Genomic DNA, 144,179 nt, shown 5'->3' with positions numbered 1-144,179 from the left:
GGTGACGACGACCAGTGATCTTTGTTTCAGTGCAGTTGCACACTATTCCCAATGACTTACTCGAGTCAAGGGCTGTGAGTAAGGGGTAGGTGTCGGTACGTCAGTACGAATAGGTAGAGAATTTGAGTCGGAAGAGAAGCGTGCTCGGATGACCAAGGTGGTCAAGACGACCGCTCGCATAAGGGGGGAAATCCGGGTTCAAATCCCAGTCCGTGACAAATCTTCACCTGTTACCTCTGATACATTTCAATGCCCAAATGCTGCCACCATCATTAAAACTTTTGAACGATTAGTTATACGGCCGCTGAATCAATCAGGGTTTCTGAAACATTGATGTCACAATAAAGGGTGTCCAAACAGTTGCTTCAATTTACAAAGCACCCCGCCTCTGGTGGCAACGCAGACGTATATTCTTGGATACAAATCATCATAATGGTGCGAAATTGCATCTTACAATGTTGGTTCTATACTCCTGGCACCTGGTTTAGGTGTGTTCTGATGAAACCCTTTTGTCTATGACAAGATCTGGGGGTTGGGGCCATGTATGAGGTAAAGTAATAAAACATCACACCTCCTTTGTATGTTATTGACCCCAAGTGACATATGCATCTGTGTATTAGTGAAACCCTATTGTCCATACCCTGAATTTACTGCCTTTTTTTTTTTTTTTTTTTACTTACGACCAGTGGGCTAGGTTCACTATCTTGGATTGTGACGTCACAGCGATGAGGGAGAAGTGGGAGAACTGCCTTGTCTGTACCAAGAACTGGCCTGGTGTGGCCTTAAGACGTACCTATGGGCTATTTCGGCCATTTTGGATCTGTCATCTTGGATAGCCCAGTCACCCCTTGACATTGAAGAGGAGGGGGAAATCTGGTAATGCTGTAGAGGGAGGTGGAGAGTCGTAGTACGTCATTCTTTTGATTTGGATCACAGGGGTAATAAATCTGATGTCTGCAAGGGAAGGGAGTGGGTGAAGGGGATAACCTTGAACTTTGGGGAGATCTGGCATCAATGCAAAAAAATGGTGCAAATGGTTCTGAGCACTATGGGACTTAACATCTATGGTCATCAGTCCCTTAGAACTTAGAACTACTTAAACCTAAATAACCTAAGGACAGCACACAACAGCCAGTCATCACGAGGCAGAGAAATTCCCTGACCCCGCCGGGAATCGAACCCGGGAACCCGGGCGTGGGAAGCGAGAACGCTACCGCACGACCACGAGCTGCGGACTGACATCAATACAGCCTATCTCTGTTTGCCATTGATGGTCTTGTGCTGAACAGTGCAATTTCATGGTTGTAGGCACGCATTTTTAATACTTAACATTTCTTCAGGACAGTAAAATTTATTTATTAAACAGGTACAGGTCTAGTGAAGTAGTATTGTATAATATTGTACAACACTATTGCAAAAAAATTATTCCTATCTATGCAATGAGGCCAAATGTTTCCAGTCAAACAGCTAAACTCACTGCACAACATGTTCTGCAATAACAAACTTATTCATGGCAAAGATCATGTGACCTTCTCCATGTGCATTAAAACAAGGCAAATAATTTACATCTCTTTCAAAACTTGTTGGAAATCAGATTTAATTTCCGTTTACAGGATCGAGTCTGTAATCCTAGTAACTGCATTAAATGTTGTCGTTGTGCCAATAGCATAATCATAGGTTTCTTTATGTTAAATTATATTTTACATTCATTTAATAAAGTTATAAGGAAAAGCCTAAAGATAATAGACACTGCAGTATTCAGTAATGGAATCCTCTGACACGGAATAATACCATACATTCTAGGCTGTACAACGACATAAATTGATTTTTCTTTATTTTTAAGATAGTCAATGTATTTTTTCCTATAAAATTGGTGAAATGTGGAGTACAGCATTATTCACCCTCAAGTTTCAATTAATGCTTTTATACTGAATGTTTTTGTCTTATAAATATTGTGAAAGAAAACATCACAAATAGAATAGTCATATGCCCTTGTTTTAATACAATACCTTTTTTGTATACAAGTCCACTACAGAGGAAAAAAAGAAATATTATTTCTTTAAAAATCCAGGAAACGTATGGCGAAATTGATTTTGTTTGCAAGTACACATTCCAGTATTCAGATTCAATAAAAAAATCGTCAGCTGAAAAACTGGGGATCTCGTAGGGGTAGAGATGCACTCTATGTAACTAATATCAGTTGCAAAGTGGCCTATGCCACAAAGTCAGCTATAAATAACATGATTAAAATAAGGAAATACACACTCCAAAAAAAGTTTTACATCACCTAGGTTCCGAGAGTTCCGGAACCTGTACAGAAAATTGGAATAGAGATCAACATAAACATCATTTCCTCCCTTTTTATTGCTCATGGAAACTATACATTGCATGTTGTACCACCATACAGCAAGACCCTCACAAATGGCTCTGAGCACTATGGGACTTAACATCTATGGTCATCAGTCACCTAGAACTTAGAACTATTTAAACCTAACTAACCTAAGGACAGCACACAACACCCAGCCATCACGAGGCAGAGAAAATCCCTGACCCCGCCGGGAATCGAACCCGGGAACCCGGGCGTGGGAAGCGAGAACGCTACCGCACGACCACGAGATGCGGGCAAGACCCTCACAGGTGGTAGTCCAGATTGCTGTACACACCGGTACCTCTAATACCCGGTAGCACGTCCTCTTGCATTGATGCATGCCTGTATTCGTTATCCACATGTTCATCAAGGCATTGTTGGTCCAGATTGTCCCACTCCTCAACGTCGATTCGACGTAGATCCACGGAGTGGTTGGTGGGTCACGTCGTCCATAAAGAGGCTTTTCAATCTATCCCAGGCATGTTCGATAGGGTTCATCTCAGGATAACATGCTGGCCACTCAAGGCGAGCGATGTCATTATTCTGAAGGAAGTCATTCACAAGATGTGCACAATGGTGGCGCGAAATGTCGTCCATGAAGACGAATGCCTCGCCAATATGCTGCCGAGATGGTTGCACTATCGGTCGGAGGATGGCATTCATGTGTGGTACAGCAGTTACGGCGCCTTCCAGGACCACCAGCGGCGTATGTCGACCCCACATAGTGCCATTCCAAACCAGCAGGGAGCCTCCACCTTGCTCCACTCGCTGGACAGTGTGTCTAAGGCGTTCAGAATGACCGGGTTGTCTCCAAACACGTCTCCGACGATTGCGTGGTTGAAGGCATATGCGACACTCATCGGTGAAGAGAACGTGATGCCAATCCTGATCGGTCCATTCGTCACGCTGTTGGGACCATCAGTACCGTGCTGCATGGTGTCGTGGTTGCAAAGTTGGATCTCGCCAAGGTTGTCGGGAGTGAAATTGCGCATCATGCAGCCTACTGAGCACAGCTTGAATCGTAAAACGACGTTCTGTGGCTGCACGAAAAGGATTATTCAACATGGTGGCGTTGCTGTCAGAGTTCCTCCGAGCCAAAATCCGTAGGTAGCGGTAATCCACTGCAGTAGTAGTCCTTGGGCGGCCTGGGCGAGGCATGTCATCGACAGTTCCTGTCTCTCCGTATCTCCTCCATGCCCGAACAACATCGCTTTCGTTTACTCTGATATGCCTGGACACTTGCCTTGCTGAGAGCAATTCCTGGTACAAAGTAACAACGCGGACGCGATCGAACCTCGGTATTGACCGTCTAGGCATGGTTGAACTAAGACAACACGAGCCATGTACCTCCTTCCTGGTGGAATGACTGCACCCACTCTGTCTAATAGGCGCTGCTCATGCATGGTTGTGGACCGATGACCGTCGCAGTCTGGTCCCTTTAATCTCACAAACCAACCATGCATGGTTGTTTACATCTTTGGGTGGGTTTAGTGACATCTCTGAACAGTTAAAGGGACTGTGTCTGTGATACAATAACCACAGTCAACATTTGTCTTCAGGAGTTCTGGGTGATGAAAACCTTTTTTTGATGTGTGTATTTTGTTGATGTTATGTAACTATTGTTAATTTTTCAAAAACAGATTCTCGGATTCTAAAGTCACAAAATTATTCGTCGACTAATGATGGCTTAAGAATTCGAAAACTGATCATAAATTTAGTCATCACCTAATGATGGGCTAAGAAACCGAAAACTGGTTTGCAAGTAATTAAATAAATAATAGGCACATAACATCTAAAAGTGTTTTATTTTCTATTGTTATTGTCATATACTGCCAAGCACCCACGGAGAATTCATTAAAAATGGTTCAAATGGCTCTAAGCACTATGGGACTTAACATCTGAGGTCATCTGTTCCCTAGACTTAGAACTACTTAAACCTATCTGACCTAAGGACATCACAAATGTCCATGCCTGAGGCAGGATTCGAACCTGCGACCGTAACAGCAGCGCGGTTCCGGACTGAAGCGCCTAGAACCGCTTGGCCACAGCGGCCGGCAGAATACATTAATGTATCACCGTAGTGACCTAATGCGCATATTTTTACCTATTCCACGTTTAAAATTGAAATGCAGTTGACAAAAACCAATTTCAAGCCATAGGATACTGCCTTAGAAAAATTTAGGAATTTTCGAACAGCATCAGGAAGTAAAAATATTTCGCAATGACATTTTACATGCTCATCTATTTCAGTACCGATCCATTGAGTTCGGCTGCTTTCTGCTTTTGTTGATTCATTTAATACACTATAGCACGTTGACGTATACTTCTATATCTGTGTATCTGACATTTTTGTACTAGTTTTAGGTGTTTGAGGTATTTGTTGAAGTTATTTTCAGCCTTGGTATTATAAAGTTATTTTTTCGTGAAAGGATGTTATTGGTAACTACAAATGATGTGAGCACATCCTCCCCTTCCCCCCCCCCCCCCTCTCTCTCTCTCTCTCTCTCTCAGTGTGTGTGTGTGTGTGTGTGTGTTTGTGTGCGTGTCAGTCTGTGTGACATGAAACAGTTGCTACAACACCCATATTTTGAGAGGACTTTGTAGTAAGTTCAAGGACTAACAGCAGAAACAATTCTTACTACTTCTTCTAAATTCTGTATAGTTATCTCCGTTGGCCGAGGTTTACCATAAGATAACTGTGGAACTGTATATAATTTTTGGTTATAAATGTGCATAATAAACTAATTTTGCCACGTGGAAAACCGCTGGTCTACCCTCTTTGTACCGTCTAACCAATGCAGCGCCGACATTACTTACTGTATTCGCTTCCTCTCTTCTGGCAGATCATCCTGTACATCGGTTATTTCAGCGTGTTCCAACGACAGTGCTCTACCTACAAATTCTGACATCTTGGCTCGAATCAGTTATCCCATAATATTTACCATTATTCCTTTTTTAATAATTCCTCTGTTATATAGCTGCCGGCCGGTGTGGCCGTGCGGTTAAAGGCGCTTCAGTCTGGAACCGCGTGACCGCTACGGTCGCAGGTTCGAATCCTGCCTCGGGCATGGATGTATGTGATGTCCTTAGGTTACTTAGGTTTAATTAGTTCTAAGTTCTAGGCGACTGATGACCTCAGAAGTTAAGTCGCATAGTGCTCAGAGCCATTTGAACCATTTGTTACATAGCTCACATGACTCAAATTGCTCTATAGGTTGTCTGCAACTAAAACTACGAATTCTACCTAGTCCATCCCATGTGGCAACAATTCCAGTGACTCACTATCCCAGCTTACGTCTCTCATACCATTAAAAAATAAAGTTGTGTGTGTGTGGGTGTGTGTGTGAGAGAGAGAGAGAGAGAGAGAGAGAGATGTATTTATTACCTCATAAATTCACGTTATATCGTTGACTTTTGCTATCTCGGAACTACCAACGTCATATTGTTTTCCTATGAGTCACGGGAGCAATTTGCGGTTTCCTCGTATCTTGTCTTCGGGATCTGTCTTTATTCTAAGTACGTCACTTGCCATCCATAGCCACACAAAAAAATGCGTGGGAGTGAAATTTGCGAACGGTAGTGACGAATTAACATGATTAAAAGTAAGACGATTTTTAGAATTAGCATGAATTTTCGCTGTTAGAATGATAGAACCCACGTGAGCCTTGTGAACAAAGAAATCTCTTCCCCAAAAATAAATGAAACCCATTTTCAGGAAATCTATTAAGATAAAAGGCCAAACTAAATCGCAGTCTATTATATAAAATTGGGAAGTTAAATCTGAGTATTATCACTGTAAGTCTACTGTTAGCGATGTTATTGTATAGTAGAAACATCAGTGAACCACTAGAACCAAAGACTGCTTTGGCAAACGTAACTGCCAACTGGTAGGTAGCACTGGAGTGTAATACATCCTATAAGAACCAATGCAACGACATCTGTACCAGTTATTTTACCGATCTTCAGTGGTAACTGAAGTACAGACGTTAGTGAGAAAACTACTGGCAATAAGACTTAGTTTTCGTTATTGTGCTACTGCCCGGAAGCTATCTGTGTCTAGAAAGATTACACATTATTGCTTTGAAAAGTGCAACTAACACCACTCATGGTCTGCAAAATAGTGGAAGAAAGTTTTATACAGTGATGAGTCACGTCCTGTAGTATCACGAAACCATAACAAAAGCTTTTGGGCTGTTCAGTCAGCGAATCCCTGGTAGTTCTCCACAGCTCGTAAACTGATTCCCCGGAGTATGTGCTACACAAAACATTCTCAATCGGTATGAAGTTTTTACCTTGTTCAGATAATGCGTTTCCGTCGTGTGCCACATGGAATGCAGCTAATAGTCAACAGTTGATGCAGGAAGTTCGATAGAAGCTAGCAAAGGGAAGCCATCTATTCTCATACAAGAACTGATTTAATTGCATACGTAAGTAATCAACTTTTGGCTATATTTTAGGATAGTGACTCGGTGACTGCAGATCCTGATACATGCGAGCTGAACAAGTTTTGGGTTTTGGCCAGGCAACAGAGCTGTACGAGGCACGAATTTTGTTGTAGGAAATCAAATTCACGCGTTTTGACGCTTGCGAGACGCAGAATCACATCAGCAAAGACTTTTGCAATAAGGAATACATAAGGAAAAAATAGTGATCTAAATGAAGCAACAGGCGGAAGAAAATCGCGCCAGGCCCGTATCAGAACAAATGGAGAACCATGGTCTGGTTGACAATAACAGAAGTCAGTCTGGAAGATAAAAGAAAAAATTGAGAATCAAGAGGAAGTGCACGTAATCGTCAAATATCAAAGAAACATACATCAAGTGCTGTAACATCTTAAACTTCACGGAAATTGGAGAAAATGGGGAGGGGGTTCAGAAGGAGTAGGAGGAACACACTTGGGTTGATTAGGATACGTAAAGAGCTCAAAAACCGATATTTAATCCACTTATTAAATAACTGCAGCAAATTTATCCTTATCTGTGAGATAGCAATAGACTGTGCTAATGTGCACAGGGGACTTTTCTCTTGTATCAACAAACAACAGTATAACCTATTATCAAATGTTTTCCTGGCCACTAAGGACGTGTTTTAAACACACACTTTCAATTATATGTAAATGGGTGCACATAAGATTCTACTATTTTGCGTTAAGGAAATACCTAAAAATAATTTTTACAGCGAATGAGAAGAGTTTTATTAAATAGAACATTGTCTGCTACAGTAACATCATTTCTTTTTCATTCCAAATTAATAATATAAGTGTAGATCAGATGTGGCTTAAATTCAAAGAAATAATATCGGCAGCAATTGAAAGATTTATACCAAATAAATTAACAAACGACGGAGCTGATCCTCCTTGGCACACAAAACGGATTAGGACACTGTTGCAGAAACAACGAAACAAACATGCCAAATTTAAACAGACGCAAAATCCCAAAGATTTGCGACCTTTTACAGAAGCTCGAGATTTAGCGCGGACTTCAATGCGAGACACCTATAACAATTTCCACAACGAAACTTTGTCTCGAAACCTGGCAGAAAATCCGAAAAGATTCTTGTCGTATGTTAAGTATGTTAGCGGCAAGAAACAATCAATTTCTTCTCTGCGCGATAGCAATGGAGGTACTATCGAAGACAATACTGCCAAAGCACAGTTACTAAACACAGCCTTCCGAAATCGCCTTCACAAAAGAAGACGAAGTAAATATTCCAGAATTCGAATCGAGAACAGCTGCCAACATGAGTAACGTAGAAGTAAATATCCTCGGAGTAGTGAAGCAACTTAAATCACTTAATAAAAGCAAGTCTTCTGGTCCAGAATGTATACCAATTAGGTTGCTTTCGGAGTATGCTGATGAATTAGCTCCATACTTAACAATCATACACAACCGCTCGCTCGACGAAAGATCCGTACCCAGAGATTGGAAACTTGCACAGGTCACACCAATATTTAAGAAAGGTAGTAGAAGTAATCCACTAAATTACAGGCCCATATTGTTAACGTCGATATACAGCAGGTTGGTTCAAATGGCTCTGAGCACATCTGTGGCCATCAGTCCCCTAGAACTTAGAACTACTTAAACCTAACTAACCTAAGGACATCACACACATCCATGACCGAGGCAGGATTCGAACCAGCGACCGTAGCGGTCACGCGGTTCCAGACTGAAGCGCCTAAAACCGCACGGCCACAAAGGCCGGCTATGCCGTAGGATTTTACAACATGTATTGTTTTCGATCATTATGAAGTACCTCGAGGAAAACGGTCTATTGACACACAGTCAACATGGGTTTAGAAAACATCGTTCCTGTGAAACACAACTAGCTGTGTTCAAATGTGTGTGAAATCTTATGGGACTTAACTGCTAAGGTCATCAGTCCGTAAGCACTACTTAACTTAAATTATCCTAAGGACAAGCACACACACCCATGCCCGAGGGAGGACTCGAACCTCCGCCGGGACCAGCCGCACAGCCCATGACTGCAGCGCCTGAGACCGCTCGGCTAATCCCGCGTGGCCACAACTAGCTCTTTATTCACATGAAGTGTTGAGTCCTATTGACAAGGGATTTCAGATCGATTCCGTATTTCTGGATTTACAGAAGGCATTTGACGCTGTACCACACAAGCGGCTAGTAGTGAAATTGTGTGCTTATGGAATATCGTCTCAATTATGTGACTGGATTTATGATTTCCTGTCAGAGAGGTCACAGTTTGTAGTAACTGACGGAAGGACATCGAGTAAAACAGAAGTGATTTCTGGTGTTCCCCAAGGTAGTGCTATAGGCCCTTTGCTGTTCCTTATCGATATAAACGATTTTGGAGACAATCTGAGCAGCCGCCTTCGGTTGTTTGCAGATGACGCTGTCGTTTATCGACTAATAAAGTCATCAGAAGATCAAAACAAACAGCAAAACAATTTAGAAAAAATATCTGAATGGTGCTAAAAGTGGCAGTTGACCATAAATAACAAAAAGTGTGAGGTCATCCACATGAGTGCTAAAAGGAACTCGTTAAACTTCGGTTACACGATAAATCAGTCTAATCTAAAAGCCGTAAATTCAACTAAATACCTATGTATTACAATTACGAACAACTTAAATTGGAAGGAACACATATAAAACGTTGTGGGGAAGGCTAACCAAAGGCTGCGTTTTATTGGCAGGACACTTAGAAAATGTAAAAGACCTACTAAAGAGACTGCCTACACTACGCTTGTCCGTCCTCTTTTAGAATACCGCTGCTCGTTGTGGGATCCTTACCAGATAGGACTGACGGAGTACATCGAAAAAGTTCAAAGAAACACAGCACTTTTTTGTATTATCGCGAAATATGGGAGAGAGTGTCACAGAAATTATATAGGATTTGGGCTGGAAATCATTAAAAGAAAGGCGTTTTTCGTTGCGTCGGAATCTTCTCACGAAATTCCAATCACCAACTTTCTCCTCCGAATGCGAAAATATTTTGTTGACACAGACCTACCTAGGGAGAAATAATCACCACGATAAAATAAGGGAAATTAGAGCTCGTACGGAAAGATATAGATGTTCATTCTTTCTGCGCGCTATACGAGATTGGAATAATAGAGAATTGTGAAGGTGGTTCGATGAACCCTCTGCCAGGCACTTAAATGTGATTTTCAGAGTATCCATGTACATGTACATGTAGATGTAGACGTAGAAACAAACAATAGCCACAGAAGACAGGACAAGTAGATCTCTGCCGAATTTGTAGGGCTGCAGTCACAAAAGTACACGTGCTGCAAAGTGTCATGTGCGACACTGCGACAGACTGTTTGGCTGCAGTGTACCACCACAAGATCGTTTACGCTAACAGACCACTTATTTTGTGTGTGTGTGTGTGTGTGTGTGTGTGTGTGTGTGTGTGTGTTATGTGTGTCGGTGCGGTGAGTCGCGAGCTTACTGCGTTCTCTTAGCTGTAATTATAACATCCCGCGTTGCAGACTAACATGGAATAACAACTCAGACTAACAGGAAAGATTGATTGAAGTTTGCATTTGAAACGAATTTTTCTAGACCAAATTCATTTGACGTAGCCTCATGGTTAGACGAAATTGCCAAGATCTCTTTCGATGACATTGTGGGAATTAATTTCTCTACAGTGAGTAGTGCTGTTTACATTAAATTTACGAGCTTTGAGATGTGTGACAAAGTAAGAGAATCTAGTGGAGTAATTTTGAAATTTAAATACAGAGATGGAAAACATCAGTGCACAGTGCAGACTTTCGAACTTCTCTTCGAAATTACAGCAGAACAAATAAATTCTGTATTAACTTCTTACAGCAGGGTAATCAATAATTTTGTGGAAATTTGTACGAAAGAACTCTAATTCTCAGTACTGAGCGGGGTGAGGTAGGTCAAGACTGATCTGCAGAAACACGTACTTTCGGATATTGACGTCGGTGGACATCGTCACATAGTGATATACGACGGGTAGCCAAGAACGTACTCTCGCTGTGGCGCGCCAGGCCACGTTCGCGCACAGTGCATGCAACGACGCGTGGTGCAGATACCTGCCGCTGAAGATGCGAGCCCCTCCCTTTAAAAACAGCACTGCCCCTGACGTACACCTTGTTGACTACGGGACTCAAACTCGTAACTCACACCGTCATAGCGCCATTAAATGAAGATATTAATGTAGACACTCTCGTGGCAACGACTGATGACACAGGGCCAATGGTGACCCACCAGTAGCAGACGGATATTCTCCGTGAATTTCAAGCCGCCAGGACCAAGGACGGGACGGACACAGGAGCGAACCTCGACAAACTAGTTGAAACCGGTTGCTGATGTGAAGCAAAATCACAAACGGAGCTCTTCCAAAAACGAACAAGCTGATTTTCTCCTTTAAATACACGCTAGCAGGACCCAGGATGGGACAGGCAATGCCCCTACAGAAGATTGAATCCCGACAAACCAGTCGACACCGGATGCTTACAAAAAGCAAAATTCCAAAGGGAACTCCTCCCAAAAGAAACAGAGACTGGCACGTCAGAGTGCTAATGAAATTGCCCTACTACTTCGCGAAAATGAGAAAAGAGTTGATAGCTAGATGAGTCAGCAGATTCCTGAAACACCTGACTCCAGCCACACTGCCTCAGGTCAAAGGGACGTTGATACGCCAGCCGCCTACGTGATGGGTTCACACCAGGAGGCTCTTGGTGACATGATCTGCAGATCGTCTCAACATCCAAAGCCCGATCGTCATGAACTAGGAAAAAAAGGAGACACTTTGTACCAGACAACATAAAAAGGCAATTGGGAAAAGGAAGTGGAAGAAATGGATATGAATACCACAAATTGAGGGAGAACCGTTGTCATCCTAAACGGAGCAGCACACAACTATAAGAGGAATTTCCAAGGACGCATCAACTTTGGAATCTGGGCCTTCTATGGATTTCCACCCAAGTAAGGATCATTAACCTCCCAACATGTACCCTACAAAATGGTCCAGCCTCAAGCTATAAAAGCGCCATTTTAAAAATAAATAAGATCCAATCTTATCTGCACCTTCACAATCTACAACACCTCATATATGCTGCAGATATAGACATTTTGGTACTACAAGAAGTCTCTGCCACTGATCTGGAGCGAATAACTGGATACAATGCTACCACTAATCCTGACACTGGAGAGGATTTAGGGACATACTTTTTAGCAAAGGAAGGGATTATCATGACAGACTCCGAAAAACTACCAAACAGCAGAGGAATCTCTCTCACAGTCACCCGCACCAGTACCAGAGGAGCGTCGGTGCTGACAGGAAGATCATTCACAACTTATGTGAATACAGAGATGCCATTACCGCTACAGATGCTTCCGCGATCAAGTGCACTTTAGTATCACTTGATTTTGCAAAGGCATTCGACAGGATTAACCACAAATATCTTATAATAATCATGCATGCAATGGGATTTCCACTACAGTTTACTACCTTCACACGTGTTGCAAGAATAATGATTAACGGCCAACTCACTAAAGCATTTAAAATAAATAGCTCGGTGAGACAGGGTTGTCCGATGTCGATGGCACCGTTTGATACCGCCATTGAACCTTTACTTGCCACTTTTACCCATCGTTTACGAGGCTTAACCATAAATGGAAACAAGAAGACTGTTTGCAATGCCTATGCATGTGAAATAGGTTTTCTAGTCACGGATGATCACGAAGTAGAGGAAGTTCTTCAGATCAGTAGTAAATACTGACTTGCGTCAGGAGCGAAGCTGAACGAAAGGAAGTCTAGCATTATAAATACAGGATGTGGCATACCTCTGGAACCTCACGGTCAGCTGACACCACTCTCTAAAATGAAATGCGTAGGCACTGAATATAGGAGCAATGTAAGGCACACGATCGCTGTGAACTATAGGAATCATGCTGCGAGTATGAGTGCCTGTGAACAGATCCACTCTATCAGGAAGCTTGATGAAATACAGAAAGTAAACATATCCAACGTCTACATAATGTCAAAATTTACGATGTTGCACAAGTGCTGGCGATGCCACAAGAGACAATGAAACGAATCATGTCAACTTTAGGCTACTTTGTCACACTAGAGTATATATTTAGTCAAGTACGATACGCTAATCCTGGCCACAGGACACAACGTTTAAACCTAACAGAGGTTAAAAACAAGTCACGGGCGTTATATGCGTACGCCACGTACAAACAGTGGAGGAACTAATAAAACAGTTGAATAGCACACTTGCTAAATAAAACAGCGCCGCCGAGTCTGCAACCTTCACCACAAAACGTTTTTAACTGAGCATCAGTTACATCAAGTCAAACATCCCAGACAAGGAGCTCGGGACAGTGAAGTCAGTTTATAGGAAGCTGATTGAAAACAAGAACAGGAATATTATGGAACAAAAATACCCAAACCATAGATGGCCAGTAATCTGGAGGAATATACACTATCGTGATCTGCCAATGACAGCGAAAGCGTGTTGATACCGAGCAGTCAACAGAGAAATACACACCAACTCCAAGCTTCGTGCCATACACTTGACGGACTCACCACAACGTGCACCTTAATACATAATGAAGGGCATCGTTTTATGTGCACCAGTGTTAAAGATGCCTGGACAGTTATTCGACACGAGACGACAATCATCAAAAGGACTTCCCCGAATTTCATTAATCTTGATGACTTTTTGTACCCGGACTCAATTCCGTTACCTAACACAAAACGGAATTCAGTTAACTGGGCGAAGGGACATTTAGTCTTCTATTTAATGTCAGAAGCTGCCAAAAGTAGGGACGAGTTCTGTATGTAAGTTGCATCCCAACTCCACCTACTTTCACATACAAGAAATTATACGAAAAACATGTCAAATTTCTAGAAGTAACTCTAAGATAAAAAGATTATATTCAGATCAAGAATTAAGAAGATTTTACAACAAGAAATGAAATCAGAATCAAATTGGGTCCCTTTTCACTTTCCTAGAGAACAAGTTTTTCTTATTATTTTTTCCTTACTATGTGTTTTAACTTCACTTTCTGTGTTTTAAGGGTGAGAAGACGCGTTGGTTTATTTTAATCATATACGCCCCCTCAGAGACTTCCGAGACAAGAATGTGAAGTGTCTATTTAATTCTTTTGTACACGCCTTTTGTGAGAAGAACCTTATTTAGTTCGCAGAAATGTCGAGAACGATGGATACATCATTACACAACAGACACAGAAACACTAAATAAATAAAAAAAACAAGGTTCTTCCCTGTTCTGGCAGCTGGTGCCTTCAGAGTTATGGGAATCCGCACTTATGAAACTCAAACAGATAAACGAAAGAACAATATAATCAGGAAAAGACTGTGGACAAACTGCGAAAGGAAAACTCCGAGAAGACGACTTCTGAAACAGTCTACATCTACATCTACATGACTACTCTGCAATTCACATTTAAGTGCTTGGCAGAGGGTTCATCGAACCACAATCATACTATCTCTCTACCATTCTACTCCCGAAGAGCGCGCGGGAAAAACGAACACCTAAACCTTTCTGTTCGAGCTCTGATTTCTCCTATTTTATTTTGATGATCATTCCTACCTATGTAGGTTGGGCTCAACAAAATATTTTCGCATTCGGAAGAGAAAGTTGGTGACTGAAATTTCGTAAATAGATCTCGCCGCGACGAAAAACGTCTTTGCTTTAATGACTTCCATCCCAGCTCGCGTATCATATCTGCCACACTCTCTCCCCTATTACGTGATAATACAAAACGAGCTGCCCTTGTTTGCACCCTTTCGATGTCCTCCGTCAATCCCACCTGGTAAGGATCCCACACCGCGCAGCAATATTCTAACAGAGGACGAACGAGTGTAGTGTAAGCTGTCTCTTTAGTGGACTTGCTGCATTTTCTAAGTGTCCTGCCAATGAAACGCAACCTTTGGCTCGCCTTCCCCACAATATTATCTATGTGGTCTTTCCAACTGAAGTTGTTCGTAATTTTAACACCCAGGTACTTAGTTGAATTGACAGCCTTGAGAATTGTACTATTTATCGAGTAATCGAATTTCAGCGGATTTCTTATGGAACTCATGTGGATCACCTCACACGTTTCGTTATTTAGCGTCAACTGCCACCTGCCACACCATACAGCAATCTTTTCTAAATCGCTTTGCAACTGATACTGGTCTTCGGATGACCTTACTAGACGGTAAATTACAGCATCATCTGCGAACAACCTAAGAGAACTGCTCAGTTGGTAAGCTAAAATACAAAAAAAATTACAAAACTTCTCCACTGTAAGCAATGATATCCATAACAACGACAGGAACTGAAGCAAAGAAGCTAGCCGACAAAGGCACGCGAGGTGAGAGCATAGCTGGGCTATAAGGGGAGATGAAAGCCTCCTCCCTCTCAAAAAAAAAAACTAAAAAAATGTGGGTAAGGTGACGGCTCTCGCAAAGAGGGAAATCCGGCTTCGAGTTCCGGTATCGCACAGATTTTCGTGTGTTGCCACGGAATTATTACAATGCCCTCATGCAGTTGACGCCGGTATTTCTCTTTCATCATACTTGTTTTCTGTTTGTAGTGCCTTTATTGTACCTATATCCGTAATTTAGCATAGTTGCAGCTAGTGTGAGAAATTTCCTATGTCTCAAAATCTTTCGATGAAGAGACTGTCTCAAGTATTCCGGAACGATATCGACATGGTCCATTCATGATAGAACCAGTTGGTTTTCATCGAAGAAAATGTACGTAACAAATGTATTGGCACATCGCGAAATCGTCTCAGCTGTAGTAAAAGCGTGAATAGCAGGCATCTCGTTTCCAGTTTTTCATGTAGACCATTACAACGGATTATTCAGGGTGCAAGTGATATCCCCAGCGGAAAGAGGTAGTGGACGTATGAGAAGTTCCAGTTTAGATTTTGAATTATAAGGAATATATCCCGCATTACTGTTCGAACACTGTTCAAAACAGAGCATGCAGAATTTTACATACATTTATGTTTAATGGTTAAGGAACGGTTGGTTATAAATGACAACTCGTTTTTCAGTCTGGTTTTTACTAAGTGAGTGCTGCATTCACCCAGTGTCTGTGTGTGTGTGTGTGTGTGTGTGTGTTTCTGCGCGCGCTCGCGTCTGGCTGACGCATACATGCGATAGGCATCACTTTTCAGCGTGCCCTCCTATTTAAACAGTACATTTACTAGGTATTTTTGCGGATAGTTTCGATGTTTGAACATTTTTAAATTCACATGAGTCACGAGAATTGCATGGGCACTGAAAACCTCTTCATCGAAAGTTCTATAGCCTACCAACGTCATAAGTCACTCGGTAGTGAACAGCCTGCTCTGCCTATAGCAAGGCTCTTCGTGCATACGCGTACAGTACAATGGAAGGCTGGGCAGGAATGCGTCAGCGACCTTGGCCCCGGGACGCGCCTCCTGAGGAAACCCACGGCTGGAAAACCTGCCGCGCCGCGCGTCATTCCGTATACCGGTCACACTCGCATGACTCGCATACATTCTTCCTTATCTACGACTCTAGCGCAACCGCTGCTATTTCCCGTGAGCTGTCAGGAAATATCCATCACATTCGACGTCTTAGCTTAATCAAACAACCTCTCGCGTTAAAAGAAAGTTACTCGAGATGTATCGAAACAACTCCGATAACGCTTAACATCTTGTACAGGATGACAAAACTGCTCATTTTTCAACAGAAATCGTTTGTTAGAAAATTCATGTGTTGGGCTCTCTGGAGCTTTGAAATTAGAGGAGAGTGGCGTTTCACGTTTCTTTCGTTTGCGCTTGCAATCTGAATTCGTTATTAGCCATCAGCATAAGTATACGCCTGCTCCAAATATATTTACATGTATGAGCTATAGTTTCTCGTAATACACAGTTCTCACCGTTGATAGGTAGCTTTTGTTGTGTAACAGTACTCAGTAAGCAACAACGTTGTTTTAAACAGTACTAACAATACCGTTACATGTTGTTGTTGTTGTGCTCTTCAGACCGAAGATTTGTTTGATGTAGCTCTGCGTGCTAGTCTATCCTGTGTAAGGCTCATCATCTCTGAATAACTGCCACAACCTACATCCATTTGAACCTGCTTGTTTCTCTGCCTCGTGATGACTGGGTGTTGTGTGATGTCCTTAGGTTAGTTAGGTTTAAGTAGTTCTAAGTTCTAGGGGACTGATGACCATAGATGTTAAGTCCCATAGTGCGCAGAGCCAGTTGAACCAGTTGAACCTGCTTGCTGTATTCAAGCATTAATCTCTGTCTACATTTTTACGATCCACACTTCATTCCATTATCAAACTGATAGTTCCTTGATACCTCGGAATGTGTCTTATCAATCGAGCCTTTCTTTTAGCCAAGTTGTGTCATAGATTTCTTTTTTCCCTAATTCCATTACCCACCTCCTCACTTGTTATTCGATCTACCCGTCTAATTTCAGCATTCTTCTGCAGCACCATATTACAAAAGCTTCCGTTTTCTTATTGTCAGAAATGCCTGTCTTCCACGTTTCACTTCCACACAGGGCTACACTCCAAACAAATATCTGGAGTAAAGCTTGCCTGATACTTATATTTATATTACATATTAACAAATACCATTTTTTCAGAAATTTTATTCTTGCTATTGCCAGACTGCGTTTTATATCGTCACTACTTCCGCCATTATCAGTTACTTTTCTGCCCAAGTAACAAAAGTCGTCTACTGCTTTTAGGGTCTCAGTTCCTAAACTAATTGCCTAAGCACCCCCTGATTTACTTCGACTACATTCCATTGCCATTGTTCTACTTTTACTCGTGTTCATCCTATAATCTCTTTTCAAGACACTATCCATTCCATTCAACTGCTGTTCCAGGTCCTTAGCCGTCTCTTGATAGGATTTCAAAGTCATCGGCAAACAGGAAAGTTTTCATTTCTTCTAACTGAACTTTAAATCTTTTTCCTGTATATTTATATGGAAATGTCCAATATGGTGTTTCCTTGCGTCAAAGTGAACGGAAACGGTAGCCAGAACACGATCGTGTGCTGAAGGGAAAAACATTAGGGTTTAACGTCCCGTCGACGACGAGGTCATTAGAGACAGTACACAAGATCGGAGTGAGAAAGGATGGGGAAGGAAATCAGTCGTGCCTTTTTAAAGAAACCATCCTGGCTAAACCTAAATCTGGACTGCCCGATGGGGTGGACTGCATCTTCCCAAATTCGAGTCCAGTGTCTTACCACTGAGCCACGTCGCTTGGTCGGAGGCAAAAAGCTTTCTCTCGCAACTGAGATAACTGTAATTCGCAACACACGGCGTTCACAGTCACTGAAGAAAACTTTTCCATAATTTTATTGTTGCGAGCGAGAGTTTTTGAGGTTCGTGAAGTACTATATGGCACAACCACGTTAGTGCACGGGTAAACAACAGAAAGTGCATAGCTGCGATAGAAAACATGGATTATGAGAAAATGCAGTACATGTACCAGTTAGTTATTAGATAAAGTATATGCATACATCTGACGCTCATATCTGATGTGTTGAAAGATCAATCAGTGCAAGAACCACTCTCTCTAAACATCAACGTCCAATAGCGTCGCAACAGGTCATTACCTAACAGAGACTTGCCCTTACGAAATATATTTCTTTGTTTCCGAAAAAGAGACTGTGTGTTGCTTGTTGTTGTTTCGATTACAGTGTAGATTATCTGTCCCTTTATCTCATAGTGCTCGCCGGCATCAGATTGTTAGAGAAACTCCATGTAACTCGGAGAAGAAGAGAATTTGCCTGCATGCTTACAAAATTTCAATATACACCGCTACGAGTACAAGATGGACGTAACATCGAAACTAATCTATCGCTCATCATTACAAATGCGGGACTTCCTACAAACTACGTTAACACTGGCTGGAGCCTATGTACACAGTCCTGCCTCTGGTATGTATTACCATTCACATAATCGCAACTTTTCCATCAAGTAAAAAAATTTTTGCAGCAAGCACTAACAAGTGACCCTGAACGCACAGAAGCACACGAAAATTTGCGTAGTGGTTATGAGCCATATTTACGCAAAACTACACGTCTTACCATGTGAGACATCTGAATGGTCATCTATTTAAGGGCTAATAATAGAACTTTGGTAACACGAAGAAACAAAACATCGATATAATGGAACGAAAAACACACATATTTCAATCTCGTGAGTTATTGCCATATTTCCCTCTGCTTAAAATAATTACGCTAACTGAACAACATATTTTTTTCCACTGACCTAATGGTGATGTACAGCTACTCAGTCTTCAAAGTGGCAGTGTGGGACTTCATTGAAGTGGTCGAAGCAAAGTGGAACAGAACAACATGCACATCTGACTAAAGCCCTTTTTTCGCATTTGACATCACTTCTTCGTTCAAGCAGGTTATGGCACAGACATACTAACAGCATCATTTGAAAATGTAATTAGTGTGAGGCTTGACAATGGACTGCTTGAATTCAGAAGCGATGCTGAATGTCAAAAAGTGGCTTTAGTTAGATATTCATATTGTTCTGTGCCACTCAGCTTTTGTGGTGCTATCGATACTATTCAATCTGATGTACGCTATGTTTTTTCGATGACGATGTGTTGCTTTGGAACCAAAAAAATGTTCAAATGTGTGTGAAATCTTATGGGACTTAACTGCTAAGATCATTAGTCCCTAAGCTTACACACTACTTAACCTAAATTATCCTAAGGACAAACACACACACCCATGCCCGAGGGAGGACTCTAACCTTCGCCGGGACCAGCCGCACAGTCCATGACTGCAGCGTCATAAACTGCTCGGCTCATCCCGGGCGGCTTTGGAACCAAGTTTACGTTTTATAATTGTGTACTTTTGAGATCAGGCTACTTTGAACATTTCACGTGTATAGTAGAAGTAGCAGTATGGAATTACAATATAAGTGTTTCGGTCACCTGAGCGGAATCTTTATTGTATGAGTAGGCAAATTTGATTTGTATGTAAAGCCACTTGAATGACAGTGGACGTGAGACTTCAACAAAATATGTTTTTGGACAGAAGATAGCTAAGTGATCCAACATTTTGTGTTGTTTATCATCCATTACAGAGGTAAGATTCATATATGACAAATGATATATCAAGGTAGACCAAGATTTGTTCCAATGTCTGACCACACATAACGCATTTTACAGGCTGCCGAAAAAGATCTAGATACCAGCACAAGACATGTACGACGTGATACTACTCGTACATATATTTGAATCATTTTGAATATATGCAGGTTCATTCGCCTGCGAATAATCGTCAGAAATTTTCCAAATGGTTTCTTTTACGTACTGCTATTCCGTTGTTTGCATATTCTGTCTTTACATTGTTGGCAACATTTGTAATGGAATAGCAAATTTCCACAAACTATTTTTGTGGGTCAATGAAAATCTTCACGTTACACTTCAGGCTACACACCAGCAGTTTACGATTGACACATGGGTTAGAATTATACAGGGTGTTACAAAAAGGTACGGCCAAACTTTCAGGAAACATTCCTCACACACAAATAAAGAAAAGATGTTATCTGGACATGTGCCCGGGAACGCTTAATTTACATCTTAGAGCTCATTTTAGTTTCGTTAGTATGTACTGTACTTCCTCGATTCACCGCCAGTTGGCCCAATTGAAGGATGGTAATGTTGACTTCGGTGCTTGTGTTGACATGCAACTCATTGCTCTACAGTACTAGCATCAAACACATCAGTACGTTGCATCAACAGGTTAGTGTTCATCACGAACGTGGTTTTGCAGTCAGTGCAATGTTTACAAATGCGGAGTTGGCAGATGCCCATTTCATGAATGGATGAGCACGGGCCAATAGCCGTGGCGGGGTACGTTTATATCGAGACAGATTTCCAGAACGAAGGTGTCCCGACAGGAAGACGTTCGAAGCAATTGATCAGCGTCTTATGGAGCACGGAACATTCCAGCCTCTGACTCGCGACTGGGGAAGACCTAGAACGACGAGGAGACCTGCAATGGACGAGGCAATTCCTCGTGCAGTTGACGATAACCCTAATGCCAGCGTCAGAGAAGTTGCTGCTGTACAAGGTAACGTTGACCACGTCACTGTATGGAGAGTGCCACGGGAGAACCAGTTGTTTCCGTACCACGTACAGCGTGTGCAGGCACTATCAGCAGCTGATTGGCCTCCACGGGTACACTTCTGCGAATGGTTCATCCAACAATGTGTCAATCCTCATTTCAGTGCAAATGTTCTCTTTACGGATGAGGCTTCATTCCAACGTGATCAAATTGTAAATTTTCACAATCAACATATGTGGGCTGACGAGAACCCGCACGCAATTGTGCAATCACGTCATCAACACAGATTTTCTGTGAACGTTTCGGCAGGCATTGTTGGTGATGTCTTGATTGGGCCCCATGTTCTTCCACCTACGCTCGATGGAGCATGATTTCATACGGGATACTCTACCTGTGGTGCTAGAACATGTGCCTTTACAAGTACGACACAACATGTGGTTCATGCACGATGGAGCGCCTGCACATTTCAGTCGAAGTGTTCGTACGCTTCTCAACAACAGATTCGGTGACCGATGGATTGGTAGAGGCGGACCAATTCCACGACCTCCACGCTCTCCTGACCTCAACCCTCTTGACTTTCATTTATGGGGGCATTTGAAAGCTCTTGTCTACGCAACCCCGGTAACAAATGTAGAGACTCTTCGTGCTCGTATTGTGGGCGGCTGTGATACAATACGCCATTCTCCAGGGCTGCATCAGCGCATCAGGGATTCCATGCGACGGAGGGTGTATGCATGTATCCTCGCTAACGGAGGACATTTCGAACATTTCCTGTAACAAAGTGTTTGAAGTCACGATGGTACGTTCTGTTGCTGTGTGTTTCCATTCCATGATTAATGTGATTTGAAGAGAAGTAATAAAATGAGCTCTAACATGGAAAGTAAGCGTTTCCGGACACATGTCCACATAACATATTTTCTTTCTTTGTGTGTGAGGAATGTTTCCTGAAAGTTTGGCCGTACCTTTTTGTTACACCCTGTATATAACTCTCCGGTAGAGGCCTATATTCTCCCTGTACATATTACAGGCGCTGTCTATAAGTATTTTATTCAAGGCACCCTTCCATACCTGCTAAACGATGAATTCCTGAAAATAAAAGGAAACAAGCGTTTATGCATGATGCTTCTCCATCATCTTTTAGTCACAGTGTTCTAAATGTAGCGTTGATATCTACAATGGTGGATGGATGCGCAGGGAGGACCAGTTCCATGGTCTGCATGTTTCCCCGACCTCAGTCCTTTGGATTACTGTCTCTGTTGCTATATAAGATAATTGATGTATGCAGCAGGCATTCTTAATATAGAGACACTGAGTCAAAGTGTCGTGGATATTGCATTAGACATTCTTAATGCAGAGGCACTAAGTAAAAGTGTCGGCGAAACTTCCAAAATATGTCACACAAGACAGGGCTGTTTGAACGTTTGCGATCGTCAATGGTTCAGCGAGTTCATGCCTGTGAATAATCAAATAAAGAATATTTTTTATATTTTCTGTCCTGAATACTTTGAAGAATGCTCTTTAATTTATACCAAACGAAAGATTTATGTTCGTATGTCGTCACAGCCTTTTTCTTCTTTGTGTGTGGGGAATCCCCCCTAAAAGAGTGTAAAATACTTCTATAATACCATGTATAACACTTTTTTTTTACCAAAATCTGTGTTGAAAGCTCCATATCCCGGGTATTTGGTATAAAGTAGAGCCCAGGCTCAACATTCGTCAGTCTGCTCACAAAACCACTACAGGATTGGCCGTTTGAACCGATTCTTAACAGCATAAACAGATATTTGTTATGTAACAACGTTTAGTCCATGTATATTGGTTTGACAAGTGATGCAGACAGTCGAAGTTACTTTTAAGGCAATGTAAAAATTAGGATTTGATTGAAATTGTGTGGTGTTACAACAAACTGGGCACGTTCAATGAATTTGCTATCAAACAAATAAATGCTTCTGTACAAGGGTAAACGCTATGCGTCTCACCTTTTCTGAATGAGAAGCTCGGTTACCCCGTTGGTATGTGCCAAGAAAAATCGTGCGCATCTAGTAAGGCACAATTATGTATTATTATAAAATTCAAGATGTGAACATGTGTGACAAAACACAACAACGTACCGGACTGGGAATCCAACTACGGGCTCTACGTTCTGCACGGTGTGCGCTCTTCCATCTGTTTTTGCCTCACGAATAGTTCAAATGGCTCTGAGCACTATGGGACTTAACATCTGAGGTCAGCAGTCCCCTAGAACTCAGAACTACTTAAAGCTAACTAACCTATGGACATCACACATATCCACGCCCGAAGCCGGATTCGAACCTGCGACCGTAGTAGCAGCGCGGTTCCGGATTGAAGCGCCTAGAACCGCTCGGCTACACCGGCCAGCCTCACGAATAGTGTCAGAGCTTCAGCTAACCACTAGTTACTCTCGACACCTTATAAGCCACGTTAAAAATAAAAATTGTTTCATCAAAACAATCAAACCTCTGGCTGTGACCAAAATAAGCTTTTCTACGTATCTTTTCACCTAGAAGCGTAGTGAGAAAGTCTGTGTATAGTAAAAACCCGTGTTGCACGGCTTTACGTGATAGTGATTGGAAGATCGTATTTTACGTAATGTTGCTGGCGTGTAAAGATGCCAAACGAAACAGGGAGCTTATTGACCACTTTCAGCCCCGTTATACTGGTAACAAGTGGTCTAAAGGACCTATTACTCAATTGAGCGTTGTGAGACATGGATTTGAAGGAAGGTATTTGATTACAAGATGGCCAGCCAGTCACTGGAAATAATTATAGCTATTAAATATTTATAGGTATGACACCTATTCATTTAAAACTGAGCGACCAGATAAAACAAGCTGCATGAAAAGGCAGATGCCATACTGAAATTCATAGGAAGAATGCGAAGGAAATTTAATTCGCATACGAATGAGGTAGCTTCAAAAAACCCTCGAGTCACTGATTCTTGAGTACTACCCGCCAGTCTGGAGCCCTTACCAGATAAGATTAATCACAGAGATAGCGAAGATCCAAAGAAGAGCAGCACGATTTGCCACGAGTTTCTTTTGAAAGCATGAGAGCATCTCGAAGATGCTCCTACAACACCAGTGTCAGACGCTGCAATAGAGCTTTTATACCTCATACAAAGATTTGCTGTTAGTATTACAAGATCGCATGTTTCAGGGAGAATCAAAATAAGGAAATACTTCCTTCCACATACACCTCTCAAAATAGTCATGGCGGTAACCTTAGATAAGTTGGAGAGTATCTACGGAGGCCTACTAACAATCTATATTCCCGCGTACCGTTCCTGAGCATAGCAGGGAAAGGGGGTGGGGAGTGGGGAGGGGCGGGGTTATGATGGTAGTCCATCAAATACCATAAGATGGCTTCCTGAGCACATATACAGACGTATGGAACGAAACTAGAGTCAGGTCGAAGCTCTGAGTAGTTCCGAAATACACGAACAGATGTCTCAATTTGTATACACACTGAATGTCTATAAAAGATCAGTACCCAAGTTCGTATCACGACAAAATATTTCGCAATTGTAAGTCACCGGTGGGTTCCTTGTACTTTTATGCTTACAGATGCAGCTCTCATGCGTATTCGCACAATGCTCAGTCTATCACTTCTATCAGCTTATCCCTTTTCATATCAACTCCTCATTCCTCCTTGCATATCTGAAGTCAAAAGTCAGTGATATGTTCAAATGCCAGAAATTTTGCTTTTCAGTGTTAAATTAGTGACGACATCGTCAGTATAACGTGTAAGTCAGGATACTCGTGTTCCGAGGAAATCCTTCGCCGGGCGATAAGTGGAAGATGGACCTCCATTCGAGGCTGTGGTTTCGGTTTCGAAATACGCTACTGTACAAAACAGGACACGTGCGGTCAAAACTGCTTTCGCAAACCCGTCACGCTTCCTACACAACGGCACGACCGTCTACTGTGAAATGTGACACTCCACTTCCGAGCAGTCGTTCCATTGATGGACACTCCTTTAGATGCGTCATTGTTTGCGGCCGCAGATATTTGCTTGGAAACTTACCTGTTTTTCTCTGGATATATGACACTGTTGTTACGGAAGAATTGCAGTGAGACTGCAGTATTTTATATTTCCAGAATGTAATTAGCAACAGTTTCTGATTATATGTTTTGCACATTATTAAAATTTCTTACAGCCTCTTTTCGCTCGTTGACGAAGTACGATGCGCTTTACGTGGTTAACCAGAAAATTTAATGAAGTGCATAAATTGATTTGGTGAGGACTAAATGGAATGTGCGCCAAATCCGCCGAGTATGTAAACTAATAGATATTTTTAGTTTTTATTATTTTTTAATTTAGTTCGTAACTAAGAATTAATAAAAAATTAATAATTAATTTCTGCAAAAATACTAGTTTGTTTTCGTTCATTTCGAAGCATGTTTCACCACAGTTGTAGCATTGTCAGTAGGTTTTTTTTTTTCTTTTTATGTATTTATTTATTCTCCTTAAGGCACAGCCGCAACTGCACAAGTACATTTTGAAACTTTTATTGTGTACACACGACAGATTCCTTGACCGAAACCGGTCGTTTGTACAAAATAAACATCGTAGGTTAAGCAGCTGTCCTGTGATTTCTTCAATATTTGTTACACTATTTGTGACCTGTGGCTGCCAACAGCAAATGGTTCAAATGGCTCTGAGCACTATGGGACTTAACATCTGTGGTCATCAGTCCCCTAGAACTTAGAACTAATTAAACCTAACTAACCTAAGGACATCACACACATCCATGCCCGACGCAGGAATCGGACCTGCGACCGTAGCATGCCAACAGCAGTTAACGCACTTAACCAAAGTCTAAATTAATATACCATATCATAATTTCTGTATCAGGCTTGTCCTGAGCTGTATTTGGTTTTTATTTGCCTTTAAACGTTTTCTATTGTTTTTTTTTATCTTTAAAATGACGTCTCATGTTCATTATCGAATTCTTGTTATGACATCACTGTGGTTTAGACCCACATTTCACTGCACAGATTGCATTTCAGATGGCGGACCCTCTTTAATTCATTATTATTTGCTGTAAGCAAGTGAACAGAGGTTAAAATTTCATTATGAATAGTTCATTAGTAAGTCAACTACAATGTGAGGCCTATTGTAATTTGAAACTAGCATCCTTATCACTAAAACAATTTTAGTAGGCAAAGTGGAAACTTCCAGGTATTTATTTAGTAATTAGTTGTCATTGTCCTACATGGGCAGGGCTCGCCGAGTAACCGAAGGGCCAACATGGCGAGTTTACCGTCCTGTAGCACTTTTCTGGAGGACGCAAGCCAAGCCTGAGGGGGATACATCTGGAGAGTACCAAATATTGTAGTTTCTCTTCTAGGGCACCTCATGAAAGGGAAAAGGCCATCCTGAGTAACGAAACAGTGGCACCCATTTGTCATAATTACGGTATGATCGTTATGGAAAAAAATATACTTCTTGTGCTGGCTACGGCCTCCTCCACTAGCAGCAGATTTTTGACATAGTATGAAATGTTCTAAAACAGAAAACAATGTGAGCGTTACAAAGGATCAGGGGGACTGTACACTCCCCAGCCTCGAAAGACCAGGGGAGAGCGAACTTGAGGTTTGGCGGAAGAAGTTGCAGTGTCACGCCTCCGCAATAGCCGTACATGGACCTCCACATACAGATGGAGAAAACAACTGGAGCCGGTCGTAGCTACGTACTTCTCTTCTAAAAGCTGAGAACGCACTTCTGCGCCTGTTTCGCATAACAATCGTGCTTTCCTTAATTTCTTAATAACTGAGAATTTCGTGTGTAAGTGGGTGCATTTCAGTCAACGTCGCACTTCCTACATTTTCTGCTGAAATTAACTAAATCTGCTTAGCAGCTACAAAATAATAACAATTCTCTCTTTCTAACCATGCTGGTATGAGATCTCATTTCGGTAACCGCTGTACCAGTACTTAACAGCCCACAATCACTGTGATGCTCTTCGTTAGAGAAACAGACATAAAGACCCAAAAGGCACTCTAACTCTAGATTAAGGAAGATTTATTTGAAGAGATCAAATAAATTAATGTTCACACTGTACGCCAACTTGTACAAGATTTCCCCCTCTTTGAAGTATCTCCTTCAGGTAGATTCAAGTACTGGGAGACGCGACCGCGCTACTATCACATGTCGATGCCTATGAGTCCAGGAGAGTAAGCTAACAACAGCATCAGTGCAGTACAGAAAACACTGCATTCCTTCCAGAAAATGACTGATGCAGCAGCAGTCTTGGAGGTACCCAAGACCTTCCAAATATCAGTAAGCAGGCGAGTACGTCATAAAATAAAGATAAAATTGTTTCAACTATATAAAACAATAAGGAAATTGTACTGGATGTGACAGTGTCAAAACATTTTAGAATTCCAAGCACTCACAAACTAGTAAGATTCTGAGTAAAAGGAGACATATTGTTAAAAATGTACAAACTCATTAGGCAGAAAATATAAAATATTGGTTACAATAGTTTATTTGAGATTAGGGTGGTGTACTACGTTAAATTAAGAAACAAGTTTAGTATCTTATAAAATGATGGTTCTACAGATGATATTCAGGGTGTCACAGAAATATGGCGACAACTTTCGAGAGATTTTAGATGGTGTCTTGCAGAACACATCGAGGGTAGGAACCCATGTCCAGAAACGTCATTCAACGACGGTACAGAGCGTCGAAGTTATAGATGCCAGCGCCTGCAACTAGGACATCACTATGGCAGTAAATATAGCTTTGTACGCCGACGGTCCGTACGCAGAATGTCTCGCAATGTTTATCGTTACTCAGTGACCGCGACTGATTGCCACGCTCGCTACGGAAAAGATGAAGCTAGCTGTCGTGTAGCCAGGCCTTGTCTCCTTTCAATGCAATGCTCTGTTGCCTTGGTGGATGACAATAGTTTTGGACACAGATTTCCATCTGCAGTTTCTTTTTCTCCTGCATACCGAAAAACATTGGAGATTTTAGAGGATTCCAGGTGGAAAATAAACTGCAGGTTTGTCTAAAACTGTCATCCACCGATGCAACAAAACATCGCATTTATAGAGACAAGGCGTTTCTACCTAACAGCTAGCTTAATGTTCACCACCACGAAAAATTAAAAATAGAAGTGACCGAAACGAGGAAGATTAGGATTTAACGTCCCATTGATGACGAGGTGATAAGAGACAGAGTACAAACTTCGATCGAGGAAGTAAATCGGTCATAACCTTTCCAAAGGATCCACCCTAGCAATTGCTGTAACATACATCTGGATTAGCAGAGCACGATTTGAATTGAACTGCTGATCACGTCGTTTTACGAATGCAGCATCTCGTCGACGTCCCCGGTGCTCAAAAAATGGCTCTGAGCACTATGGGACTTAACAGCTGAGGTCATCAATCCCCTAGAACTTAGAACTACTTATACCTAACTAACACAAGGACATCACACACATCCATGCCCGAGGCAGGATTCGAACCTGCGACCGTAGCGGCCTCGTGGTTCCAGACTGACGCGCCTAGAACCGCACGGCCACAGCGGCCGGCCCTGGTGCTCATATCGAATAAACTGCGTAAGCGGCGGTTAACAATAAAATCAACATTATGCCTTTCTCACTTGTTTGATCTTCTCCGCCCACGTCCTGTTCCTAATCCATTACCATATGGAAACATTTCTATGCGCCTTTCTTGCATTTACAGCGTCAGATTTCCATTTGGTGCACAAAACTGGAACTAATTTTTTTCTCCAGCGTAAATAGATTCCGCATTATTTTATTAGCATATCTACCAACTTTCCCTGCCATACGGTAATTATAGCCCACACTGGATTTCCACGAGTAGCGGCACTTTAATTATAACCACCTGAAACGTTTGTATAGTCCAACATGTGAATTTGAAAAACAAGTATGTAATATTGATACTGATGTCAGATGTAATGTCAGATAGGCTATACAGACGCATCTGTGGTATAAAGAAAGGAAAGGCGTCTGGAGATGATTGCGTTTCAGCTGAAATGGTTGAAGTTAGTGGCAAAACGAATTCGCAATTGATTATGAAGTACACAGTTAATTTTTAAATATAGCAAGCATTCTTAAAGTTTCAATCTTTAGTTTTTTTGATTCCTGAAACAAAATTTCGCTTTTACTAAATAAGATCTACTACTTTACTATTCTCACTTCCCCGCGTTCCTCTCAAGTTTTTTTACATTCTTCTGATAAAGCAAGCTCTGCCTCCCAGAAATGCAACCTGCCATACACTTTCGGTGTCCTTACAGTGTCCTTTCGCAGCACAGTACAACTTCCTGCATACAACCAATGAGTGTAGCACCGATAGTGAATCTGTGACTCTTTCAAGAACTTCATTCATCCCACAAATTCGTTCCAATAAACAAAAATACGAAACACTCCTATCACATCTTACAAGAACAAAATGAGAGCAGATGCTGAACGAAAATGTACAAAAGTGGATAAAACTTCGGAATTAAGAGAAAAATTATTTAGGAAATTCGACGTTCAGATTAGACATTATTTTTTCAGTTGAAACGAGAAATGCCATTGCAACAAAACTCAATATTGAACATGCAACAGAAATTAATCGCCTGATAACTTCGCAGTAGCCATAATAGTTATTCTTGGTAAAACCGAGACAAATAGCGAAATGAATAATAAAAATCATCAAATATCTTTCAGTAGCGTTTGTACTGTAACAATGTCCATTTCTAAAGCACAGCCTCACCATCTGGGCTTCAGTTGTTATGTAAGGACCTTCCCTGTAATGCCAGCACGTCAGACCCCCATATTTACCAATTTTGTTATCTCTTTGGTATACGGCATCACAATAAAGTATTTCGAACATTTTATCATAATAAACATAGTTTTTAAAGATGACAGTGTCAATACTTCATTTCCTAAAACTGTATATGTTGGTATAGCAGTGTAAACATCATGTGGGAGGTGTTACATTATGACGTCATAGATAAAAGAAATCAACAAAATTCACAGATACTCGTAACTGGCAAGTTAGCATCGTAATAAAGGTCGTTACGTAAATCTTTAAACCTTAATGAAGAAGCTGTGACTTCTAAATGAACACTGGCAGAGTAAAAACGAAATTGAAAATACATTCGACGGTTTTCATTATTAAGGTCTTCACAATACTAATATTTCGTAATTAGACAAAATCAACTTTTTAGTTGATTCTATAGTTTCAAGGAGGTAACAGCACTTCTGCCTCCTTTTTTTCTGTATCTGAACAGGAAAATCACAACAATAACGGTACGCTTCACGTTTAAATGTAATTACATGACTGTTGAACAACTGTGTTACACACACACGAAGTCATTATAACTCCACATACCCATATTAGACAAGCCCTCATTCATTCAGCAGTCTGTTTGTACGACGAAAGGTTATCAACATTCCTCAGATCAGCAGCGTTCCTGAGTGACGACAGACCATTGTGTAAGAGCTGATATCTGGTATTCCCTTTTCGGATGGTCCATGATATAATTTCAAAAAATCTCAATTTCCTCCTCTTGATCTGATGTCATCTCTTCCATTTTCAGCAACATTAACTCATTCGTAATAAATTTCGTTTGTTTCATTTTTCTTAGCGCAAACTACGCACTGTCTTACCTTCCTCTCACTCTCATGCTATTGTGTCGATGCATTACCGTGGGTGTATCGGTACCGTGGGTGTATCGGTTTCGTGAAAGCCGCTAACGCCAGAGCCAACAACCATGGGAACTGTGTATTGACATTAGAAATCCTCGTTGACTACCGCTAGTCGTAAGAGCAGTTCGACGGCTCACACTGCACCCATTCCTTGCCAGTTCAGTGCCAAACAACAACAACCTGAGCTGCCATATAATCTAGTACTACCACCTCACCGTCGTCCTCAGAACCACCACCCCACATGTGTTCCACTTATAATGGCACATCGCCGGGCACAGAGTTAGCTGCCCATGGATGCACGAAGCAAGGAAACAGCTCATCTGTGGTAAGCGCTGGTACACGTTAGTGACAAATAAATACATCGAAAACACACGAGGTGATGCATATAGTTTGCCAACACGACAACGCTCATGTAAGGGATGGAGGTATCTTCGTGTGAAAAATGTATACATGCTATTAAATGGAGCCAACACAACATTCAAGTAGGGATGGAAATATTGTCTTGTGGGGCATATATACATGGAATTAAACGGTGCTTGTCGTACTGATACTACCGTCTTTCAACATCCGACGACAAAGCAACTTATTGTCCGAGTATGGGCGTCCACATGTTCACCGATTACACGCAGCAGATGACCTGTGCCTTCAATAAAACAATGTACCACCTCATCACTCCAAGATTTTGTCACAATGATTGAAGAAACTCTACACAGTTTTGAAGCTACTTGTATGTCCCCCTATCAATGTAACCTGACCTCAACCCCATTTATCAAAAATACTACGCCAATCTAATAATACATGCGTGGCTTGGATACAGCTCCGAACAGTCTCCGTCATTTATAGGCTTAGTTTGAGAGGTCATGAATCACTATGGCACCCAGCACTTTCACCTGCCCGTGTAGTCCGTGACAGGATTCATTTTTAGGGCGCAATGGGATGCTATATAATACTTGTTGTATATATCTGAAGCCGTAATATCGAAATTTTGCGATTCTTCATGGGGAAGCATTACCCAATAAAGTTCTTAAAGTCCTGTCTAACAACCAGTTAGGCCATGACAAAAATCAGCAAACACAAATGACTACTGCTTAATGTAGAGAAACGTAAATTTGTGCGTTCAGTGAAACTTAAGTATACAATAGCCTTCGAATACTTAATGGCTCACAAATTTTATCAGACATGTTACGAAAATATCTATGCGTAACATTGTGTGGTTTACGAACTGAAACAATCACACAGGCTTGGTTGCAAGTAAGAGAATGACAGGCTTTGATTTAATGGCAGATAACTGGGAGAATGAAATTACTTTCTAACGAGACAGTTGGTGAATTAAAAAAAAATGGTTCAAATGGCTCTGAGCACTATGGGACTTAACAGCTGCGGTCATCAGTCCCCTAGAACTTAGAACTACTTAAACCTAACTAACCTAAGGACATCACACACATCCATGCAGTTGGTGAATTAAATATGCATCTTATGTCGGGACATTGCTAGTGTGTGTGGATTTATGTGAGGTTCAACTGAAAGGTAATGAATGAATGAATACAACATGGGTGCAAAACTTCTCGATATGATGTCAATGACAGACAGCAGCAAGCTGCCTCATTTACCAATCCAGTCACCAACACCAAATAGGTGTACAAAAAAGTTGAGCTCACTTAACCACTGCAAATAAGTACTCACTTATGCACTGAAAATATCAGCACCATATAAACGCGAGCTTTGTGAAGTTATTTTGACTACTGATACAAGAGAACTGGACAGGAAATTCTGGGGAGGTACAGTCTGTTCGTAAACTGAAAGGTGAGCAGCACCCATGTTGGAGGAAGTCGCCTTTCCTGGAAGAACGGTACAGCTGCCTTATAGGACGAAGAATTAATTACACCTCTAATAGAGATTTACATAGATTCTCTCTGTATGTGTTTCTCGTTTTGGTATTCTAGCGACTTAGATCTGCATTGCAAGTAGTGTTAACGCACTTTGTGGTAAATAAACAAAAACCGGGCGTGTCTGTGCTCTGCGTTGCCAGTGATTTACACTGAGATGACAAAAGTCACAGTATATCTCCTAATATTGTGTCGCAGTTCCTTTTTCCCGGCGTAGTGGAGCAACTCGACCCGACATGGACCCAACATGTCGCTGGAAGTCTCCTGAACAACTATTGAGCCATACTGCCTCTGATGGGCCGAGCGGTTTTGGGCGCTACAGTCTGGAACCGCGCGATCGATGCGGTCGCAGGTTCGAATCCTGCCTCGGGCACGGATGTGTGTGATGTCCTTAGGTTAGTTAGGTTTAAGTAGTTCTAAGTTCTAGGGAACTGATGACCATTGCAGTTAAGTCCCATAGTGCTCAGAGCCATTTGAACCATTTTGAACCAAACTACCTCTATAGCCGTCCATAATTCCGAAAGTGTTGCCGGTGCAGCATCTGGTGCACAAACTGAACTCTCGATTATGTTCCCTAAAAGCTAGACAGGATTCATGCCGGATGATTTGAGAGGCCAAATCATTCGCTAGAATTGTCCAGAATGTCCTTCAAACCAACAGCGAACCACTGTGGCCCGCTGACATGGACTATTTTCATCCATAAAAATTCCATCATTGTCTGGGAACATGAAGTCCATGAATGGCTGCAAATGGTCTCCAAGTTGCCGAACATAACCATGCCCAGTCAGCGATCAGTTCAGTTGGGCCAGAGGATCCAGTCCTCCAGCCAATGATCAGTTCAGTTCGACCAGACAGTCCTTTCCAAGTAAACGCAGCCCACATTAATATGGAGCCACCCTTCAGCTTGCACAGTGCCTTGTTGACAACTTTGGTCCAGGGCTTCGTGGCGTCTGCGCCACACTCGAACCCTACAATCAGCACTTACCAACTGAACTCGTGGCTCATCTGAAGAAGCCACGGTTTTTCAGTCATCTGGAGTGCAACCAGTGAGGTCACGAGCCAGGAGAGGCACTGCAGGTGATATCCTGCTGTTGGCAAAAGCCCTCATGTTGGTCGTCTGCTGCCATACGCCATTAACGCCAAATTTCGCTGCACTGTCCTGATGAATACGTTCGTCGTACGTATCACACTGATTTCTGCAGTTATTTCATGCACTGTTGCTTGTCTGCAAACGCTGCTGCTCTCAGTCGCAAAGTCAAGATCGTCGGCTACTGCATTGTCTGTGGTAAGCGGTAATGCCTGAAATTTGGTATTCTCAGAACACTCTTAAAATTGTGGATTTCGGAATATTGAACTCCCTATCGATATCCCATTCCGCACTGAAAGTCTGTTAATTCCCATCGTGTGGCCATAATCACGTCGGAAACCTTTTCACATGAATCTCCTGAGTACAAATGACAGAACCACCTATGCACTGCCCTTTTATACTTTGCGTTCATGATAACTTACTGCCATCTGTATATGTGAATATCGCTATCCCATGACTTTTGTCAGCTCAGTGTACAAAGCAAGCTGCAAACGAGTCAGTATAAATTTGTGAGTGTTAAAGTGTAAAGTCAAGTGCCAGCACACCAGTCGGGAACAATAGAGAATAGATGGCTGTGAGAAGGCGTCAGCCAATCGCATGCTGACTGACCCTTCTCCAGGATGACAACGCGACTGCAGCAGCCCCTAAGTAAAGAGGACATAAGTGCCATGACCGACTGGCGACCCCCATCCTATCCTCTGTTATGCCAGCATTGCCTGGATCTCCGCACCCACGGCCTTTTACAAGGCCCTCCAAATCCTTGAACGTCATGCACTCCGCCTTGCCGTCCGTATCCACCTTCCTTCCCCCACACGGCTCCTGTACGACCTCGTCCCCTTCCCCCCACCTCCTCCTTTTCCTTCAACATCTCCACATCCTTTACACTATCCGCAGGCTTGATTTCCCCCCCCCCCCCTGGTTTCCTGCTTCCTCTCTGCCCCATGCCCGTTGCCGCGCCTCTATCGCTGTATCCCTCCCTCTCTCCACCACCACACCCTCCATCTCCTTCATCAGGGCAGTTTCCAGCACCTCCCCCTCCTGGATGTTGAACTTCGCCGTGACATATACCCTTCCTTCCAACTGTAACCTGGTCTTGTTCCCCTCCTCCCCAGGGCCCCCCTTTTCCTCTCCCCTCCTTCTCCAAGAGCGAATTTTCCTCCTCCCCCCCCCCCTGAGTCATGCCACCCTGTCCATGCCTCTTTCCCTCCCACGTCCTTCCCTCCCCGGCCCTCTTTGGCGTGCCCCCCGCCTGTCTCCCCCCCTCTCTTCCCCACCCTCCCTTATTTCCTTCTCCCTCGTCTCCTTTCACCTGGCCGATCCTCTGTTTTGCTCATCGTCATCAGCGTGCTATGTCAGTACTGTGTTTGGTGCTGTTCTCCTGTGCATCAAGAGGTGTGACTTTAATTGTGTGGTCCCAGCGGAGGTCCGAGTGCTCCCTCGGGCATGGGTGTGTGTGTTTGTCCTTAGGATAATTTAGGTTAAGTAGTGTGTGAGCTTAGGGACTGATGACCTTAGCATTTAAGTCCCATAAGATTTCACACACATTTGAACTTTTTTTTAAATTGTGTGCTGGACTTGTACATAGTTTCCTGTCAGTGATTGTTATGTGCTACGCCGTCTGTCGATACTTTTGTGCTCCAGTCATACTTCGCATTGTGTTCTTTTAATTGTCCCAGTGTGTGGTGTTTTGTTTGCACTACTTTTTTACGGTTTTTATCTCCATTTTTTTGTCTATTGTCTTCCATAATGTTCCCCCCTCCCACTTTTTTTATATCTATGTACACCATGTTTTTTCCTTCATGTTATTTTTAAATGTCTTCTATTGTATGTTTTATGTCTTTTGGCCGAAGAGCAGTGCATATGTTGCTGCCAGCCCACCCCAATGAGAAATTGAAATACAATAAAGAAAAAAAAACTGGCGACCCCCAGTTCAAGAGCAGCTTCAAGACTAGCGACTTGGATAGAAGCGTCAATGCTTGTTACTTCACTTATACTCTCTATTTAACACAGACTTGGAATTGTTTGTACTGAAGAAGATAGATTACGTTGTATCGCTGCTTGTGACACATCTGTGTAGTTGTAAAAGTTAGGTATTGTAATTGCTCAGTTTGTAATAAAACTCATTAATACGATTTGTTTGAATGTTTGTCTAGCTAACCGGGAATGTATGCATCTTAGACAACACATGTTTGGCGACAAGATCAACGAATACCAACGCGACAACCTGTTCATGTTTCGCACACAGAACCTGGCTGCCACTGTTTTGATTTGTCTTGGGCTTTTGTATTTTGCTGACGCCTTAATTCTACGCTGTCTTTTCTTTGCATGGGTGTGTTTACATGTTTTTTCAGTGTTTTTCTATTCAGTGCTTTCAGGTGGGTGTTGCAGAAATTTTCTTTGCTTTTGTGCTTATTTTTTCTTGCTTGCATTGTCTGCTTATTGCATTTGCCTACTCCACAATGAGGAACCCACCTCTCCCATCCCCTGCTCAGGTGCCTCAGCTGCAAGTGATAGATGCAACACAGCTAACACAAATGTTTCAATTTGAGACGCAGCAGACAGCCACACTGCTAAATATGGTACAGCAGCTACTAACCAATCAAGCAACCAATGCAGCATAAAATACAACAACTGTATCTCCAAGTGCCATACCGCCTTTTCACCAGTTTATGAAAAAGAAGAGGAATGGCTCGAGTGGTTGCAACAGTATGAAGCCCACATAATTGCTCACAATGTATCAGTTACTGTGAAACGACATTACTTTTTGTCAACGGTAGGAAGTGCAGTTTTTCGTCTCATTCAGAAATTGCTCCCTAACACCACTCCGAGAGAACATTCCTATGATAAGGTTGTAGAGTCGCTAACTAACTATTATAACCAACAAGTGAATGTGGTGGCAGCTAGGTAACAATTCTCCCATTGCAAGAACAGGTCAGAGCCAAATTATCGTGAGTGGGTAACATATTTGCAGGGTTGTTGTTGTTGTTGTGGTCTTCAGTCCTGAGACTGGTTTGATGCAGCTCTCCATGCTACTCTATCCTGTGCAAGCTTTTTCATCTCCCAGTACCTACTGCAACCTACATCCTTCTGAATCTGCTTAGTGTATTCATCTCTTGGTCTCCCTCTACGATTTTTACCCTCCACGCTGCCCTCCAATACTAAACTGGTGATCCCTTGATGCCTCAGAACATGTCCTACCAACCGATCCCTTCTTCTGGTCAAGTTGTGCCACAAACTTCTCTTCTCCCCAATCCTATTCAATACTTCCTCATTAGTTATGTGATCTACCCATCTAATCTTCAGCATTCTTCTGTAGCACCACATTTCGAAAGCTTCTATTCTCTTCTTGTCCAAACTATTTATCGTCCATGTTTCACTTCCATACATGGCTACACTCCATACGAATACTTTCAGAAATGACTTCCTGACACTTAAATCAATACTGGATGTTAACAAATTTCTCTTCTTCAGAAACGCTTTCCTTGCCATTGCCAGCCTACATTTTATATCCTCTCTACTTCGACCATCATCAGTTATTTTGCTACCCAAATAGCAAAACTCCTTTACTACTTTAAGTGCCACATTTCCTAATCTAATTCCCTCAGCATCACCCGACTTAATTAGACTACATTCCATTATCCTCGTTTTGCTTTTGTTGATGTTCATCTTATATCCTCCTTTCAAGACACTGTCCATTCCATTCAAATGCTCTTCCAAGTCCTTTGCTGTCTCTGACAGAATTACAATGTCATCGGCGAACCTCAAAGTTTTTATTTCTTCTCCATGAATTTTAATACCTACTCCGAATTTTTCTTTTGTTTCCTTTACTGCTTGCTCAATATACAGATTGAACAACATCGGGGAGAGGCTACAACCCTGTCTTACTCCCTTCCCAACCACTGCTTCCCTTTCATGTCCCTCGACTCTTATAACTGCCATCTGGTTTCTGTACAAATTGTAAATAGCCTTTCGCTCCCTGTAATTTACCCCTGCCACCTTTAGAATTTGAAAGAGAGTATTCCAGTCAACATTGTCAAAAGCTTTCTCTAAGTCTACAAATGCTAGAAACGTAGGTTTGCCTTTCCTTAATCTTTCTTCTAAGATAAGTCGTAAGGTCAGTATTGCCTCACGTGTTCCAGTGTTTCTACGGAATCCAAACTGATCTTCCCCGAGGTTGGCTTCTACTAGTTTTTCCATTCGTCTGTAAAGAATTCGTGTTAGTATTTTGCAGCTGTGACTTATTAAGCTGATAGTTCGGTAATTTTCACATCTGTCAACACCTGCTTTCTTTGGGATTGGAATTATTATATTCTTCTTGAAGTCTGAGGGTATTTCGCCTGTTTCATACATCTTGCTCACCAGATGGTAGAGTTTTGTCAGGACTGGCTCTCCCACGGCCGTCAGTAGTTCCAATGGAATATTGTCTACTCCGGTGGCCTTCTTTCGACTCAGGTCTTTCAGTGCTCTGTCAAACTCTTCGCGCAGTATCATATCTCCCATTTCATCTTCATCTACATCCTCTTCCATTTCCATAATATTGTCCTCAAGTACATCGCCCTTGTATAGACCCTCTATATACTCCTTCCACCTTTCTGCTTTCCCTTCTTTGCTTAGAACTGGGTTTCCATCTGAGCTCTTGATATTCATACAAGTCGTTCTCTTATCTCCAAAGGTCTCTTTAATTTTCCTGTAGGCGGTATCTATCTTACCCCTAGTGAGATAGGCCTCTACATCCTTACATTTGTCCTCTAGCCATCCCTGCTTAGCCATTTTGCACTTCCTGTCGATCTCATTTTTGAGACGTTTGTATTCCTTTTTGCCTGTTTCACTTACTGCATTTTTATATTTTCTCCTTTCATCAATTAAATTCAATATTTCTTCTGTTACCCAAGGATTTCTACTAGCCCTCGTCTTTTTACCTACTTGATCCTCTGCTGCCTTCACTACTTCATCCCTCAAAGCTACCCATTCTTCTTCTACTGTATTTATTTCCCCCATTCCTGTCAATTGCTCCCTTATGCTCTCCCTGAATCTCTGAATTTGCAGGGTATGACAAGGAAATGCAAATTCAAATGTGCTTGTGTTGCGCTGCTTTATATTCCAATGTTAGGTTGCATGATGTGATCGTGTACAATGTAACTGATGTCAAACTTCGAGAACAGATTTTGAAACAGTCGGATCTGTCATTTCATCACGTAGTGCAAATTCTAGATCAGTATGATTCTGGTGCTGTAGCGACCGATAAATTTGAGCAGCCACCAATTGGTTGGGCCGAGTTGTTCCTTGGTTGCGACTGGCCCAGCAGGCAGTAACAGCATGTGTGTGCCGAGCAGCGTAAATAGATCTCTAAACAGGCGAACAAAATTAAGTCATGCCCTCGATGCTATTCACAGTACAAATGCCAAAACTGCCCATCCAGACAAGCACAGGGTTAGGCTCGTGGCAAGAAAGGTCACGTACAATCCGTATGTTTGCAACAGAACAAACATAAGAATTCTGTCTGCCCACATGAATCTAGTCACAAGGCCCATGTAATCAATGAAGTGTATTCAAAGCCTGCTGCGGACATTAGCAAAACTAGCAAGCAAAACAGTTTCTTCAGTGTTACGCCAGTCCAACAAACTTTTTGTTCTTTTGCATCTTAGTGGAAAACATGTGAAATTACGGTTACATGAACTGTAGGCGCCCAATGCCTGACTAAAACTAGCACTCACCTGTCGCCTTACAATGGACAAGATATTCCCATTCTCAGAAAATGTACTTTACCTGCCATGCATCGCTAGCTCATGTGAACCGTGACTTTCACTGTGCTACAATCACGCACTAGTGAAAACATATTTGGTTTTGATTCGTTTGATTTGTTTGGCTTTAAAATTCAGGACAGTGTGTTGCCAGTGACTGCATTCAATGCCAACGACAGTGTAGATCGCTTGTTGAAAGAATTCCCTGAACTGTTTTCTGAAGGTTTAGGCGAGACTAGCAATGTTGTTGCGCATATTACTATGAAAAACAATGCTCAGCTGAAATTTTGCTGGGCCATAACTGTTCCCATTAGATTACGGGACAAAGTCGCTCTGAACTTAAAGAACTGCAAGATAGCGGAGCTATTGCGCCCATACAAGCTAGTCATTGGATAAGTCCACTGGTTTTGCTTCCCAAACCTTCAGGTTGCATTCGCCTCTGTGTTGACTTTAAGTCTACGGTCAACTTACAAACTGTGATTGATACTCACGCCTTGCCACGCCCAGAGGATCTCATGGATACATTAGGCGCTGGTCGCTACTATTCAAAAATTGATTTTCACAATGCGTATCTTAAAATGCCACTAGATGCAGAATCTCATACCGTGTGTGTTGTGAACACTCATTTGGGCTTGTTTAAATATTTACGTTTGCCTTTTGGCAGTGCTTCCGCGTCTGCCATTTTCCAACAGTATTTGGGGCAGCTGACTACGCGAGTACCAAAATGTTCAAACTACACTCATCAAGAAAAGTTTTGCATCACCCCAGTTCCCAGAATTCCTGAAGATAGATGTTTAATGTATCACAGACACAGTCCCTTTGACTGATAGGTATGCATATGGGTTATGTTTTGGCTGTTTATTCCAGAGTTGGGTCCATACACTATCATCTCGTGTGCAAATGTGTATGGCATGTAACTTGCTATATATAGCTACTACGAGAATGACTCCACGTTCACTTTTGCGCTTGAAAATGACTTAGCTCGACGCTGGTCTCAATACAGTGCTTATTTAGCTAAACAGCCTGGTGAAAATGATGTTTTCAAGACAGTCTTATCATCCAACATTAACAGATTTTCATTTTATTTGGCTTTTCTCGATGCCTCACCTGGAGTAGTAACTGTACAACTAACTTCCACGCACGAAGACCATTTTGAGCATGAGCTTCAGCGCACTTAGCCGTTATCACTACGAAAACTTCTAAGGAAGGAAGGAAGAGCAGAGTTCAACGTCCCATCGATGAAAAGGGCATTATACAGAGTTGTCCATTGATCGTGACCGGGCCAAATATCTCACGAAATAAGCGTCAAACGAAAAAACTACAAAGAACGAAACTTGTCTAGTTTGAAGGAGGAAATCAGATGGTGCTGTGGTTGGCCCGCTAGATGGCGCTGCCATAGGTCAAACGGATATCAACAGCGTTTATTTTTAAATAGGAACCCCATTTTTATTACATATTCGTGTAGTACGTAAAGAAATATGAATGTTTTAGTTGGACCACTTTTTTCGCTTTGTGATAGATGGTGCAGTAATAGTCACAAACGTATGAGTAAGTGGTATCACGTAACATTCCGCCAGTGCGGACGGTATTTGCTTCGTGATACATTACCCGTGTTAAAATGGACCGTTTACCAATTGCGGAAAAGGTCGATATCGTGTTGATGAATGTTACACATGTGTCATGCACTCGTGTTTTGTACTCAATGGTGGATTTAGTGATGCTTTAAATACAATTAAATATTTTATTATTAAAACATTCCTAACTTCAGTCGTGATTCTTTATCACTAACTTAAAATTTTAATACTTTACGACAACGCTACACTTTTTAGCTGGCACTGAGTATTTCAGTGTAATCTTCATTCTGTCTTGAGCAGAGACCGAATACTGAAGTACCGTGGCAGGCTGCTTTCCATTGGCTATTCATATTCCATTCAGACAATATTGCACTTGGCACTTGTTCTCTCATCAACATACAAGTAACACTATTTACGTGTAATGAAACTTCAGATTCCCATTAGCAGATGGCGCCAATATTTAATTCCCTCGGTGGGGTTAATCAGATGTAGATTAGGTTACTCAGTCGACAGTTCTAAAATCTAATAAACCGTGTCCACCTAACAATACAGTTTCAGACAGAATACAAAGTTCTATACAGTCCAGTCCACCTAAGGAAACAAACTACAACTGAAGCAAATCACACAACTGCTCAATGGTGTGGGACCCATACCAAAAAGTAATAACAGGGATATTAAACATACTGAAAAAAGGGTGGTACGAGTAGTCTCTAGTTAGTCTGACTCCTGGAGAGCGTCATGGAAATGCAGAAAAAACAGCTTTGGCAGAGTCCTAAAGATATACGCAAATTATCCCACGAAAGCCTACTCACAAAGCTTCACGAACGACTGTTACGTGAAGAATCTAGACTATGCTTCAGTCCCTAGCTATCACTCGCATACTGACTGTGAAGATCAGGTTAGACTACTTACAGCTCGCAAAGAGGCGTTTAAGCAGTTATCCTTTCCGCGCTCCATTAGCGATAGAAACGAGAATAAAACTTAACATATGGCATAATGTTAAGTAACCTCTGCAAAGCACTTTACAATGATTTTCAGAGTATATATGTAGATTTAGAAACATGTACTAATTATTCAGAGTAGTAAACAAAGGGAAAAGATATTAGTGTTGTTCCTACCCAGTATGCATTGCAATCTTTAACTGCAATTCCATTTATCAGAGTAAATGCAGTACTTTGAGCTGCCCTCAAACCTCGAATCAGAAGGTACTACTTTTTCGGTATTCACGAGTCATTTAACGTTTCAAGAATATACATTTGTGATATATTACCATCCTACAGTTTGCAATAAAAAAATACATAGCCTTGTGGCAGCAGGAATGATATCTGTTACAGAACAAATCAGACAAACAGACACATAGTAGGCTCTCCAAAGCTGGAATAATGTCTACAGACGTACAGTAAATTATAGCATTTTATGTAGATAACCTCATTGAATATAAAACTGATCTGTTAAAGGTCCAGTTGTAAGACGTCGTGGTCTCCTGACCTTCATTACTTACATATTCCGCCCTCACAATCATATTCCGCACATCAAGACGCTTCATTCGAACCCAAACTCGATAAGATAAAGTCAATGTTGTATGAATTCATGTAAACGATATGCAAATAACAAGTAAATCGCAAGTGCGCACCGAGGTTGAAACACTCGAGGCTGGCATACACACACACATTCAAGACACAACGGTCACAAAAGCTTTTAGTTCGGGAGAGGCAAACCGCACGTCAGGAGGCCAGTCCCTTCAGAGGACGAGTCAACCTATCTACATCGGCCAGCGATCGCCTGTAGAGCAGACACTGTTTGCAAGAGTGAAAGGAAGAACGACCCCGTGTTCGGCTTAAAAGCAAATTCCGCTACATTGTGTGGGAGCACCCAGCCTACACATTCTTTACAAACATTAGCACACAGTTTCAGAGGTTTTCACAGGGAGACAGCAAACGCCAAACGCCGATGCTACAGATTTCCGGATTGGTCGCCTTAAACAAAACGTCATTCTCCCGTTTTAGAAGAGCAATGCTGATTGGCAGACGATATTTCTGACGCCTTGAGCTGAAGGAGTAATGGAAGAGACCAAATGATATACCCCTTCACGTCTGGCGTGGAGAGGGGCCATTCCGTTGTCACTCTTGGCGTGAGAACACGTAACGAGAGCGTGTGCACTCGTACGTGTACTCATAGAGCGACGAACAAGTCTCTCCTCAATACTTCACTCGGATAGCACCTCTGTCGAGAGTGAATCGGAGTGCGACTCCATATTGAGTCCTTGTGATTAAGCGTTGTTCACTGTTGGCCGCCACACTTATTGTGCGGTGTGAACTGACAGAGTTATAGTTAAATGCCTGCGAGCGAATTTTTGAGTGGCATCACGGTGGACTGGTTATGTGACCGGTGTACAACGCCAATAGTTAGACTAAGGGCGAATAGGAGTCCTTGACTTCATCAAGGCATAGGGAGAGTTTGATTGGCGAAGGTCAATCCAGATAGAACGAGGGTTATCTTATTTGTCAGCAGCGAGCGGCGCAGTCAGCAGTCATCGCAGCTTACGGCATTGTGCGCTATAGCTCTTGCGAGCCCCATATTTCCTCCACAACAGTACACTTCACTGCATTTCACACACGATAGCCTCGACCATACCTAGCAACATTCTAATGGATAATTATTCAAGTTGAGTAGGTGCGCCTCTCAGCCATTCTGCCAAGTCAATAACAATCTTAAACTTTGTATAGAAATTTCATTAGTGAATCCTATCCTTAAGAGGTAACTTCACATTCCGAAAAGAACCCGTAAATAACTTGTTCAGTTCATAACTAAAAGTGCCATTGTGATTTCTCAGAATTTTTGCAAAAAAAAATAATAATTTTCGTTAGTTTCATGTTTTTCTTACACTAATTAGCACTACTCCAGTACCCAAGTATCCCACTAGTTACGTAAGAAATTTTGTGAATTTTTGTGTCATTTCCTTACAGCGGACGACTCCAGAAGATACTTATTGCTGAAAGTTTTTCAGACATTTCTCTTTAGAACGTTAGAAGCGTCTGTCTGACTTCTGTAGTAGTGTGCGGGTGGAAATTGCATCTTGCAGGAGCCACAGGGTAAAGGGTACATCTCAGATTGATCCGTTGCGAAGAATGACAGAATAGCACCCTCGTCGCTCACAGAAAATGGCGACCCTGCCAGTATAGGTAAAATATGTAAGCTACCAGGATAGGAAAGTGTCAGGATAGTTAGGTATAGCAGGTCGCAGCAGTAGCGCTTTGAAGGACTTTCTTTCATGTATTAAATAGCTGTTTGCAAAGATTGGGATCAGAATAGATATAGGTAGTGAAGAAAGCAGAATTGCAGGGAAAAGGGCGTGTGTTATTGTGTTGGAAAATTTTGCGTTTTTTACGCTTTTTGTGTAGCTGTTAGGGCATAGGATTTTCAGGTGATAGACACTAACGCAGAGTGACGCAGAGACGCAGTGTGACGCAGCATCATATAAGTTAGAATTAAAAAATAACATTTTTCTCCCTTTGCAAGCGCACAGGTTTAGATTGGAGACTGTAGCAGAGCAGGCAGAACATTAGCCGAGAAGTCACGACGGTATTGTCGTTGTTGGTTCAACCAACTGGTAAGTGGTCGTACAGTTTTGTAGATGGGGTTGTGGTGTGTTGAAAGAATTTCCATGTTAACGAGAGCACAAGCCAAAAGGTTACGTGAGAGACAGCAAGTAGACAAGATGGGGGAGAATCAACCAGATAGACAGCAAGTAAACGAGCTTATTGAGAATAGGACAAAAGGTGAACCTGAGAATAGGACAGACGGTGAATCAGAGAATAGGACAGTCGGGGAGCTGCAGAATCAGCAGGCTCAGTTAGACTGGGATAAAATTGAGACAGATCAGACAGATGGGAATCGAAGGGACGAGAACATCGAATTTCCAGAATATGAAATTCCGGGTAGGGCACATTCTGAGCCAGAAGTAGACAGCCCACGTAGGAAATGGCAAAGATTAGAAGCGCAACGAGCACAGGAAACGCGTTTGTTTGCCGCATATTCAGGGGCAGAATACGCGTCAATACAGTCAATGAACCGGCAGTTTGCTAACGTTCAAAGAGAAGTGGACAGTGAGGAAGAGGGGGAACATTTAGAATACGTCGAACCTATCGTACACATTCTAAATATGCCCCAACAACAGACACAGAATTATACGGAGTTACGAGCGCCACGAAAAGGTTCCGTAACAGACGCAACTGTACCTGCAAACACTAGACACACACAACAGAGAGGGCAGAATGCGGAGTTGTTTGCGCCACGTAATGGTTCAATGACAAACGCAACTAGTTCTCAACACAGATAGCACGGGTTATTGCAGTTATGAAACTTAGAAACGCCACAGCATAGCCCAGTAAACGACGTAACTGACCGAGTAGAAAACAATAGATCGAGAATACATAGTTCAGCAGAAAGTGTTACAGGACAGGACATGTTCATGGAGATGTTACAAAAAAATGAACGCTAGTATGACGAAACAGAATCAGGATATTAATACACAGATAAAGAAACAGAATATACAGGTGACAACACAGTATCGGGAATTGAAACAGGATAATCAGGCTATTGAGACACAGATCCAACAGGTTAAAATCCAGATGGAAGAAGGGATCGCCAGAATTGATAGTCAGATCACTCAGATAAACAAAGACGCGAAAGAATCTAGAGAAAGAATTCAGGTACTAACACAAGGTCAGCAGGAATTACGCACTGACGTGGACAAGGTCCAATTGGACATCGTAAACGTTGACAAAAAGGTGGAACGTTTTACGAAAAAAGCCACTCGAACAGCAATACAAATTTCGGAAGAACAAGCAATTCAAAGCAAGGTCGCAAAGGTTGCACTGAAAAAATATGATTAGCGGATCAATAAAATAGAGCTTAAAAACAAAGATCAGTTTGAAAAGCTTCGAACACAGAGTTGATACAAACTATCGAAGAAAAGATCGAGACCAATTACACCTGTAGCGAAACAACTGACACGTCAAGCATTAATTCAGTACACGAACACGCGCCGTCTAAGAATGTTCAAGTAGAACTAAGGCTAGACGTAACACTCGTGCAGAAGTCGAAACAGAAAACCCCGATTAAAGTAATACATGACATGCCACAGGGCCAGGCACAGTATCTATAAAAACGGAACACATACGTTCAGCCGATACCAATCGAAAGACAGGCAACTGAACCAGTAAATCCAATGACACAACATAATAGCAGCACAGGTACTATACCGCGAACGACGAGAGTAGAAACACACGAACAACACTTTTGTTCACCAATGATACAATATGACGCGGATATGAGTCAGTAAATTGAGAACAGGCAGACAGGCAGTAGATTACCATAGAATAAACACGACGACACAAGCAGTGGACATTTTGGACCCAAGAAGTGCTATCTAAAAATGAAACAAACAGTACACTTCCCAAATACGGAGCGACGTATTCGACACGTTCTTAAAAGTTGTAAAAAATGCATACAGTCAAAACAGGTGACATATCAGACCAGACCCCCAATGTTTCTAATTATCCCTGATAAATTAAGACAGTTTGCTGCAACCGATATTTATGGTCCAATTCCACGAACAAGGAAAGGCTTCACCTACATATTTGTTGTAATTGAACTAGCATCAAAAACACACTACACTTACACCCTTAAAGAAAGCCACTGGATTTACAATTAGTAAAGCACTTCAAAAGGACTTTATATAAAAAGTTGGGAGAGTGAAAAGAATCATCTCAGATAATGGGCCCCAATACAGATCAGTGCATTGGAAAAACACATTAGACGAATTAAAAATCAAACACAACTTTATTTCCAAATATAAACCAAGTGTAAATCCGTCCGACGTACCATGAAAGATTTGGGAACACTTTGTAGACTATTTTGTAGAAAGAACCATTGTACTTGGGACCTATATCTACGAGACTTCCAAGAAGTAATTAATGAGACACCACATAGTACCACGACTTATCCACCAATTGCAGTATTAAAGAATATAGATCCACCAGAAAAAATAAAAGAAATCATAAAATTTCCAGTTATTCCCCGAAAGCAACATAGACAAATCGTCGCTTCTGCTCTACAAGACATTCGCTCAGCAGCAGTGACACGTAAGATCACTCAAGACAAATCTGGCACAAAGAAAGGCTTCACACTGGGCCATAAGGTATTCGTAAAAACTCATTACCTTTCACATAAGAGTCAAAATAAATGCAGAAAGTTTTTTGTAATCTACAAAGGGCCAATAATAATTTCCAGGATCGCTCACTAAAATGCCATAGAGCTAACGAACCCAAAAACAGGTAAAAGTATTGGCATCTACCACTTGAGCCACCTAAAAGAATGTGAATGAAAGAAATGGTAAAAGAGAAGGAAGGGAAAGAGGCAGAAGGGCAATCGCAAATCGTGTACTAATCACTAAATCAAAAAATAAATTAAGAATCAACAAAATAACACATTAATTAAAAGAAAAAGAGACACTCGCTATTGTTTGGAACCGCGTGAGCGCTACGGTCGCAGGTTCGAATCCTGCCTCGGGCATGGATGTGTGTGATGTCCTTAGGTTAGTTAGGTTTAAGTAGTTCTAAGTTCTAGGGGACTGATGACCTCAGTAGTTAAGTCCCATAGTGCTCAGAGCCATTTGAACCATTTGCAGCACTCGCTATTATGAAATTTATGATGGAAAAAAAGGGCAGGAACGAAAATTAGAGCATCCAGAATGGACTGCGGACTTCACATCGTAAGTGGACTTGGTTGCACTCAGCCCACAGTTAGACATTATAAGGTAACAGGTAACTTCTTTTTGATTTGGTGAGGATGCATTTAAAAAGAAAATCACGTTGTAGAAGGGACACAGTCTAACAAAAACCATCCTTCGAATGTAGACTCTCTTTTGTGTATTGTTGCATTCTGCATGTCTGGATGTTATTTACCCGAAGCGAAGATGGGAAATTGCCAGAATTCGCCTAAGCAACGGAGGAAACTGCGTTAAAAGCACAGGTTGTCAGGTGTACCAGATCGACGCTAGTTAACGCAGTGAGTGCATTGAGTCTGGGCCTGGTTCCACCGTGTTTCACAATCTATACAATTGGTTGATTTATTGCATGTATGAGTGTATAAAGGACAATTGACAACACATTTAACAGACATTTTCCTTCTGCTTCATTCATGCATATTTTATCGAAAGAAACATTTTTATGCTCTCTTAAATAGTAAAATGACGCCATTTCGTCTTTTAGACTTTCGAATCAACCAAAAGTTGAAGATTTTGAAATTTCTCGTCAAACATACTTCTCAGAATGTTCCAAGAGACTTGATATTCATTTTATTCTAGTGTTGCAGACCAAGCACTGGAATGAGTAACCCAACAATTATAATGTTATTGTGCAATAGCCGAGCAAACGACTGGCCTGGCTGTCGACGGAACGCATAATGCAAATATGAAATACCTCAGTCAGAGATTTCCAACTCACTCCTTCCGAATACGCGTCTAGCATCTTGGCCTTCGTGTCACTTTTCTCAGTAATAAAAACTTAGAGACTTTCTATGGGAAATTTTGTCTGTTAAAAGCACTTGGGCGCAAAATGAAGAGCATTAAACATTTTTATTTACATAAGCTAACAAATAAAAGTCTTTAATATTCGTATTGTGATGGTGCAAGTGAAATGGAAATGTTTCTGTTGGCATTCATCCATTGTACAGGACTATCGTCTGAAACTGTGAGTTGACGTGAAAGCAAGCACTGTGTGATGCGATTGCAGTCATTGAGTGTAGGGAAGTGGAGTAAGTTGGAAGGGCGAGTGGCTTGGCGTAAGTCCAAGTCATCATCGTCCAGTTCTGGCCGTCGTGGGCTTGGGGTAGACCCATGGTCCTGGCTGGTAAGGTGGTCGACTGGGTTTAGGTCCAATGTCGATGGACGGGCCCACCACAGCAGCCCACGAGATAGACAGCGCGGCAGCCACCACCGCCAAAATAAGCAACGTCGTCGCGCGTACCATCTGCAACAAACAGTAAAAACCGGTATGACGTACTGAAAATTTATTGTGTTTTCGTTTCTATTTAAAATACATGTGCAAATATTGTTTATAGTCAAATTAAGGATGGTGTTGTTATCTCTCTCTCTCTCTCTCTCTCTCTCTCTCTCTCTCTCTCTCACACACACACACACACACACACACACACACACACACAGACACACGCACACACACTCACGCACGCGCGCGCGTGCGTGCTCTCCTGACTCGATGGGGTAGTTTGTGCACCTCAGTGGCAAAGGCAGACGAACCGTAGGTGCAGCAGTGTTGGGAAGGTATCTATGGATAGGCCAGATAGTTGTATAGGTTGATAGAACACATCCTGAGGCACCAAGGAACAGTTAAATTGGCAATGGAGTGAAGTGTGAGAGACAAAAATTTTTAACTGTTGACCAAGGCTCCAATACAATAAACAGGTTCAAACTGACGTAGTGTGGGGCACATTAATTACGCAGATACGAGAGACTTGCACAGGATACACTATCGTGGAGAGCTGCGTTAAACTAGTCTTCCAAATAACGACTACAAACTGTGTGTGTGTGTGTGTGTGTGTGTGTGTGTGTGTGTGTGTGTGTGTACGTGTGCGTGGGTAAAATTATGGAAGTTTGTGGTAAGATCTTATGGGACCAAACTACTGAGGTCATCGGCCCCGAAACTTACACACTACTTAATCTAGCTTAAACTAACTTACGCTAAGGACGATACACACACCCATGCCCGAGAGAGGACTCGAACCTCCGACGGAAGGAGCCGCGCGGACAGTGACAAGGCGCCCCAGACCGCGCGGCTACCCCGGGCGGCGCGTGTAAAAAATATGTTTTGAACTGCCACGTGAACAAGACTGTATAATGATTCATTGTTTGAAGGTAGCTCAGTTAATGGATACAATGTGATAATTGATAATTGTATTTGTACTTCGAAGGTACACAAAAATTTATGGCAGCTGACAGAGCGAGACGGACACCCTGTAGCGTGCATTCCACTGACCACACCACCGCTATCTGCGACTTCAGTGGTGTCAAGTGAGAGCTCATTGGAGACCTGTTGTGTTTTCTCGTGAAAGCTGGTTCTGCCTTGTTACCAGTGATCGCTGTGTGTCAATTAAAAGGGCCTACAACCAACTTGTTTGCGTGCTAGAATCACTGGGCCTACACCTGGAGTTATGGTCTGGGGTGCGATTTCGTATGACAGCAGGAGGACTGTCGTGACTATCCCACGCACCCCGGCAGCAAATTTGTACAACAGTCTGGGCATTCGACCTAATGTGCTGCTATTTATGAGCAGCATTCCAAAAAGTGTTTTCTAACAGGATAACACTTGCACACATACAACTGCTTTAACCCAACATGCTCCACAGAGCTTCGGCATGTTGCCTTAGCCTGCTCGATCACCAGATCTGTCTCCAATCGAGCACATACAGGCCATCATCGGACGGCAGCTCCAGCGTCATCCACAAACAGCATTAACCTTCCCTATACTGACCGATCAAGTGCAATAGATACTGAACTCCATCCCACAAACTAACATCCGGCACCAGTTCGACACAAGTCATGACATTTGCATGCTTACATTCAACATTCTGGCGAGTAAACCCGTTATTAAGGTAATAGATTTTCAGGTTTGCAGTGGCATATCTCGTGCTTACATTAACCTTAAATATGTTACCTACACAGTATACGGAAATGTAGTTTCCGTCTTTTATGTAAGATCGGTGGCTAAAAGAGTGTCAAATTACAAATGGTTCAAATGGCTCTGAGCACTATGCGACTTAACGTCTGAGGTCATCAGTCGCCTATAACTTAGAACTAATTAAACCGAACTAACCTAAGGACATAACACACATCCATGCCCGAGGCAGGATTCGAACCTGCGACCGTAGCGGTCGCTCGGTTCCAGACTGCAGCGCCTAGAACCGCACGGCCACTCCGGCCGGCTGTCAAATTACACACATCAATTTGTGGGATTTAACAATCAGAGTATCCTAGGATTTCTCTCTCCCCTCCCCCCCCCTCCCCCCCATTTGTCATTTCTTTCACCTCTGACACTGATTCGTGTGCGTGGCAAATGGAACTTACACAGTAGTTCAGAGTCGACTTCACACTGTAGTTCCCTCTACTGATCGTTGGAAAAGTCGGTTCAAATATCAGAGAAACAGAAGAGCATACCACTTACAATAGGTTTACTCAAAGTAACTTCCAAATCGAAAAAAGCCTTACCTGACCTAAATTTCATACTCGAAGTTATAAAAACAAGTGAAAATAAATAGATGTATGGCTAGCATAATTAATAATGGTGAAGGTAATGGTACAATACAATCACTTGGACGTTTATGGGTATACGTGGCTTCTTTACAATTGTAGTATCTTATGGATAGCCGCACAAATCACCAAAAAGTTGTGTTGTCTGATATCAGGTCTGTAGCAATTTTTGAATAATTATAAAGATGGAAATTGTTCAATAAGCATTAGTGGTGGGCCTAGTTACCTTGGGTTGGCACAGACGGCCCGAGATCGTAACATACAAACTCAGCAATTGCTATCGGAAAGACTGATAAGAAATGTATTGTGCTTAATGAAACGACTATATTTGAAATCACTAAACCTATATGCACAAAGGAGTCCAAAATGGTGTTATTCTCCGCCTCCCCCAAAATACATAACGTCCAAGTATCGCAACGACAAAATTCAAGCAATTCGGATATATATAAAAGCGCAAAAATTGTTGGTTTATTCATCAGCTTACGTGAATTGGACAGGAAGGAATCAAATAAAGCTAACAACAAGCCCACTCTACCATACATCGTACGGTGGCTTGTGGAATATATGTGTTACTGTAGATCTAAATTTAAATGAATACATATAAATTATGTGAGTAGTAAAACCCAGTGCAATATGGACAAGAGGAAAGAACAGCTGCCCGCCGGGGTGGCCGAGCGGTTCTAGGCGCTACAGTCTGGAACCGCGCGACCGCTACGGTCGCAGGTTCGAATTCTGCCTCGGGCATAGATGTGTGTGATGTCCTTAGGTTAGTTAGGTTTAAGTAGTTCTAAGGTCTAGGGGACTGATGACCTCAGAAGTTAAGTCCTATAGTGCTCAGAGCCATTTGAACCATTTTTTTGAAAGAATAGCTGAAATAGCTAGGCGAAATTCCTCAGGAGGAAGGACAGAATCATTATTTTCACCAGCCAGATAATTGTGCGTTAATTTCACCAACAGAAGCAGTTTATCTGAAGTATAATATTGCGCTGAAAAATTATTTCCAAGTATCAGATACGCAACTGATGTAGAGAATACATGAGTACGAGTGTCTTACAAATCTTCATTTGCCAGGACTACTACATAATTAATCCTGACACCAGTGGAAAATCTTTCTGATTACAGTGTACTCTGTCAGTATATGTAAAGGAGGGTTTCAGTTCTTATGTCGTCGCATCGTAATATCTGACGCAATAAACGAGACATGACCTTGCAGTTACTGTTACGTAATGTGTAACAGAGCCGCAACCGTTACTGTTCCCGTTTAGTTTCGTTGTCCGCTGAATTGGATAAGGTTGACTGCTGCTAATATTTTTGGTCTAGATAATAGCCTACGGTCTGATTAGCCAATTCGTTAAGTTTATTTACTTTCTGGTTTATGTATACTGACCTAGTTCAACGACCCCCTCCCCCCCCCCCCTCCCCCACCACCTCTCCCCGCCGTCAGTGGAGTACTATAGCTTTTGCATACTGTAAAGAAGAGTAATATTCATGAGTTCACTAGATAGTCTCAGGTCGAGAATTTTGCTACTTGTCAGATCGAGGTTTTGTTACTGTCATATAATAAATTACATCCTGTTGCTACAAGACATTGACAAATGTTAATACTATGATATATATTTGTGACCCAGGACTATTCCATAGTTTTTGCTCTTGCAGCCATGATTCACTGCTTTCAACTGCTGCTTAATAATAGTTTTCGACTTCCAACACTGCCTTTAAGAAGATGAGAAAATGAGTGAGCGTATAACTACGTACTTCAAAAGGTTAACTTGCTATTAATAAATCACTGGGTCTCTATGGCAAATAAAACTATCGTTAGAGGTGTAATCTGAAAGGACAGTAATTAGACTTGAGGGCTTCATCAGTTTTTAAGCGAACGACTTAAAATGTTAGTCCTTTGCTAAAAATAAAAACTTTTTGATGTTACTTAGTAACACACGCCACTAAAACCGCAAGGACTTAACATTGAAAGGCACCTTTGTTTTTGTATAATCGTTAACACCTATCTTTTTCGGATTTTCACTTTGTATCACAGATTTTATAAGCAGGATTCACCGTCATCCATATTCCAAAACTAACGGTGAAGTGGGTGGTAGAGATTTTTTATCATTCCATTCACATTAATTATTACATACATTGGTGTAGAGTGATAATAATGGCTGTTAAAATGTCTCATTACTATAAACTAACTGCAGTTAAATAGATCTTACCTTCCCTTTGTTACAGAGATGGTAATTACACTGCAGACTATACTTACGTGGCCATTTAAAATTCGGTTGTTGAACATCCTTAAGCAGATTACCGTGAGACATTTGAAGTCATTCTTCAAAATGTTGCATTTTAAATTTTCTGCAGTTTGATTGTGAGAGATTGAATAAACCTCTTATCAGTTCAGTCTGATTCAGATCTCTCATTCTTAAGTGTCAGGACACGGTATATTACACGATAGCCTTGTAAATGAACTACTGTTTATAAGTATCCCACTAAAGAAAAGATATGTTGTTTTTTATCCAGCCATGGTTGTACCGATCAGTTGCTCTATATGATATTACTCTATCGCTTCCAGTTAGTTGTAAAATGTGAAAGAATGACATGTGACATACTTACTCTGTAGTCAATGACTAACACAATACAACCTTCAGTAATATTACCAACCACATATTTTTCGACATTTAGAGCCAGTTTCTACTAGCTTCGCCATGTAGAAGGTCGGACTGGATACATATGCAGCTGTTATTTTGTCACAAGCAGTCTAATATTGCCTACCCATAATTATGCAGCAAAAATATGATATATCTTAAGGGACAGCCGCAATCACATCTTTGCCGACAACATTCCGTTGACAACATAGCTGAATGTTTTGTGCTGCACGTCAAAGTTATAGCATAAACGGAAAACATTTTCATCTAAAGCTAGTGTCCGTATAAACTAAAATACATTTCCTGAAATTTTAAACAAGTACACCATTTTATTAAGAACACAATTCTTGCCTCATTTATGTTTACTAGCAAAATTTATTTTATCACGCAGCGTCTCAACAGCATGTTACCATCATCAGGTCCACATAATTAATTGAACACAATTTTGTATGATTATATGCGCTACAGGTACCATGGTTTATTGTTGTGTGTGAGGTCAAATGGTTCTAAGCACTATGGGACTTTACATCTGAGGTCATCAGTCCCCTAGACTTAGAACTACTTAAACCTAACTAGTGTTAAGTCTAGGGGACTGATGACCTCAGATGTTAAGTCCAATAGTGCTCAGAGCCATTTGAACCATTTTTGGATCAGTAAATAGTGTTTTCATTAAATTTATAAGACATTCTGATCCATTTAACAGGGATACACTTCAGTTTAACTATACCATTGTATCTCACAAAACGACATTGTGAAATAGCTTCCTGCGTAAGCGCCAAAAATCTGAAATAAACAGAAAGCAGACACTTACGTTGTGAGGTGGGAGTTGTGCGTAGCTGCAGTGGCGGAGAGCGAATGTGAGCGTACGCGCTGCACCGCACTTTTGTAGCCAGCCGCTGCCGCTTTATGGGTCAGAGAAAGTAAACGCGCCGTCACCTATGTTTCTCGGAAGGCGCGTTTTGTCCCATTGGTGACTGACGACTCGTCGCATCGCTGGCCTTTGCGTGTTTCTTTTACAATTCTCTTGCACCTGCTGTTGAACAGAAGGACACGTATACATCAGAACAATGGGCTAAACTACCGTATTCGCTGTTCTTTGTTCCATTGTTCATACCGCTTCCTTTACTCGTAATAGAGACTTATCTGTAGCTTGATGCGGCATGCAAGACTCATAACACGCAACAAGAGTGTGCGTTATGAATGGCGTTGTTATGAATTTGAAAGGAACTAAATTATACTTCAGGCTTTTCTATTCAAACTGCAGATTTAACTTAGTAGAAATGTTATTATAAATACTTGCACTTGCATTTTCCTCTTCTAAAGAGGGGTCATGATATTGTTGAAGGAATTATGTAGACACATGCTTAAGATTTATGTAAAACAGCAAACGATAACTAGCAGTGGAACTGACCATGTTCCATCCAAATATAAGTTCCCTATCTTAATTAATTAGACATGTCGCTTTATTACGACATTTTATACTCGTATTACAGATTTCACGATACGAACAAATACGTTGTCATTATCATTATTTCACATTGACCCTAAATTATAAAATAAATAGTAAAAAAGTGAAAAAATATGACAATATTCGTGTCAGCTACACGTATACTGTTTGTAATAGTATTCTCAAGAATAATGTTTTACCTTGCAGTGTTCCACATTGACCTTAACATTTAATACTTAAAATAAATATGAAATGTACAGTTTATTGCAGGAATCGAAATTAAATATACCGTACGAAAGGAGCACTCCATCTTTGTGATTGCGCAAGTGCTTGCCTTTTCGCAAGCCGTCGCGCCAGTAAAATAATATATGTACCTCAATTTGTGTAAAACCGCCTCCACCAGGGTCAAACACTCTGCGCTAAAACATGATGACATGTGTCGCCGTCGGCTTTCGTGAATATGATCAGTAGATGAATGCGCCACATATCAGTAAATCACTCGTCAGTTCAACAACAATCAGTGAGCAACCAAACTATCTACAATAACTTCCTCCCTGCAGGACATAGTCTACCACCATAAGTGAACGCATGTTATTGAACACAAAAAATAACAGAAGTGTAGGAACACCGTTATTGGGCGTACGAAGCATGTCAAAAGGTCGGCTGAATGGATCGGTAGTGGTAAATCTTGGTACAAGCCAACAGCAGAGTACGAAGCATCCCGCTTACCAATTTGTCACCGTTCAGGCAAGTGGTGGGGATATCATCGCTCGTGGGAAACGTGTAGGGGGCTATACACGGTGCGAAATGGTGACTCAATTGCGACTGCCATCCTCTCTCTGCTAACGATACAGCAAACTACAGTTGGTTCATGACTTTCTTCATTTGTTTGTTCGCCTAACGCAGAGCTCATGCGACCTGTACCTTGAGAAAATGATTCGTTTTCTGCCATTTCCTCCCAGCCATAGTCATCAAGGATTCCTGAAGTGGGATCAGGACAGTTTTTTCTCATCGTCTAGTTTATCTTTGCTCACACGTCTCAATGGGACTTAGGTATAGTGCAGAAGGAGGCCCCTCGAGATTAGAAATCCCTTTCTGTTCTGCTAACCACTTCTGTGTCATCGCTGGCGTAGGCATTGAAGATTGATCTTGCTGTAAAGATATTGACCTGTCAGAAAATAAATGTCACATGCTAATATCGCAAAAATACTCATAAGATGAGTAGGTTGGGAAGAATCAAATCAAGAGTTCATCCTGTAAAGCAATCCAAGTTCACAACTACATATCCAGGCCCCCCCCCCTTTCCTCCCCCACAGGTCCGCGGAACACAGCCACTTATAATTGACTCTCAGGAGCACACATAAGGGGAAGAAGAAACGAAATAAAGCTTCAAAAGTTGATAAGTTTTGTGATGTTATTTCAGTGATTACAAAATCGAGTAAAATGTGTAAAGAACGTGGCAGTATGAGCCCACTTACCAGTATGACTTGCATCCTCTTTGGCCATGGTGCATACACTTATTCGGCTGGGAAGGGTGTCACAAAGCCGCTGTATCCTCTCCTGAGACAAGCTGGCCCAAAACTATTGTAACTTGTCCTTGATTTACTGCATACCGGCATTGGGATGTAGTTGACGTATGAGCTCCCCCTCAGATGTTCTATGGGACAGATCTGAGGATCTTGCTGACCACGGGAGAACCTCACCGTCACGCAGACAGCTCATAGAGACACGTGTCATATGTGGGCGAGCATTGTTCTGTTGATAAATGACACTGCGGTACTGTAGCGTGAAAGGGAACACATGATCTCGTAATATGTCCGTGGCATACCACTATACCGTCAAGAGTTCCCTCAGTCACTACGAGCCGTGACCAGGAGTCATACTATATGACTCCATACGCCATGACGCAAGGTGTAACACCGCCGTCCCTCTCCAAAACGATAGAAGAATGGGCCTCTCTCCAGGTCGCCACCAGGATCTCCGGCAATGAGATGGTGCAGAACCACGATTCATCGCTGCACACAGTGCGAAGACATTCATCGTCAGTTCATAATTCCCGGTCACGGCACCACTCCCAACTCAGCCATTTGCGTTGTGGTCATAATGGCAGCCGATGCATGGGACGATAATTCCATAGTTCGCCTGTGGCGAGTCTCCAACGAGTGATACGGGATAACATACTTTGTTGCAAGGAGTCCATTACTTGTCCTCGGTCCACAGCTCGTGGTCGTGCGGTAGCGTTCTCGCTTCCCGCGCCCGGGTTCCCGTGTTCGATTCCCGGCAGGGTCAGTGATTTTCTCTGCCTCGTGATGACTGGGCGTTGTGTGATGTCCTTAGGTTAGTTAGGTTTAAGTAGTTCTAAGTTCTGGGGGACTGATGACCATAGCTGTTAAGTCCCATAGTGCTCAGAGCCATTTGAACCATTTGAACTTGTCCTCGAACAGCACGCGCGTGAGGGGACTACGATATGCTTGGTGCACAATACGGCGATCCTCCCTCGTTATGGTCAGACTTTGGCAACCGGATCCTTGACGACGAGTAGGCTTCCCTCAGGTTCCTATTGTGTCCAACATCAGGCCACTGTCACATACGAAAGCCCCACAAATCTGGATATTGTAGCCGGCCGAAGTGGCCGTGCGGTTCTAGGCGCTGCAGTCTGGAACCGCGAGACCGCTACGGTCGCAGGTTCGAATCCTGCCTCGGGCATGGATGTGTGTGATGTCCTTAGGTTAGTTAGGTTTAACTAGTTCTAAGTTCTAGGGGACTAATGACCTCAGAAGTTGAGTCCCATAGTGCTCAGAGCCATTTGAACTATTTTTTTCTGGATATTGTACAATTCAACCAAGTAGCCAAATGTAGACCCTCAATGTGGCCCCTATCAAACGTTGTCAGGTGTTAATAATGCTGTCTCACATGAATACGCGGCATCTCCCTATCGTCCATAGTCATCACTCAACATCTGACGGTATTTACGCCCCATATATATACCCTACCAAGCTTGATAACAGTGAAACGTCCCCTTTGAACAATTATACATGACTGTGCTTAAACTGACACACAATATTTTTAGCGCAACGCAATCTGACTTTCAAAAATCCCTACAAAACAATGGCCCTGACTAACATTAACCTATACGTTTCACAAATCACTTACCTCACAAAAATCTTCGTTACTCGAACTACTGCAATACAGCGAGCGCCACTACTGCCAGCAAAATAAAAGATTCAAACTACTGAAGGCACTAACTACTGATAGGCATAGTTAGCAAATGAAAGATTTTGATAGAGAACAAACAATGTATTTACCTTAATAGTGTTCCAAAGTCATAATATATATATATCAGCCCATGAATCCAATATTATAAATTTTCTCTTTCTGATGGACACACGTCCAGATCGTCTGCTTTCAAAATTCCGCCATCTCTCTCCCCACATCCACCACTGCTGGCGGCTCACCTCCAACTGCGCAACGCCACGCGCTGTTCACATCCAGCTGCACAACACTACAATGGCAGACAACAATGCAAACTAGCCACAGACTGCACACAGCACAGACAGTGATTTTCATATAGAGCGCTACATGGCGTTACCAACATAAAAAACCTACACAGCCTACTTACAACAGGACTGAACACCTACAACACGAATGCACTCTGAAACTTCCTGTCAGATTAAAACTGTGTGCCGGATCGTAACACGAACTTGACAACTTACTGGTCAAAGTTCCACGGTTCGTGTCCCGGCTCGGCACACAGTTTTAATCTGCCTTGCCTGGAGCTTTCAAATCAGCGCCCTCTCCACTGTAGAGCGAAATTTCATTCTGGAGGCAAATGCACTCGGATGGCTGTTCTGTCACGGAGAATTCCAACTCCATTCACTTACATGCTCACCGATGGTGTGTACGTGACCGAAGTTACATTACCATCCGACCATGTCGTCTGGGTGCTTCACATTTTTGGCAGGCAGCTCTCCTCAAAACGAACACATTGCAGTAAATATACTTGTCCTGGACCATCATTTGCTGAGAAAATGCAAATGCGTCAGCAGATATAACTTTCAACCTGTCACGATTCATGTCTCCCCGCCAAACGCTAGTCGATAAAGTGAATGTTAATCACGGCTGCACGTTTACTTTAAAGTCTGGCCTCCCAAACCGGCACCGGACGTACCGTCAGATCCTCTAACGGCATATTTCAACTGAGATACGATTAAGAAAGAATTTTGTCGTGTTATGTTGACAAGTTAATTGTCCTTGACCGGTGCTGCTACACGCCACGGTCCAGTTCCTACTCGCCTGCTATACTCTGCAGTATCTGAATATTGTCTCAGACACCGTGGCACAAAGCGCACAAGGGAGCCATAACATGCCCTGGCCTCTTACGTCATCAAACTTCCTCACTCCACAAGAGCAATGACGCGGTGACACACAGCGTATTGACGATGAGAAATGGTTCATGAGTAAAGTGGATAGATCCAAAGTGATATGGTACAGGTATCTGACCTTAAGTCGTGTACTGCAATTGGCTGTCATAAAACGAATGGGTACCTTATAGGCTCGACTGTCTGACGATCCAGCAGAATACAGTTATCACACACACGGTAAGGGTTGACGTGACAGGCTACTGTATATGAAAAATATTCCTGAAGATCTTTCTACTTTGGGGAAAGTGTCCCTACAAGGAAGCAAAGCAGTTTAGTCTCTTAAAATCCGTCTGTATGGACTTAAAAATGAAACAGGACAACGAACAATTTCCTCGTTCTGGTAGCGAATAGTTACTCCAGTTGCAATAGTTTCCTACCCTCTTTCATTGCAAATACATAACAGAGGTCTAAAAGTTTATACTTAGCAGTTTTTGCAACGACAACGGCAATTCTGTGCTGTCACTGTCAACCATGCAGGCTTGGGCATGCGCACCATACGATTCTTCGAACTACCAATCGAGCTCCTGGTGGAAGACGTTATCGCGGTTTCCGCCCTCTATGGCCTACTGAACGGCTGAAAGCAAGGGGAAACTACAGCCGTAATTTTTCCCGAGGACATGCAGGTTTACTGTATGATTAAATGATGATGGCGTCCTCTTGGGTAAAATATTCCGGAGGTAAAATAGTCCCCCATTCGGATCTCCGGGCGGGGACTACTCAGGAGGACGGCGTTATCAGGAGAAAGAAAACTGGCGTTCTACGGATCGGAGCGTGGAATGTCAGATCCCTTAATCGGGCAGGTAGGTAAGAAAATTTAAAAAGGGAAATGGATAGGTTAAAGTTAGATATAGTGGGAATTACTGAAGTTCGGTGGCAGGAGGAACAAGACTTTTGGTCAGGTGATTACAGGGTTATAAATACAAAATCAAATAGGGGTAATGCAGGAGTAGGTTTAATAATGAATAAAAAAATAGGAGTGCGGGTTAGCTACTACGAACAGCATAGTGAACGCATTATTGTGGCCAAGATAGACACAAAGCCCATGCCTACTACAGTAGTACAAGTTTATATGCCAACTAGCTCTGCAGATGATGAAGAAATAGATGAAATGTATGACGAGATAAAAGAAATTATTCAGCTAGTGAAGGGAGACGAAAATTTAATAGTCATGGGTGACTGGAATTCGTCAGTAGGAAAAGGGAGAGAAGGAAACATAGTAGGTGAATATGGATTGGGGGGAAGGAATGAAAGAGGAAGCCGCCTTGTAGAATTTTGCACAGAGCATAACTTAATCATAGCTAACACTTGGTTCAAGAATCATAAAAGAATGTTGTATACCTGGAAGAATCCTGGAGATACTAAAAGGTATCAGATAGATTATATAATGGTAAGACAGAGATTTAGGAACCAGGTTTTAAATTGTAAAACATTTCCTGGGGCAGATGTGGATTCTGACCACAATCTATTGGTTATGAACTGCAGATTGAAACTCAAGAAACTGCAAAAAGGTGGGAATTTAAGGATATGGGACCTGGATAAACTGAAAGAACCAGAGGTTGTAGAGAGTTTCAGGGAGAGCATAAGGGAACAATTGGCAGGAATGGGGGAAAGAAATACAGTAGAAGAAGAATGGGTAGCTCTGAGGGATGAAGTAGTGAAGGCAGCAGAGGATCAAGTACGTAAAAAGACGAGGGCTAGTAGAAATCCTTGGGTAACAGAAGAAATATTGAATTTAATTGATGAAAGGAGAAAATATAAAAATGCAGTAAATGAAGCAGGCAAAAAGGAATACAAACGTCTCAAAAATGTTATCGACAGGAAGTGCAAAATGGCTAAGCAGGGATGGCTAGAGGACAAATGTAAGGATGTAGAGGCTTGTCTCACTAGGGGTAAGATAGATACCGCCTACAGGAAAATTAAAGAGACCTTTGCAGAGAAGAGAATCACTTGTATGAATATCAAGAGCTCAGATGGCAAACCAGTTCTAAGCAAAGAAGGGAAGTCAGAAAGGTGGAAGGAGTATATAGAGGGTCTATACAAGGGCAATGTACTTGAGGACAATATTATGGAAATGGAAGAGGATGTAGATGAAGACGAAATGGGAGATAAGATACTGCGTGAAGAGTTTGACAGAGCACTGAAATACCTGAGTCGGAACAAGGCCCCGGGAGTAGACAACATTCCATTAGAACTACTGATGGCCTCGGGAGAGCCAGTCATGACAAAACTCTACCATCTGGTGAGCACGATGTATGAGACAGGCGAAATACCCTCAGACTTCAAGAAGAATATAATAATTCCAATCCCAAAGAAAGCAGGTGTTGACAGATGTGAAAATTACCGAACTATCAGTTTAATAAGTCACAGCTGCAAAATACTAACGCGAATTCTTTACAGACGAATGGAAAAACTGGTAGAAGCCGACCTCGGGGAAGATCAGTTTGGATTCCGTAGAAATGTTGGAACACGTGAGGCAATACTGACCTTACGACTTATCTTAGAAGAAAGATTAGGAAAAGGCAAACCTACGTTTCTAGCATTTGTTGACTTAGAGAAAGCTTTTGACAATGTTAACTGGAATACTCTGTTTCAAATTCTGAAGGTGGCAGGGGTATAATACAGGGAGCGAAAGGCTATTTACAATTTGTACAGAAACCAGATGGCAGTTATAAGAGTCGAGGGGCATGAAAGGGAAGCAGTGGTTGGGAAAGGAGTGAGACAGGGTTGTAGCCTCTCCCCGATGTTATTCACTCTGTATATTGAGCAAGTAGTAAAGGAAACAAAAGAAAAATTCGGAGTAGGTATTAAAATTCATGGAGAAGAAGTAAAAACTTTGAGGTTCGCCGATGACATTGTAATTCTGTCAGGGACAGCAAAAGACTTGGAAGAGCAGTTAAACGGAATGGACAGTGTCTTGAAAGGAGAATATAAGATGAACATCAACAAAAGCAAAACGAGGATAATGGAATGTAGTCAAATTAAGTCGGGTGATGCTGAGGGAATTAGATTAGGAAATGAGACACTTAAAGTAGTAAAGGAGTTTTGCTATTTAGGGAGTAAAATAACTGATGATGGTCGAAGTAGAGAGGATATAAAATGTAGACTGGCAATGGCAAGGAAAGCGTTTCTCAAGAAGAGAAATTTGTTAACATCGAGTATAGATTTAAGTGTCAGGAAGTCGTTTCTGAAAGTATTTGTATGGAGTGTAGCCATGAATGGAAGTGAAACATGGACGATAACTAGTTTGGACAAGAAGAGAATAGAAGCTTTCGAAATGTGGTACTACAGAAGAATGCTGAAGATAAGGTGGATAGATCACGTAACTAATGAGGAGGTATTGAATAGGATTGGGGAGAAGAGAAGTTTGCGGCACAACTTGACTAGAAGAAGGGATCGGTTGGTAGGACATGTTGTGAGGCATCAAGGGATCACAAATTTAGCATTGGAGTGCACCGTGGAGGGTAAAAATCGTAGAGGGAGACCAAGAGATGAATACACTAAGCAGATTCAGAAAGATGTAGGTTGCAGTAGGTACTGGGAGATGAAGAAGCTTGCACAGGATAGATTAGCATGGAGAGCTGCATCCAACCAGTCTCAGGACTGAAGACCACAACAACAACAACATGGCCTACTGCCAGAGGCCGGGCGCCATTCCAAATGTAACCCGTTATTAACGGTGTACAACAGATCACTATCGATCTCCGTTGCCACGTGCCGTCATACGTATACACATCAGTGGGTGCCACGGTGTCGTTTTATACGACGACCAGCCCAAGACCTTTTCCAGGTGCGGAAAAGAAGGCCACCTCAGGTCTGAGTGTCATCAGCGGCGCATCACCCAACGGCCGACCGCTACCGTGGCGCCTCCGTCTCCGACGACGGTTTCACCGATCACCTACGCATCGGCGCTTCCTCCTCCACCCGACCGTCGTCAGCTGGACCACGTACACTGTCCCTTCGAGCTGCCACAGGTAACGTGTCACGCTTACAACCCGACGCGACTCTGGAACCAGCGCCAACAGCGACGACTGTCGATCCTCTCCTCGTCGATGATATGGACGTCGGATCGCTCGGATTGTACCAGCAACGGCCTTCATCCCAGACCGCCGCAACTGCGAAAGCCTGGAGTAACGACGCCCACGATGAACCGTACCACACGCTGGGAACGGTGTTACCCCAGACTGAGACCTAGTTATTGCCGGCAGCTTTAGCTGAGCGGTTCTAGACGCTTCAGTCCGGAACCGCGCTGCTGCTACGGTCGAAGGTTCGAATCCTGCCTCGGACATGGATGTGTGTGATGTCCTTAGGTTACTTAGGTTTAAGTAGTTCTAAGTCTAGGGGACTGATGACCTCAGATATTAAGTCCCATAGTGCTTAGAGCCATTTGAACCATTTTTGAGACCTAGTTACGCCGACAACAACGACGTCAGGTGGTATACGGTACGGATCACTGCTGCCTCGGCCCTCCTCACCCATCGCTAATGGAGTTTCTCTTCAGGTCGACTGCAAACGTACCGAATGGCAACTATTAACGTTAGCTCCCGACTGAAAATTCAACTGCTGCTAGAGATGATACGGGCATTAACGTCGACATCGCACTTCTATAGGAAGTACATTTGGCCACACTTCCGGACGCCGCAGGCTATACCACTTATACCTCCCCTGGTGACAAACTCAGACGTGGCGTAGCCATCTGCACCGGTAGCTGATGCCACATACCTTATGTCTGCCAGCTGCATGGCAATCATAGTCATGGGGATGCATGTCGTCAACATTTATGCCCTGTCAGGCTCCACCCAGAGCGACCACACAGCACCCTTCTACTCATAAGAAACCAGCACTTTATTTCTTGGGCGCAGTCACTGTTATCGGTTTGGGGATCAAATGCCTAACTACAACACCTGTGAAGAGCTATGCCTTGTCGTCCTTGATCTGTTGCTCCACAACACTTAAAAAGTTAGGTAAAGCGCCGCACTCGGACACTCTTAACAGATGGGTCACTCCACAAGACGCCTCGTCAGGATTCAGGTCTCTTGGGAACACACATCAGCACTCCAAGGTGCAGAACTTTGGTCTTTGGCCTTTTAGGGCATTTGCAATATTGTCCTCTCACAATAAGTGGTCTGGCGCTTTCGTGCTGTGTTTAAGTGAAACACCTCCCACCTTCACAGTCCCAAATCTCATCAACGTGTTACCGAGACTTGGGCCACCTGTGAACGTCGCTTGCCTAAGTACCGCACAGCCTGGACTTGATAACTGGAATGTGCCAAACCTGCCATTCGACGTACCTTGATTCAGTATGACAAGGAGTTAGCTGCGTGACGCCGGCACACTAACGAATGATTTCTACCCCGTTCTCCGCGACCTAGACGCCCAATCGCCCACCACTGAAACTGTCACGCCGTAGACAGCAGGGGGCGGTGGAGAGAACCAGACGTCAAGATTCGGCGGAACAGGCAAACCCCACCATGCATAAAATGACCTCCAATGGGAAACGACTACGACTTATCACCAACATCTACATCCGTCTTACCCAACGCGTCACTTGTCAGGCCGAAATCGCCAATGCCTTTTTATACCACTAACAAACAATGTACCAGGAGGAGCCTACCAACATTCGTGCTGAGGAGACTTTGCTACCACACGCCCCCTCGCCGGCGACAAGGTGGACGAGCTGACGAAGGTGGCTGCAGGCGACGAGGTCCACGCTGCAATCAACAAAAGTGCTTTGAATAAGTCGCCTGGCGTCGACGAATTTCCGATAGAATTTTATAGCGTCTTCCATGCGCTAATAACGTCGAGAGGGACGACAATGTTTCATGAACTATTGACGACGGACAAACTTGAATCACCAGCCTTTGTCATGGGAATTATTATTCTATCCACAAACCGACGCTGTGAGCGCTGACCGCACACTACCGCCCCCTAACTCTGCTTAACGTAGACTACAAAATTTTTGCGCGACTCGTGGCGGCGAGGAGTATATCGCGATTTAACAACACTGGCAGCAAGGTTGCCCACTTTCGACATTACTCTACGCCATAACCCCGGAACCACTCATCGGGAGCTTGACGACCCGCATTTCTGGCGTCACGTTGCAACAGCACACTTCTCGTTGTCGTGCGTGTGCAAACGATCTCCTCCACAGACCAAAACACACATGGTACAAAATTTGTTATCAACTACGAAACTGCAGCGGGCAGCACCATGTATCTGCTATATCCTCGGCGATGCGCATTGGACGCTGCCTCTCACACAACGATTTAGCGCCCCTCCCACGTGTACAGAACCTTCGATATCTTGGTATCATTTCGCCTCCACCGTGCGCCGCTCCTCTGCCAACAGTTTTCGGTATGCCCTCCACTCGCACGGCAGTGCGACAAAATCTGCTCTAGCGACTCAATTCTTTACAATGTGTCGAGTAGCTAAACCAACAAGTAGCAGTCAAGATGATCAACATTGCACAAGTGCTCCAATAGCCATCAGCTACTGGACGCAACCTCCAGGCCACGTTCGTATATCTTTTTATGGTCACTACACTCTTTAAGGTCCGTTGCGAAACGCTCACCCTCCCCCCGCGAACGGGGCCCTCGACCTCGCCAATGTTCGATTCGGAGCGCCGTCTTTGTACATGGTCACTATGCACAAACAGTGGAACAGCGGCGCCTCCCATACGCGTTCCTTTCTGGACGTTGTTATACCCACGTCCATAGCCCCAACGGTGAGAGTATGTCACATCACTCTTCATCTGGTGCACATTTCCGAATTAATCGTCGACTTAAGTTACGCTCACACTCACTTACAGAGCACGCATCTTCCTCGAACCAAAGATTTTCTACACTCCACTACCGCGTTGCATATCCAGTGGTCCGACGTTTGGCGTCATGTCCACCAGCCTTTCCTTCCCTCCAAAGTCTGGGCAACGTGGTACTGTGTAGCATGTGGAAAACTCACCGCACGTCAACTCCTTCATGCAATCGGATTGTCTGACACTCCACTGTGTACAATTTGCCACCTCGCGGACGACGGTGGCTATCACGTGACTTGTGCTGCCACCAGTGACGTCTGGAAGCTGGTTGGACATTTCGTCGGTTGCTACCTTCGCGTTCGGTCGAACTAGATTGACGCAAGGACTTTTATCCATCCTGAGGACACTCATTTCCCCACCACCAAAAATCACGCTATTGTATGAATCAAGAGACGGACGATCATTTAGCTGTCTACTAATGGCGATAAATCACGCCTTGACTTCTGGCAGTACTTACAAAACGACCACAATGTAATCGAGCACCGACCTCGCTACCGCACCTTCTTCGCCAATTATCTTCAGCTGGATGGTGCCACATTCACTCGGCACTCCTGCCCCCCCCCCCCCCCCCCTATCACCGTTCTGACTCTCCCCCTGCTACATTTCTATATCGTACCCCACGGATGGTTAAGTGCAAGGAAATGTGCCGTTTTCTCTTATGCACCATAGCACGCCAAGCCAAGCATTCCGCCAATTCTACTGCCCCCCTTCTTGGCTTCCACCCTCCGTTATGCGCTTCTGCCCAGTGGTGGTGGCGGGGACACAGTGGCCAAGTCTCGCATGTTAACCCCTGCCCACCCTGCACCCATGCCCCATCTGCTTAGAAGAAGGATGCCTGCAAGTCTCGCCATGCCCCTTCCCTTCTTTCTTCTTTGTCTATAGCGTCACAGCTCTTATCTTACTTCCAGTTTTTTTGTTTATGGATGCACATATTTTCATTTCCCCCACGTCTTGCTAATAAAGAATTTTGAACGGCTTGTCCCCCCTCCCCCTCCTCCTAAAAAAAAGCGGTAGAAGGATCCGCGGACGTCTTGTTTCTAGTAGACTTAGGTGTAAAAGTGTCTAATGTTGGTTCAGCAAAAAAGACAGCCTTTACGTTGTATATATGCTTGCACGAATAAATAAAGAGTTTTTTTTTCAATCTGTTTCCTCCATAAAAAAAAGAAAGAAAGAAAACGGAGGGGGTGGGCCAGGGACGGGAAGCGGGAGTCATCGTGGCCAGGCCTTGGGTTCGACCCCTGCCCACCCTGTCTCCACCGGCCTGAAGGTGACCACTCTACTTCTTGATCACACTAAAAAAAAAAAAATACGCGAAAATTTTCAACTTTCGTCAATACATTACCACAACGCCCTGCACAGTTGCAAGTCACGAATTTCCACCCATACCTTCCCTTTCTTTCTCCATTCTCTGTTTCATATAAAAGCCTCCAGAAAAACTGACAATGCTGGGTTGTGCAACTAGTGAGTGGGACACCAACAATAAGGGACGAAGGGTGTATGCATATTTATGGTTTAAGATTAATAATAAAAATGAATCACGCTAGTCCCAGAGGTGAATGACTCACTTCTTGACGGGACACGGCCCTCGTCCAACTCACCTACAACGAATAAAAAGGCGACAGATAGGAATATATGAATGTGAACAACAGGGCGCACATCAGTCACTGTACACAATACGAATCACTCAGAACGTATGAATACACACTACTCGATACACAACTGCATCAGAAAATTCGCGGTTCTGGATTGTTCAGTATATTAGACAATTTGGAGCAGAAATTATCTATGCGCCGAGTGCGAAATTGCAGCGGCTGTGTTGGGAAGAGGTATGATGCAATATCCAAGGATCAGGCACTGCTGCCATTACAGTTTCACGCATGTTCGAAGGAACATTGCATCGTACTTCTTCACAACACAGGCAGTGCAATTTCGTATTTACGGCCGATACCAGTAATGTGACTTACGAATAAATTGTCTCCCCTGTATGGGAATAACATTAATGGGATGCATAAGTATAGGTATGACACATGGACGACGACGTATAGAAGTTGGGTCTGGATAGCCGAAGCGGTTCAGGGGACCGCTTGTGTAAAGAGGGAAATCTGGGTTCGAGTCCCAGTCCAGCACAAATTTTCACGTCGTCATTCCATTATATAGCCGGAGGTGGTTCATATTCGCAACTTTTCGTGTGCTAATTGCGTTCATATGTGCAGTGATTTCTCCCTTTCCTTCTTTGTGCGCCACAGTGACGCGGCAAGTGTAAGTGAGAGTGATTCAGGAAGTATAACTGACAGTAATAGTGAAAGTACTAATTTCTGTAGTTGCGTTCCCTCCAATCACCGTGGACGTCACACAAACACAGACGAACGGCGAATATGGGCATGCAACGATAGCGACACTACTTCTGCGTCAGAGAAGAACGCAACACGGAGACGCTGCGTAACTTTGAGCCCCTACATCTGGTAAGGACATGATTAATATTTTTATAAGTCTTTATGATTAAAATTATTGTAAAACGTTTTAGACAGAATTTTTAAAGCGAAGATACATACGTGTGGTAGCAGCAATGTAGAGTAGTTTAGGAACAGATGAGAACTGACAGGTCAGGGAAAGACCCGAGGGTCATTCCCAGGCCACGCTAAACTGGCTGTTCAGTTTGGAGAAACATTTGCTCTTGTAAGTGAAACTTTCTTCTGCTGTATTTCTCGTTCTTTTTCTATTACTTTCTACAGTTTACTTTCTAGTTTTTCATTGTGTTCTTAGATAGGAGTTTTCTTTCTATTTTGCCGTAAAGTGTTTTTAATAAAATCTGAATTTCTGTTTTTGTTGATTCTAATACAAAACTTCGTGATTACGACTCACTATGGTGTATCAAGAGAGAGAGTAAAAAGTTTATAAATAAGTAAAATAAAATGAAATATAACGAAATTCCCCGCTTTAATACGCACATGTAATTCCCTCTGGTTGCAGACTGTTCTCGAAAGACAGAAGATCCAGATACGGACTCTGCTCCTTAACACGTACAACTACGAAATTCAGTGGAAACTATCTGCACAACATGGACGCGAGTTTCAAAAGGGGCAGACACACCATATGACGCACAAGAAGTCGTCGGCTTTCAAATCCTTCAATAAGTGCAACAAGCATTAGATGTCTCCCAATAACAGTACCAACACGTAGCCAAGGTCACCCAGCAAGATGACGTCCTCTGTCGGGTGCCTACCATGTACAAAACCGGTTGCCCGCGCGTTTTCCGCCTACGAAAAAGGACCCCTTCCGAATCTTCTTTTTGCTATGCCGCAGTCTCTAAGCATAATCATTGCTCAAACTACAAAATGGAACCATCTAGAATGACACTTGTAAGACGCGCCTCTTCCACTACGTGCGTACTGAGCAATCAGAGACAAAAATAGAGCATCTGATACGTATGTGTTTGCGGGCAGTTTAAGTAGTGTGCCTCTCATCGTCATCAAAAATACAGGCACGATACTAAAACCCTACTAAAACACCATACGCACTCACCTTGTACACTTACTGCACAGAACACATTTTTTCTGAGGGAAAGTGCCAACAACGGCCACAGTTAGGCGGATAAACCTAATTCTCGATGCCTTCCAGCCGTCAGTGCCATAGGACTTGGCTGTAAGGGTTACCTCTCACCTTCACCCCGCCCCGCCATGCCACCCGACGCATCTACCCCATGGCCCACCCCACACAGACTTGAGGTCGCACACGCTTTAATTTCACTATTAAATATTTAGACTGTAGTTTTTTCACATAAACCATATGTGTATGATCTTGACAGAGTAGCAAAGTGACCAGAAGAACAGATGAAACTTAGAAAAATACTGCGACATATAACGCAGCAACAAGTGCTAAAGTTGTAATAAAATAGTCTCGGGTTTCTTGCCACATCAACCGGCAGTGTGGAAGGCATGTCCTCTTCTTCCATCTTCTGGCGAAGTGCCGGTGTCTCTCATTCTGTCTTCTTATGTGGCGGTAGGAGGCGGTGGACATTTAAAATCCCGCAGCGGCCACTCCATAATCAATTCTCAGCCGCCGCGACCCTGTGTTTGCGTGACAGTAATATTGTCACAGAAACCACTTACTGGGCTGATCACAGATAATTCTTGTTAATTTGTGTTCAGCAGTGCTGATTTTACTTCCCGTCCGAGTTTTGCGTTGCGCATATGTTCAATCTAACGTACGGAGACGCAGCACTGTGTCTGTCTTACTTTCGGTGCTTGCAAGGAATTCGATATAATTCAGATGTTCGGAAGCCTGGTCATCTTTCTTATTTTTGCAGGTGGTCGGACGAAATACTTGATTTATTCCTTATTTATAGCTGGGTCGATTCTTACTGAGGCTACGCTTGCGTATGGTGGGAAGGCGACTATGTGATTTCTTTCTTTAGTTTTATTTCTGCGTCTCGGTGCCCTCAGCACCTTCTTAAAGTCTTCTCTCTTGTAGCCACTGGAAACAAATGTCTTTATAGATGATCCAGCTCCATCGATAGGTTGTCCTCGTCATATACATCCGCTCTGTGCATCAGTGACGTCAGACAAGAAAATCATTACGTTGTGTGTGGCAGCTCGTCGCTGGCAGATATTGGTCTGGGTTTTGAATGTATCCCACGTTTCACAGTACCATCAAGTTTCTTTTCAACGTGGACGTTCAGAAACGTGAGTGAGTTGTTCCATCTCAACCATAATAGTGAATTCGATGTTTCTATGGTTGTTGTTTAAGTGACTGAAGAATTCGTCGAGAGCGTTCCTACCTTGTTTCCACAGCACGAACATATCATCAAAAATTTCAGTTGTAGTACTTCGGTGGACGTGGGGCTATCTAAAGTGCGACTTCTTTAAATATCTCCATGTAGAAATTCGTCACGACCGTTGACAGAGGCGATCCTATTGGATACCTGTCACCTTGTTTATAGGGGGTGCCATCATGGAGAAAGTATATCGTTGTTAATGCTATATTACTAAACCCTTGTAAAATTTACGACTGCAGTTGGTACCAATTCGTGATTCTCGCCAATCTGGTATTTTCAGTACAAGGTGTAAAGCAGGACATTTTGTACGTATTTTGTATGAGACATACCACTGGTGACCTTATAATTGTAATTCACTGGCGCATAAAGTATAAATTATCACTTTCTTTGAATAAAATATGGAGTAGTAAAATTAACGATGGTTTAGTAGCACTGTAACACTTTCCCCCTTTAGCGTTCTAGGATTAAGCAGTAACCGAATAAGCTTAATCTATAATGTTCAAAACGTTGTTGCAGTAGCGACAAGGTCTCTTGGAGAGGATCTCTAGTGAACAGTGAAACTACATCTTTATTGTTCTTAAGATATTCTCAAACTGTGCTGAATTTCTGATGTGGCAATTGCACTGCACCACGTGAGCACCTGTCACGATGGCGAGATGTTTTGGCAGTACGTTTCGGTGCCCCAATGGCACTAAGAGGCTTAATAATAACCCTTCCATGTGTACTGGTACTGAGAATGTTACGCACCAGTTGTCAAATACATGATCACAATTTTGACACTTAGTTCATAAATTCCTGCTTTCCCTACCCCTGTGTGAAATGAAGTACATAGGGCAAACGCGAAGAAAGTTTAAAGCAGGGTCTAAAGAACATAATGGCTCTTCACCGATGGTGAAGCACCCAAGAATGAGAAGCATTCATTGGGTAACATCACTGACAGCATGAGAGTATTGCACTTTGAGGATAAAGGGTGCTTTAGTCATATTTGGAGGAAATGTAGATTTTTTTACGCTTTAAGAAAGGAGTCCCTCAGCTTGTTAAATGAGACAACCGAAGTGACCGAGAGCCACTTCTGGGACCATTTTAGCGATGCCCTCTTTGGAAAGCAGCTACGAACTTATTCGAATTAGCGGCGTTAGGTTTAATGTTTTCTGTTCGTCATTCTTTATGGATGTACACATTGCAACATAGGTGTAGTATTAGTTTTAGAATTTACTAGGATTTGACACATAATGTTCGTAGATTTGATTATAGACAGTATCATCATTAGGGGCTGTGATATATGCGTTGCAGAAAAATACTATCTTTGGCAGGTGAAAGCGGCCGCCTTTAGTTTACGATTGGACCTTGAGAGTATAGCATACCAACGTGACATACATTAGGAAAAGTTTTATGTTTGACATTGTTTGTTTCCTGCTGGGTTTTTGTGTTGACAGTGCCTACTGGTATAGAAGTTTAAACATACGTTATACTGCAGGACGATATACTATGTCCAGTCACATCAATGTGAGAACCTGTCAAAAGCCTGAATAATTACCTACTGCAGCGCGGACTGCAGTCGTTCAGGAAGAGAGACAATAAGGATCTGGAAGGTACCGACAGGGATGTGGAGCCATGCCGACTCCAGATTTATCGACTGAGGATTCATGGCGCCAACAGCCCGATCAAGGTGTCCCATAGTTCGGTGGTCACGGGAGTACGGTAAATTCATCCTGGTGTTCTTCGAACCACGTAAATACACAGCGAGCTGTGTGACACTTTGCATTGTCTTGCTGGTAGATGCCATATTGCCGAGGAAAAGCAAACTGCATGTATGGGTGGGCGCGGTATCCTAGGATAGATGCGAAATTTTATTGACCTGTTGTGACTTTCAGAATGACGAGATCACCGAGCGAATGTCACGAAAGCATTCCCCAGATCATAAAGCTCCCTCCTTCGGCCTGGACCCTTCCAACGATTGTTGCGAGGTTTTTGCTTTCAGATGTTGCACTCTGTACACGCCGACAGTCATCTGTCCAATGGAGCGTAAAACGTCTGAAAAGGTTACCTGTCGCCACTCAGTGGACATCGAGTTACGGAACTGGCTGCAGATTCCAGCCTTGGTCGCTGACAAACAGCAGTCAGCATGAGTACACGAACCAGGCGCCGGTTGCGGAGGTCCACAGGCAGTAATGTTCGCTGAACTGACGTTGAAGAGATACTGTTGGTAGACCCTTGGTTCAGCTGGGCGATCAGTTGCTTAACAGTTGCAACAGTTCGCCCGTACACATCTCTGCAGCTGTGGGTCACACCTGGTATCTATGGCCCGCTGTTCACCACAGTTGCCTCGGCGCCATTTTGCCATGCACGGTCATACTTTAACAACAACGACATGCTAACAGTTTACAAACTTGGCCGTTTTGGAAAAGATATAAACTTTGCGCACTTATTTCACTCTTGAAAATCTATCTCAAATACTGCTACGACTACCGTCTTTCACGCTCAGGATATGTTTTTTAGAATGCGTTACTCAAACGAGCATGAAGTAAGTATTGTTCTTTGGGGCCTGCAGTGCAGAATATGTCCCGAATATGTCCCCTAATGAACGATTATTATGAATATCAGCCAGCTACACTGCTCTTTAAATGGTTTTTATTTTATAAATCAAACATAACACCAAGAAAATATATAAATAACAAAATTATTTCGAAAAAATAAAAATGTAATATGAAAATCTCAAATAAAAGAAAAACAAATTCCAGGCAAAAACATAATGAGAACCAAACCTACAAAAACAATAAAAAAAGCTTCTCAATTTCGACACATCATTTACTTATAATGGTAACCATATAAACATAGAATATCGCTGGTCTACTGTCACCCATGCTGTCAAGAGAAAAATAGCGTACATAAAAACCGACTGAAGTCAGATATACGTCTCCAATGTACATCTAAGGTGAAACTAATAATTCTAAAAACAGACAGGAGATGGCAGAAATGGTATTACATGTAAGGTAAAAACTCCAAACAAATGTATTACAACATTTCTGATTAGAGTTATACACCATTATATTAAGACAATCACCGAAATGGGCTCGTCGTGAGTGATTTATAAAGTAAAAACTATTTAAAGAGCGGCGTAGCTGGCTGATATTCGTAATAATCATGTCACTAGATCATGAAGAAAATTGAGTGTAATCTTAAGCCGTCGGCACATGAACCGTGCTCTCCAGCGTCAACGTTGAGAGTGCCGAGTTCCATATGCTGCTGAATGCTCAGAAGCGATGCAGCTTGTGCATACATATGGGTGTCTCATGGCGCTATACGGGATCACAGGGCGTTGCAGCGGCAGTTGTCAGCTTTATCTGATTCGCAAATCACATGCTTGTTTTCGAAATGCAAGGGCGTGAATCCCTACGTCAGCTCTATTAAAACGGATATCTCCTTCCTTTCCATAAGCTAGTAATGTTGTTCTGTCTGTAGTATACACAAATAAAAACTTCAGTATCAATGAACATGTTGTAAGGCAAAAAGAAAAGTTCCATATACAGTCAGTAACGACATCAGCTTAAAATAATTCCACTACAAACAGTTGATACGCACTTACAACAGCCATGCACATAAGATATAAATTATTTCACCATTCTCACTTTCTAGTAAAACCCTAAGGTCATTCTAATTTGAACGCTGTTTCTATTCAGCAACAGAATCTTTAAAACATGCACAAGACTAAACAAGAAAGTTAAAAATATCTTACTGCAAGTAGTGCAAGCTCTGTTGTACACTGATAATGTAAAACATTATGACCACTGCCCACCGCAACGTTGGATGCCACCTGGTAGCTTTGCGAGCCCGTGACGCGGTAAAAAAAAAAATGTGTAAGCGGTGCAGACACGGACGGGGGATCATCCTAGCGAAGATATCGGCTGCAAATGGGGAAATCCATTGAAATAAGTGACTTTGACTAAGGGCAAGTTATTGCTACGCAGATCCTGTGAACGAGCATCTCGAAAGCGGCGAAGCTGGTCGAATGTTCACGTGCTACTGTCGTGAGCAACTGCGGAAAGAGGTAGGACAGTGAAACTACCACTAGGCGGTAAGTGGTTGTCCACGAATCTTCACGGAACTTGGGGTCAGAGGCTTGTCTGCTCTGTAAAGTAGGATCGATAGTGATCAAAAAAGCAGATAAATTTAACTTGGCGCCTTCATGAGAGACAATCTCCACTCCTTCCAAATTAACACTGTCAGTGTGGGCCAGATGTGACTTGAATCAAAGAAACAGTATCGACAGCTTTTGAAAGATATATACCAAATGAATTAATAAACGACGGAGTTGATCCACATTGGTACACAAAACGGGTCAGAACACTGTTACAGAAACAACAAAAAAAGCATACCAAATTTGAACAAAGCAAAAAGTTCCTAGATTGGTGATCTTTTACAGAAATATAGCGTAGACTTCATTCAATGCGAGATGCTTATAATAGTTTCCTCAACGAAAGTTTGTCTCTAAACCTGACAGAAAATCCAAAGAGATTCTGGTCGTCTGTAAAGTATGCTAGCGGTAAGACACAATCGATGCTTTCTCTGTGAGATGGCAATGCAAATACTATCGACAACAGTGCTGCTAAAGCAGAGTTACTAAACTCACCCTTCAGAAATTCTTTCACCAAAGAAGACAAAGTAAATATTCGAGAATTAAAATCAAGAATGGATATCACCATGAGTAACTTAGAACTAGATATCTTCGGAGTAGTGAAGCGACTTAAATTACTTACTAAAAGCAAGTCTTCCGGTCCAAACTGTATACCAGTTAGGTTCCTGTCGCAGAATGCTGATGCAATAGCTCCATACTTAACTATCATATACAACCGCTCGCTAGACGAAAGATCTGTATCCAAAGACTGGAAAGTTATATGGGTCACACCAATATTCAAGAAAGGTAGTAGGAATAATCCATTAAATTACAGGCCCATATCATTAATGTCGATATGCAGCAGGATTTTGTAACATATATTGTGTTCGAACATTATGAATTACCTCGAAGACGACGCTCTATTGACACATAGTCAACACGGATGTATAGAAACACAATTAGCCCTTTACTCACACGAAGTGTTGAGTGCTATTGACAAGGGATTTCAAATTGATTCCGAATTTTTTTTTTTTTTTTAATTGGCATTAAGTTCCTATGAGACCAAACTGCTGAGGTCATCGGTCCCTATGCTTACACATTACTTAATCTAACTTAAGCTAAATTACGCTAAGGACAACACACACATCCATGTCATGTCTGAGGGAGGATTGGAGCCTCTGACGAGGGAGGGGGGGGGGGGCAGCTTCGCGAACCATGGCAACGCGACCTGGACCTCGCGGTTATCCCGCGCGGCATTGATTCCGAATTTTTAGATTTCCAGACGGCTTTTGACACTGTAACACTTGTAGTGAAACTGTGCTTATGGAATATCGTCTCAGTTATGCGACGGAATCGTGATTCCCTGTCAGAGAGGTCACAGTTCGTAGTAATTGACGGAAAGTTATCGAGTAAAACAGAAGTGATTTCTGGCGTTCCCCAAGGTAGTGTTACACGCCCTCTGCTAATCCTTATGTAAATAAACGATTTAGGAGAAAATCTGAGCAGCCGTCTTAGGTTGTTTGCAGATGATGCTGTCGTTTATCGTCTAGTAAAGTCATCAGAGGATCAAAATAAATTGTAAAACGATTTAGAAAAGATATCTGTATGGTGCGAAAATTGGCAGTTGACCCAAAATAACGAAAAGTGTGAGGTCATCCACATGAGTGCTAAAAGTAATCCGTTAAACTTCGGTTACACGATAAATCAGTCAAATCTAAAGGCTGTAAATTAAACTAAATACCTAGGAATTTAAATTACTAACAACTTAAATTGGTAAGAACACGTAGAAGATGTTGTGGGGGAAGGCAAACCAAAGATTGCGTTTTATTCGCAGAATACTTAGAAAATGTAACAAATTTTGAAAATTTGTGGTAAGGACTATGGGACCAAACTACTGAGGTCATCGGTCCCTGGGCTTACACAGTAATTAATGTAAGTTAACCTAAGTTACGCTGAGAACAGCACACACACACCCATGCCCGAGGGATGACTCGAACCTACGACGGAGGGATCCACGCGAACCGTGACGAGACAGCGCGGCAACCCCGCGCGGCGAAAATGTAACAGATTTACTTAAGAGACTGCCAACGCCTCTCTTGACTGTCCTCTTTTGGAGTACTGCTGCGCGGTCTGTGATCCTTACCATATATTATTAACGGAATTCAGCGGGGAAGTTCAAAGAAAAGCAGCACTTTTTGTATTAACCCGGAATAGGGGAGAGAGTGTCACGGACATGATACAGGATTTGGGGTGGACGTCATTAAAATAATGGCGTTCTTCGTTGCGGAGGAAACTTCTCACAAATTTTCAATCACCAACTTTCTCCTCCGAATGCAAAAATATTTTGTTGACGCCGACCTTCATACGGAGAAGCGATCATCATAATGGAATAAGGGAAATCAGAGCTCGCACGGAATGATACAAGTGTTCGTTTGTTCCGCGCGCTGCTCGAGATTGGAATAATACAGAATTATTGTGGAAGTGATTTGATGAACCCTCTGTCAGGCACTTAAGTGTGATTTACAGAGTATCGATGTAGATGCAGAAGTAGATGTAGATGCAGATGTAGATGTGTGGCATCTCTGTCGAAAGAGCACAATGCTGGTGCACGCACAAGTGTTTCAGAGCACATTGTTCATCGTACATTGTTTAACATGGAGATCTGTAGCAGACCACCCCAACGTGTGCACATTTCGATCCAACGACATCGTCAATTACGACTGCAGTGGGCACAGGACCATCGGGATTCTACCGTCGATCAATGGCTCTTCGAGTGAATCACATTTCTACTACATTATGTCGAGGGTCATCTCCACAACCGCCGTCATCGAGGTGAACAGCGGCTCGAAACGTGCAGTGCGCCACGGACGCAAGCTCGTGGGAGCAGTATTATGTTATGGGAGACATTCCCCTCCTCTTGCATGGGGCCTGTGGTAGTAATCGAAGACACTCTGACAGCTGCAAATTACTTGCATTCCTTTTTTATGCTTGATGTCTTTTCCGACAGCGATGTCACCTTTCAGCACGGACGCATGTTGGTGGGAGCAGTATTATGTTATGGGAGACATTCTCCTGCTCTTGCATGGGGCCTGTGGTAGTAATCGAAGACACGCTGACAGCTGCAAATTACTTGCATCCCTTTATGCTTGATGTCTTCCCCGACATCTATGTCACCTTTCAGCAGGATAACTGTCCATGTCTCGGAGTCATAACCGTGCTGCAGTGTTTTGAAGATCATTATAGAGAACTCACGTTGATGTCTCGGCGACCAAATTCGCCTTATGTAGATACTATGAAACCCATCTGGGACGCTATCGAGCGCCATCTCCGCCTACGCAAATCAGCTGCCCGCTATTTACGCGAATTACATGATCTATAAGTAGACATCTAATGCCACACAGCTCAACAAACCTACTAACAAACTGTCGGATCCCTGATACGCAGAATCAGTGACGTATTTCGTTCCGAAGACGGAAAGACAAGTTATTAAGCAAGTGGTCTCAATGTTTTGGCCCTTCAGTGTAGATACAATCAATCGAAATGCACACTCCTGAGAGAGTGCGCACTTATATCTAAATAACATCGAATATTATAGAACGTATATGCAATAATTTAATAACAGAGTCTCACAATCTTTTAGAAAACTTGGAGATGAGTATAAAAAAATTTTAAAAACCTAAAGTCAGTGAACCACGTGTTACACCATAACGTTGCGTCTCTATTCATCATAGCTAGCTGAACTTGCGTAACACATCACTTTGTTTTTTATGTTGCTATCTCCTAACGGTTTTAATTGCAGATATGTAATTTATGACATTTATATGACATTTAATTATAACGTACCAAGAAAAAAATTTGTTTTTGATGGATCTTCAATGTGCCTTCGCCTTGAACCGGTCACTTTCTTAACGTGCAAGTTACAACTCAAAAATTATTCAATCACCAATATGACGTTTCACGTCATTTTGTCACATCAAATCATATCAGTAAATGTCGGGTTATCAAGATAGCAGTTTTCTGGTGCTTTGAAGCGGCATATATCCACAGAACGTAACACATAACGTAATCAGAGCACAATCGTCCTTATTACTACACTTTTATAGACGTATTTTGCCTTACCACGTCCACTCTGTTCTTTTACCATGCACTGCAGCCTTCCATGCTTTCCAGTCGATTGTTGGCATTGCTTCACACTTCTTCAGTTGTATATCTTCTCCCAAAGTGAAAAACTTAATAACTAACTGTACCCACCTCCTATCCGGTCTATCTCTGCATTTCTTATCCTCCACTATTATGTTCGTACCTACCCTAGGTAGACCCACTTCAACGATGCAGAACTCTTAGCCACATTTTCTAAGTGTGTTGTTTCGCACTACTTTGTCTGCTATGTTACTGATTCTGATGTCATTCTCATGTAACGACTAATAACGCGTTTCACTGTTCCTTTTCATAAGCACATTTACTTGTATGCCAGTGGAATATTATTATGTAAACTGAAGGTGGAGGGAGGAGAAAGGAAAGAAAAGAAAGGAAAGGAAAGGCACTAACAATATCAGCCGCATCGGGACTTTGTGGGGAAGCACCGGGGACGAGTGAAAATGTGTTTCGGACTAGGACTACAACCCACGACCACCTGCTTACTAGACCGTAGCGTTAACCACTGCGCCACCTGGACACAACGTTCACCGTAAACTGCGTAGATATTTCGCTTCGCTCCCCGACCGACTCACATCCCTATCTAGCGCCACCTATTCGCAGTCCTCGTCTATGTACGACACGTCCAGTTATAGGTTACCGCCGGAGGTCGACCGTTGATGTGCTTCCGCAACTAAGGTTGTCGATTCATTTCCTATCGCAGTCATAGCATTATTATTAGTTACACAATTAGAAACTTGGTAAAATCTCGTCTACTAATGCTAGGGAAACATCGTGATTAGTACCTTGAAATTTTTTTTAGTAGTAGTGTTTTGTTGAATGATGCAGAAATAATAATAAGAAGAAGATGAAAAATGTACTTAGATCCTGACTCGAACTATCCAAGGCGAGTGTTCTAAAGCCAAACTCCAGCCGTTGTATTGACTGTGTCCTGAATAAAGATATATGTGATTAATACACTACTGGCCATTAAAATTGCTACACCACGAAGATGACGTGCTACAGACGCGAAATTTAACCGACAGGTAGCTTTTCAAACCATTCACACAAGGTTGGCGCCGGTGGCGACACCTACAACGTGCTGACATGAGGAAAGTTTCCAACCGATTTCTCATACACAAACAGCAGTTGACCGACGTTGCCTGGTGAAACGTTGTGATGCCTCGTGTACGGAGGAGCAATGCGTACCATCACGTTTCCAACTTTGATAAATGTCGGATTGTAGCCTGTCGCGATTGCGGTTTATCGTATCGCGACATTGGTGGTCGCGGTGGTCGAGATCCAATGACTGTTAGCAGAATATGGAATCGGTGGGTTCATGAGGGTAATACGGAACACCATGCTGGATCCCAACTGCCTCGTATAACTAGCAGTCGAGATGACAGGCATCTTATCCGCATGGCTGTAACGGATCGTGCAGCCACGTCTCGATCCCTGAGTCAACACACGGGGACGTTTGCAAGACAACAACCATCTGCACGAACAGTTCGACGACGTTTGCAGCAGCATGGACTATCAGCTCGGATACCATGGCTGCGGTTACCCTTGACGCTGCATCACAGACAGGAGAGCCTGCGATGGTGTACTCAACGACGAACCTGGGTGCACGAAAGGCAAAACTTCATTTTTTTCGGATGAATCCAGGTTCTGTTTACAGCATCATGATGGTCGCATCCGTGATTGGCGACATCGCGGTGAACGCACATTGGAAGCGTGTATTCGTCATCGCCATACCGGCGTATCACCCGGCGTGATGGTATGGTGTGCCATTGGTTACACGTCTCGCTCACCTCTTGTTCGCATTGACAGCACTTTGAACAGTGGACGTTACATTTCAGATGTGTTACGACCCGTGGCTCTACCCTTCATTCGATCCCTGCGAAACCCTACGTTTCAGCAGGATAATGCACGACCGCATGTTGCAGGTCCTGTACGGGCCTTTCTGGATACAGAAAATGTTCGACTGCTGCCCTGGCCAGCACATTCTCCAGATGTCTCACCAATTGAAAAAGTCTGGTCAATGGTGGCCGAGCAACTGGCTCGTCACAAAACGCCAGTCACTACTCTTGAAGAACTGTGGTATCGTGTTGAAGCTGCATGGGCAGCTGTACCTTTACACGCCACCCAAGCTCTGTTTGACTCAATGCCCAGGCGTATCAAGGCCGTTATTATGGCCAGAGGTGGTTGTTCTGGGTACTGACTTCTCAGGATCTATGCACCCAAATTGCGTGAAAATGTAATCTCATGTCAGTTCTAGTATAATATATTTGTCCAATGAATACCCGTTTATCATCTGCATTTCTTTTTGGTGTAGCAATTTTAATGGCCAGTAGTGTATGTTGCCCAATTGGCATTGTCTTACGTCTATTTTCACAGTAAATACGCACGAGATGGAATTTTGTTAGATATTATTGAGTTGCTAGTAGGCAACGAAGCGCTCCGTGGAGTCCGAGTGTGCGAATGTTTGTTCATTCTATAAAACTGCTCTCCATGCAGGAGAGCCTAACCCAATACAAGCCGAAACAGGTCGGAAACATATTCACCGTAGGAATAAGGCGTTATGGTCGTATCTGTTTCAAAACTGCGTCTTTCGCTTATTACTATACTCAACAAAAATGTGATGAATCATATAGCCTTTTAAGATCCAGTTGACCTAATTCTCCTTCATGTTTACATTTTAACATTGTAGACATTTTATAGCTACATTTTCAACCATTTTCCGATTTTATCCTACATGCAACTACTTTTGGTATAGATAATATTTTCGTCACATACCATTTTAGTTAAGATTTAAGTGTTAGTAATGTCTATCTTTTTCTGAAATGAAAGGCCTCTGTCAGAATTTTGTATCAGTTTTCTCTAACAACACCTTTATCTTTCGCCAATCAGCTGCGCGAGATAGCCGCGCGGTCTAGGACACCTTATTAGGGTTCGCGCAGTTCCCCCTGTCGGAGGTTCGAGTCATCCCTAGGGTATGTGTTGTGTGTGTGTTGTCCTTAGCGTAAGCTAGTTTAAGTTAGATTAAGTAGTGTGTGAGCCTAGGGACCGATGACCGCAGCAGTTTGGTTCCATAGGAACTTACCACCAAATCCAAATCCTTTCTCCAATTACTTACAGCCATATTTTGAGTTTGAGATTCGACGTCTGTCCCGCAGATGGCAATACTGCCACTTTGCATGTGCAGAGTATAAGGCCGCCTCGGTACACGGACCGCGCAAACGCCAAAGTCGAGTATGTCAAGTTTCTGACGTCATAATTGGGAGAAAGCACGTTGGTGAGTCTTTCCCAACGTATAGAGGGCTATCTAGAGTGACAAACGTTCCGAATGTGCATTTGAACGTAGACCACTGAGAAGGAAGGACGCCACTTACATCACATGCACGCCGTCTCTATTCAGTACAGAGTCTGGAGATACCGTATTTGCGAAAAAACACACTTAGAAGATGTGACTAAGAGATCTGCATCGTTGAAGTGGGGATATCTAGGGTAGATATGAATATAATAGTGGAAGATAAGAAAGGCAGAGATAGACTGGAAAAGAGGTGAGTGCAGTTAGTTATTAAGTTTTTAACTTTGGGGGGAGGTATATAACTGAAGAAGTGTGAAGCAATGCCAACAATCGACTGAAAAGCATGGAAAGCTGCAGTGCATGGTAAAAGAACAGAGTGGACGTGGTAAGGCAAAATACGTTTATAAAAGTGTAGCAATAAAGATGATTGTGTTCTCATTTTCGTTTCAGTATGAAGTAATTGCTCTGTTTCGTATAACACCTTCTATAACTGCCGTATAACAATTAAGAAGCCAGATAGCATACCATGTACTCAAGAACCACACTTAGACCCGAATCTGAAATCTCCACCTCAAGAACTCTGTCCTCAACACTAATAGCACTACACCATTACACTGCATTTAATTAAAATACTGGTCGTTACGTGACTGCAATGTTTCCAAATTGCCAATATTTGATGTCCATTTTCTACCGAATAAATCCAGAGGGCAAAAATTTATTAGCGACATTTTTGTGTTGCTAGTGGGTAAGGAATCACGCTATGAATTTCGAGTGTGCTAATTTTGTTCACCTTGAATAATGAACAGACAAATGCAAAACCTACGGATTTATACAAAGAGACATCCTGCCAATACGAAATGAGCAGAATGGGAAGGAAATACAAATAAACATGAACTGCCCAAATACACTAGGATAGTTAATCAGGCGGGGATTAATGGCCTGACATGGCCGCTGTGTAAGATACAGTGGCCTGATCTCCTGTTTGTCTACAGAAATATTGATAAAACTTTCGACAATTTTATTTATCTCCTTTCAGATGTAGTTAAAATATGTTGTTGCAAAGCTGTAACTGTGTCATGAGATTGTAACTACATTTCCAGGGTGTCTGTCCGATTTATAAGTTTCGAAGCGTAATGTATGTACGTCAGTGGTAAAAATCTTCTTGGAAGTTTCGTGCGTCACAGTTCAATTGTGTCACTTCTCTGGCGCAAGACCTGAAACGAAAGCAGATCACGGACAAGCATAACGAGTTCACACAAGCACTTTTGCAAACTCGGTCACATCGAAAGGATCATAACGAGTTCTCAAATGCAAAGTTATAACGTGTCTTAGAAAATAAAGAGGTGACTGTGAGCAAATGGTCTGGGTACCGTCTGCCTGCGATTCTGCGCATATAGATGCGCTTATCGACCACATTGTATTATACTGTAAAGCGACAATATTTTACTTTTGAGGCACTATCCCTGCGACGATAACAGAAGAGGACTGACGAAAACTAAGGAAACAAAAAAAAATCATAAAATGTTTACGAAGTGTGAGGAAGTAAATCAGGCGTAGTTATGGTAAAAAAGACTATAATTTCTTGACTGTTTGAAAGACTAATCCCATAAAACAAAACAGATGTTACTGCACTCAAGAAAACAATAAAAACTAACGCAAGGAATAAAAGTAATCGCCCCTGGCCTACAATCAGTTGAAGGAAGTTCTTTTAGCGCTTAGGACAATAGAATTTCAAAATTATGTAAGAAGCCCCCGGAAGAGGTTTCTTAAATCTGGCGCGGCAGCTTAATGAATTACGTTTCAAGTGTCAAGTATCAAGTGTTCGGCGTTCGAGCTCCAGATCACCGTAGGATAATTTTCAGCACTTAACAAGACTCTCTCCTACAGCAAAAAAACAACTAATTAAAAACGCTGGGGCGTGGCTGCCAATCCACGTTAAGCAATACTAACTGCCCTTTCTGCCCCCCCCTTTCACAACTAACAGCCGTGTATATTGTCACTCAGGACAGGAGTAGGCGAACAGCGAATTGAATTATGACTCATGAAATACTGTGGAGCTATAATCAGCACTCGGATTCAAGGCTGCTTCATTTCTCGAACTACATTCCTGTTCTGTTTAGTAAACTTAGGATATTGTCCTTTATTTGTGCACATTTAGACGTATTATCCAACTTTCATCACTTGGTGTTCATCTCCATCCTTGATACGATCCGAGCTTGTGCCGCGTCTCTAATGACCCCAATGTCGACGGGACGTAAAACCCAATCTTCCTTCCTTCCTTCCTTCCAAACTGTAACACAAAAAATATATAATTTCTAACCTAAGATATTTTGGAAACGTACGGAATTAATCTGTCAGTGTGGAATAGCGCAAGTGACGTCAGCACGGAATTTGGTTACCTCGTACGTGAACACAGCACGCACAGCAGTTTGTGATGTTAATGGCCTCCTAATGAAATGAACGCCATTCTTCTTGAAAACCTGATCTCGGCGTAGCAAGGATCTTTCGAAGGTTGTATGTAGCAGCATACCTCCCAAGAGCATGTTCTATCCTCTTATAATATTCTTGCTAGGAAATAAGTTTAGAGGCAGCCACACGTTGTGCATATGTTTTACTGGTGGCAGTACTTTATCACGTGACATGGAGTGTGTGATCAAATATTGTTGACTTTTATGATAAATTAACATCTATTGCACCGGCTACTCTTCTTTGTAAATGTTCATTATGACTCGTTAACTCAGTCTGAAGCCTGTCAGTAGCAATTCTTGTCGCTGCTTTGTAAGTAATCTCTTTAGTTACACTGTATGCAAGTCGCAGCTACGCTGTCACTAGGCTTATCTTTAACTAAGTTATAAAGGATGTCCCAGGATCAGTGGTCAGTATTCAGAGATATGGCAGGAACGATCATTCTAAGCCAAAAGATGTAGTAAAAATGGGCTATAAAACGCATACCTTGAGATATATTAGCACTTCATCGTCGATACTGTAAAACAGATCTCTTCTACAGCAATTTCTTTGTCTTACATATTTTCAGAGGTGGTAATGCGAAGCAAATTATGAAAAAAATGTCCAGTCAACATGATCTCCTAAAGTACATATTTTAAGATCCATGAGCACTTGTTCATCTTTGCTATTTTTTATGCGAACTCACTGTTCACAGGAACACAGATGTACACAGCTGCAGCAGTTCGACAAACAGTACGTCTCGCACGCGGAACAACAGCTTTAATACACTTCTCCGTACGATGACTGGTTTGGTTGGAATGATCTTTGCTACTGTATCTCTAAATATTGACCATTCCTCCTGGGACAGCCTGTATAATAAATACTATCTGTTTTCCCATATTGGCCTACTGAACCGTTTTACAGTCCTTATATCCAATTCTAACTTGATTAACATATTAAAATTCATTTTCATGCAGTTTTATTTAATAATAAGGGTCATCTACAATCAGTTTAGCGCTAAAACTTACTTACATGTTCACTCATTAGAACAGGCAGCAGAATATATCACTAATTGCTCAGTAACAAAATCTTATCATTTACCGCCATGAAGCTTATGGCAGAATATACTGGTCATTCAATCTTACGACAAGCTTTATTCCAATTCCACTTACATATGAACTGTGTAAGGAACCGGTAAATGGCCTATCGAAGGTGACATCTCTACACATGAAACGCTAGATTAAATATGACATAAACTGAGGTAGCTGACCATACTTAGCCTTGTGCAAGAAACAAGTTCCACATTTATTTGTTGTGTTTGACGAAACTTGTATTACTGTTATCAAATATAGGAGAGAGCCACAACTAACTAGTATTCAAAAATTAGCACTCTGCTTTGTAAAAACACCAAAAAAATAGTGCTTTGCTTTTTTAAAACTGAAGCACCGCGTGTTTCCATAGGATGGAGAACGAAAACAGGATTAGGCTTCTTCATAGAGCCGTTCTGTCATTCGCCAGAGTGTTTTAACAGAACGAGGGTAAACCAGAGTTGGATGTTCAGACTATGAGTCTCTCTTAACCAGGATCCAACGTTCTACCACTGTATCACATCGCTCGGTATGTACAACACCCTTTACAAAAACGATTGACACGACAGTTTTTTTTTGTGTTCCCAGGAATCATTTGCCATTTACTGAACAAACGAATACAGATTATATTACATATATTCTCCACCAGTGTCTATGCAGTTTTCCCATAGTTCTGGCAGCTTCCGTATTTGTGTAGCAAACCATTCTTTGGGGGTATCGGCGCCGCTGGTGGACAACTGCATGAAGTTGGTCTTTGGTGGTGAACTTCTTACCCAGCATGATCACTTTCATTGCGTCGAATAGCACGTAGTCGCTAGGAGGTACATTCGATGAATATGGAGGATGTGGTAGGAAAATAAACCTTATTTCATATACAGTGGCAATGATCTGACGACTGGCATGTAGGCGCACATTGTCGTGTTCGAGCAGAACACCACGGCTCCATTTTCCGTGCCGGCGTTGCAAGTTGTTGAATACGTCGGCAGAGATGGTGCAGTGAACTTCAGTACCGATCACTGTTCAGTGCTGTATTGGGAGCGAGCTTGTCCACCAACAATGTCCCTCCTCGATTCTAGAACACAGTCGTCAGTTGTTGCTGCACGAACACTCGCATCCGTGATGTCTTGAGAAGAGGTCTCCCAATATGCTTCCTCTCCACAGTCTTCCGTTTCTTTTACGAAGTCTCATAGAAGAACTCGTCGGTGGTGGTGAGACGCTCAAAGAACTCCACTGGATCCGCACTGTACTGTTGTAACAATTGCTGGCATAGGTCCACACACTTCTGTTTCTGCGCAACGATGAGGGAATGAGGCATCCACTGTGCACAGACCTTCTTCATCTTCAAATACTCATGGTCGTTGATGTGGAGGGTTCCCCGTGATAGATCTGTTGCCTTCTATAGTTCATTAAATGTGATTAGCCTGTGCCCCATATCAAGTCAGTGACACACTAAACATTGTTTGGTTTGCGTGCTGTTGCTAAACGCGAAGTCCTTTTGCGTTTTTCAGCACGGTCCCTACCGTCTCTGAACTCAACGAAATACGGATCTGCGACTTCATGCTCTTTGCCTACAAATGGCTATTAACCTCTTATAGACGTCTGAAGCAGTTGCTCCTTACCTCCAGACGAGCCATACCGTCCACCGTTGCCCATGCTTGTCTGCTTCCATTTTGTCTTATCAATGTCTACCAGCGTACTGCCAATACGAAACCAGTGATGCTGGAAGGCAGCACCTATAGGAAGCAGCAGCACCACCAGCATCTGGTGGCGATAGACAGTACTGTATTCTAGCCGGCCGGAGTGGCCGTGCGGTTCTAGGCGCTACAGTCTAGAGCCGAGCGACCGCTACGGTCGCAGGTTCGAATCCTGCCTCGGGCATGGATGTGTGCGATGTCCTTAGGTTAGTTAGGTTTAATTAGTTCTAAGTTCTAGGCGACTGATGACTCAGAAGTTAAGTCGCATAGTGCTCAGAGAGATTTGAACCATTTTGAACTGTATTCTATCTTCACTCATACATTGACACACATTTCATACGGTTAATTTTCATGAGTTATAGGGGAGTGCAAATTCTTGAAGGAATTAAAAATTTGGTTAAATGTGAGTTAAATAACTGGAATATTCTCTGTAGAATATCTGATAGTATTATTTAAACTGCTATATAATCGACAGTGGTTCAATACACTGAGAAGCCTTTTTGGAGAGCATATTATTTTGTAGGTTAGCAAGGGATGGAATAGAATTCATAAAACAAGGCATTTGAGTACCACCACGAAAAATTAGGTAATGAACATTAAATTCCTAAAATAGTATGAGAGATAAGAAAATTATACAACAGCTGTTAATGGTTTCAGTAAAGTACTTACAGAGCAAGCCCGCTTGTAGTTACCAAACATCTATTGTATTAGTTATCAAAACCATGAAATTTGTTTTGTGAAGAGGGTTAGAAGAAAAAGGACACGGCTTACTACATATGAAAAAGACTGAAGAAACTAAAATTATTCACAAGAGAAGTTAAGTTTATGTTTGTTGATGATGGTTGTAATGATGATGGTTGTATCAGGTTTAAAGTCTAGCAACAGCGTAGCTATTGAAGAGAGGGTAAGGTATTAATGTAGCTGCAGAAGAATCGTTAAAATACAGAGCCGAGTGGAGGGTCTGAATCAGAGGCTGAGACGGTTCTGCGACCGTGTGAGCTGCAGATTCCTCGACTTGCGCCATAGGGTGGTGGGGTTTCGGGTTCCGCTGGATAGGTCAGGAGTCCACTACACGCAACAAGCGGCTACACGGGTAGCAGGGATTGTGTGGCGTGGGCTGGGCGGTTTTTTTAGGTTAGATGACCTTGGGCAAGTACAGAAAGGGCAACAGCCTCAACGGGTGCGGGGCAAAGTCAGGACATGCGGGGACCAAGCAGCAATCGGTATTGTAATTGTTAACTGTCGAAGCTGCGTTGCTAAAGTACCAGAACTTCAAGCGCTGATAGAAAGCACCGAAGCTGAAATCGTTATAGGTACAGAAAGCTGGCTTAAGCCAGAGATAAATTCTGCCGAAATTTTTACAAAGGTACAGACGGTATTTAGAAAGGATAGATTGCATGCAACTGGTGGTGGAGTGTTCGTCGCTGTTAGTAGTAGTTTATCCTGTAGTGAAGTAGAAGTGGATAGTTCCTGTGAATTATTATGGGTGGAGGTTACACTCAACAACCGAGCTAGGTTAATAATTGGCTCCTTTTACCGACCTCCCGACTCAGCAGCATTAGTGGCAGAACAACTGAGAGAAAATTTGGAATACATTTCACATAAATTTTCTCAGCATGTTATAGTCTTAGGTGGAGATTTCAATTTACCAGATATAGACTGGGACACTCAGATGTTTAGGACGGGTGGTAGGGACAGAGCATCGAGTGACATTATACTGAGTGCACTATCCGAAAATTACCTCGAGCAATCGAAAATTACCTCGAGCAATTAAACAGAGAACCGACTCGTGGAGATAACATCTTGGACCTACTGACAACAAACAGACCCGAACTTTTCGACTCTTTAAGTGCAGAACAGGGCATCAGTGATCATAAGGCCGCTGCAGCATCCCTGAATATGGAAGTCAATAGGAATATAAAAAAAGGGAGGAAGGTTTATCTGTTTAGCAAGAGTAATAGAAGGCAGATTTCAGACTACCCAACAGATCAAAACGAAAATTTCTGTTCCGACATTGACAATGTTGAGTGTTTATGGAAAAAGTTCAAGGCAATCGTAAAATGCGTTTTAGACAGGTACGTGCCGAGTAAAACTGTGAGGGACGGGAAAAACCCACCGTGGTACAACAACAAAGTTAGGAAACTACTGCGAAAGCAAAGAGAGCTTCACTCCAAGTTTAAACGCAGCCAAAACCTCTCAGACAAACAGAAGCTAAACGATTTCAAAGTTAGCGTAAGGAGGGCTATGCGAGAAGCGTTCAGTGAATTCGAAAGTAAAATTCTATGTACCGACTTGACAGAAAATCCTAGGAAGTTCTGGTCTTACGTTAAATCAGTAAGTGGCTCGAAACAGTATATCCATACACTCCGGGATGATGATGGCATTGAAATAGAGGATGACACGCGTAAAGCTGAAATACTAAACACCTTTTTCCAAAGCTGTTTCACAGAGGAAGACCGCACTGCAGTTCCTTCTCTAAATCCTCGCACAAACGAAAAAATGGCTGACATCGAAATAAGTGTCCAAGGAATAGAAAAGCAACTGGAATCACTCAATAGAGGAAAGTCCACTGGACCTGACGGGATACCAATTCGATTCTACACAGAGTACGCGAAAGAACTTGCTCCCCTTCTAACAGCCGTGTACCGCAAGTCTCTAGAGGAACGGAGGGTTCCAAATGATTGGAAAAGAGCACAGGTAGTCCCAGTCTTCAAGAAGGGTCGTCGAGCAGATTCGCAAAACTATAGACCTATATCTCTGACGTCGATCTGTTGTAGAATTTTGGAACATGTTTTTTGCTCGAGTATCATGTCGTTTTTGGAAACCCAGAATCTACTATGTAGGAATCAACATGGATTCCGGAAACAGCGATCGTGTGAGACCCAACTCGCTTTATTTGTTCATGAGACCCAGAAAATATTAGATACAGGCTTCCAGGTAGATGCTATTTTTCTTGACTTCCGGAAGGCGTTCGATACAGTTCCGCACTGTCGCCTGATAAACAAAGTAAGAGCCTACGGAAATTCAGATCAGCTGTGTGGCTGGATTGAAGAGTTTTTAGCAAACAGAACACAGCATGTTGTTATCAATGGAGAGACGTCTACAGACGTTAAAGTAACCTCTGGCGTGCCACAGGGGAGTGTTATGGGACCATTGCTTTTCACAATATATATAAATGACCTAGTAGATAGTGTCGGAAGTTCCATGCGGCTTTTCGCGGATGATGCTGTAGTATACAGAGAAGTTGCAGCATTAGAAAATTGTAGTGAAATGCAGGAAGATCTGCAGCGGATAGGCACTTGGTGCAGGGAGTGGCAACTGTCCCTTAACATAGACAAATGTAATGTATTGCGAATACATAGAAAGAAGGATCCTTTATTGTATGATTATATGATAGCGGAACAAACACTGGTAGCAGTTACTTCTGTAAAATATCTGGGAATATGCGTGCGGAACGATTTGAAGTGGAATGATCATATAAAATTAATTGTTGGTAAGGCGGGTACCAGGTTGAGATTCATTGGGAGAGTGCTTAGAAAATGTAGTCCATCAACAAAGGAGGTGGCTTACAAAACACTCGTTCGACCTATACTTGAGTATTGCTCATCAGTGTGGGATCCGTACCAGATCGGTTTGACGGAGGAGATAGAGAAGATCCAAAGAAGAGCGGCGCGTTTCGTCACAGGGTTATTTGGTAACCGTGATAGCGTTACGGAGATGTTTAATAAACTCAAGTGGCAGACTCTGCAAGAGAGGCGCTCTGCATCGCGGTGTAGATTGCTCGCCAGGTTTCGAGACGGTGCGTTTCTGGATGAGGTATCGAATATATTGCTTCCCCCTACTTATACCTCCCGAGGAGATCACGAATGTAAAATTAGAGAGATTAGAGCGCGCACGGAGGCTTTCAGACAGTTGTTCTTCCCGCGAACCATACATGACTGGAACAGGAAAGGGAGGTAATGACAGTGGCACGTAAAGTGCCCTCCGCCACACACCGTTGGGTGGCTTGCGGAGTATAAATGTAGATGTAGATGTAGATGATCGTGGTCTTCACTGAAATGCTTTAGGGATACCATCAATTAAGTAAATCATAACGACTGGATGGGAATTTTAAACCTGCTTTTGCTGAATTTGAGTCGATTTTCTCTTTTTAAACAATATTACTCACAGAATTAGAAAAGATTGAGTGTGTCGTAGAACCTGTGAAAGTAAAATAGCGTCTTGGATTCAAAAATTACAAGTCTCTATAAATAAAGATAAAGGATTACATCTGCTTGTCCAACTAACGAGGGACCACGCCTACTCGTCATCACCGATTTCGTAAAAATGTGTGGTGTATGCTGGGTTTGGCCAGAAATGAAAAGAGCGGGTACTCCAGATGGACAAACATTTACATAAAAGTAGCCTGTTTGACGTAGGTCTGGAGAGGCATAAGCCAGCAGCGAATAGGGTACAGGCTGCCAACCGAGGGTCGTGAGGACGAGTCCCAACGTGGACGCTTTTTATTTTATGATTTTCAATTTTTCTTGCCCTACAAACACACCGAAATAATTCTCAACAAATTGTATTTACTATTTACTGTCGTACGAGAAAATTAGATACATTTATGTATTTTATAATTGACGATTTACAGATTCTGGGGTGATATTCATCGCAAAAACTGGAGAAGCAGCAATTTTTTAGGCATATTGCACACGATATACACACCAAATTTTAAATTACGGGGTTCTTTTAAAGCTCCTATAGAAAAACGATATTCTCACTGTGTTCTCACAATATTCTCGAAAAATTCACGCTACTCGGTCCTTCCGCCGAAAGCTAGCAAGCGAAAGAGCTTTGCTACCGGAGAGCCGTGTTGGTCCACAGCAGCCGATGGACCAATATTACCTACACCGGGAATCTATTGTTCGCTTGCGGCTGCCGAGGGCCGCTCGAAGTCAAAGCGAAACTAACGGAATATGAAGTTCTGTACGCATTAATTACAAAACCTTCTTGAAAAGTCCTCATGGACGCTGTAGTTTCCATTTTTTCTTGGAAATTTATTTGCAATCCGAGATTTTCCTTTACCTTTCCTTTTCATGTCTTTTATGAAAATACTAAAAAATACACTATTTAAGCATTATTTCGGTCTATTTTCAGTGTAAGTAATATAAAAATCTAAAATAAAAAGAAAGAAGTTTACGCACAAAGACCCGACCTCACGACCCTCTGATTACCATTCTGTTGTCTTTCTGCAGCGCCAGTGGCTGTTTGGAAGCTATGCGAACGTAAACGGTTTGTGACTCGCTCGACACATGCCAAAAATGCTATTTTTTATAAACATTTTGCCATCTCGAGCTGCCACTTCTGTCGCTTCCATTTCTGGCTAAGCCTTCAATATACAATCTAGTTGGGCAAAACCGGTGACGTCGAGTATGCGAGATCCCCTTGTAAGAGCAGCAGGCTACGAAAAGAGTGAATAGAGAAAGAAAGTGCAACAAATTGAAGTAAATGAAAGAAACATTAATATACAGAGAAAAATTTAAAAAAACTGAGTAAGGATTCTCTACACTTCCATTAGCAGCATAACAGAAAATATGAGTTTAGGACTCTTCAGTAGACTGTAATCATTTCTAGGATTAAGACGTATGGTCGTAGATGGGCGTACATTCGCAGAATGTGTAAGAGTAGGAAATGCGCAACAGCCTCTGTCCCTAACTAGGAAGGATAAGAAAAGGCACAAATGTTGGGAAGAAGAAAGTACTGCTGGTAGGCAGCAGTCATGGCAGAGGTTTAGACCCTCAATTACAAGAGAACTTAGGAGAGGCATCTCAGGTCACCAGTATTTTTTAGCCGAATGGTGTGCTAAAGTGACAGAGGGTATAGGGCCTTTGTGTAAGAATTTCACAAAAGATGATCAGGTAGTGGTTATAGGTGGGGCAGGACATAGTTTGGATAGAGACAGGGCCTACAACAAAGGTAGACAGGTGATAGATAAGTAAGATAGCTTCCATAACTCGCGGCTCCAACGTGAACATGGCAGAGCTGTCCCGGCGGCATGATACACCTCGTCTTACCAGCGCTGTACGGCGAGTCAGTGCGGAGTTGACGATGGTGCTGATCACTGCTGACAGGGCACATATTGCACTGGTGCCGTTGGGGATGGTCTGCACTTCAACAGGACTGGGAAAGGGTGTTTGGTGGATCTGATTATTGAGGGTATAGACGGTGGGTATGGGACCACACAGGGTCAAATACCCGTTGTCATAGGTAGGAGAACCGGGCCATTTTAGGATAAACCATGACAACAGATTCCCCTTTATTATAAGTGTCTTAGCCAGCTTAGAGATTTCTTCATCGTATATGCCGAAAATAGAATGTGCCACAATGGACTGCACAAACACCATGGAAATTGGCTCAGAAATGTCTGTTACTCACAGAAATGTGCAGCCATTAAAAATAAAATACGCTAGCTTGAAATTTAATTACAGTCTTTGAACAGCACGGTAGTAAGCATTATAGAGCACTGGTGTAGTGATGATCAATTACATCATATAGTGCTATCGTCGTATGAATCTGCAACTTGCTACTGTGGAACTATCTTAAAGGGTGCGGCGTCTTGTGTGTATGATACAAGTGGCACATATTTTAGAGATAGAGAAGATCTGATCACAATTAGTGTAGATAGACATTTTGAATTAGCAGCCGTTGAACTAACAAGGCTAGGTATCTATAAGATATTTATCATCCTGTTCGTATACTTCTCACCTAGTGGTAATGTGGACATTTTCTTTAACAAATTAAATGAAGTCCTGGAAAGAGTATCAGCCCCCATAACTAACACAACAATATGTGGAAACATAAATATTAACACAAAATATTAACACAGATATTGACTATGAAATTATTGATAACTTCCTAACATTTTGAGCACTTTTGACGTGGCACAAATGGTGAAAACTGCTACCAGAATATCACAAAGTTCAGTATCAGTTTTAGACTACAGACTTACAGATATTGGCAGAAACAATTGTAAAGTATTTTTTATAAGAGACCTTGGCATTCCGGATCATTACTGTCAGACAAGAAAAGAGCGGACCCACATGTTGCCAATGTTGTTTCTACTACGCTGCAGAAGTTTCGCTTGGAAGCCCTTACACATCCTACATACAGTCCCAATCTCTCACCATGTGACTTCCATACTTTTGGAGCCCTGAAGAAAGCCATTCGCGCCCATCTATTTGCTTTAAATGGTTCAAATGGCTCTGAGCACTATGGAACTTAACATCTGAGGTCATCAGTCCCCTAGAACTTACAACTACTTAAACCTAACTAACCTAGGGACATCACACACACCCATGCCCGAGGCATGATTCGAACCTGCGACCGTAGCGGTCGCGCGGTTCCAGACTGTAGCGCCTAGAACCGCTCGGTCACACCGGCCGGCGATTTGCTTCGGATGAAGAGATGCGCGCCTGTGTATAATCATAGTACCGTAGTGAACCACAAACATTTCTCCATGAAGGCACTGACTGTCTTGTCTCACACTGGGATAAATGTATTTATAGTTGTGGCAATTACTTTTGAAATAGTAATCAGTTTATTTACTTTTCCATCTGTCCCGTTTTCATTTGACTGCCACTTATAATGTAAACACTTATAAGTGACACATGTTCACATGTGTGTGAAATCTTATGGGACTTAACTGCTAAGGTATCAGTCGCTAAGCTTACACACTACTTATCCTAAATTATCCTAAGGACAAACACACATAACCATGCAAGGGAGGACTCGAACCTCCGCCGGGACCAGCCGCACAGTCGATGACTGCAGTGCCTTAACCGCTCGGCTAATCGCGCGTGGCCTTTAAGTGACCATATAAGCGGAAACTAATCGTGTATTTGAACGGACCGTACAGAGTTCTTAATGAATCTTACAGTCTGAATGGAAAAACTGCCTCCTTTATTCAATAAATTTACGTTTATGGTGTCCACTATGAAGAAGATTTAACATCTCATTTACTAGATGTCTTGTAGCTCAATACAGGTTGTAAGCGCCTCTCGTATTTTATCGGTATATCGGTATTGTTTTTATTATGATAATTGACCGTGTTGCCTATACCTGCACATGACGCATTATGAAATAAAATCTACATGGTGCATCTGTATATTTACTAATATCTAATTATAATATTCAAGCAGAGTACAACACAGTTTTTATCAGTGATACATGGGCTGCAACCGTTCACTGTCCACACTGGAACGGATCGTCCCTGTAAGTGCTTACAACGTAGATAGCAAGGCGAGTTCTGAACACCATACGACAAACAATAAAATACACTCGCATATATTTTGAAAACATATCAATGAGAAAACCAATTTCTATTTACACTTAATAACTGTTACTCTTACGTGTGTGGTCAGACCTAATTCTTGATCATACGAGTAAGTTCAGAATACTTTTTTGCGACTTAGTGCTGTAGTAAAGCTTATAGGTACCGGCGTCGTACTATCGATAGACTTGTTTATACACATTGTAGTTTAGTAATGTTACTTAAGTTTCTCTCGGTGATACAGTCACAAATATCTTGATAATAATAATTCACGTTCACGTGTACATAAACACTACGAGCAACAACACTTCCCATTTGTTACTGAAGTCCGTATAATTCTATAAAAAATACTGTCGTCCGAATCTTCACAATATTCAAACCACACTGCAATAAACCATTAGTAGAAACAAAATTGTTAAGGCCTTCGTGGTCACTTGTTGAGAAAGTGCCTATTTGCTTCTGTCTCGGGTTCCTCGGCCGACGTTCGTCTGATGATATTACTGACACATCTAGGACAAAAAAATACAATTTTTAGATGTTCTGGTCACAAGGGATGGTGAAAACCTGGGACATAGCATGTACCGAAAACCGACACAAACTATCAAACCACCACCTGAGCCAGAAAAGGGGCATGATTCATACGCTCGTAACGCGAGCAGGACGAATATATGAGCCGCAGCACCTCAAATGCGAAATGCAACACCTGGAAAGTGTTCTGAGGAGCAATGGGTACTCCACAAATGATATTAGAAGTGTGACAGAGCCAAACTCTCGGCGAAGTAAGAAATCAGAAAAAGAAATGTCGGGTACGGCCTTTCTGCCATACATTCCCAGAGTGACGGACAGAATCGGCCGAATATTGCACAGACACGGTGTAGAGACAATTTTCAAACCGACAAGGAAGATCAAAGAATGTGTCTTAGATTGGCAAAGGATGAAAGGGGCCAACTTGCAATGTCGGGAGCATACCGCTTACCATGCACAAATGCGAAAAGTTTATGTCGGAATTACTGGACGATCAATCAACACCAGGATCAAAGAACATAAGCGACATTGTAGGTTGGGGCAGGTGGAGAAATCGGCCGTGGCAGAGCACGCGCTGAGTGAGACCGACCACGTAATAAAATTCAGTGATACTGAAGTTCTGGCTGTAGAGAAGCACTATTACACCCGCTTGTTCAGAGAAGCTGTAGAAATACACAAACACGGGAATAGCTTCAACAAGAAAGAAGTAAGCCTTAAGATAAACGGATCCTGGCTTCCTGTGCTGCAGCGAGCGACCGTCGCAGGTAGCAAGAGGAGAACCGCACCGGAAATGATCGCGGAGAAGCCCTCGGACGTTGGCGCGCCAGGTACATATAGTCTGCGCCCGCGACCTCGGCTCCAGTTCACCACCACCGGCAATGGAGGGTGAAGCTTTGACAATGCCAGCCACTCGTGCTGGCGAAACGTCAGTAAAATCATCAGACGAACGTCGGCCGAAGAACTCGAGGCAGAAGCAAATAGGCAGTTTGTCATTAGTAGAGACATTACCACTTTCGGCATAACATACCTTACTTTACGATACGGCATTGTACAGTTGTTCCCGACACACGCTGCCTGCCTTGTGTGCTGACGACAATTACCAGCACTGGCGACAGTGCCTCAGATCAAACTACAAGCGCCAGAACGCTACTTAAATATTCAGATATTGCTTAAGGTGGGATGACAGTACGTTAACAAATTATTTATGGGAGAAAATAAGTGCAGAGGGGAAGTGAACATAGGAGTTTGTATCAGAGAGTGGACTGGGGTAGTTGTGGTTCATTCTTATTGGATAACCGCTTCAATAATTACATTTTATTTTATTCACCTCACATTTATTAACCGAGACGTGATAGTATGGTACATGTCTAGACAACGAAAATGCTCATGTAACTCCGCTTTAGTGTGTCTGTAATATGTAAGAGATTATAGTTGTGTAACCGTGGTAATACATCAGTTATGAAACACGGTGTTCGCTAACAGCAAGCGTTGCAAATTTCCCCACGAAATCATCTGAATTGACAGCAGTGTTAATAAACACCGCTTTCCCCACCCACAGACACACTTGTCGGGAAACAAGATTAATCACCCTCATGACGAAGCATGAAAATCATGTAACCTGAAGCCGACCGGTGTGGCCGAGCGGTGCTAGGCGCTACAGTCTGGAACCGCGCGACCGCTTCGGTCGCAGGTTCGAATCCTGCCTCGGGCATGGATGTGTGTGATGTCCTTAGGTTAGTTAGGTTTAGGTAGTTCTAAGTTCTAGGGGACTGATGACCTCAGCAGTTAAGACCCATATTTCTCAGAGCCATTTGAACCATTTGTAACCTGAAAGCTACTGAAGAATATTTGAACTAGATCCGGCAGGCCAGGCTCCGAACAAGTCTCTAAGTGAAACCATACTCTCAAAGACAGCAACGTTGAATAGTGTTTCCAAAGAACAGAGGCAACTTTGTGGACAGCCCAGCTCCGCAGCATACAATAAGAATGATGCTTCAAAAGTTACGCACCCTGCATTTTCAGGGACTTACAATGTATTGATCACCACGTCTTCAGCAAAAGAAAGAATCCATTCGTTGTTCTTAACAAAAGAAGCCATGAGAACGAGAGTCCGCAGGTCAGCCGCTCAATAGACACACACATATTAGGAGGATGTCAGGGACGTTCGAATGTTCCTTTATCAGTGTTGGAAGACTAGCAAAGAGATTAAAGAAAGAGGCTAAATCCCAAATAACAACCACCGTGACTGGTGGAAAAAAATTCATAAGTCTTCTCCATCGGAGGTGAAAGCATTGTTCATTGTTCCCAACACTTCTGCCAAGAGTTTTGAGAAGGAAATGGAAATTTTAACTAAGCAAGCATGTTAGCTTATTCTGCTATTCTGTTAGAGCTATTTCTGTATCTACAGACATACTCTGTAGGTCACCACACGGTGTACGGTGGAGGGGACCTTGTACCTCAGCTAGCCATTCCCTTTCCTATTCAACTCGTAAATGGGACAAGTGTAACCACGGCTGTCTATATGTTTCCGTATGAGGCCTAACTTATCTTTATCTTGTCTTCACGGTCCTTACTCGAAATTTACGTTGGCAGAAATAATTCTTTGCAATCACCCGCAAATACCGGTTTTCGAAATTTGGAGCTATTTGAGTCAAATCTTATGTTACCATGTAGATAGTCCGTGTACTTGCTAGCTAGTCTACAGTTCTGTGTCCTTACTGTAAGGTGAACGATTTCAGGTTGCTATGAAGTTCTCCGACGATGCATCCAGTGTTGCCCAGCGTATGTGTAAAGCGCTTGCAACATTTCGCGAGCAGCAGTGAGCCAAGCGACAGCGAGAGACTAGAGCTATGCGTCCCGAATAACGCAGTGGTAGCATATTGGACGGCCGCCACTAAACCAATCAGTAGAACCTACTGCCAGCTATCCAAAGCGTAGCCGTGTTACATCGATGGAAAAGATGGGGAGAGATTTCCACTAACAGCTATGCATCGATCCACAGTACATACAGCACATCGCAATCAAGCCACGTAATACCTGGACAAAACGTTTTGAAAAAAGGTCTAATTACAGAAGCGGTTTACCTGTAATTTCTGCAAATCACAGTTGTGAACCACACAATAAATTAGCTGCTGAGTCTCAAGAACCGTGATAACATAATCTTTACCCCATGTCGGATGTTTCAATTTTTGCAAAATTGGCTCACTTCACTGTCACTTTGTAACGTATGACCCCTGATGTCCAGATTCTCATAAACGATAAGTTTGAATTATTAAATTATAAACCGCCTCCAGACTACAGTCTGCTAAATAACCATTAAATATTTATGTAAATCTGATTCATTTCTGTTACATCAATAAAGGAATGACATTAACTAAAGAAAAACAACTTGTCGTATACTCAAGTTACAGTCTGTGTTCCATATATTATCCTTGCCTTTAAATCACTTGCACGATATTCATACAAAATTGCGCACGGGAGCTGCGACACCTCGCTCGGTTCAGTTTCACGGACTTTACTGTTTTGCTGTCACACTCGTTTCGTGATGACAGCAGTGAAACAAGGAACGATTCACACCTTATCTCAGGCGTTGCGCTTCCGATCTGAAATTATTAGACTGATGAGGATGAAATCAGTGAACATACAATGATATGAAGTGATGCGAGTGCCAGTATTTCAAGAATGCTGAACCTTTGATCAAATGACCTTGTTTTCTCACACCGAGACCCGAGCCCTGCTAGTGATAAACAAGAAATCTGGCACCGAATTCCAGTGTGGTACAGATTTTCAAGTGCCCACACATGTTCGTTAAAAGCCCCTTTATTCAGCGTCAACAGAAAGGAAACAGATTGGAGTCAGGTTGGGGAGGAAGTATAAACTGACGATACTTCACGGTTCTGTTCTTTCCTTGACATAAATCGACGATATATCACTGGAAATATTAATTGTATATGTTTTTCTGTGTCCAAGTGACAGAATTGTTATTTTCAATTATGTAGAATGTAATGTAAATGATGAAGCAAACAAAATGGTAGTTGACACATGCAAGGCTGTTGACCAAAGATGTCAGGATTCTAATTCTTATATCCCTGTACGTATACACTACTTCGTCATTGGATTATGATTAATAGTACGGACTCATTTAAACGAAGTTGGCCGGCCGCGGTGGTCTCGCGGTTCTAGGGGCGCAGTCCGGAACCGTGCGACTGCTGCGGTCGCAGGTTCGAATCCTGCCTCGGGCATGGATGTGTGTGATGTCCTTAGGTTAGTTAGGTTTAAGTAGTTCTAAGTTCTAGGGGACTGATGACCACAGCAGTTGAGTCCCACAGTGCTCAGAGCCATTTGAACCATTTTTGAAACGAAGTTGTATCGTTGACACAGTGGTCTCTTCCGAAAATAAGAAATGTAAGTGACAAATCATAGACTTTTTAATTTAGCAACAGAGGCTTCCTCGTCACAAATTTCTTTCCATCCGTACGAGACCTTTCCACAGAAGTTTAGAGATTTCCGCGGGAATGAGGTGCTCATACGAAAATGCAGACTGTAACAAAACGAAACCGACAAACGTTTAGGAGTTGCAGTGGATTTACCAAGGCAGAAATTGAAAAAAGGAAATCTCGTCCGGAAACGTCTTCTCACGATGCTACAGAGCTTCGGAAGTCATCGGGGCTAACGCCTGTCGCTTGGCGATCGATTCGGCAGCTAACGTGAGTTGGTAAAATCTAGTTGTTGTGACAGCCGTGGATGCGTTCAACACCATCTAACGTAATCAGTGCTTTCAGGTTCATTGCAAGAAATAGGTTATTTTACTGTGTTAAAAATATGTTTCGGATTGTTGTTATTCTGATTGATTATAACATCTAAATAGCATTTAACGTCAATATTCTCACAAAATATATGTTATTTTTATGTAATTAAAGCTTAAAAATCTTTAAATATCAGTATCTGATCACGTGATCGAAAACTTTCTGTTACTGGCTGTACTCTGGTGACATCACAGCCTAGGAGTAAGACGAAGCTATACGTGTGTTATAGGAGCGTTAGCCGAAGTTACGAGTCTTTTATGTAGTTTTACTGCAAATATTTTAGCTATTTAGTGATGGAAAACTCAATTACAACTTTTATGTAACAATAGAAAGGACTTTTGTGAATACTGATAATGGAAACCTTGCGAAAATTGATGCGTTATGCTCCACCCATTTAGAGCGGTGATACGTGCAACGACGGACATTCTTTTACCCGCTCCTTGCAACATCATTAAACTCGTTCAAAACTAAGGAACTGTATAACTCTTGCGAATGGGTCTGTATAAGTAGATTATCGACTATCGGTCATGAACTATGACCAAAATCACAACAAAATTATTTTTGGCAAAATGTAGTACTAATTTCCTATATAGAAGGTACTTAGACGAGTTACTGCATATGTGAAGCCTTCCGCGGCGCAACGCATACCATAGCGCGTTTGACTCCAGTAAACAGGTCGTATGTTCCAATCCTGGGAAGGTGGTACATTTTCAAAAATTTTATACGCAATACGAAAATAGCGTCAGCAAGAACTGATTGTAGCAGTTGTTTCGATTGTGGAATGTATTATATATAGCTTCACATCCGTCATAGTCTGAAAAACAGACAACAGAGGATAAATGTTTGATGTCGTCTCGTTGACTCTGTAGAGCTGTACCATGGGAGCAGGGAGAGGATGTTGTTTGGTAGCCGGTATCCTTTTTTATTAACACAAACTGCATGCGTAGATTAACTGGGTTCTTTATTCATAAGAATAGAAAATTTTCTTAACTCAAGTTAGTCTTTGTGGTATAAGCTCTCTGTATAGTCTACGCAGGCCTCACTGTTGGTGAAGTACAATGTACGCTATGTTCACAATTACAGTTGCTATGTGCTGCCTGTCTCTGAGTTAGTGGCGGAGCTAACTGCTACTGAGATTCCCACTGCGCTGCAACTGATGACACTGGAACTTCCTGGTGCGACAGACTCAAACAGACTCTCCCTCCGGTCCGCAGTGGCGATCCTAAATACTGGCGGCCGAGAGGTCATTGGCGGCGCGTTTCCTGCGAGTCTGTTGTTGGCCTCTATTTATCGTCTCGCAACCTCTTTGCCACATAGTTTGCTGGTGCCAGCTTATGCCAGCACAAAACGCACTTGCTTTATGAGCAAACAATTCCCTTTTTTTGGAAAGTATTTCTAGTAGTGAAGATACCACCATACAGTCACAGTACAATGAGGTGTAGGACTATGAGATGCATGTGACACAAATGTTAAGGGCTGTGATGTTTGTGAGTATACAGGGTGGTCCATTGATAGTGACTGGGCCAAATATCTCACGAAATAAGCATCAAACGAAACTCGTCTAGTTTGAAAGGGAAAACCAGATGGTGCTATGGTTGGCCTGCTAGATGTCGCTGCCATAGGTCAAACAGCTATCAACTGCGTTTTTTTTAAATAGGAACCCCCATTTTTTATTTTTTATTCGTGTAGTACGTAAAGAAATATGAATGTTTTAGTTGGACCACTTTTTTCGCTTTGTGATAGATAGCACTGTAATAGTCATAAACTTATAAGTACATGGTATCACGTAACATTCCGCCAGTGCAGATGGTATTTGCTTCGTGATACATTACCTGTGATAAAATGGACCTTTTGCCAATTGCGGAAAAGGTCGGTATCATGTTGATGTATGGCTATTGTGATCAAAATACCCAACGGGCGTGTGCTATGTATGCTGCTCGGTATCCTGGACGACATCATCCAAATGTCCGGACCGTTCGCCGGATAGTTACGTTATTTAAGGAAACAGGAAGTGTTCAGCTACATGTGAAATGTCAACCACGTATGCAACAAATGATGATGCCCAAGTAGGTGTTTTAGCTGCTGTCGCAGCTAATCCGCACATCAGTAGCAGACAAATTGCGCGAGAATCGGGAATCTCAAAAGCGTTGATGTTGAGAATGCTACATCAATATCGATTGCACCCGTACCATATTTCTATGCACCAGGAATTGTATGGCGACGACTTTGAACGCCGTGTACAGTTCTGCCACTGGGCACAAGGAAATTACGGGACGATGACAGATTTTCTGCACGCTTTCTATTTAGCGACGAAGCGTCATTCACCAACAGCGGTAACGTAAACCGACATACTATGCACTATTGGGCAACGTAAAATCCACAATGGCTGCGACAAGTGGAACATCTGCGACCTTGGCGGGTTAATGTATGGTGCGGCATTATGGGAAGAAGGATAATTGGCCTCCATTTTATCGATGGCAATCTAATTGTTGCAATGTATGCTGATTTCCTACGTAATGTTCTACCGATGTTACTACAAGATGTTTCACTGCGTGATAGAATGGCGATGTCCTTCCAACCTGATGGACGTCCGGCACGTAGCTCGCGTGCGGTTGAAGCGTTATTGAATAGCATATTTCATGACAGGTGGATTGGTCGTCGAAGCACCATCTGAATCAGATACCGCACTTAACGCGCCACCACAACGTACACTTCTGAATAATGGACTATTTGCACAAAACATGCACCAATGGCTATATTGTTTAAGATGAGGCGGACAAGTTACACCATATGAAAAATATGGTGCCTTGGTAAACATATTAATTCTCATTCCATTTATAAGTGGTTGTAGTAGCGGGTTTCGCCATGAATCAGTTAATTTGTATAAGCAATTTTCACAGATAGTATATACAAATTCTTTATAAGTAATTTCATAAAAATATACTTTAATTTTAAATCTACTTTGCCAGAATGTAGTAGTATCAAAGAAAGACATTGTAACCAAACAGAGTGTTTGCCACGTAAGTGGAATACCCGCTCTAATTTTGGAACAAGCTTCTATTGCATCAGTAACTATTTCATTAATCATCGGAACATTTTCACTTTTATCAAATATGTAACATTCTGCCAGTCTATATGAATTTAGCATGAAATTAAATTTTGAATAACGAAACTGCAATAAAATATCTTCTCGTACAGTTTGTGGTAGCTCCAATTCATAAACATCTAAGGCATTTTGGAGTCTTCCACAAACGGCAATTCGTGCAAGTTTTGTACAAAGTGTCCATTATACAGAAATGTACTTACTGTTTCTGGCAGCTCGTCACAGATAATAGACGTTGTCGCGGTGGATTCAGATGACATACTGTGAAGACGACAATTTCATGCCCCTTATATACTGGATTGGTTGCTAAGCAATGTCAGTTATCAATACTGACATGTCTGTCACTCCAAAAAGACAAGTTTACACGCGCCAACCTTTTGCTGGCGTGGGTGCTTGCCCAGATAATTGTCCTAAAAGGACAAATTATCTCAGCGGGACATGGACAGCCGCCATCGCGACCTTGGGACCTCGCGGGGCCCCTTTTTTTTATCAGTTGCTGACCCTCAGTGGCCCGCACGTTCACCGGATCTGACGTCCCCGGATTTCTTTCTGTGGGGAAAGTTGAAGGATATTTGCTATCGTGATCCACCGACAACGCCTGGCAACATGCGTCAGCCCATTGTCAATGCATTTGTGAACATTACTAAAGGCGAACTACTCGCTGTTGAGAGGAATGTGGTTACACGTCTTGCCAAATGCATTGAGGTTGACGGACATCATTTTGAGCATTTATTGCATTACTGTGGTATTTACAGGTAATCACGCGTTCTCAGAAATGATAAGTTCGCAAAGGGACATGTATCAGATTGGAACAACCGAAATAAAATGTTCAAACGTATCTACGTTCTCTTTTTTAATTTAAAACACTTACCTGTTACCAACCGTTCGTCTAAAATTGTGAGCCATATGTTTGTGACTATTACAGCGCCATCTATCACAAAACGAAAAAAGTGGTCCAACTAAAACATTCATATTTCTTTACGTGCTACACGAATATGTAATAAAAAATGGGGGTTCCTATTTAAAAAAGAAACGCAGTTGATATCCGTTTGACCTATGGCCGCGCCATCTAGCGAGCCAGCCATAGCGCCATCTGGTTTCCCCCTTCAAGCTAGACAAGTTTCGTTCTTTGTAGATTTTTCGTTTGACGCTTATTTTGTGAGATATTTGGCCCGGTCACGATCAATCGACCACCCTGTATACTAACGTTAGCGTCTGAAGCAGACTTACTTCATCTTTATCTGAGATGATGAAACTGCAAAAGTTTAAACAATAAGGATCCTGGCTAGACAGTATGAAGATAAAAACATTGTTTCTAATAAATGGCCCACGCGAACGCGCAGTCACTAATGGCTCACTTCGACGAGTTCTATAACCTGTTCTGCCAGTCGCTGTTCCATATTATCCTCGTCTCTGAAACTTGGTTGAAACCTAACATTTCTTCCGACGCTATCCGAATCACTGGTTACTCTCTCCTAAGGGCAGATCGTGAAACACGACGCGGGGGTGGTGTGGGTTCCTATGTTCGTTCTGATCTGAAACCATGCACAACGGATGCAAAGGACGATGGAGAAGCAGAGTTAGCCGGCCGCGGTGGTCTAGCGGTTCAGGCGCTCAGTCCGGAACCGCGCGACTACTACGGTCGCAGGTTCGAATCCTGCCTCGGGCATGGATGTGTGTGTTCTCCTTAGGTTAGTTAGGTTTAAGTAGTTCTAAGTTCTAGGGGACTGATGACCACAGATGTTAAGTCCCATAGTGCTCAGAGCCATTTGAACCATTTGAAGAAGCAGAGTTATTGTTTTTCGAAACAAGTACATCAAATCAGAAACTGCTATTTAGAGTAATCTATAAACCTCAAAACGTCGGTGCTATGTCCTCCTTTCAGTCTGCCCTGTCCTCGCTCGTGTCACAGTTGTTGTTGTTGTTGTTGTGGTCTTCAGTCCTGAGACTGGTTTGATGCAGCTCTCCATGCTACTCTATCCTGTGCAAGCTTTTTCATCTCCCAGTACCTACTGCAACCTACAGCCTTCTGAAGCTGCTTAGTGTATTCATCTCTTGGTCTCCCTCTACGATTTTTACCCTCCACGCTGCCCTCCAATACTAAATTGGTGATCCCTTGATGCCTCAGAACATGTCCTACCAACCGATCCCTTCTTCTGGTCAGGTTGTGCCACAAACTTCTCTTCTCCCCAATCCTATTCAATACTTCCTCATTAGTTATGTGATCTACCCATCTAATCTTCAGCATTCTTCTGTAGCACCACATTTCGAAAGCTTCTATTCTCTTCTTGTCCAAACTATTTATCGTCCATGTTTCACTTCCATACATGGCTACACTCCATACGAATACTTTCAGAAATGACTTCCTGACACTTAAATCAATACTGGATGTTAACAAATTTCTCTTCTTCAGAAATGCTTTCCTTGCCATTGCCAGCCTACATTTTATATCCTCTCTACTTCGACCATCATCAGTTATTTTGCTCCCCAAATAGCAAAACTCCTTTACTACTTTAAGTGCCTCATTTCCTAATCTAATTCCCTAAGCATCCCCCGACTTAATTAGACTACATTCCATTATCCTTGTTTTGCTTTTGTTGATGTTCATCTTATATCCTCCTTTCAAGACACTGTCCATTCCATTCAACTGCTCTTCCAAGTCCTTTGCTGTCTCTGACAGAATTACAATGTCATCGGCGAACCTCAAAGTTTTTATTTCTTCTCCATGAATTTTAATACCTACTCCGAATTTTTCTTTTGTTTCCTTTACTGCTTGCTCAATATACAGATTGAACAACATCGGGGAGAGGCTACAACCCTGTCTTACTCCCTTCCCAACCACTGCTTCCCTTTCATGTCCCTCGACTCTTATAACTGCCATCTGGTTTCTGTACAAATTGTAAATAGCCTTTCGCTCCCTGTACTTTACCCCTGCCACCTTTAGAATTTGAAAGAGAGTATTCCAGTCAACATTGTCAAAAGCTTTCTCTAAGTCCACAAATGCTAGAAACGTAGGTTTGCCTTTCCTTAATCTTTCTTCTAAGATAAGTCGTAAGGTCAGTATTGCCTCACGTGTTCCAGTGTTTCTACGGAATCCAAACTGATCTTCCCCGAGGTTGGCTTCTACTAGTTTTTCCATTCGTCTGTAAAGAATTTGTGTTAGTATTTTGCAGCTGTGACTTATTAAGCTGATAGTTCGGTAATTTTCACATCTGTCAACACCTGCTTTCTTTGGGATTGGAATTATTATATTCTTCTTGAAGTCTGAGGGTATTTCGCCTGCATACATCTTGCTCACCAGATGGTAGAGTTTTGTCGGGACTGGCTCTCCCACGGCCGTCAGTAGTTCCAATGGAATATTGTCTACTCCGGGGGCCTTGTTTCGACTCAGGTCTTTCAGTGCTCTGTCAAACTCTTCACGCAGTATCATATCTCCCATTTCATCTTCATCTACATCCTCTTCCATTTCCATAATATTGTCCTCAAGTACATCGCCCTTGTATAGACCCTCTATATACTCCTTCCACCTTTCTGCTTTCCCTTCTTTGCTTAGAACTGGGTTTCCATCTGAGCTCTTGATATTCATACAAGTCGTTCTCTTATCTCCAAAGGTCTCTTTAATTTTCCTGTAGGCGGTATCTATCTTACCCCTAGTGAGATAGGCCTCTACATCCTTACATTTGTCCTCTAGCCATCCCTGCTTAGCCATTTTGCACTTCCTGTCGATCTCATTTTTGAGACGTTTGTATTCCTTTTTGCCTGTTTCACTTACTGCTTTTTTATATTTTCTCCTTTCATCAATTAAATTCAATATTTCTTCTGTTACCCAAGGATTTCTACTAGCCCTCGTCTTTTTACCTACTTGATCCTCTGCTGCCTTCACTACTTCATCCCTCAAAGCTACCCATTCTTCTTCTACTGTTTTTATTTCCCCCATTCCTGTCAATTGCTCCCTTATGCTCTCCCTGAATCTCTGTACAACCTCTGGTTCTTTTAGTTTATCCAGGTCCCATCTCCTTAAATTCCCACCTTTTTGCAGTTTCTTCAGTTTTAATCTACAGGTCATAACCAATAGATTGTGGTCAGAGTCCACATCTGCCCCTGGAAATGTCTTACAATTTAAAACCTGGTTCCTAAATCTCTGTCTTACCATTATATAATCTATCTGATACCTTTTAGTATCTCCAGGGTTCTTCCATGTATACAACCTTCTTTCATGATTCTTAAACCAAGTGTTAGTTATGATTATGTTGTGCTCTGTGCAGAATTCGACCAGGCGGCTTCCTCTTTCATTTCTGTCCCCCAATCCATATTCACCTACTATGTTTCCTTCTCTCCCTTTTCCTACACTCGAATTCCAGTCACCCACCTATTAAATTTTCGTCTCCCTTCACAATCTGAATAATTTCTTTTATTTCATCATACATTTCTTCAATTTCTTCGTCATCTGCAGAGCTAGTAGGCATATAAACTTGTACTACTGTAGTAGGCGTGGGCTTCGTATCTATCTTGGCCACAATAATGCGTTCACTATGCTGTTTGTAGTAGCTTACCCGCATTCCTATTTTCCTATTCATTATTAAACCTACTCCTGCATTACCCCTATTTGATTTTGTGTTTATAACCCTGTAGTCACCTGACCAGAAGTCTTGTTCCTCCTGCCACCGAACTTCACTAATTCCCACTACATCTAACTTCAACCTATCCATTTCCCTTTTTAAATTTTCTAACCTACCTGCCCGATTAAGGGATCTGACATTCCACGCTCCGATCCGTAGAACGCCAGTTTTCTTTCTCCTGATAACGACATCCTCTTGTGTAGTCCCCGCCCGGAGATCCGAATGGGGGACTATTTTACCTCCGGAATATTTTACCCAAGAGGACGTCATCATCATGTAATCATACAGTAAAGCTGCATGCCCTCGGGAAAAATTACGGCTGTAGTTTCCCCTTGCTTTTAGCCGTTCGCAGTACCAGCACAGCAAGGCCGTTTTGGTTATTGTTACAAGGCCAGATCAGTCAATCATCCAGACTGTTGCCCTTGCAACTACTGAAAAGGCTGCTGCCCCTCTTCAGGAACCACACGTTTGTCTGGCCTCTCAACAGATACCCCTCCGTTGTGGTTGCACCTACGGTACGGCTATCTGTATCGCTGAGGCACGCAAGCCTCCCCACCAACGGCAAGGTCCATGGTTCATGGGGGGGCGTGTCACAGTATGAACAGATAATCGTTATGGGCGACACAAACATCGACTCACAGTTAAAATCTTCCTCTGCAGAAAAACTAAGGAGACTGTTCCACTCCAATTATATGACTATAACACCGCTGGATCCAACCCATCACACGCCACACAGCCATACTCTCATAGATATAATAGCAACAAAGCGACCAGACAAAATAGGCACCGCGCCAATCAGACATCCGCTCAGGGACTCTCTCCTCATGACGTGATATTCTTAAATTACTCACTGCATACTACCAAAGAAAAATCTCACCTACTAACCTACAGAAACCTAAAAAATGTTAACCATGACGCTCTTCAAAAGGATTGCTCAGACATCCCTTGGCATGATATCAATGAACCGACTTCAGACGGAAAAATTCGGGAATTATGTCGCAAAATTATTGCACTGTATGACAAACATGCTCCTCAACGCACTGTCAAGGTAAAGAGAGCTCCCGCTCCGTGGCTCACCACTGAATTACGCCAATTAATGAATAAACGTAATGCTGCACATAGGGCCTTCAAGCGTAACCCAACTCCCGAGGCGTATGAAGCTTACAGGAAACTCCGAAACAGAACCAAGCAAAGCGTGAGGAGTGCCAAAATCAGACATGCCCGCTCTGTCGTATGCGGCATAACGAAACCTGCTGCACTGTGGAAAAAGCTGCGCAGTTTCGGTACAGGGAAGCGAAGATCTGACGCTGTTTATCAAGCTCTGCAGAAGAATTAAACGATTTCTTCTCAACAGCTGTAAACTGTCACGCAGCGACAAATTACCAGCCCCAAGAATTCAATCTCTCGTGAGACAAGTTTTTTCTAAAACATGTCACTACAGGCACAGTACACAAGGCAATTATGAGAATCTCTTCCGAGGCAGTAGGAAATGATGGAGTGAGCATTGGGATGATTAAGAACGTTGTAGACACTATTATTCTAGTTATCACAGACATATTCAACCTGTCTCTTGTCAGTAGTACATATCCTACTGAGTGGAAGCAAAGTTTAATTCAACCTATACCCAAGACTGACAACCCAAAGTCGTCAGGTGACTACAGGCCGATCAGCATACTACCTGCAATATCTAAAGCCCTAGAATACATCGTCCATGAACAGCTGACGCATTACTTCAAAACTCGTAACACCCATGATAAATATCAGTCAGGCTACCGAAAGCACCATAGTACAGCAACTGCATTAATCAAAGTAACTGATGACATTGAACATGCTATGGACAGACGTGAAGCTACCATCCTAACACTGCTTGACTTTAGCAAGGCTTTTGATGCAGTTGACTTTGATATTTTACTAATTAAAATGAAACAGCTGAATTTCTCAAACAGCTCGATACACTGGTTCGACAGGTACCTCAAAAACAGAAGTCAACAAGTCATTTGTGGGTCGGAGAAGTCATCATGGAAAAACGTGCGCTCTTGAGTTCCCCAAGGCTCCGTCCTTGGTCCATTACTCTTCTCACTGTACATTAATGATATTTATTCAGTGATTCACTCCTGCAACTACCATCTATATGCCGACAACATCCAACTGTACATAAGTGCGAGCCCCAAGAACATTGCTGACGCCGTAGCGAGTAAGAACGCAGATCTTTGATCTGTTTCTCGATGGGCACAGAACCTAGGTCTGAAACTAAACCCCAAGAAATCCCAGGTCATTCTTATATCTCATCCAAAGTCAATCAGCCGGTACTTTCGCGAAACAGTGCCTCAAATACTCCTCAGTGGTACCCAGCTACCATACCAAAAAACAGTAAAAGACCTTGGAATAATCTTGGAATTTTTTTTTTTTTTTTGGGTTGTTTGGGGAAGGAGACCAGACAGCGAGGTCATCGGTGTAATCGGATTAGGGAAGGATGGGGAAGGAAGTCGGCCGTGCCCTTTCAAAGGAACCATCCTGGCATTTGCCTGGAGAGATTTAGGGAAATCACAGAAAACCTAAATCAGGATGGCCGGATGCGGGATTGAACCGTTGCCCTCCCGACTGCGAGTCCAGTGTCTAACCACTGCGCCACCTCGCTCGGTAATAATCTTAGATGAACACCTAAACTGGGAAGAACAAACAGTCACAGCTTGCCGGAAATCGCTCTCCTCCCTACATGCAATCCAAAAATTTAGAAAAATGTTTCCTACCCACGTTAAAAAAAATTAGTCCAAACACTAGTCTTGCCTAATCTTTACTACTGTGATGTAGTTCAACACGGCACAAACAGTGATAATTCGAGAAGCCTCGAGCTAGTGATGAATACTCGCGTTAGATACGTGTGCAATATACGGTTCTATAATCAATCAGTCGTTCATACTCCCAGCTAGGTTGGATACGCCCACATAAGGTACGCGATCTCCACACGATGTGCTTACTTCATCGATTTCTTAGTCACTGGTGCCCCCAATACTTATCTTCTCACATTAAACACCTATCATCATTCCACAACCGAAATACCAGATCGGATCCGTCTAGCATCTTGGCTGTACCTTTACGTAACACAAAATCTTTCTCCTTGTCATTCTCCATCTCAGCCATACGACCATGGAACGCGCTCCGCTGTGATCTGCTTCTTATCCAGAACCACTCAACATTCAAGAGGGAACTCAAAACCTACATATTAGGGACGGTATAGCCACCATTGTTGTGCCCCTCTCATCTCTTTCTTTTTCCTCTCCATCATAGCTTCGAATTTTACCATTCTGTTTCCCTTCCTCTAACCTAGCTACCTCTTCTGTATCTCTTTCACCCCATTCCATCGTCTTATGTCTCTGCTCGATGTGAATAACTCACAAGCTGCAAGAACATAACGAGAAAATTCCCAACTAGCAATAGGACTGACATTCATAAAAGAAAAATATGTTTACTTTCATATATATAGTCATTACTATTATTATTATTATTCTTTCCTTTCTCAGACGTTATGTCTGGTTAAAAATGGAAAGTGACGTGGACCTTGATCAAGCGTGACTTCCTTTTAACTGTACGGTATATGTTACATTGCATTTAGTATCTTTCGGGTAATTGAACATGTATCAATAATTACAGATTTCTGTAGTTGTAAATATAAGTTTGGATGTAGCTGTATTGCATTGATGTACTGGTGGATATTGTGTGGTATGACTCCTGTAGTTGATAGTATAATTGGTATAATGTCAACTTTATCCTGATGCCACATGTCATTATTATTATTATTATTATTATTCTTGAATGTTATAATTATTTTTTGATTGTTATAATTATGCTTGTACTACTGTTATAATCTCTATTTTCTTCTTTAACATTAATACTGTATAACACGTGGTATGTCCATAATGTACAAACTGAAATTCGTTGTATCTGAATATGCCTAGTTAGGTGTAAGAGAGGGCCTGAAGACCCTAATCTTGCCAGGTAAAATAAATGCATAAATAAATAAAATAAATAAAAAATTATGTGGTCACATTAACTAGATAATATCTTTTTGAACGTGACATGTGTGAACAGCGATTGCAAATGTAAGTGAATGATACTCTGTTTCTGATCGGTGTGGTGGAGTTTTGTAATTGTGATTTGGATTTCATATGCGAGGACTGTCGAGTCGTTTTATAAATAACTTAAAATGTTCTTTTGGGTTAGATTCGAACCAGCGACCTACGGACATCATCTTATAAAATTCAACAGTTTACCACTCTAACAACTGAGCTCCCGAATAATTGCAGTGTCAATAAGTAAAACGAGTTAATTTCGTTGAATGGCGCTATCCTTGGTTGGGAGAGCACATCTTGGGGGCAAGTTAATGTGAACTTCACAGTGAAAGACATTTTAACTAAGTTAGTGAACTTGTTCGTCGACGTGGTGGCAATCTGCCAGTACAGTGCAGCCACATTTTACGCATCTTCTCATTCTCTGGAAAACTCAAAAACAACTTTTCAGGATTTTTTTACATGTATTTGTACAATATGGTACTATACACCATTTGCAACTCTTTTCAAGAAACGTAAATTCCAAAACACGAGCCGGCCGCGGTGGCTGTGCGGTTCTAGGCGCTCCAGTCCGGAGCCGCGCTGCTGCTACGGTCGCAGGTTCGAATCCTGCCTCGGGCATGGGTGTGTGTGATGTCCTTAGGTTAGTTAGGTTTAAGTAGTTCTAAGTTCTAGGGGACTGATGACCACAGCAGTTGAGTCCCATAGTGCTCAGAGCCATTTGAACCATTTTTTCCAAAACACGACGTCACTGTGTATTATGACAGTAGGAGCAGCGAGCTAGCCAGTGACGACACAGGCATCATATGGCTCGAATGGAGCATTTTAGCGGACGTTCAACTTATTTGAATTTCATTTCCGATTTTATAAAAGAATACTGAAATTCAAGAGGAAAAACAGAGTTTTAGGAGCAAAGAATGACATAATTAATCACTTAAGACAATATCCAGGTAACAGTCAAACACTCTAGTCCACAGTCGGTCCTTCAGGGTAAAATACGGCTAAGTGGCGAAGAAGTTGCCTTGTGCTAAATGTTAGCCTGTAACTTCAAAGATCCTTGGTGTTTTGGGATGTTGTCAGACGTGGATATCTATCCTAAAGTCGTTCACCAAGACATCCTCTACAATTTTCTAAGTTGTCTGCATTATTTGTTACATCCTGTATATTACCACAAATCTCTTGTTGTGTCAGTTTTGTTTTAATCAGAAATGTATGAAATATACACTGCTGAGACACATTGACTAGGTACAGACTGAGCGAGATAGCGCAGTAGTTATCACACTGGATTCGTAAGTGGGAGAACGATGGTTTAAATCGCACTCCAACCATCCAGATTGAAGTTTCCTTTGATTTCCCTAAATCGTTCCAGTTGAATGCCGCGGTGGTGCCTACGAAAGGGCACCGCCGATTTCTTTCCTGATATGTTTATAATCCGAATTTGTGCTCCGTCTCTAATGACTGCACTGTCGACGAGATGTTGGAAGCTGATCTTTCTTCTACTGCGTACATGTGACATATATTGCGCTCAGCTTGCAAAATTTATCGTACGATATATGCTGCTGACGTATGTGTCTATGAAGCTGGACAAGCATGCTGTCCAAATATTATGTCTAGTGCTTTTGTGGTTAAAGGAAGCTGTTTATCCTATTTGCAAGTAGGGATGATCATCAGCACCCGAGCCATACACGAAGTATGATGTAGTATAGGGCAGTATTTCTGAAACGTCAAAGTTTCAGGCTATAATGGTGAACTAATAGCAGCTTTGTGAAAAAAGTGTAATGAATTCTGCTGAGACCCAAACTCTGTTCGTGTCCAAGGTAAAATACGTATGAAGACGAGCCCTCATGTCCCAGCTCACTTTTCTAATAACGAAAGAGCAACCAGCAAATCATGCAGCATAAGGACTTCCGACGCAGACGGATAGGCTTTGCATCCACACTAGCTGCGGTCGTTGACCAAATTATTTGCTCAATACCCAGAATTAGTCTTTTGTTATTTGGCTATTCATAGGTTTGTCCAGTGTGGTTTGCCGGCCGCTGTGGCCGAGCGGTTCTAGGCCCTTCAGTCGGGAACTGCGCTGCTGCACCGGGTGCAGGTTCGAATCCTGCCTCGGGCTTGGATGTGTGTGATGTCCTTAGGTTAGTTAGGTTTAAGTAGTTCTAAGTCTAGGGGACTGATGACCGCAGATGTTAAGTCCCATAGCGCTTAGAGCCATTTCAACCAGTGTGGCTTGGTGGTTCTGTGTTAATGTGTTAGCCCGAGAATATCAAGTTCTCGGGTACGATCTGTGGTTCGTCCTAAAATTTTTGTGTGTCACTTTTCGCTTCTTTCACCTCTGGCAGTGTTTGTGAATGTGCACCGTGGTTTAGGTTTCATGTTAAACTGTAGGTCCCCATATACCCGGCTGGATTAAATGATTCAAAAGTCAGAGGGAAGCAACGGCATACCAACCCCAGTACGACCACGTCTACTTAAGTACTGCAGTGTTCAAACCAACCATTTGGTTTATGACACCTTTACCTTAGCTTTCTCCGATGAGCCAGGTTTCCTGCATCAGTAGACAGATGGAATTTGGCCTACACCGTGAGAAACATCGAAGCAGGATCTCTCCGCAATTATTTCTGGAAGAGCACAAAACTTATAGTCTAACGAATGGTTCCATCACATTCTTCAGAACCATTAATCTTTGTGGATAATACTTTCGGCCGATTTCCTTTCCAATCCATCCTCCAAGATCAGTTTCATTGTGCATATTGATCGCCTTTCCGCAAATGTTGTGGTTTTCATCAATGTTACCACACGGCTAAAAGCGCCGCCAAATGACGGAAGAGCACGAAAATGTCTTCAAAGTACTTCTCTGTGATCCAGATTTAACGGATGTTAACCACGTCGACAACTTTGTTAGGCGAACTATCTGATATTTATCCTTCAGCATCGCCAGGAAGCACAGCATGCGTCAAGATCGCCAGGAACACAAAATTTACTTTTACTCTCCTGTTCTAAGGCAACACTGCAGGTGCACAGGCTAACGTAACTTCTCCACTCACTAGAGATTGTTGTTGTTGTTGTGGTCTTCAGTCCTGAGACTGGTTTGATGCAGCTCTCCATGCTACTCTATCCTGTGCAAGCTTTTTCATCTCCCAGTACCTACTGCAACCTACATCCTTCTGAATCTGCTTAGTGTATTCATCTCTTGGTCTCCCTCTACGATTTTTACCCTCCACGCTGCCCTCCAATACTAAATTGGTGATCCCTTGATGCCTCAGAACATGTCCTACCAACCGATCCCTTCTTCTGGTCAAGTTGTGCCACAAACTTCTCTTCTCCCCAATCCTATTCAATACTTCCTCATTAGTTATGTGATCTACCCATCTAATCTTCAGCATTCTTCTGTAGCACCACATTTCGAAAGCTTCTATTCTCTTCTTGTCCAAACTATTTATCGTCCATGTTTCACTTCCATACATGGCTACACTCCATACGAATACTTTCAGAAATGACTTCCTGACACTTAAATCAATACTGGATATTAACAAATTTCTCTTCTTCAGAAACGCTTTCCTTGCCATTGCCAGCCTACATTTTATATCCTCTCTACTTCGACCATCATCAGTTATTTTGCTCCCCAAATAGCAAAACTCCTTTACTACTTTAAGTGCCTCATTTCCTAATCTAATTCCCTCAGTATCACCTGACTTAATTCGACTACATTCCATTATCCTTGTTTTGCTTTTGTTGATGTTCATCTTATATCCTCCTTTCAAGACACTGTCCATTCCATTCAACTGCTCTTCCAAGTCCTTTGCTGTCTCTGACAGAATTACAATGTCATCGGCGAACCTCAAAGTTTTTATTTCTTCTCCATGAATTTTAATACCTACACCGAATTTTTCTTTTGTTTCCTTTACTGCTTGCTCAATATACAGATTGAACAACATCGGGGAGAGGCTACAACCCTGTCTTACTCCCTTCCCAACCACTGCTTCCCTTTCATGTCCCTCGACTCTTATAACTGCCATCTGTTTTCTGTACAAATTGTAAATAGCCTTTCGCTCCCTGTATTTTACCCCTGCCACCTTTAGAATTTGAAAGAGAGTATTCCAGTCAACATTGTCAAAAGCTGTCTCTAAGTCTACAAATGCTAGAAACGTAGGTTTGCCTTTCCTTAATCTTTCTTCTAAAATAAGTCGTAAGGTCAGTATTGCCTCACGTGTTCCAGTGTTTCTACGGAATCCAAACTGATCTTCCCCGAGGTTGGCTTCTACTAGTTTTTCCATTCGTCTGTAAAGAATTCGTGTTAGTATTTTGCAGCTGTGACTTATTAAGCTGATAGTTCGGTAATTTTCACATCTGTCAACACCTGCTTTCTTTGGGATTGGAATTATTATATTCTTCTTGAAGTCTGAGGGTATTTCGCCTGCATACATCTTGCTCACCAGATGGTAGAGTTTTGTCGGGACTGGCTCTCCCACGGCCGTCAGTAGTTCCAATGGAATATTGTCTACTCCGGGGGCCTTGTTTCGACTCAGGTCTTTCAGTGCTCTGTCAAACTCTCCACGCAGTATCATATCTCCCATTTCATCTTCATCTACATCCTCTTCCATTTCCATAATATTGTCCTCAAGTACATCGCCCTTGTATAGGCCCTCTATATACTCCTTCCACCTTTCTGCTTTCCCTTCTTTGCTTAGAACTGGGTTTCCATCTGAGCTCTTGATATTCATACAAGTGGTTCTCTTATCTCCAAAGGTCTCTTTAATTTTCCTGTAGGCGGTATCTATCTTACCCCTAGTGAGATAGGCCTCTACATCCTTACATTTGTCCTCTAGCCATCCCTGCTTAGCCATTTTGCGCTTCCTGTCGATCTCATTTTTGAGACGTTTGTATTCCTTTTTGCCTGTTTCACTTACTGCATTTTTATATTTTTAGGGTTTGGCGTCCCATCGACACCACGAACATTACAGACGAATGAAGGGACCATCTAGAAACTCATTTCAGTTAATGTTCACGTGAATGGTACACTGTTGACGCGTTTTAAAACAGATCTCGAAAAGAGGGAGGGAATAATGAACAAAATATGCAGGATACTATTTAAAAAGCACGTGCTGTTGTTCATATATTTGTAACTAAATAGTTCAAATGGCTCTAAGCACTATGGGACTTAACATCTGAGGTCATCAGTCCCCTAGACTTAGAACCACGTAAACCTAATTAACCTTAGTACATCACACACATCCATGTCCGAGGCAGGATTCGAACCTGCGACCGTAGCAGCCGTGTGGTTCCAGACTGAAGCGCCTAGAACCGCTCGGCCACCGCTGCCGGCTATTCGTATCTAACAAAATTACAAGAAATGCAGTCATGCTGATTAATGTCCCCCTAGTAGTATACAACTGTTTCTTCTTAAATATTTTATTTTACTCCTGGGGAAAAGGTATTTGGGTTCGTAAATATAATTGAGTCACCCTGTATACTGCCATCTGGGTCTCGCGAACCAGCAGAGCCAGCTGGGTTTCATAAGATCGTTGTTTGCGAATCCATGTTAATTCCCAAAGTGGAGGTTTGCGGCACCCCGGAAAGTCACAGTACTCGAGTATAAAATTTGTTCCAGAATTCTATAATAGATTGACATCAGAGATATGAGGCTACAGTTGTGTACATCATCTTGAAAATGTGAATGACTTGTACATTTTTTCAACCACACAGAACGATTCGTCCCTTCAGCGACATACGATAAACTGCTGCTAGAAGGGGAGCAATTTTTTTTGCTAACTATATGTACAATCATATAGATATTCCCGCCCATATCGTCTGCAGCATAGTGTTTCTTGCTTTCCAGTAGAATACATTGGTCTGTTACTTGTTTTAGGGATTTGAAATGAGACATAAGTGATGTATGTCATTTTGTTACTGTAAATTACAAGAAGAATAAGGAAAGAAGTATTCCAACGTTTTCATTTCCAAAAGTTGAAAACATTCGCAAAAAGTGGTTACGTCTGACACTGTTCTTCATTGCCATGTAGAACAACTTCAGTCACATTTAATTAAATACGTTGTCAGGACTTTTGTTGATTGCCAATATTTATTATTGGGTAAGAATCAGACAGCTTCTGGACGGGAGGATTGGACGCTATTGGCAAATATTTGGTGGATTAGTATCCCCTCTATGATGCTACACATTCTTCATCATACAGAAAATAAGGATACACTGTAATCACCTGGCAGTTCACAATTCCAGTATATGTCGAGTCGTTTGTAAATTGTAGAACATACTAAGAGAATAATCTACATAGTCTATGAAACTTCCTGGCAGATGAAAACTGTGTGCCGGACCGAGACTCGAACTCGGGACCCTTGCCTTTCGCGGGCAAGTGCTCTACCGACTGAGCTACCCAACCACGACTCACGGCCCGTCCTCACAGCTTTAATTCCGCCAGTACCTCGTCTCCTACCTTCCAAACTTCACAGAAGCTCTCCTGTGAACCCTGCAGAACTAGCACTCCTGGAAGAAAGGATATTGCGAAGACATGGCTTAGCCACAGCCTGGGGGATGTTTCTAGAATGAAATTTTTTCTCTACAGCGGAATTAAAGCTTTGAGGATAGGGCGTGAGTCGTGCTTGGGTAGCTCAGTCGATAGAGCACTTGCCCGCGAAAGGCAAATGTCCCGAGTTCGAGTCTCGGTCCGGCACACAGTTTTAATCTGACAGGAAGTTTCATATCAGCGCACACTCCGCTGTAGAGTGAAAATTTCATTCTAGAAACATCCCCTAGGCTGTGGCTAAGCCATGTCTCCGCAATATCCTTTCTTCCAGGAGTGCTAGTTCTGCAGGGTTCGCAGGAGAGCTTCTGTGAAGTTTGGAAGGTAGGAGACGAGGTACTGGCAGAATTAAAGCTGTGAGGACGGGGCGTGAGTCGTGCTTGGGTAGCTCAGTCGGTAGAGCACTTGCCCGCGAAAGGCAAAGGTCCCGAGTTCGAGCCTCGGTCCGGCACACAGTTTTAATCTGCCAGGAAGTTTCATATCAGCGCACACTCTGCTGTAGAGTGAAAATTTCATTCTAGATACATAGTCTACGTCAAGCAAATCCGTCAATAATATGCAGAACAGCTATCCAAAACGTGGCCCAGCTGAACTCCAGTGAACAACCAGGTAACAAAAGTACAGGACAAGTGAGGCAGCAGTGCGTTGGCCTGGTTTATCTCCATGCCCATGTGACAGCCCACTGGTACCTCGCACTGGCCACCGTAGGAGCGGATAGCGGACATCGCAGGGTATTGATCTCGCCGTTAAATGACGTAGATATCCCATTTATGTTACACTGTGTGAATGTGTCACTTTCGTAGGTCTTCAACTCTGAAAAGAAACTGAAAATAATGAGTGCATTAAAAAAGGAAATTGGCGACCTCTGCGTAAAAGACCTGACAATGAGTTTGTAACCTATTTCATCTTGATCATTTACAATTGTGCACCGATTTTTTAAAATATAGGTGAAAAGGACAAAAACACATAGTGGTTCTGCACAAAAGAGACCTCTGTAGCCACAAATGCCGGAATAACAGGTTTAAGCAAACTAGTGCTACGGCAGACTTAAATGATGCTTCCTGCATCTCAGTCCGGATCAGCGCCACTACAACCTGTTAAATCCTACTTGCTTGACTTCGTCTGCACTTGTTATGACGTTGCATCGTAACTTGTGTAACATTCATATGTTGTGGGGAAGCAAGCCAGCCCTAGCGAGGCGAGTAAAGTACTGATTTTTCCTAGTTGCTCAGCCAAGGCCAGTCCAACACAGCATCAGACGTACGATGTGAGGCGCTGACGAAGAATTAGCACCAGACATGTATATAAATGGCTCTGAGCACTATGGGACTTAACATCTGAGGTCATCAGTCCCCTAGAACTTAGAACTACCTAACCCTAACTAGCCTAAGGACATTACACACATCCATTCCCGAGGCAGGATTGGAACCTGCGACCGTAGCGGTCGCGCGGTTCCAGCCTGAAGCGTCTAGAACGGCTCGGCCACACCGGTCGGCCTTTTATATAAAATCAAATATTTAAATACTGTTTCAAAAATTGGTCAGGTTATGTGCGTCCATGAAAAGGTTAAATGTGAATCTCGACATTATTCACTAATTATTTCCTTTGAAAATCCTCTTTTTGTAAATTCTAAGAGGTACGCAACATTAACACTAGAAAGTTTTAGTTTTGTAGTTGGATGCTCTTTATCATAAAAATACGTGGTAGGGGTTTCCAGGAAGTTATTTCACTTTTTGAATTATTCCACTTTTTTCGAAATATTAGATGTGCATAACATTAAAGTTACACAGTTGTAATTCTGGAATTAGGTTCTGTTCCTCATAAAAACATATGACAGAAGTTCTCATGAAGATTCCTTATCTACCTTTTGAATTATTAAGAAAAAAACAAAAGTTTGTACGTAAATTTTGTAAAACGGTTTCGATTAACTAATCTTTGCTATTAAGGTACAAAACCAAGATAACAACAGTATATTCATTACCTGTAATAATGAACCTATACCAAGTTTTAAGATAAAATTGTAAACTTTCAGAAGGTGCAGAATTAAAACAGAGACAGTTCAGAGACCAACATCTACCGTCGGTTCCGTTTGAAAAATTCTGAAGTTCAAAATTTAAGAGCTGTTGGACTAAGGATTTTACAGAACTTAAATAAAGTACAGGGATGCTTACAGAGATGTTAGGATCCTTTTTAGTCTCCAATTAACAACGATATAAATACTTTTATAGTCGAAACGGGTGCTTGCTGTGTACTGCTGTCAGCGCTTGAAACAGTTTTGAAGCAAGTATTCCCTTCGCCACCCGCACAAAGCATGTATAAATTCCGCGGTGTCTACCCAGTGAGTAATCGGCGACAATTAAGGAACGTCAACTGGGATCACTTTAAAGTGCACCTTGAATACACCCTTCCTATCATTCCTAACCCTGACGAAGCCATTATGGAGTAGACACTCTCAGTATCCACGACCTCACACTGCAAGCCGTTGGTGCACCCACTCCACGGCGACATCAATAACAGCGAGATTTATCCAGACAGCTTCTGCCAAACATATTCGAGCTGATCACGGAGAAAAGCCGCATAGTTCTTGAATGGCAGGTGATGTGGCAACCCGCGACGAAACGACGATTAAATCGCCTTCGCCGTGAAATAAAAGTCGTCGACCAGCACCGAAATCGGGACTGGGAGGGCAAAATAGCCATCCTCCGAATCGATGACAGCAGCACACGGTGCATCACCAAATTGTTTCTGAGGAAGAAACATGGCATTCCACCGCAAAAATTCGGGCGTGAAATTATTTGCGAGCCGGAAGTCAAGGCAAATGCATTGGCGGATGCGATCGCACAGAATTTCGCGCCTATCGACGACGTAGCTGACGACAACCATATAAGATTAGTGGGAGGGCGCTTATCAGTTTTCCTGGGAAATCGGGACCAGGAAAACGTCACTGACGCAATAACTGAGTAAGGAAGAAGTGCAGGTACAACTCTCCCACCTCAACCCCGTAAAACGGGTGGTGTCGGTCAGATCGAAAATATCATCCTCCGGCAAATGCTGCCAAGACGCAGTCCATCTTCTGACCGGTATCTTTAGCAACATCTTACGAAATGGCAGCTTCCCCTCTGCGTGGAAACTCGCGGAGTTGTTGACATTCCTAAACACGGTAAGGATACAAGGCTCGCGCTTAATTATAGGCCGATAAGCCTACTGCTAGCCCTTTCTAAGGTTTTCGAAAGGCCTTACGCCAAACGGCTACGCAGATATGTGAAGGGTGAGTGCCTCCTTCCGGATGAGCAGTTCGGTTTCCGGAAGGGACACTCAAACCAACAACAGCTCTTTAGGTTGGTTGAGCAGGCAATGCGAGGGCTGAACAGTAGTACCTTGGAGCAGTACTTCTCGACGTATACAAGGCATTCGACAGCGTATGGCATAATGGCCTCCTGTACAAGCTTCTTGTACTGAGGGTACCGGTGTCACACGTCCGCCTTCTAGAAACCTACCTAAGTGACCGCACTTTTCACGTTCGGGGAGAAAGATTTAAATCCACAGCAACTCTAATACGAGAGGGATTGCCACAGGGGTCTGTTCCCGGCCCCCTGCTATACACGTCTGACATGCAGAAAACTCCCAGGGTCGAGTTTGCGCTTTATGCTGACGACACAGTGCTCTTTGCGCGCAGTCTGAGTGCGCACATAATGAGACGTCGTCTACAAGAAGCGTGCGATAACCTTGGATCTTGGGCGACCAAATGGCGACTCAAGATGAGTGCGGCTAAAAGCCAAGCCCTGGTCACTACCAGGAAAAAGCTTCCTGCAGATTTAGTACCACTGTCACGAGCGTTGGATCGCCTACGCAGGCTTTACCAAATTTTAAACCCAACAACGACGCTATCCACCCAATGTGGATTAAAACTATATATGGCCCTTATTAGGTCCGTTATAGAGTACGCTTCTATGGTCTGGGGCAATGCTGCTCACATCCACCGTGGAAAACTACAAAAAGTGCAGAACAAAGCTCTCCGCCTTGCCCTGCACCTACCCAGACGCTTCCCCACAAGGGAGCTTCACGAGCAGGCTGGCATTCCCATATTAAAGGACCGCATTAAAGAGATAGCTCGCCAGTTCCATGAGGAGGCGCAGCCGTCTGAAAACCCATTAATAGCCAATCTGGGTAACCAGATACATTGGCGCCCGGCCACAAGATGGCCGGACCTATTACGTGAATAAAGAGCACAATAAGAGAAATAGTGTACCAAACCAAGAATGACACCATGAGCAGCCATACCAAAAAGAGAGAAGAATTAAACAACCGAACGAATAGAGTAGTTATGTAAGCAAGGCACTAAAAGTGACAAAACTACAAAAGATACGAGATCAAGAGATCTCTTAATGTCAGTCAGTCAATGAATCAGTCATCTGAGGGGTTATTCGATCGCTGTCAGTCGTACAGTAATGGGCTGTTTCGCGCCCATTTATGCCTCGGATGGCGTTAATAATGACTGACGTTAGTGTGTTTCAGTTGAATGAAATATCGCACTTAACTGGTGGAACTGCGTAAAAGTGGACTTACTTGGATTATGAATTTATCTGAAAAACCCGTCTTTTGTTCTGTTTTGTGTGCTGCCCGTTATGTAATAGAAAACGGCGCGGAAAATGTCTGTTTTTTTCTTTATTATTATTTCATTCATCACCGGTTGGAGGATGGGTGGAGTGGGAGAAGGCGGGGGGGGGGGGGGGGGGGGCTGACAGCGTTATAACGAAGCCGTTCTTCAGCCAGTAGAAATTAACGCTAACTTAGATGCAACAGTGTCTGAGATTATTTTCTACTTTTAAGGCCATCTGTGATTATCTACCATAACACTAAATGTATACACTGTAAGATAATAATTGTACTCCTGCTTTCCAGTACTAATGTCGGAGATGACGTAATAGAATGACAAAAGCTTTGTTCATCTGATCTAACCACATCTAAATCTGTAGTTCTTGTCACAATCAAAAGTATAATTTTTAAGCACCACTTAAAGTCACTTCCTACGTGACTGCTCATAGTTATACTTCGCCGACATCAGCTGAACTAACAAATAGCTTAATGCGTCGCTGAGCTTGAGCTGCTGCAACGTAACGAGGTTTTAAAGAATAACATCTAGTTATTGTGACACAGATCGTCAGTCGAAATCACTAACCACCAGAGGGCGAGTACACAACCTGAAATCTGCTTATACCTCATTTTCTAACAAAGCGGTTCCGTTGCGCATTGTTGGGTTGTGCCCATAATGAAGCATCGATTAACCATGAGGCCAGCCTAGTGGGCAGTCAGCGAATGGAACTAACATGCAGATTATACAGGGTGGTCCATTAATCTTGACCGGGCCAAATATCTCTCGAAATAAGCGTCAAACGAAAAAACTGCAAAGAACAAAACTTGTCTAGCTTGAAGGGGGATACCAAATGGCGCTATGGTTGGCCCGCTAGATGGCGCTGCCATAGGTCAAACGGATTTCAACTGCGTTTTTTGAAATAAGAAGCCCCAATTTTTATTACGTATTCGGGTAGTATGTAAAGAAATATGAATGTTTTAGTTGGACCACTATTGCCACTTTGTGATAGATGGCGCTGTAATAGTGACAAACTTATAAGTACGTGGTATCACGTAACATTTCGGCAGTGCGGACGGTATTTGCTTCGTGATACATTACCCGTGATAAAATGGACCATTTCCCAATTGCGGAAAAGGTCGATATCGTGTTGATGTGTGGTTATTGTGATCAAAATTCCCAACGGGCGTGTGCTATGTATGCTGCTCGGTATCCTTGACGACATCATCCAAGTGTCCGGACCGTTCGCTGGATAGTTACGTTATTTAAGGAAACAAGAAGTGTTCAGCCATATGTGAAACGTCAACCACGACCTGCAGCAAATGACGATGCCCAAGTAGGTGTTTTAGCTGCTGTCGCGGCTAATCCGCACATCAGTAGCAGACAAACTGCGCGAGAATGGGGAATCTAAAAAACGTCGGTGTTGAGAATGCTACATCGACATCGATTGTACCCGTACCATATTTCTGTGCACCAGGAATTGCATGGCGACGACTTTGAACGCCGTTTACAGTCCTGCCAATGGGCACAAGGAAATTACGGGACGATGACAGATTTTTTGCACGCATTCTATTTAGCGACGAAGCGTCATTCACCAACAGCGGTAACGTAAACCGGCATAATATGCACAATTGGGCAGTGGAAAATCCACGATGGCTGCGACAAGTAGAATATCAGCGACCTTGGCGGGTTAATGTATGGCGCGGCATTATGGGAGGAAGGATAATTGGCCCCCATTTTATCGATGGCAATCTAAATCGTGCAATGTATGCTGATTTCCTACGTAATGGTCTACCGATGTTACTTTGGATAGTGGCTTTTATATGGTAACATTGCACGCATTGAAACAAATGAAATAACTGACCTTTCAGAAGAATCACAGCATTTGCAGGCAATGACAAATGTAAACCAAAGGCACTGCACAGTACATCAAAATCAAGTAAACTGAGTTAATTCCTAATGCTCAACACGTTCGTCTAAGTCTATATGCAATAATCAATACACGATAGCAAAGTAAAATCACTGATTCCTATATTAGCACAGACATTTAAGATATTCTTTAAGTCCCAAACTGTTACACGGGAAACGTGACTAAGTTCTGAATTGGTGCAGATCGAAATATTCTTAACACAATACACCTGAACACATTCAGCTCTCTGGTCACTCAATCCTACGAAAATCCTTCCCCATCAAGCTTTGAACGTCATGAGACCCGAGGCTCATTCTGCTTGCCGACTGAAAAATGTAGTTACGTGACTACTACTATAGTAAAGTTAGCGTTTTAAATCCCAGGCCACTTTTCGAATATAGTCATATATTCTTAGCATATATTCATTTTAGAAATATACGATATACATTGACGATTCATTTTCGTTCTGGTAGTACATTGTTTAATTTTATACATAGTTAAAAATCATGTTTTCAGTTAAATATTGTACTCTACAAATTGGAACTGCAGGAACCTAGTCAGTTTCACGTCTTTATTCACCATTGCTCTGTGGAACCATTCTAGTCAAATAACCATCTTACCACATTATACTGCCAAAATTTCTTATTAAAGACAAATAAAAAAATTGGGAGACTAGAACAAATCGTTCGTGGTGACGCTAATCTTTCATATACTGTATCTCTGCAGAACTCTTTGTTTCGCCACAGTGTTCATAACTATTAAATAATTTATTTACAACAATAACATAAATATAACAGTTTTATGGCTGTCACCGCGCTCTTTCTACCTGTGTGTCCTATCCTATGCATGTGTAGCAAGTCTGTAACTTTTCTTACTATTTTTATGAACGATTTCAAACAAAAATGTTAGTAAATTTCAAAATATTTGTTGTATCAATAAGGTAATCGGCTGGTCCCGGCGGAGGTTCGAGTCTTCCCTCGGGCATGGGTGTGTGTGTTTGTCCTTAGGATAATTTAGGTTAAGTAATGTGTAAGCTTAGGCACAGATGACCTTAGCAGTTAAGTCCCATAAGATAAATAAAATAAGGTAATAATTTTATTTAAATCGTCTCTTTATTGACTTCAGGTTTTTTGTAGCTCGTCTCGAAGGATTTTTGTGTTTGTGGTGACTGTTTGAAACTTTAATTCTAACACACAGTCAGAATCTCGACATACTGCTTAGCGTCCACAGCCATGCGGTGACAGTTTATCCTTGCCGCTGTGGGATTTCCCCGTGGCTACCGCCCAGGAGTCCACTGCTCTTCTCCCCACCTCTTCACATGTCTTCTGCAGCGACTCGGAGCACATCAGAACACGACACAGCTCTTGTACAACTCACTCATCTAGCTGCCCCACGGCAATCCCTCTGCTATATAACGCTCAAATAAACTTCTAGTTATTTGATTAATTTGTGTATGTGGTGGACAGATTGCTCATAATATTACACTGCCATCAACTACGGGTCTATCCTCAGCCAATACACTTGACGATCTGCGATGAAAAAGGGGATGCAACCCCTATTTGTAACTTTTTAGCAGACTGTGATATCAGACATGTCACTTTGCTGATACAGTACACACAATTTTGGTATTTAGATGCTCCACATTTGTACTTCACGCATAAGCTCACTCAGAACCATTCTTGTAACAGTTTTGTGATCAATCTGTCTACTACAAAATGTATTTTTTAAGTAAATCTGTCATCAATCCAAAGATTATTTTGTACACAACAGTGCTTCACTGCCTTCCTCCGACCTTTGAACTGACTTACCCAGGCAGATACAGGTGGACCTACAGTTTAATGTGGATTCCGAACCACAATGCAACTCAGCATTTTTCACTTCAACAGTCATTGGCAGGAGTTAAGGATGTGTTAAGTGGCAGATAAAAAAAGGATTGCCCTGAAATCGAACCCAGGACTTTTGCATTTTTAGTCTGGCATTTAACCGCGGAGCCACTGCACCCAGTAAAACAGCATCTTGTTCTTTAGTTTTGACGGAAGTATTCGTACGGCGAACTTCCAGAACAATCGAGACGCCTCACTTTCACCCTTCTCTGGGCCTTTCCTTCTGCCCACCTAGACGACTCGCGTCTTCTGTGGACACACCTCGCCCACCAGTGTGACAGTGGTCGAATACGGCTGCAGTGCTCCTATCTGCAATCTCATGCGCTATTCAATTAAACATTACATAACCTGTGAGCCAAATGGCGGGCCTACATGAAGCTTGCACGAATCAACTGCAAAGCACACGAAGGATATACACTTCCTGACAAAAAAATTGAAGCAGCCACAAGACATAGTCGGATGTCTATAACTTCGTACACATACACACCATCTGCAGCTATGTAAATGACTAGAATTGCAGTTGTCTGTGACAGGTAGAATGGTCACAAGAGTGCATTAATAGTGCTCGTGTGCAGTGTTGTTACCAGGCCTGGAGCTGTATACGATGGCCATGAATAGTGTCAGATATCGAATGATCAATGTGAAGGATACCGAGAAGTCGTGTACTAGTGTGAGACAATGTTATCAGCACCTGACACAGTTTGAAAGGCGCCTCGTTGTGTGTCTCCAGTTGGCCAGATGGTCGAATGATGCAGTATTTAGATTTGTGAGTTATTCGATGTGACCATGGCTCGGTCTGGGACTGCACGTGAATGGGAGAGCAGGCATGCTCGTCGTAAAGGTCAGGGTCGACAGTGTCTGATTGTCATAAGGGAGGTTCGCTGTATTGTGCACCGAGCACATAGTAATTCCTTCACATCTGTGCCTGGCATCCTAGAATAAGTAATGAACTCCCTGCAACACACTGTGTCATCACTCTCCAGCAGCAGCCAGACTAGTGATTTACCGTCCCGTGCATAGGCTGCCATTAACACCACAACACAAAGGTCTGCTGTGACCGGGAAGCATGGACAGCTGTAAATGGCGTTGCATTGTTCTCAGCAATGAATCAACACTACCAGTAACACAGATGACTATCGTTGGCGAGTGTAGCGGCAACATGAAAAGAGGTCTCAATCTGGTGCCACGAACCATCGGCTATGACTTCATGTCATGGCTGTCGGTGACATAGGGAACTCTAACGACACAACAGAACGTCACGGACATCCTGTGTCCTAACGTGCTACCTCTAATGCAACAACAGGACACTCCTCCTCCACAAACGGCACGTGTCTGTGTGATTTTTCTGGGAGATGTTGAGGTACTCCCATGGCCAGCAAGATCCCAAGACCTGTTCCCGGTTGATCATTTATGGAACGTCCCAGTGCCAGTATCTGGGATATCAAGGATTAGTTACAACAGTAGTGCTCCAGCTTGCCTCAGGAGAGTGTACAACAGCAATATGACGCTTTTCCCAACAGAATAAGTGCATGCATCGATGCCAAAGGGAGTGCAACATCATATTGATAAGTGGTCTCATACTGCCAAGTTCTTCCTAAATTATACTCGATTTTGTAATCACTGATATAAACTCACATGTCCTCTTTACCTGTAAAGTTTCATTTCGTTTCCTCCTTCCCATCTGGATTCTCCACTTTTTTTGTAATTCTGTGTATTTTTTAGATGTTCCATCGCACTTTAGTATTTTCTTCAACTTAACAGGTTGTGTAACGTTATCTTTCGGGAATTACTGTGGTCAGCGAAGTAGCATATTACTGCCACATTTCAAGTTTCGTAGAAAAATCCGATGAATAAGCTTTTATTAGGAATCTACAGCACGTTCATGATCATACAAGTAAAACAGAAAGATAAGGGAAGAAGTTGCAGTTAGAGCAGCACGTCCGATAATGGCCAAAAATATTATTTCATCATTTAAAATAATTAACTCTTTCGCGTCATTCTATTGTTACCGACGCCACTGTCCTTCATAAAATACTCCTGTACCTAAAGTATGTGATCAAAAGCATCCAGACAACCCTATGTAAGGCAGAAATGACCGCTAGTGTCACGAGAGGCGGTGAGTGTTGTGTTGTCACTGGAGGAGCAATAACAGCAAAATGGGTCGCTTACTTCGAAAGTGGTCTGATCGTTGGTTGCCTCCTGAGTAACAAATTCACCAGAGACATTTCAGCCCTTCTAAAGGTGCCCAAGTCAAGTGTTGGATGTGATTGTGAAATGGAAACGCGAAGAAACAACCATAGCTAAACCAAGATCATAAAGACCTCATATACTGACCGACAGAAGCTGTCGAGCATTGCGGACAACTGTCAGTCAAATGAAATTAGAAGAAGGAATTACTCGTGAGTACCAAAGTGCTACTATCACTCCAGCTAGCACAATGATTATGCGTATGGAGTTAAAAAGAACAGGGTACAATGGTCGGGGAGGTCCTTATGAGCCACACATTTTTGCGATCAGTACTAAGTGACGCTAGAGGCTGTGTAAAGCGCGAGACCATTGGACGATGGATGACTAGGAACAAGCGATTATGAGTGATTAATCACACTATACCCTGTGGCAATCCGATGGAAGGGTTTTGGTTTGGCGAATGCCTGGAGAACGTTACCTGCCATCATGTGTAGTGCAAACTGTGAAGTACAGAGAAGGTGGTGTTATGGTATAGGAGTGCTTTTCGTGATTAGAGTATGGTACCCCTATCGCGGTTAAGAGAACGCTAAATGCGGATGATAAGAATTCACTTGGCAGCGTTGTGTACGGTGTACACTAGTTTAACACTTCCAGGTGATGATTTTATCAGCACAGCAACGCACACTGACATAAAGCAGCAACTTTGAGACAATGGTTTATGGACAATAATATTCCTGAAATAGACTAGAATACCAACTTGAACTTCACAGAACATCTTTGGGATGAGTTGGAATGTCGAGTTCATTCCAGACCCCACATCAAAGAGCACTACCTTCTCTGGTTTCGGTTCTTGAGGAAGATGGGTTGCCATTCCTCCACAGACATTCAGACACCTCGTTGAAACTATCCACAGCACAGTGCAAGCCACCATAAAGGCAAACTGTGAACACATCCCATACTAATGTCTGCTAGTAGATGCCCAGATACTTTTGATCAGATAGTGTATACATGTAATACAATAATCGTCAGCCCATCAGCTACAAACTTGGTGGACATACCAAGCAAAAGTAGTTCAGTTGTCATATTGGAAATGTCATTTCACAAAAGTTTAAACGACTTTATTTCGTGTGCCTCATAAGTTTTCTTCTTCTTCTTCTTCTTCTTCTTTTCTTTTCTCCTCTTTCATAACTTCTTACTCTTTGTTACTACATTCTTTACATCAGCATTTGTTATCTCCATTAGAGAATTCAGTTCATTGCTATTATCGTCAGAATACGTTTCTACTAATACTGTTTCTGACTTGAGCTGCCAAGAATTAATAGCTACTTCCATTGGTTTATTACAACTACTCTAAGTTTTGCTTTTGTTGGACACTACACATCATTTTATTTTTTTCTCAGAGAAAATTTGCATCGACTCTATATTTTTACATTCATCACAATTAATTACATATAATTTTTGGAGCAAGTAAGTTTCCACAACCTTAATATTGTTAAAATTTTAATGTTAACTTTGTCCAATTTCGCTCACATCTCATTTTGAACTAAAACTATCTATGTGAGTACTATTTTCGTCAAATTTTGTCATAATCTTACTGTTCAGCTGTGTGGTTACTTGATGTATTTTAATAATTAATTATATTTCTTAACAAAATATTTTTTTGGTTCCCTAATATGTAAGATATCCTCCTTATGAATGTGGTCCCTCATTTTTAAAACGATTATTAACCATCCATTATACCATCTCAAACAGATTTGTATACTTTGTGCAGGTTGATGTGTTTCCAGCATGGCAACCAGATTTACTGCTTTCCATTGTTTGGCCACCTCCTGGCATAGCAACAAAAATTCTTGCTTCCTCTTTATCTCCTTACTATTCATCTTAAATGCTTTGATTGCAAAATTATTCCAATTCTCCTGCTATTTTTCACATTCTGACCTATTTTTTATTAAAATTTTTCAACAAATTCACTTTGAATTACAGCTGACACTTGTATTATTATAGTCACTTTAAATTGACTATGAGTTGTTTTTTGAGGTACACATTGCAACTCAGTCCTCACTCAAGGCGCCATATGCATGTTTATTGACCTGAATTAACAAATTGTGCCCCATAAGTCTTAATTCTCTTCTTTTTCTACTTCTGCACATTGTTCTTCCTCTAATAAGTTCAGATACTGATTGCTTAAAGTTTCGAGTAATTTTTAAATAATTTTACACACTATCACCAAATAAGTTTTTCATTTTATATTTATTTGTTGCCACAGTCAAACCCATGACTGGTAAGTAAAAAGTAGATAAATGTAACGTAATTTAACAAGTGACAAAAATTGTTCAAACTTCATAAATGTTCAATTATAAAATTTACAGAAGTGAGTGTATATGATTTTATCACAGAACTTTGTCCACAGGCTAGCGAACATAGTGGCTACATATGGTTGTAACACAGTGCATACCGTCAAAAAAAGTGACACTGGACATGGCTAAAGTTCTGTTGTGACAGAATGAATACCCATTCAAGCCTACCTTTTTTCAACATTGAGAATGTGTGTGATTCTGTTGTTAGAAAATAATAAAGTACAAATTTGTTACCTTTTAAATAATAAAATGAAAGACAGGAAGAAAAGAAATACATATACACCTTAGGTAGTGAATTTATTTAGATGAACAATTCGTTAAATATTCTCAAACGGTACAAATGATAGATTCTAAATGATGTAGTGGAATTTTGGGTGTGTACTTCTATCCACCAATAATTTTCTAGAAACTAATTTTCTAATTGAAATGTTTCGTTAACTAAAATGTTATTCTATTAAAATTACATACTTTTTGAGGCATAAAAAATGAGGACTACAATACAGTAAGACTGAATTTATAAAATGATTGTGTCTTAAGATTCAAACGTTTCAGAGTTCTAATGAGGACAAGAATTTTGTAAGAAGATAAATTTTGAATTAAATAGTTTTCAGAAAAGATGAGATATTCTTTAATCATATATTTTGAATATTCCATTATAGAAAATATTTCTATAAGAATTATTTACATATGTTCTCAGCTGCCTGTAAACCATACTTTGAATACTAAAGTTTTGAACGAAAAAACTTGGATCACAATTTGAAGATTTCATATGTACTTGGCATACATATTACCTTTCGAACAAAGGATAAAGAGTTAGGAGTGGTATTACCACAGGAGGAGCTAGTCCACTGAACTACACTTCAGTGAATTAAAAACGTATAACACTTATGGTTTTGTAAATGACAGGTTGCAAGAAAGACCTAAAAAGTTATCATTTAGCCTACCTGCTGACATATTTCTTCAATATAGTTGAAAATGTAATGCATTCAAGAGTAATTTAACATGTAAGTTGAAATAATTTAAGCAGTGCAACACAGTGCATTCCATAAAGGTTACTCAACTAGAAGAGCTATAGTGGTTTATAAATGCACTGCCTATCTAATTAACTAATCTTCCTGCCATGACACATTAGTGTCTTAAGCATTCTGACGGTGTAAGTTGTTCTTTGTGAATTCTTGCATGACTAGGACTATGTTGACCAATTCACAATGAAAAGGTCTAACATGTTTTTTTCTTGCCTACCCGAACAGAAGGGGCGGTCTGCTTACTTTGTGTCTTCTAAAGTTGTCTCATTGTCTCAATTGCTTTTCTTCTCCACCAGCTGCAGATCCTAAAATGCGAGCAATGAACAGTAAATAATGGAAAGTGTTATTGCAGTTGACACCACGATGGCGACTGGCGCACCGGTGATGAGGATGAAATGATGATGAGGACAACACAACACCCAGACCCCGAGTGGAAAAAATCTCCATATCGACCGAGAATCGAATCTGGACCCACTTGCTTGGGAGACGAGCACGGTACCACCCAGTGAAGCAGGCAGACCCTCATGGTTCAGTTTGTGGTCCATTCCTTTCATGAGTATTGTAAATGTGCTGAATTACCCACTTCTCATTTTTTCTGTTTCCTAGCGTTTACCCTGTTTTGTCACGGGGTCGGCATGAGTCCCTCATGCTCAATTTTTGTCCACTTATTTTACGTATACTGTAAGTGTGATTGATGTCCCACTTTTACTTCTTTCTTATTTTCTCTGGCCTTTATTGCATTTTGTCATGAGCTCTGCAAATTAGCCACTATATTTGATGATGTTAGTGGTGGAGGGTGGCTAGATGTACTTCCTGTCACCAGATTATGACACACTGGACAAACACTAAGCAGAATTGCTATTTTTTATCGTTAACAGAAGTCTTGTAATTAATATTGATACAGACTGTGGTGCCATCCAAAGAACGAGGTTCCGTGACAAGCTGATACCTCACGTCGGAACCAGAAACAAGCACAGTCACTGTCAGACACAGCAATTAATGAGAAACGCAGGTGTAGACACTCCGTCAAGAGTTTCCATATGCCAAAGCTGCTGAGACACTTACTTCAGATTTGAGTGTAGCTGCGCCAACTCTGCAATCATCGCTGAAGACATCAACATCGCCTCACTATAGAGCCAGCAGCACAAGAGTTGTATTTGACAGAACTTTGTAGGGAAGTTTATAGTCAACTGTACATTGGGAGGAGAGACTATTATTCTGTACTGTATTAAGTGAGTCGTTAGTGTTCAGTGACAGTAACAAATATGCATAGAAAGCCTTGTGGACGTGTCTTGTTTCAAGCTTAAGCATTTCAGCTTCTTCAAGTTATAATAAAGTGGCGTCATATTTTGTGTGTTTTGTAGTATCCACTAGGCCTACTGCAGAACTAAATCTAAGGCCCTTCCACAGTGCCGATGAGTGTTTGTTCGTCTAGAGTAACAGAGACACAGCAAGAGAAGAATTTATTGATAAAGATTTCCAAATAATTACGAAGTTGTTTTGTACAATTCAGTTGTTTCTTAATTTCGAAACAGTGAGTTCACTACTGTCCAGCACATAAAGTAGCACAAATAATAAAAAGTAGTTCATCAACATGAGTGAATGAATGTCGCAGAACATTTCAATTTCCTTGGTGAACTTATTGTTAAAAATTTCATTCAGGAGATACATATTATTGAACTTCAGAAACAGTTAAGTTCATGAACTTTCCTTCTCCCAGTACTTGCCATTTGTGGGAAAAATGGAACTATATCTTAACACATATTTACACCATACTGCTCATCAGTGTGTTATGGTTTAATTTTATAGAGCACTTAGAAGAAATTAATGGTTGTAAGAGAGCAGCAGTAAGAACATAATGTGGCTTTCCTCCACAGACATCATGTAAGCAGGCCTACCTATTCAAGGAGTTAAAACATTTTAATTATAACTTCACCTTATAGTTATTTACTAATGAAATTCATCATAAATAATTTGAAATGAATCATGATGTCCATATCCACAATACTAGGTGAAGAAATGATCAGTACACACTGCTGAAGTTGTCAGTGTTCAGAAAGGTTTTCAGCATGCAACAATAGATACTTTTGTTCGTTTTTTCTAATATAAAATATTTAGTACGTGGCAATAAAATTATAAACCCAAACTGAAATCATTTCATCTGGACCGTTCCTTAAATTCTATAAACCAGTTTTTAATTGAAAACATGTAGTTAGTGTGGCACAAGAAAAAATAAACATGTTTACTCCCATTGCTAACTGTTCGAATGTTTCACTGACAGTGTGAGAGGTGTCACACACAAATACGTTTATTTTAGTTATTTTAAGGCATTGTTCTACTGAATAGGTAACATGTAAATGCGTGTAGTAACAAAAACAAATAAATTATGTACCTGTAGGATGCAAATTTACTCGTTCAGTACCAGTACTGCGTTAACAGAAATGATGCAAAAGTTCTATGGAGAAGGGAACTGTTCAACGAGCTAAAAAATAGCTGGATCACACCAGATATCTTGATGAAGTAAAGGACTGCTTTAAAAATATCCAGATAGGATTCATCACTAGAATCAGTTGCTTATCGGAGAAGAATTATAACAAAACTCTAGACAGAATTTTGAAAGAATCAAAAATAAGTTAGAGTTACAAATACATGAGAAAATGCCTCCAACAATATGAGAGATGCAGTGTTGCAGGGAAAGAGACAAGGAAATAGTCTGTATAGCGTGGAGAAATGGCGTGTACTCAATGGTCTTAAGGGAAGCACCGCCTATCCAGCATAAACTGGAAATAATGACGAAAACAATTGAAACTTTAAAATTTAAAATCATTCCTTGCATGGGTTGACAAACGGATGTTATACAATTTTTTCGGATTAGCGCTGCCGATTTTCACGATATTCAGCCAAATTCGTAAGTTTGCACTCATTATCAGTTACTATTCAGGCAAGGACTGATGTTCTCTGAATGGACTGTAACAAGCGGCAGCTGAAGATTCGAAACGCATTAGGTCCGGCACTGAACCGACTTCAGACATTGGTGTGAAGCGATAACAACTAAAAGTTGTAATTTCTTTTCTGGTGATACAGAAAACGTACCTGTGGTTGATACAAGTAAGTGATTACACATATGAGTTATACAAGTAGTTTTGTGTTATTTTAACGCCATAAGCAGCCTTGACAGTTTATAATAACCGTCGCACAGGTGTGCTGCTGTCGGCGGGAAAGTAAACAACCGAGCCCGTTACATATTGTACCGCCAGCGACGTAATCATGGAACTCCAAGCAGGGCTGCCGAATCATGCATCATAACTAGAAATCTTGCACACGGCGTTTCAGTTCGCAACTTTACAACAGGAACAAGTGGCTGTCAGGATGCCCTAGTACGCAAAATTTGGACAAATTCACTTATGTTGAACTCAGACATCTACTCAGTGAAATTGACGAAAAGATGAAACATCATTTAGTACATATACAGAATTGCTTGACTGCTTCTAAAATAAAAATACGGAAAAGTGGATTGAATTTTGTCCCCGTTATTCTGGATGTCTCCTCAGTAGTGCACTATGTCACAGCTGTTAGTCAAGTCGGAGAAAGGTTTCTAAAATTCGTAAATATTCTTAGAATTACGATGGAACTGCAGTTTGTTGGTCATTTCCCTGGACTTCACTCAAGAGTGATAAATAGATTTTCTACTGCACTGTTCGTTAACCCTTACGTTAATCAATTCAGTGATATTGCAAGCCGTGCCATACATCAAAGAAAGCCGAATATTTTTACTCACTTTGGCTGCCATGTCACTTTTTTTCTATTCAACAAAAAGAACCTTAGCGCTAGATGAGCATGAAAGAAACGAACACCTAAATTGTCTGCTAGGTCGTGGTGTTCTACATCCTGTTTCGCGAAAACCTAATAATGCAGTGAGCTGGTTTCACGTTTCAAGAACATAATAGATCCAGATATGTGGGACGAAGACACTGCTGCTTGTGGATTTGAAATCACGATTCAAGGTATCTGTTTAAATTTCGTTCTACACACTGCTACAGATATTTTCCCTCTGAGGTTTGCCTTGTTTGGTATATTTCAAAACAGCACTTGAAACATTGTCTAACTTGTAAAATTAATGAATTCGAGGGAATGTTAAAAACCAAATTTGTAGGGTTTGAAAAAATGTGGGATACAGTAATTCATGGGCAACATATGGAAGAAGCAGTAACTAAACACCCTAGAAATAATCTGCAGACAATTTAGAAGCAAACTTTGGAAGAATCTGCCGTAAAATTTTGTGTGCAGTGATTTTCCAGTTACAAGATGAATTTATTAACTTTGGCTCTTTGCTATTTTTGAAACTTTTGAATATACAGAAATTTGATCAATAACAGAAATTTTGCCCTGAACCTGCTTTACAATGACTAAAAGACTGCTACGGATCATTTTTTTGTTTTTTTCTCTGTCAAAGACTAAAATGTTTGCTTACATTTACGAGAAATGCATCATAAAGGTGATCTGTTGAAGTTTATTGCCAAATAGGACCCAGACTGCATACTATAAAGTTGTAAATTTCTTTGAACTAATTTTAAATATTCCTGCATCCAGTGTCTCAGTTCAGAGAGGTTTTTCAACGAAAAATCGATAAAAAAAATTATGTAGCCTATGTAGTTCACACTCTCAATAACAGGTTAAAGCTCATCCACACGCAACGTTCGGTCAGCGCAAATGACTGTGCACTAAACAAATCGTTGCAAATGTGGTTTGCACACACGACACAAGTTGCAATCTACGCCAACTGTCGGTCTACGAAAGACATTCCGATGGAAAACGACTACACTCTGGCAACCTCAAAGTTTATTTCATTTATTCAGACGACCGTAACGGAGAAAATTCTAGTATGGTCTGAGATCTCAAATTGTGCTGCAAAAACAACTGCAAACAAAATGCAAGAAATAGATCAAAATGGTCTTGATGGTGGCTGCATAAGCGAAGGCAGTAGAAATTTACTTCGCGAATTGCAGGATCAAAACGACGACTGTTGTAATTATTTGAGGATGCATTTAGCCTTTTGACGCTCATAACTCCTGGTATAATACGAAAGAATACTTGTATGACGAAAGCAATTTCTCCACATGAGAGGCTGAGGGTGACGTTAAGATTCCTGGCACTAACGAGAATCTACAGGGATCTATGAGAGAGACTGAAAAGTAATGCCTCCAAATTTTGTATGAGAAAACTCTTAAAGCCTTTTAAACAAAATGAACGTCATTTACATTCTACACTGAAGCGCCAAAGAAACTGGTATAGGCATGCGTATTCAAATACGGAGATATGTAAACAGGCAGAATACGGCGCTGCAGTCGGCAACGCCTATATAAGACAACAAGTGTCTCGAACACTTGTCAGATCGGTTACTGCTGCTACACTGGCATCTTATCAAGATTCAAGTGAATTCGAACGTGGTATTAACATCATATCTCCGACATCGCTGCGGCCGGAAAATGATCTTACAAGAACGGGACCAACGACGACTGAGGAGAATCGTTCAACGTGAAAGTAGTGCAACCCTTCTGCAAATCCCTGCAGATTTCAATGCTGGGCCGTCAACAAGTGTCAGCGTGCGAATCATTCAACGAAACATCATCAATATGGGCTTTCGGAGCTAAGTCCCACTCATGTACCCTTGATGACTGCCCAACACAAAGCTTTACGCCTCGCATGGGCCCGTCAACACCGATATTGGACTGTTGATGACTGGAAACATGATGCCTGGTCGGACGAGTCTCGTTTCAGATTGTATCGAGCGGATAGACATATACGGGTATGGAGACAACCTCATGAATCCATAAACCGTGCTAGTCAGCAGGGGCTGTTCAAGCTGGTAATGGTGTAGGGCGTGTGCAGTTGGAGTTATATGGGACCCCTGATACGTCTAGATATAACTCTGACAGGTGACACGTACATAAGCATCTTGTCTGATCACCTGCATCCATTACGTCCATTGTGCATTCCGACGGACTTGGGCAATTCCATCAGGGCAATGCGGAATCCCATACGTCCAGAATTGCTACATAGTGGCTCCAGGAACACTCTTCTGAGTTTAAACACTTCCGCTGGCCGCCAAACTCCCCGGACATGAACATTATTGTTCGAATTTCGGATGCCTTGCAACGTGCTGTTCACAAGAGATCTCCACCCACTCGTACTCTTACGGACTTATGTACAGCCCTGCAGGATTCATGGTATCTATTCCCTCCAGCACTACTTCAGTCATTAGTCGAGTCCACGCCACGTCGTGTTGCGGCACTTCTGTGTGTTCGCGGGGCCCTACACGATATTATGCAGATGTACCGTCGCAAGCTGAAGATGAACAGATAGAGAAAGTGTATGAGGATATTGAAAGGGTAATGCAGTATGTAAAGGGGGACGAAAATCTAATAGTCACGGGCGACTGGAATGCAGTTGTAGGGGAAGGAGTAGAAGAAAAGGTTACAGGAGAATATGGGCTTGGGACTAGGAATGAAAGAGGAGAAAGACTAATTGAGTTCTGTAACAAGTTTCAGCTAGTAATACCGAATAACCTGTTCAAGAATCACAAGAGGAGGAGGTATACTTGGAAAAGGCCGGGAGATACGGGAAGATTTCAGTTAGATTACATCATGCTCAGACAGAGACTCCGAAATCAGATACTGGATTGTAAGGCGTACCCAGGAGCAGATATAGACCCAGATCACAATATAGTAGTGATGAAGAGTAGGCTGAAGTTCAAGACATTAGTCAGGAAGAATCAATACGCAAAGAAGTGGGATACGGAAGTACTAAGGAATGACGCGATACGTTTGAAGTTCTCTAACGCTATAGATACAACAATAAGGAATAGCGCAGTAGGCAGTACAGTTGAAGAGGAATGGACATCTCTAAAAAGGGCCATCACAGAAGTTGGGAAGGAAAACATAGGTACAAAGAAGGTAGCTGCGAAGAAACCATGGGTAACAGAAGAAATACTTCAGTTGATTGATGAAAGCAGGAAGTACAAACATGTTCCGGGAAAATCAGGAATACAGAAATACAAGTCGCTGAGGAATGAAATAAATAGGAAGTGCAGGGAAGCTAAGACGAAATGGCTGCAGGAAAAATGTGAAGACATCGAAAAAGATATGATTGTCGGAAGGACAGACTCAGCATACAGGAAAGTCAAAACAACCTTCGGTGACATTAAAAGCAACGGTGGTAACATTAAGAGTGCAACGGGAATTCCACTGTTAAATGCAGAGGAGAGAGCAGATAGGTGGAAAGAATACATTGAAAGCCTCTATGAGGGTGAAGATTTGTCTGATGTGATAGAAGAAGAAACAGGAGTCGATTTAGAAGAGATAGGGGATCCAGTATTAGAATCGGAATTTAAAAGAGCTTTGGAGGACTTACGGTCAAATAAGGCAGAAGGGATAGATAACATTCCATCAGAATTTCTAAAATCATTGGGGGAAGTGGCAACAAAACGACTATTCACGTTGGTGTGTAGAATATATGAGTCTGGCAATATATCATCTGACTTTCGGAAAAGCATCATCCACACAATTCCGAAAACGGCAAGAGCTGACAAGTGCGAGAATTATCGCACAATCAGCTTAACAGCTCATGCATCGAAGCTGCTTACAAGAATAATATACAGAAGAATGGAAAAGAAAATTGAGAATGCGCTAGGTGACGATCAGTTTGGCTTTAGGAAAAGTAAAGGGACGACAGAGGCAATTCTGACGTTACGGCTAATAATGGAAGCAAGGCTAAAGAAAAATCAAGACACTTTCATAGGATTTGTCGACCTAGAAAAAGCGTTCGACAATATAAAATGGTGCAAGCTGTTCGAGATTCTGAAAAAAGTAGGGGTAAGCTATAGGGAGAGACGGGCCATATACAATATGTACAACAACCAAGAGGGAATAATAAGAGTGGACGATCAAGAACGAAGTGCTCGTATTAAGAAGGGTGTAAGACAAGGCTGTAGCCTTTCGCCCCTACTCTTCAATCTGTACATCGAGGAAGCAATGATGGAAATAAAAGAAAGGTTCAGGAGTGGAATTAAAATACAAGGTGAAAGGATATCAATGATACGATTCGCTGATGACATTGCTATCCTGGGTGAAAGTCAAGAAGAATTAAATGATATGCTGAACGGAATGAACAGTCTAATGAGTACACAGTATGGTTTGAGAGTAAATCGGAGAAAGACGAAGGTAATGAGAAGTAGTAGAAATGAGAACAGCGAGAAACTTAACATCAGGATTGATGGTCACGAAGTGAATGAAGTTAAGGAATTCTGCTACCTAGGCAGTAAAATAACCAATGACGGACGGAGCAAGGAGGACATCAAAGGCAGACTCGCTACGGCAAAAAAGGCATTTCTGGCCAAGAGAAGTCTACTAATATCAAATACCGGCCTTAATTTGGGGAAGAAATTTCTGAGGATGTACGTCTGGAGTACAGCATTGTATGGTAGTGAAACATGGACTGTGGGAAAACCGAAACAGAAGAGAATCGAAGCATTTGAGATGTGGTGCTATAGACGAATGTTGAAAATTAGGTGGACTGATAAGGTAAGGAATGAGAAGGTTCTACGCAGAATCGGAGAGAAAAGGAATATGTGAAAAACACTGATAAGGAGAAGGGACAGTATGATAGGACATCTGCTAAGACGTGAGGGAATGACTTCCATGGTACTAGAGGGAGCTGTAGAGGGCAAAAACTGTAGAGGAAGACAGAGATTGGAATACGTCAAGCAAATAATTGAGGACGTAGGTTGCAAGTGCTACTCTGAGATGAAGAGGTTAGCACAGGAAAGGAATTCGTGGCGGGCTGCATCAAAACCTTTTTATTTGTCTCTTCAGTGTATATTAGGGCTTTGTTATTATTACAATACTAGTAAAGTACCATTACCTGGACTATCACAACAGCCATCACAGCCCATAGTGCATTTGAGGACACAGAGGTAACCCATGACATACTATTGCTTGAGCCACAACGGAACACATGTGTTTTCACAGCCCTCCACATCAAGACATGACAGGTTATTTGGACTGCTAAGCAATCAGGAGGAATGTAGCATGACAACGAATATTACTCTGTTAGTTGTAAATTGGGGATACATATATGTGAATAAATGAGCTCTTAGTAACAAACAGTTGAACTTGCAAAAATTCTAGAGACTGAGCAGTAGTAGGGCCTTGTATCTGTCAGGTCTGGTAGTGGTAAAATACAATTTTTACAGCTGTATCACGTTAATACAGGATGTGTCCCTCCTCACACATATGAAGACTTGCGCGGATGGTTAAAATGGCTCTAAGCACTATGGGACTTAACATCTGAGGTCATCAGTCCCCTAGACTTAGAACTACTTAAACCTAACTAACCTAAGGACATCACACACATCCATGCTCGAGGCAGGATTCGAACCTGCGACCGTAGCAGCAGCGCGGTTCCGGACTGAAGTGCCTAGAACCACGCGGCCACAGCAGCCGGCGCATTTGCGGAAAAACGGGCTAACCCTCAAATGTAAAAGCTTAGAAATAAGTGTTGCCATCTGTTGCTGGGTACGGGAACTATCAAAATTGACATTGGTCTCACCCCTAAATATCAAATTAGTGTATTTAGGGGTTACGACGAAATTATTTACATGGGTCTGGAAACGTTTTGTTTCCATGTTAAAACTCATTTTATCCAACTCAATAATCATGGGAAACACATGAGAACAAAACGTTAGAATCATGGCGAGCATGCACTCTTGGTGACGTCTGGTTATTTTGTGCACCACCCGTGTAATGTTTTAAATGCTCCTGTTGCCATATGACGTACACCATTGCTTGTTTACAGGTAACATCGACTGTTCCAGCAATCAGTGCGACTGTTGCAAGCACATGGGTTACTATGTAGATTTAATCACAGACTTGGCTCATGCAATGGTAGTGTACACAAATGCAGAGATGACGGCAATGGCGCTCGCGCTGAACGTTTGCACCGGGAGAGATTTCCAGGACGAAGGTGCCCTGACAGCAGGACGTTTGAAGCCATTGACCGTCGTTGTAGGGAACATGGCGCATTTAAGCCTGATACTCGCGACAGGGGAGGCCCAGAAGGACGAGGACACCACAACGAGAGGTGGCAGTTCTTCATGTAT

At 42.2% G+C, this 144,179-nt stretch overlaps 1 long non-coding RNA gene across 2 annotated transcripts; it reads right to left on the bottom strand.

Moving 5' to 3' along the window:
* Positions 1-48,533: 48,533 nt before the first annotated feature.
* Positions 48,534-105,100, bottom strand: LOC126470145 (uncharacterized). 2 transcript variants are annotated; one of them, XR_007586140.1, is made up of 3 exons: positions 105,050-105,100; positions 54,679-54,900; positions 48,534-48,934 (listed from the first exon to the last, which is right to left on the bottom strand). It is a non-coding gene; the product is annotated as an uncharacterized LOC126470145 (long non-coding RNA). The 2 variants fall into 2 exon arrangements; XR_007586141.1 differs by lacking the exon at positions 105,050-105,100 and adding an exon at positions 104,323-104,464.
* Between the last annotated feature and the right edge of the window lie 39,079 nt (positions 105,101-144,179).

This window comes from Schistocerca serialis, chromosome 3 (genome assembly GCF_023864345.2).
Source record: "Schistocerca serialis cubense isolate TAMUIC-IGC-003099 chromosome 3, iqSchSeri2.2, whole genome shotgun sequence".
NCBI classification, from domain to species: Eukaryota; Metazoa; Arthropoda; class Insecta; order Orthoptera; family Acrididae; genus Schistocerca; species Schistocerca serialis.
This window is presented reverse-complemented; position numbering and strand designations above follow the sequence as displayed.